Source organism: Echiichthys vipera (genome assembly GCF_963691815.1).
Source record: "Echiichthys vipera genome assembly, chromosome: 21".
Lineage (NCBI taxonomy): Eukaryota > Metazoa > Chordata > Actinopteri > Perciformes > Trachinidae > Echiichthys > Echiichthys vipera.
The window spans coordinates 21,383,554-21,505,449 of record NC_139846.1 but is presented as its reverse complement, the minus strand read 5'-3'; the positions used below and the strand labels follow the sequence as shown (position 1 = coordinate 21,505,449).

The window sequence follows — 121,896 nt, the reverse complement described above, 5'->3', positions numbered from 1 at the left end:
TGTCTTGAATGCAGAAATAAATTGTAAAGGTAGATTACACTTGACCTGCTCACACTTCAGACCGAAACCCTGTGAACACTGTCATAAGTGAACAATGCTTTGCATGCAGGGGTCAGAGGATTTAGATTGTTTATTGCAAAACAAATGCGCTGTGCCATTACTGCTGCAATAGCCTACGATAGTTACACACAAGAGAGAAGGAATGAGAGTTAGAGTTTGAACTTAATTTAACTGGATTGCTTAAGAATAACAAAAGGATAACCAAGACTATACAAAGCAGTGACAGAGGTACACTGTTCTTTGCTCAAAATAAATGATGTGATGAACAACAGAGCTGTCTCCAGGCAAAGTCCTCTCTAAATTGCATTTGTCTGTTCACAGGGAACTCTCTCTTTCTTTTTGTGCCTTTCACAAGGATTTCTCATTATTTCCAACGCACAATATTCCTCTCTCTCTCTCTTTGTCTCTCTTTCATTTTCTGATTGGCCTGGTGGCGCCAACGCTGGAGCAGCACCAACATAAAGGTCTCAAGCGGCACCTCCTCGCTAATGATGGGAGGACAGGAGACCAGCCTCTTCTCTCGTTCACCTCTCACTACGTTTAACAAGTCGCCCTCTTCATCTGTTCTCACTCTCTCTTCCCAGCTTTTCCATTTCCATCCTCCACTCAACATCTATCTTCATCTCGGTCCACTCTTTTCATCCACGTGTTCTTCTTCACTCCCTTTCCAAAAAAAACGGCCCAGCACTCACTCCTCTCCCCTCCCTCCTGGCTCTTTATTACCTCTTGTCTTGCCCGCTCCCACCTCTCCTGTTTTCAGCTGCTGCCTCAGCTTTCCCTTCATCATGACACAGGGGAGGGAAGGAACAAAGGGCCCCTGATGTCTTCCTGGAGAGGTTATACAGCAAAAGTCAAATTGTATTAGAGCTCTCCGAGCATTAGCGAGTGAGGCAATGCCAAACGTGGACAGCCTCTCAGACCGCACTTTCAAAATAATAATTACACCGTAAGAGATGAAGCGAGGGAGACAGAGGAGCGAGGAGGTGAAGGAAGGAGGAAAGAAAGAGAGGGAAGATCTGTGTTTTTATTTAAGCATGCTGAATGTCTTGAAAGAATAGAACCAGCTGCTATCTCCGGGGCGAGGAGAAGGGGGAGCGGAGGCAACGCGATCAGTGTAGCAGAACAGATTTTGCCAACTCAAGGGTATGTTGAGGCCTTTATCTAGTAAACAGGTCAAGGTGGGGCCAACCTATCCTCACATGAACCAGACAAAAGACGGCTATTAGATTTGCTTTTTAAAGTAATCGTTTGGGCATGATTGCCTTTATTTTGATAGCACACAGTAGAGAGGGGACGGGAAAAGAGGGAAGAAAGAGGAGGACAGCGCTTGTCCTTGGCCGAACTTGAACCCGGAATAATGCTATAACTGACACCGCAAGGCCGGCAGTGACAAATCCGCATTTCTGACAAAGTGGGCAACTGACCAGGGAAAAAAAGTCAAGACCAAAAGTCTGAAAATTGGCCAATAAAGGGGTCACATCTACAGCCCTGAAAGTGTTAGCACTGCGCTAACCAATGCTCATCAACCGGCCTGACTTCATCTAGTGCACAATTAGGTGATTGAAGCACAATATGTCTCAAATACATAACAGGCTAGGCAACTAACCAAATTTAACCACATTTTTCGGGCGGCAGTAGCTCAGTCCTTAGGTGACTCGACTGGGAACCGGAGGGGGTTCTCCTGAGCACTGCCGAGGGGCTGTCGAGCAAGGCACCGAACCCCCAACCGCTGGGGGCGCCGGTCACTGGCAGCCCCTTCGCTCTAACATCTCTCCATTAATTGCATGTATATAGGTCCTGTCAGGTGCGTGTGCATTTCGAAAATTGAATTTCCCCATTGCGGGACAAATAAAGGACTTCTTCTTCTTCTTCTTCTTCTTCTTCTTCTTCTTCTTCTTCTTCTTCTTCTTCTTCTTCTTCTTCTTCTTCTTCTTCTTCTTCTTCTTCTTCTTCTTCTTCTTCTTCTTCTTCTTCTTCTTCTTCTTCTTCTTCTTCTTCTTCTTTAATGGTGTTTAAATCCTAGTCGGAGTAAGTTGCATGCTGTTCTGTACTGATGCAGCACACAGCTATGTCCCCTGTTAAACCATGACGCCCATGTTGTTAACATGGCTTCATATTCTCTATTTCTGTTTCTTGCTTGTTTAAAGAAAACACTATATCCGTCATCCAGGGGTGCTGGGGATGTTTAAGTTCACAGTGATGATATGATTTTCTCTAGGATGTGTTTTGTGGTCACATGTGCTCGTTCAGCTTTTCTGGAAATACATAAAAGCTCTCTTAAAGTGCCTCAATGATTTCCCAAGAGGAGCCAAGTGTTGCCTTGCAGAACTGCAACCAAAATAAACAAAATGTGTTTCACTGTCAGTCATGTCAACGTAGACTTTGTCATTGGTTTTCCCCGGACGCCCTATGGCCATAAATCTTGAGTTACTTCTATATTTGACAAGCGTCCATCTACTCCAAAGAAAGCACTGGCACTAAGCGATCGCCACTTGAAATACATACTGTACATAATATTTGAAAGCCACAATTGCCGGTTTATGTCCATAAGAAGCTCAAGCAATGATATTGTTGCAAAATATATTTCCAACAGTATCAGGTTTTGTTTACTGAGACTCATTTAGAACGCATTTTGATTAATTTTCATGTAGTGAACCTTTTTGCACACATTACGTTTTCTTTTTTCATGTGTGGTTAGAACCAAAAGTGAGATTGCCTTTATTTCCCTGCGTAACATAAAATAATGATGGGTTAATGTGGAGGTATTCTTCAGGCTGTGTGCGTAGGAATAGTTATGTTCGGTTTTCTTTGGCACTGATGTCTTTGCTTCTGTTATCGCTCTTTACAGTTTGAGTTTCCATTGGCCTCTTATGCTTGTGACTGATATACCCTGCAGTTGCAGTACCTATAATGGCCAAAGGATCTTATTGTTGTCTGTCGTATTGCAGGGGACATCTGCTCATTTGGGGTTCCTACTAGAACATGTTTACTTGCTTTAATGTTCAAAAAGCAGGCTCATTTTTCTCATACTGTCTGTCTGAATATACCTTTATCCACTCTCTGCTCTGATTGGTCAGCATCTGTTGGTTCTTGCATCTGATCTCTTGGAGTCTCTGCACCATCATCGCAGCCCAGGAATGAGCATAGCGTCACTGTAGCATCACTTTTTACCTATATACTGCATATATCGCCTAGTATAGTTGTGACATCACAACCGTATGAAGTCTTGACGGCTCGTTTCAAGGCACAGTTTCTGAATCGAGCTGTGTGTATTTCTCCGTGGATTGAGTGTTTTGATACTTCCACAGTTTTTACAACACCTCAATCTGCTTTATAATTTAAAAAACGAGATGGAAATCTCATTTTTTTTATTTTACGGGACCTTTTAAAAAAAGGAAACGCAAAGATAACCTTGTTAACAGTGACCCAGACTACACTCCCGACTACCAAATGTATGCCATGAACTGTTCCATGGAAGGAAATTATATGACAGGTCTTCAGGCTTCTTGTCCATCACAATTCACCCGTGCTGAATCCCATTGAAAAGCACTTGCCCCTTCTTTTCCATGCCTAAAAACACAGAGAATTATGGGAAATGACATGCTGGACTTGGAGCTTTTTTACAAGCAGGGGATGTGGTCACAGCCTCTTGTTAGAGTCCCTTTTACCGTTTTCTATTTTAGAACCTCACATGGATTAATGCGACACATCTCACAGGTGCTCGTTACAATGACCAGTGTCACCCATTTCCTTCACTGCTCCGACCGCACTGCCAGGAGCCCTGCTGAACTGAATTTGACACGAAGCTTGTAAAAACATCAGAGCTCTTTGGAGGATGTGAAGCCATGCCTGGAAGCAGGGTGAAAAAATACAGGAGATATGCTCTCCAGCTCGCTTCAAACCAGGAACAGTAGCCCTCATCATCACTCTTGTTACTCACGCACAGGTTTTGTGTATGTTTTAATCTGAGTGTTAATGGACTGTTGTTGAGATTGGACACACTGTGAACGGATGCAATCATGGGCCGCGGTACCTTTCTGACTTTGTCATCAGAGTGTTTCCATGCAGTTCAATCAGCAGCTGAACTCAAGCATTGGAGAAAAAGCACGGAGAGCGGTTGTGTTTATTATGCTGTATTAAGTTTAAGTCAAAGAACATCTAGAGCCAGCAGGTGCTTCTGAGCTCGCGGCATATTTGTTTTACTTTGTAAAAGACCCCGGCTGGGGAGAGCGTTTCATTTAATCCCTTTAACGGACAGCAATTAGGCTTGCTAATGAGACCCAGGGTTAGATGTATTAAGACCCTTGTTTATCCTGCTTTTCTTCCCCTTTTTTTAACTTTTAGTCTGCCATACTTCTTCGCTTTGTTTCTTAGAGTCAGGCAAACTCAGACACACAGATGTACACACTTTACGTCAGCTCTGTCTGGAGTGTCTGAGCTCATGAGCATTTCCTTTAGCCCCCCAGCTCCTGTTGCAGATTCTCAATGCTTCTTAATTTAGATGGCTTTCCCCTCGTTCCAAATAAAATACCTAGAGGGGGAGGCAAACTCATAAATCCACTCTTCTACTAACAAAAGCATCCAGAGTGATCGCTCTTGATGCTAGAGATGAGCTACTACTTCTCCCCCTGGGGGTCCTTTGTGATTGATTTACATGCAGGCTCAGTCCAACTTACCTGAACGGTTAAGGAGAAAAAGATGCACACCAGGCAGAAAGGGGTAGGCCTCTGTACTATTGGCAGACAGTGTGCCAGACAAGGCAAGTACCAAAGGAAATCAGTGGTTTTATTGACCAAGATATACCCCTACTCTCAGTCAGCCTCAGTTCATCATGGGTGGGCAGCTGTCTTCATCCACTTTAAATCGATATTTGAGAAAATATGGTGCTAATTTACATATTCAAAAGTACCGTGTCTGTATTTTTCACTTGAAAATCTTTTATTTACCTTTGCATCTCCATGTCCAGAATAAGGCTTGTGGTGATTGGCTTATTACCTTTGAACTGAGTGAACTTTGCTGTGTCTAAACAGAGAGTATCCACCCAAATAGACTGTTTTCACTGGCCAATGTTTGTGTGCAGGACACTGCCAAACCAGTAGTGAGAGAGGAAATAGGCTCTCCAATATGTGGTCATGTGGACACTCTAAAAGGAAAACTATACAGGGATTTTATTACTATGACAACATTTGACTTAAACTAAAATTAGTATACACAGGTAGATTGCAAATGTTGTGTGTTGATGCACAAATGTGGGCATTACACTTGTGATCCAGCAAGAGGGGCAATCTCTTGCCCTTTTAGCCTCAAGAGTGAAAGCCCTGCACTGTTGTTTTTACTTTTAAATTACAATATTTCAAAGTTTGGCAAACCTTTATCAGCTCTTTAGTTTGGGTTTTTAGGATTTTTGACCCAACTCGCGTTCCGTTGTGTTTGACTGTATCATAGCAACTATGCTCGAGAGCAGAGAGCGTTTGGTTTCCATGGAGACTTTTGATAGCAAACTGTCGGTAAACGTTTAGAAATAGAAACTAATTTTGAAATACACATACACACACGTAAATACGGTAAGTTTACGGTTAAGTATGTTACATCTGTAGACTAAATCAGGGTAGAAACATATTTTATTAACGAAGAAAAAGTTAATTGTTCGTAGTCAGAGCCAGACTAACGTTAGCTCCCTTAGCAACAGGCTGTTTCTCAGTTTTGCTAACGGCACGAAGTTAAAGCGTAAACATGAAGTAAGTTAAGTTAGCAGAGTTAACGCGAGTCAGTGTTAAGTTTAAACCAAGGAAGTAACGCTTTGTGTGCAGATATTGAAACATATTGGACAATTTAACAGAATATACTGTAAACCCCTAGAAATGATTGAACACTGCTGGGATGTGCAGGTCTGATATCAGAGTGGTCAACTGTGCTTAAAACAAACGATATCCAGTGTTGTCTGTTGTCTAATAAAAGTCTGAAAAGTTATAAAAGAAGGCAAGAAACATGCATTTAAACACTTTAAATCTGATGCATTATAGAGAGATAAGAGATTAGGAGAAAGTTAAAAACTAATTTTCAACCCTTAGCAGAATTTACAGAGTGGTCCGGTTCATGTGAATATCAGTATGACAATACTCTGTATTATTATTTTTTAAAGACTTGGATCTCTCAATGGATTAAGGGAAAAGACCACAGCTGTTAAGCTGGGTTAGATACATGGATAGATAGATAACTTTATTTAAATTAGGTCATCGTAGCAGCGTTACAGAGCATTCAGAAGTACTAAAAATAAGATTAAATATAAAATATGAACAACAATAAAATAAAAGTACAGTATCGCAGATAAACACTATTTTACAATATGCTATGTGGATTTTAATGTACAAGAGAGAGAAAGGTGCATTTCAGTGATAGGTCACTTTGAGTAGTGTGAGTTTATTCCCTGAGCGTCGCTCAGCGTTGTTTCGCAGCGTTGTAAAGTCTGATGGCAGCAGGTAGGACTGATTTCCTGTGCCGTTCTTTAAGGCAGCGAGGTTTAAGGAGTCTGCTGCTGAAGCTGCTCTGAATCTTGTCCAGGGTTTCATGGAGAGTTGGTTTTATTTTGACAAAATATATGTAACCAACAATTATTTTCATTATCGGTAAATCTGACAACTATTTCCTCAATTAATCATTTGAGCTATGATCTGTTGGAAAAGGTGACATCTTCAAATAGCATGATTGGTCTGAGTCAAACTTCAGCAAATCCTCAGAGTTAAGAAATCAGTCCACAGTATTATCAAAGCAGTCTGTGTGTGTTGCTGTACATATGTTGATCAGTTGATCAATGACTCACTATTTCAGCTCTGAAACATATCAAACAAACATCAAAAAAATCTTGCATTGCCTTTTATTAATATCTCCACATGGATCCTTAAGCCCTAACTGCCTAAGATAATGTTGTTTTTTTTCTGTTTGTTTTTTATTTGTTTCAGCATATCCCAGTCAGTGCTATGGGGGTATCATTGACGAGGGCAGCCCAGTGGACCGCGGGCAGCTCTGGTACTGGTAAACTTGAGCTCACGCCAATGAATGAGTCTTTGTTGAAAGAAATCCTGAGCTTTGTGGAGGAGTTCAGCTCGCAACACCCACAGGAGGCCGAGCATGTGTTTGAGGAGCCTCTCCAGTGGAGTACCACTTTAGTGGCATCTGATTTCAAAACAGACTATGACATCAGGTGGGTCTAATCATGAGGCAGGCAGCTGGTTGGCCAGGGCTTTCAGTATTACGTGTCTGTGCAGGATATGCTGTCACCATGGTGTCCAAATGTATTTTACCTTGGCTATACTCAAAGCAATAGGCTATAATTAATTTGTTTTTCAGTTTCAGTTAGTCTGAGTACCTTCCATTTTATTTCATCAGAAGTCCTGGTCTACTTTCAGGGCTTAGCTTTGTGTCTCATAGCTTGGAAGTGGAGAAGTACAAACGCAAAAACACAGACTGATCTCTCTTAAGTGTGTTGGCATTTATAATCTAATATAAAAAGGTCATAATAGGGATAAAACTGAAGTATGTATATTTTCTTTTCTTTTCAGTGAGTCTGATGTACGATCCCACGAGAAAGACAGTGAAGGGCATCCATTGTTGCAGCTTTCCCCTCCCGTTGTTAGTGTACGCAGCTTCAGCCAGCTCTCTAAACTTGTTCATCTGGCACATAATAAAAAGCTGGATGAGGTTCAAGCATGTCTAGAAGGTAAGCATGATGACCACAGGATGAGACTTGAATCTGATTTGCATCTTAAGTAGTCCAACCGCCAGCATACCTCCATAACCCACACACTTAATTTGTTTGTCCTCCTAGTCATTCTCTGCAACCATCCACAAATGCTGCCATTGGTAATTATGTACAGATATGTAATTATTTTAGGGCCGCTGCCAAAAAGAGATAAAGTAATGTTTTGTCCAATGTTTGGAATACATGATAAGGAAGAGATTGTTGCATTAGTTTGCGAAAAGAAAAAATACAGTACTATAGGCCCTGTAGAACCCAATAATGTAATAATTTCCTGAAAATGAAATAATGCCTGATTTGCCAGCTCGTTCATATTCCCAGGGCGTCAAATCCCGCTCTTTTGTCACAGCCCTCTGCATTGCACTGAGCTTTCAACCCTGTCTGCAGTGATGCTCTGAAGGGTTCAAGGATAGGGTCTACTCACACATACCATTTTTACCGTGCCCAAGCACCATTCACTTCTAAAGTCTAGTTCGTTTGACCAATGTTAGTGCAACTGTACCGTGCTTACTTACTGGCCGTGGCCCGGTTGAGATTGGTGGGCTTTAGCACGGCTCGATTGCACATGTACCAGTCCGAATACTGATGGGGGGGCCTGAGCCTTTTCACTGTATATGTGTCAGTTCCCCACGACGGACATTTAAAAAGATGCCGCCTTAGGGTTCAGGTAGTCTGGAATATTTATTGCAGATTTTGTCAGATGAAAATATTCAAAAGCATTTGGACAAAACAAAACTCTGAGAGGTGATTCGTACTGTATATGCAAGAAGCAATCGCGCTATGGCCCTGATCTTTTGAAAAATGTGAGCGCATGCTGTGCCTGGGCTGAAGGGGTGGAGGGAGGGGGGACAGTCACGCTAAAGCACAGCACAGCACAGCACAGCACAGCACAATCAGTCAGCCTGTGTAAGGTGGGTTCGAGTTTTGAGTTTAATACATCTTTATCTCATAACAGCCACTTGCCACCTCTTGTAAATTTCAATTGTCAATCAATCAATCAATCAATCAATCAATCAATCAGTACTTTACTACCGACTCAGGGTCCAGATATTTCTTATGTCCAGATAACAATATCAGTCGGGACATTTATTACATTTTTTGGGTCAAGTTATCACATTATTGGGTTTTATAACCTTTTTGCTAAATGGTCATTTTTACCACGTTTTCAGCTATAACATTTATAGAAAATTATTACATTATCGGGTGCTACAAGGTCAGCTGTGTTGTTAATACAGAAATGAACCCAACTCACATTTCCTGAAACACTGTGATCAGCCTCTGAATCTGAAGATTTGCTCAGACTTACCGATTTTATTGTTCAGAAAATCGAGACGCTGTTGTTAAGATTCTTGGTCCCAGCTTTGCCGGCCTCCTGGAGAAAGACGATGCACACACTGATGTGGACAAAGTGAAAGAAGATCAAGGCAAGGACACAGAGGTCAAGGTCAAGCTGTTCCTCTTGCTCCAAAATATGGATAACCAGCTCCTCAGCAAGTGCCTTGAAGAGATAGCCAGGTAGGCTTATTTTATCTCAGCATTCAACCTGATTATCTATTCATTCTCCATGGCTATCCTCTTTCTCTCAGACCTAACCAGTTCTACTGCAACATGTGGTTGTTTTTGATTGGAATAGGCAGCGGGTTTAGAAATGGAACCATGAATGAATGAGATGAATTGGATGTTTGTTTTGTTTTTCTACATTTTCATTACAGACAAGTCAGGCTGGACCCCGCCGCAGTGAGGAATGAAGTGGAGTTGTTGAAACAGTTCTGCAGTGAAGGGGAAAAGAGGGTGTTGAAGTCGGTTCGATACACATCAGGTTTGAATTATCTCCACATTTCACTGGGTTGCAGGGAAAAGCAATTGCTATTAACACTAATGCTGGATATTCCGAAGCATAAAAAAGTCTGTGTTTTGCCGCCACAAAAGACATGGAAGTCATTATGTCTGTCAGATTCTAGTTTACCAAGTCGTTAGTCAGTACATATTTTTTGCCTCATTTCAGTATATTTATCATGGCCTAAAAAAACATGTGCAAACTAAGTGATAAAAGCAGTCTGAACCGACACGGTCTATGAAAATACTCTTCCAACCAGCCGTAAAATATGATAATGTCACAAAGTAGCTGTTTTTAGTGGATGGTTTATATTGCAAGTGAAATTATAGATTAACACTGGGCTCATGTCTTTAACCTGTGCTCCTTAGAGTACAATGTCATCCTCTTTAGCAGCACAGGCAATTGTGATGATTTCTTGTTTTGCTCCACTGTTTTGTTTCCTTATTCCTTTGGAGACACACTTGTTGCTATCAGGCTGCAATACATAATATAAAGTTGGAAACAGCCAATTCATTTATTTCCTTTCCTTTTTAGATTATATATTTTCGAATGGCTGCCACGCCCCTCCATGGAGACAGGTGCTTGGAGAGATTTGTTACCTTGTGATTGAGTCTTATGACACCGAGAGCCTCTACATCACCTGCAGCACTGCTGGAGTTTTTGTCAATGGGGTAAGACTAGGAAGAGGTGTGTGTGTGTGTGTGTGTGTGTGTGTGTGTGTGTGTGTGTGTGTGTGTGTGTGTGTGTGTGTGTGTGTGTGTGTGTGTGTGTGTGTGTGTGTGTGTGTGTGTGTGTGTGTGTGTGTGTGTGTGTGTGTGTGTGTGTGTGTGTGTGTGTGTGTGTGTGTGTGTGTGTGTGTGTGTGTGTGTGTGTGTGTGTGTGTGTGTGTGTTCAGGGAGGTTACCTTCTGGAAAATAATTTCTAATAGGCCAATACATCATTGTAGAGTCAGATAAAGGGCAGTTCGGTGTGTAGCACTTCAGTGATTTTTAAAAGATATTCAGAGTTTTAGTACTGTTCTTGAATCTTGAGAGTAGGATATAGACCATACCAAATGTAGTTACTGTGTGTTATTCTCCAGCCCAGCAACTGATACAACACTCACCTTATAGCACAGCATACTGTTGTCAGTTCAGTTAGATGATTTCAATATCCATGAACAATCTAAAGCATAGAAAACAATGTGGACACGTCACCAATAGCTGTCTCTTAGGCCATAGATTCAGCTAGATACATTACTGAACGAACGTTAGGTTGGACAACCAGCATTATATTCAGTAGTTATCAAACAGTACAATGCTCCTATAGAATATTAAGTTAGAGTTATAGCTGCATATATATATATATATATATATATATATATATATATATTTACTTCTCTGGTTTCTGGCTTTGAGAGAGTAGCTCAAGTTCACAAATATTGATTGAACTTTTATAGGTCATGGAAATAACATATTGTAATTATTTTACCCCTTTAAGATACATAAACAGTTATGAGTTTCCAAAACTAGCCAAATCAAATTAAAAACAATACATTTAGTAGCAATGCCATGGACCAAACACATTATTTTCCAGATCCTTTAAAACCGATTTCAGTTCACCAAGAATAATCACTTCTGACATTTGTAAGTCCCTCTGTACATTGTTCCAGCTGGATGGGGTATTCAAACAGAGTACAGTGGTCTACAAGATAACCACAGCAGCCCGTAATAAAACCTAGAGCACAGTGGTGTACTGCAGCCAACAGCTTTAGACACTGGGCGTGTACAATCATTAAGAGCCGATCACCAAAATCCAATAAAGTCATAGAACTTGCTGATAAGTAACAATACATTGACAACAAAATCAACAACTGTTAAAAGTCTCTAAACATAATTCATGTTTGTAACATAAGTAAACCAAGTCTATGTTTTTACTCATATTAAGGAGATTTACCCAAGCTATAAGTCAATGTTTTCAATTATGTTCGTAAATATACCTTACGAAACAAATCACCTATCTGGCTTTTAGGTGAGTCCCAAAGTATACTATTGCATAGAGAGCGTCCAAATACTTTCCCAATTTGAAGAATCTCTCAGAATGTGTTTGCAATCATTTCTCAAGAGAGGATTTTGCATGCTGCAGCACCTTTCACTCTTTCACTGACATTGCTGACAAGCCGTCGGTTTCCGGGCCCTGTTTCTTCACCTGGAAGTGGTTCAGCCAAAAGTACCACCTTAAACCTGAATGGGTGACATTGGTGCAAATGAAACCTCAAAGAGCAGTAGTGTCTCAAGCCTAATTTAGCGGTTTACATGGTTTTACACTTCCTCTGAGGCTGCCTGGAGATACTCTGAGCTCTCTAACCTCAGCTATTCCAACTGACATGTGGGTCACATTATAATTGTGTTTTTTTAGAATTAATGAAGCTGTTTCTCACTTTGTTTTCACAGGGCATACAACAGAAGGGGGAGGAGATCGACTATGAGCGAACAAGCGATATGTACAAAGACCTGGGAACTCTTCTGAAGAGCAGATCTCCACATTTTGCTGAGAATATAAACAAGCAGGTACAGTGGAATACAGGCACATGCAATTATCATCAACACATTAAGACCTCCAATTTGTAGCCTTGAATTAACTAAGAATGTGTGGGAGGTGAAATGCCTCTTTGTCCGATGAACAAGGTCCTTCTCTCTAAACCTCTGATTTGATCCCTGATGCTGCGTGACTCATATGCGTAAACAGAGTTAGGATTGTGTAATCAGTGTCTGTGCTGTTCCACGCTAGTGAGCTAGTGTCTGGTTGTCACTGTGTTGAAAACTCTCTGAAACCGACCTCCTCCCAGTTCCGACATCAAAACAGCATAGCCCATCCCACCCCCCAGCCCACCAGTACACAAGCACACACGCTCATTTCCAGACGTTGAAATACGCGTGATTTATTCAGTAGTGCTATTTCCTGCTTTAGTAATTTGACGACTTAACATATCGGCTCACTAATAGATTCCAGCTGCACCCAAAAATCTGTTAATCATTTAAAAATATGATCTTTTTTTGCACTCACACTGATGTTTGCTGGAAAATGTGGTATCATCAAGGCATTTAAAGACCACTTACTGCTCACTGCTGGCTCTGGAAAAATCTTCTATCTTTAAAAATCATTGTATAGATTTGGGTTTTTTTGTTTTTGATGTCATTCTTAGTGAATTGTATATTTATTAATTTATTTATATATGTGAGATTAATGTAAATGTAAGTCCTGTAACTGCCTGAGTAACATAATTGACAGAACTATTCTGCATGTGTCTCTGGGACAAAGAACAACAACAGAAATATTTTACAAAACAAAATGCTCATCTTATATTGCCCCAAGGGATTTTATTTGCGGCAATTTATTGACAGTGCTGTAAGATGTCTCCAACAGCCACTGATTTTAAATATGATCAATGTCACATGGTCGTCCCCAGAGGGTGAATCCTAATGATTTTGTTGATCTCATGACTTCCTCTAACACCACCAGCAAGTTTTCACTCAGCCAGTGACACTGTATATCTCATCTACGTGGTGGATTGGACAGCTTTCGGTAAAGACATTCAGCTTCCCCTCAGCAGGAATTGTAATACCGTTATTGATCTCCTGACTTTTCATTTAGCACCATTATCATGGTGTCATATTATATTAATGTAACATTTTCATTTGTCAGTACTTTGATTTCTGACCATATACCTGCAAAACTAATGGCATCGGTTCACTGTAATTTTCTTAACCGTAAATAATTTTTCTGAGCAATCTTCACCAAATCTGGTAGCGAACATCTCTGGACCAATGCTGTGGACAGGGAATTTTATATCTCCTGAATACTTTGCACTATTTCAACCACATTTGGTGGACATGTGTAGATGTGATGTCTGAGTGGACATGACAAATATGGTGCCATGTGGCCAATGTAGCAGCAACATCCAATTATAAAGGAATACATATGTGTGTGTGTGTGTGTGTGTGTATGTGTATGTGTACAGTATGTATGAATGCCCTTCACATATCTAAAGGACCCAAGGGAGTGGAGTGTGAAGTGGGTTGTATGAGCGGTTCTTGAGAACGCTGCAAACAGTGCTTTGTGGGCCAAGCAATTGCCCCAATCCGAACAGACATGCGTCCACTGCACAACACTGCAAGCAGCAATACCAGGAGCAAAGCAATTTGCCTGATCCGAGCGGCATTGCATTAGTTAAACAAATCCCTGAAGACCATTTTCTTCTTGTAGTGGGGTAAGATGGCCAAGGTGACTTGTTTTCTTTCTGATTTGCAACCTCTACCTCTTCTACTACTGCGGGACGTGCCTAAAGCATAGCCTAAACCACCAAAATAACTAAGGTGTAGCCTTGTTTATTCCCTCCAAACCAGTTGATGGTAACATGCCTAATTTGCTTTCCTTCTCACTTAACAACTGACTGGAAACACGACCCGCATTGCAGTAGAATAGCACCTCCATTATATGTGTATAGTTGTTATTGGTCCATTGTATACTGTAGTAAGCCCGAAATAGAGTTAGTTAGGGCTTTAATAAACCAATAAATTGTGCCAGGCTGAAACGTGTCAAAAAAGACATTTAGACTTTTATGTTTTATGAGTCCTGTGTGAAGAGTGATGCTTTGATTCTGAACTGGTTTGAACAATCCAAAAATGATGGACAGCCGCACTAAAACAAATGCTGTGAACCAGTTTGCGGAGGCACAAATCATTGTCAGAGTCTTTTTCTTCTGGATTCTTTGACTCCTTTGATATGTGCCTCTCCGTGTCCTGTAACTTTGGTTTCACTCTCTCTACTGAATATTTGCTCTCTGCCTCTACTTGAGCTAATCACCTTCATATGATGGGGTCAGCTTAAAAACGCATCGCTTTGAAATTCATTTGATTGATTGCTGACGACAGCAATCAAATGGTGCAATATGCATCCTGTGTCTGAGATATTAAGTAATTGCAGTCATTCTTGTGGACATGATCCATTCCAGTTTAAATGTGAGAGCGCAATAGCAGCGGTGTCTGTTAGAAACACAATCTCTCACAGCTCCAGCTCAGTTCCCTGATTGCAACACGGAGAGCCCAAACGTGGAAAGTGATAGCCAAAGATAACAACACCTAATCTCCAAACATATCTGCTCGTTTCCAAAGTGAGGAAGCAGGTCTTTTTTAACAGTTCTATTAGATTAGACAGCCTCAATCAAATGAGCAGAGGCAGCCAAAGGAGACGAGGGCTGCAACACAGGGAGGAAGCAGACTCGCCTTCTCTGTTCTGTGTTGTGGATTCGTTTTGACATCGCAGCGTGATTGGAAATTGGACATGCGGTGCATTTGCATGCACAAGACACTCACTGAAGAGCAAAACCTCCCTGGGTTGTAGATCTGTTTTCGTTATTCACATCCTGAAATTAATATAGACTGCCTCACTGTCATAATCAGTCAGCAGATATTGTTTGAATCTCGCCACTGACAGATGTTTTATGGCCAGTGGCTTTGGATTTGCTGCCATGCTGGTTTTCCATCAGTATTGATCAAGTAATTAGATACACACAAACAAGTGTAAATAGTTGGAGTTTAGGTTTTAGAAGGGGAAATGAAGAAATAAGAAAAGTGCTAATGATTGAATGTCACCTGCTATAATAAAATGTTTAGAACTGCAGGCATCAGTCCTGCTTTACACGGCATTTGTGTCCAGGCCTGCAGTGTTCAGACGCAGAAAGTCACCTGTAACAGTAATTCTTACTGTATAAAGTCATGGAATTTGAAGTGTTCCCTTTTGTGTAAGCACATGGACTTTTTGTCCATTTCACATATAATAGAATTAAAGAAGCTTGGTTAGCCTAATTAAGTCAGACTGTGGGTCTGTGGTTGGGTGAATTGACTTGTATTTTTCCAATAGCAGGTCACTTTGTGTTTCATGAAAAACAAGTCTTTGGAAAAGTGATTGGGCATGCTTGGCTCCAGCTTCTGCGTCAACACAAGCCATAGAAATGCATCTTAATTCTTTTCCCCTGCCCCTAAAAATGTTGAGCCCCTAACAACCAATGACAGTCTGAGCTCTTTCTGCAGAGCAGGTGTCTATGATTAAAAATGATCCTGCCTGAAAACCATTCATATGTGTCTCATTGGCATTCATATATAGGTTGTAAATTTTGGCAAAAAGACCTTCAATACTAAAGAAAAAAAAGTCTGAATAACAGTGACACAAAGGCGTTACTTTGTCTGTGCCAAGCTGCAAGGTTTTAGGTGGAGGAATGTACAGAAACAATAAACTTTTTGATATTGTTCAGCCAATTAACAGAAGGCGACCTCTTCTGTGTAAACCATTGGGGAAAGTGTTATTTTATTCCAATGCCTCAAAAAAGACTGAATAGTTATGCAGGCCTGCATATTGTTGAGAAAGGGCCTTTATATGAATTATGTTTGTCATGTGTCACTGATACAACTGTATTTTTTATAAGTGAAATGGCCAACACTTTGTTAAACACTAAGTGTAATGGGTCTCAAATAAAGAAGAGAGGCATCATATTCACATGTGCAAGCACTAGTTTGTGTGTGTTTTAAACGGGACATATTATGCTTATATTCAGGTTCATACTTACATGTATTTTGGCTTTCTACTTGAACATTTCTTCATGCTTTAATGTTCAAAAAACACATTTTTCTCACACTGTCTGCCTGAATATCCCTTTATTCACCCTCTGTCTGAAACACTCCATTTTAGCGCCTGTCTCTTTAGGCCCCGATCCTGAAAAAGCACAGTCTGCTCTGATTGGTCAGCATTTCTGGCGCTCTCTGCACCGTCATTGCAGCAGAGGAATGACTGTATGAGCATTGTAGCAGCACTTTCTACATAGTATAGTTGTGACATCACAATCATACAGAAGTCTTGACGGCTCATTTTAAGGCACGGTTTCTGAATACGGGCTGTGTACATTTCTCTGTGGATTGAGTGTTTTGATATTTTCACATAATTTATGTAACACCTCAATCTGCTTTATAATCAAAAGAAAAATACATGGAAATCTCATTTTTTATTTTATGGGACCTTTAAAAAAGAAAAAGCAAAGATAACATTATTAACAGTGACCCAGACTACCCTACCGACTACCAAATGTATGCCATGCTCCATGGAAGAAAATTATATTTCTTTCACAGTTGTATTAATATCTATATCTATACAAATATACAGTGTGTGTGTGTATATATATTAAGTATAGCACCTCAGCATGCTTTATAATCATAAAATACAACTTTCACAACCTTAAGCATCATGAATAGAAATGTCCGACCCAAGTACCTACGGTTTTACAAACAAAATTGATTTTGGGAACTGAAAGAGGTCTTTTTCCTCACTCTCCTGTCTTTTTCCACGTACCAATAGGATTTTGCAGTTCAAGAACTTCCATCAACACAAAAGATCCAGCATGTGGAATCGGTTGATGTGGAGGAACAAGGCCAACCCCAGAGGTCTTACGAGCAACAGGAAAAGAATGTGCATGAGAAGGCAAGGCAACAGCATACGGCGAACAAGGCAGGCAGCGAGAAGAAATATGAACCATGTCCGAGATGGAAGAATCTTGGTCTCATGTCTCCATGTGGGTATGTGATGAATCCTCTCGAAACATGTGTCCCGAAATACGTATCTTCAAGCTACCACGTACTGCGTGTGGTGGGGTTCCCTCTGGTTGAGGAGATCTTAGATGACAGCGATGCCAAGCCTTCGTCATATGTGCTCAGTGTGTCTGCCAGCAGTCACACATTATGAAGAGATGGTTATATGGTTTATAAAATTTTAGGGCAAGTGAAAATATTCCTGATTACACAGTGATCTGAGTTAATGGATGCGTTCACAGTATGGAAACCCTTTCTGCCCAATTACAGACAGAAATGTTGGGAAAAAGTCTTCGAAAAAATCCCCAAAAGATCTGTCACATATGGTCTTTGATTGATAAATAGATCTAGCAAGGGCTGAGCTGTTGCAGCTGTACCTTGTGATAACTATACCCATTTGAAGAAAAGAGAGAAACTGGCTCAAGATAAAAGTATCCCAATTGCTAAAAAAAAAAAATGCCCGCTGAACCCTTGTCTCGAATTGTTAAATAATGATTATGTTAGAAAAATAACCATTTTCAAAATAGAAGCAGGCATAATGACTCTTATTTCACATCATTACAGTAAAGCAGAGGAAAAGAAAGCCAGTAGGAGCTCTGGAGAGGAGAAGTCTGGTGAAATACAGAAGAAAAAACTGGGACCAGGAGCCAAGAGCAAGATGAAAGCAGAATTCTCTATGTCGTCTCTACCTGGACGCCTGTCCTCTCAGAAAATGTAAGTGTCCCGAATCAGTTCACCTTTGTCAGACTATTTAGTTTTTTTTACAGGGGGAGCAGCCTATACAACAAAAGGAATTTATAAGAAGACCTAAATCATGTGTAACCTGTATATTGTCATTGTGATGAACAAAAACCAATGTAAAGTCGTCTTTCTTCCTCCGGCTCTTGGGCAGCTTCACCTCCTCAGCTGTCTCTGTCCTTGCATCTGCAAATGTATACAGACTGCTAGCATCATAAATTGACATTAGCCACTGTTCACTGCATTCTTTGCTGCTCCTCAGTTAGTGTACATGCAATAAAGACCCCAGGGTGCATTCATCCAGTCACAGTCACGACTGCTCACCAGCCAGGATAGTGTGTAGGCCCGGCAGCTTCTTGAAGGTTCAGTGTTTATCATGTGCTTCCTGGAAAACACTCCCTCATATCGGCTGGCTCCCTCTGATAATACGGTCCCCTGGAAATGCTATTTGTAATGTACATGGGATCTGTCTCTCAGCGGCCCCGTTTAAATTTGTACCAAATTTCATTGCTCCACAGTGCCCGACTTTCATGATACAGTTATCCAAAGCCATCTGCATTTCTGTTTGCATCAATAACCAAGCAAGAGTCTTTGCTGTGTATATGATGATGACGACTCCAGCCTTCCCATGACATTGTTCCACTCTTTATTTCCCTGCTGCTTAGATTCTGAGGAAGTTCAAACTTGACACTTGAATTTCAAAAGCCTTAATGGGTCTCCTTGTGTGGGATGACCATGCTGTTTTTTCCATTTAAAACACCGGAAAAGAGAGTTCACGATATTATATTGCTTCCCTTTGTCTGGCTATGTATTGTCTAGTTGTTACACTATCCTAAACCCTTGTCGATTGTTACGTGGGACTGAAAGTGCACCGTTTCCTACTCTTTTTTTTGTTCAGTAAGACCCCAGCAGGATCCATGCCAGTGGACGCTTTCAGTGAGAGTTCATCCGAGAGTGAGGAGGAGGAAGAGCAGCCAGAGCGCCGTCCAGAGAGTAACACAGACCTGCCGTCTGAATACTGGCAGATCCAGAAACTGGTCAAGTACCTCAAGGTATGGGAATGTTACCTTGCACACCACTGTTGGGGTGGGCGACAAGTACACAAATATCATATCACCTTTTTTTTACAGTAAAATCATGATCTTTTTTTTTTACATTGATTTTTATTTTGCAAGTATATACCCCTAAAAGAGAAAATAAATAACAAAGCATTTAGGCCAAAGAACCTTTCTGAACATTTTTAATCAGTTTGTGCAATTTTTGCCAACTTGTGCCAGGTACAATGGACATTTAACAAAAAGCTACCTGTTGCCTCTGCTGGCTGTTCTCTTTGCCGTTTCACTCTTAGCAGACTGATTAGGATGTTGTCTCTTTAGGTTGAAACCAAAATAGCAATTTATACATAGAGCTGTACTACTGCAGGCTAATGGCCACAACTGACAGGAAACAACAAGTCCATGCGCTTCGCCTGTCATCCCTAAACTTTGATGCTGTGCTGAGTAAGGCTGGGTGTTATTACCTGATACTTTTAAGGTATTGACCAAAATAACCCAGTAGCGAGTAGTATTGAAACCTTTCCAGTCAAATGATACCTGCATTCAATCCTTTGTGTACTGATTGGCCCACTACCGCAGCAACTACAATCCATACAGTCTGGTGTAGTGAAATGAAAATATTTGAAGTTGATTTAAAAGGTATTAAATGAAGAACTGGTGGGTGTCAAGATAACTGTCACATAGCACTTTAAGGGTACTGGTATTGTCATTTTAAAACCCAGCCCTACTCCCGAATCAGTATTAAAGTTTGAAATAAACATGGAAAATAACAATTATAAATATTCATGGAGCTACTGGTCCGAGAACCCATCAGCTTTTGGTCTGATGACGATTTAGTGTTGGGGCAATGGCCAATATCCTGGTCAAGACTTCCTTTTCTGAGTTATAATCATTGTTCATGGTCCGATTAGCAACTTGAGACATGAGAACAGAGCTGGAGCTGAGAGATGGTATCTCTGTAAACAAGATATCTGCATATGAATGTGGATAAATAAAAACAGAAAGCTTATGAAATGAAAAATTGTCGTCAGACGATAATCTCTTGCTCTCCACATGGACTGTTTACCTGCATGCAACCAGAAGCATGATCAAACACGATTGGCCAATACTACTGTCCTTTGGCAAGAAAGGGAAACCGGGGAGTCATGTCCTGTTGCCTACATTCATATGCAGAATCTGTTTATAGAGATAATGGTGGAGGTAAAATTTAGGATAGCTGTTATCATGAAAGGTCATATTCCCATCAAATAATCCCTCCTGTGTGTTTTGCCTCAGTTATATCAAGGTGCCACTCAGTAAAAAAGAGGATGTCAGAGTATATATATTTTAAGCGGTGCTTTGTAGGAAGATGCTTATTGAAGTGGTTGGCTCGGCTTGTGGATTCCTGGTTCCTGACACAGGCCTGTTTGGTTGCACATTGAGCCAAGGCACAGGGGAAAGAGCTGTCTGACTGCAGCAGCTGTACGCGCTGTTTACCCACACCGCAAAAGCATAAAAATGAAGCGCGCCCGTGATAGGTCTGACAGGGCATATGGTGAATATTAAGGTGTCAAAACATGGAAGGAAAAGAAAAGAGTATAGAAACGCCACTGACCCAGACTGGCTGGGAATACCTCCGACCACTTGACTTCAGAGATTACCCCACCTCATTCAGTGGTCCCTATTATCAATTTATCTGGACAGTATCATTCAGGCACATTCTATTAAAACAGACTGCGCCGACTTTATTTTGACAGGAATCTGTTTTTTTGCACATTGCAAACCTCTCCCCTTTTATTTAACGGTATAAAAACCTGAAACGCTGCTTCCAATCGAATTGGTTGATGTTATTTCAATGTGTAATGATAGTCTACATTACATTTTTTATACAGTACGGGATTTCTTGATATTACTAACAGATTTGTGTTCTGTGGCTCAAATAAGATCGTTTATAGAAATCGCTGCTGTGAAGTTCAGCTCTCGGTAGATATTTTTAGCTTAGCAAAAGAGAACATAATGGGAGGAAATTCCCACTCTGAAAGCAGGCTGGTAACCCTTTCCAGAGAGGAAAAAAAAGAAGATGTAAATGATATAAAATTCAGATAGAAGAAAAACCTCACTGGTTTGTATATTTTGTACTTTTTCAGTGGGATTGTGGCGTGAGCTCTACGTTTGTGTGTGTGTTCCTGTTTCAACAAGATGCTGCACTGCAGTAACCAACATGTCCCAGCTCTCTATCTGTCTGGAAACCACATAGCACAGTTATTTATGGGGTTTGTCCAGTAGTCATTTTATAATATCATTACCATCAGAGGCAGAAAGTTACCATGAGCCAAGTTAAATATCTGTTTTATTTTAGGAGGAGGAAGCCCCCCCGCCCCACCCCCACCCCCCTCCCTCGCTCTATAGACAGCCGTTTGTACTTGAGGAATTTTAACACTTTCATAAAGCGACACATGGATGTTCTGTTTTGTGTTTTAATGATATTTATGTAGGAATATTTTCGGGTTGTGATGTGTTTGGTTTTATACTCGTATGACTAGAGACCTGTGCCTGCAAAAGGGTTACATGTATTTCCGTGTGTGTCTCTAGCAAGCATGGGTTTATATGTGTGTGTATGTAAGTTTGTGAAACACTGACATGGAAAATTAATTTTAACATATTTCATCTTCCTTATTCCAGTCTGTAATGCATCAGTAGCACTTACAGAACATTTTATCATGCTTTATGTTTAAGTGTATATTTGTCTAAGGCTATATTCTGTACATATATAGTAATGTGTACAGAATATAGGCCTTCAGTAAACTAGACTGGAAATAAGACAAGCTAAATAACATCTTTGGTAAAAAGACTGAAAGATTGTGGGAAGTAACTAAGAACAATTACTTAAGAACTGTAATTTACTTGAGTATCTCCATTTTATGATACTTTATTCTTGCATTCCACTACAATTCAGAGTTAAATATTGTACTTTCTACTCCATTTGTCTGAACACTTAAGTTACGTACAGTAACTTAACAGTAAATTACAGTTTTCTTTCCTTTTCTGTCCATGGATAACCATAAACTCCAGATGCGTTGATTTTTAGTTTGTGATAAACCGAAGGATGTGATCGGAAGAACATTACCCTTCTTTTTAACCGAAAAACAAGGTGTTTTTTCTGACACCATAGGGCGAATTATATAGTTGAATTATAGAGATGTGTGGTTCTCACAGGACACAATATGATGCGTTGCTGTAGATTAAAATACCCAGCAGTATAAACAAGAATTAAAATTAGCTCAACTTTAAACATCTACAGACTTAAGATGCATATCCAGATAAGATATAAACTACATATACATATACATTGATGCAACAGCACTATTAATCAAAAACACCCTATACAATAGTAAAACACACACTTTACCGCACAATCAATACTTGAATTACTTTCACTACATTTTTAAAGTTGCATACTTTGATTTAAGCAGGGATTGAATACAGGACTTTTATGTAGTGGAGTATTTTCACATGGTGGTTTTTGCTTGAGTAAAGGACGAATATTCTGCAACTAAGCCACAAAATATGATTTGAGACAAGATTCTCCAGCTGCTATCAGTTAGGTTGGCTTGTGGCTTTCTAAACATAAGATCATTTTTATATCCTAACGAGTAAATATTGTGTCTGATACACAATATGTTACTAGTTATAAGTGATAAACATTCAAAAGTTGAGTGTTTTTAAAAACCTTCACTATTCACTTTCTCATATTCTGAACAGACACAATGAAATAATTCAACATTCACATTTTAAAAAGTGTCAAGAGTAGAACAATCTTTCTCCTTTACTTTAGATTTGTGTTTCTATTATCTTAAATGTAAAAATACTGTAGATTAACAAGCTGAGCACATGTTGTGTTCTGCCCTCATTAAGGTTGCTCCCCCTCTGCTGGGCGGTCACAGTACTGCGGCCCTGCTGCGTCTCATGAGAACCATTCTACTAATTGCTTCACTAAAACTAATCCTGCCTCCAGTGTACAAGAGCCAGTATTGGCTCATTTTATCAACATAAGTGAATTTGTAGCTAATTATGTTCTAAGTAGTTAAACATTTTTGATGCTTGTTTTAATAACTACAGCACTCGATTAAAACGTTTATTTTTTAGTGCCCGTAATGCATTTACAACATGCCTAATCCAGGACAATTTACTCACAAGAATAATTGCATCATATCATTCACATGAGTTAAGCAACTTTTCAATACAATGCCCAGACTAGACATTTGCTCTGCGTGCACTGCACTCATTTATGACAGAAAGGCCTATTAAGTGATCAAGTTTTTATGTTATAGGAGATCCTATGTCAAATATGAAGCAAGAAACAACCAGTAATCATTCATTCTATCCCTACAGTACCTTTCCCATAATGGAGCAGGAGATTTGGTTTGTTCTTGTCATTAGTAGCCTTCCCTCTAAGCCTGCTGTAGACTGCAGAGAAGTAAGAAACCTCATGCATCCTCTATAGCCTGACCTCTGCCAAGACCTGCTGCTTCCCTCTTACACTAAGCTCTATGAAGCGCTGGCAGTGGCCCGAGTTCACCTGTCACCAGTCCAGCGTTGCAGACATACGCTCTTGTGTATCTGTGCACTCATACTCAATATGCACGTTTACCCTGCTGGCATGATATCCAAGCCGAAACACACACTTGTGCACAAAATATATACAATAAAACGTTTAGAAAAGGGCCTGAGGTCAACAGGGTATCACTGACAGCCCTATTAACCCTATCCTGCTCCCACATGCTTAGTTCTGTGATTTATAGTCCTGGAGTGGCTCTGGCAGGGCAGTCTGTGTCTGCAGAATCCAGCCTGCTGCTCCAGAGGAACCAGACAACAATAAGACCTCCAATCAGTAATTGGAAAGCATCAGCTATTTAGTAGCTCAGGCCCAGACACCTACAGTAAAGATACTTAGTTCACCTCCTTCATACTGTTTAATCGCTTTTAAATCAATTCTTCATTATGAATTCCACATTTATACATCTAAGTATTTCTATTTAGGGATACTTTTGCCCTGTCTTTGGATGTTCATTCAACCTTAAGATGTTTAACACTTTTTCTTACCTCTCCCCCGCATGCGCGCTTAAACCAAATGGAGTATGTCCAGTAAGTGAAAACACATTGATGACATGGATAATCTCCTGTTATGTGCTACATGTGTGAAAGAGAAACTCCGGACTATGCCCAGACCTGATTCACCTGACATTGTCTGGGGTTCATATGTGAAGACAACTCTAATAACTTTGGTAATCCTTTGATTTTCCTGTAGTGCCACCATGAGGGTGGCATTTTGTCATCATGTTACCCACAGAATGGCTTTGGCAATCCCCTGAACTTTCATCAAACTCAAGTCTTATATTTCTGTCTGTCTGTTTGCAATTTTGTCACATCGATGCCATCGCAATTGTGCAAGATACAATCACAAAACTGTGTGACTAATTAACAAATGTTAGCATGCTAACAGGCTAAACCAAGATGGTGAACCTCATAAATAACACCTGCAAAACCCCAGCACGTTAGCATTGTCACTGTGAGCGTTTTCGCATAATGATGACAGTATGTAGCTCCAAGCAGTAAGTAGAGCCTAACAAATTTGACACACACAGACACACACACACACACACACACACACACACACACACACACACCACACCACAATAGTCTTGTTTCCAGTGGGTGAAACTTACCAAGACATTCATCACCCCTGTTAACAGTAGCAAATGACTTGAATGTTGGAATCTCACTTGGGTTTATGAAGCAGACGTGAATAATTCATTTGTTTTTTAAAAGGACTAAATGAAACACATCAGAGGTTACTTTTCCTAATACGTATTTATTATTGAAATGCAAAGCAAGTAAGTTATGGCATACAGTATCTATGCAATGTTTATATATCTCTGGCTCTCTGCGCACGGATATTAAACTTTTTTGAATTTCTTGTTCAGAGGTCGAATAGTGGTTGAATTGGTTCCACTTTGAGCATCTGCCCCTATCATGCTCAGAGAGTCAAAGATCTTTCACCATAAAAGATTGTCAGATGTTGTCAATGTTTTAAAGAATGTCGACAATACTTCAAGACCAAAGCTAACAAAAATGAAAGCATATGATCTATTTTCTGTTCTCCCAGCCACACTCCCGAACATAGTTTTTTTGGGTTGTTTTTACAAGGTACGAACCTCGACTGCTGAATCCTTTGAAGAGTGAGAACGGAGGAGACAAAGGAAGCCGTAGATCCACTGCTGTTAATGTGCAAATGGTTCACATTTAGGCTAGCATCATGATATGGAGAACACATGTGGCCGTTATCCTGCTGTGTCAGAGCACTGCTTTGTGAGGGAGATGTGATCAAACACCAGTTGAGACTCTGGTATAGGCCTACGCTGATGAGCCAGCCCCTTCAACAGCTGCATCAAACAGATTATTGCCCAAGCCTTCTCCATAGTGATGGGCTATTTTCTACTCATACGGGTAGCTGATAGCAGGGCGTTTTATATGCATATATATGGTTGAAATAATGTATTTAGGATGGCCCTCCTGACGTCTCATATTGTTAGCGAAGTGTGCAACTAATAAAGGCTCATGAAGCTTGGAACGGCAGAGGCGGCCTTGAATCCACTAGATGAAAATTCTGTCTGGCAAATTCAAGCTACTCCAATAACAATAATATTTGATTATTCACTTGCCAGGAGATTTTGGACTGGACGTTTCAGTGTCACATATCAAAGCCATATAGCACTTCTAGTATTACAGCAGTTGCATTTTCCTGCCACGAGCTTCTGTTTTATCTGATCAGATTTTTTTCCACTTCTTGTGATCAAAACCATTGCATGTCAACAAAGTTTGTTATGCGACTTCATATGATACAGACTAAATATAAGGTAATAAAAAAACCTCATTGCTCCCGGCCTGGACAGTATTTTAACCATCTCCAAACCTAAGACTTCTATTTTCAGCTCCATAATGCTGTCAACGTCCATCCACAGCTAGGGCATTATGTGGATTCATGCAGTGTTAGGGGAATCTGAAAATACAAAGCGTTTGGACACTAAATTTATGAGAAAACAATTCAATAGAATTAGGTTCTGCCACTGCCATGACACAACATTACTTAATAAAGATACCAAAAAAAATGAACCACATTGTGATCGTTACATAATCTTATATAACAGCTCACTAGAGGAAGAGGAATCAGATTTAATAATAAATAATATAGGCAGGATTAAATACATTTTAAAACTAAAAACCATCTTTTGATGGGATCGCACCAGCCATGATGCCAATTCGGGCAAAAGGTCTTCCTACTTCCAGCACCCTTGCTCAAACCACACCCATTTCTGAACTCAGCCTTCATTGTTTATCTCAACTACACACCTGTCAAGTTCTGTGAATGTATCTTGCACAGTTTTGATGTTATTGTAGTGACAAAATCTGTTAATAATTACATTTTTAATCTATTAACTAATCAGTAATTTTATCAGAATACATTTTTAAAATAACCCTCGCCACCCTGCACACATGGCAGGATTTGACCACACATGACCCATTTTAAACATGTGTATTGTTGTGTATGTTTATTGTTTTTAGAAGTAGTTTTGTAGTTGAATGGCAATCAACCTAATCAGTTTGCCCCATGTATTTTGATGGGTTATAATTTGAAGGCTAAGTAACCCCATTTTCCAAATGTATGTTATTTCAGGGGTTTAAGCCAGACCAAAAGCACTAGTGAACATAACCAATGCTCTCCCAAATCCAAAAACTAGACTCTACTATAGAATAAAGCTCATTTGATTATAACAAAAACATTTGAGGAAGTAGCTCATGTTCAATATTGCCTGACTTTCCCTAAGCCACGGAAATAACATATTGGATTCCTTCATTTAGGTGGTGATCCACTAAAATCAAAGACCAGATTCAAAGCACTTGTTGACTTAGTATTGTTGTAGCTTCTAAGTTGCTGATCGCTAGGGCACTGTTCTAAAATTATATGTGTGTGTATATATAGCAACTGTCAAAACATATTCTGGTTTGCTAACTCTTTATTAGTTTCAGTCTTTCAGCGCTAATAGTGTTCTTACTCATCTTTGGGGGCCATAGCTAATGGTTTCTGGGCTTGGCGCTCAGTGCTCTGTTAGCCACAGTGTTTACCACCACAAAGCTGAACACTTACCAGGCTGTGGTATAAACAAAACAACCCCAGCAGGAGTTGTATTATGGGGGGGAAACAAGAGAGGGAGGGTCCTCCTCCCAAATCTCTGCTTAGTATTTAAATTTCACCTCCTCTTTTCCTTTTTTGTCTCCCATTTTCATTCATTCATGTTTGGTATTGTTATTTCAGGGAGGCGACCAGACAGCGACTGTGCTCACTCTGTGTGCCATGATGGACTTTAATTTGATGCAGGAGACGTGCCAACTGGCCATCCGGGATGTAGGTGGCCTTGAAGTCCTCATTAACTTGTTGGATACAGATGAAGTCAAATGCAAAGTGAGTTCCTGTGCCAAAGCTGGACCTGGATGGCCTGCAGGCAAAAACAGAGCCGACAGTGTGTGCCAGCCTGTGTTTTAGTTACAGAAACATTAGTGCTGGGTAGAGCATGCCTTTAAAGACACGGGGTAGCAATTATTCTTCAGTGTGCCTAATGACTTGTGGGTGCTTTTTAACCTGATTTTATTACGTCTTGTTGTCTATTTTTAGTAGTAATCTGGGTGAATGTTTTGCTGCTAGATAGCTCTGTGTGTGCTCTCAGTACAGATGGAGGCCTCATGTTGGCATAGACATAGTAATTTCTTTTCCATAAAACAAAAAATATTTTTCTGAGTGTGTGTAAAAGTTATTGTTTGTGTGTTTTTAGATCGGATCTCTGAAAATCCTCAGAAAAGTAAGTCACAACGTGCAAATTCGTCGAGCCATTGTTGATATGGGAGGCCTGCAGAGCATTGTGACGATTCTGGACTCACCGGTCAAGGACCTCAAGGCCTTAGCTGCCGAGACTGTGGCTAACGTTGCCAGGTTCCGCAGAGCAAGGAGAACGGTCAGGCAGTACGGCGGTATCAAAAAACTGGTGAGCATAAGCACCGTAAAATGTAAATTTTGGTCAGTGTAACATAAAAGAAAAGTTAAAAGTCTCTGTAATGCCAATGTGAAGAGCAGCAGCAGGAGAGAACACCGCAGACTATAACCTGATCTTTCTGTATGAGCGTGAAGGATTTTTTTAATGTCCTATGGTGGGAGATTTTCCATTAAAGGGGACATATTATGCAAATTTTAGGGCCATACTTAGAGACCCCCTCCTGAAAAGCCCCGTCTGGTCTGCGTTTCTGGATCTTCTGCATTTGCGCTCTCGGGGTCACTGCACCCTCATTGCAGCCAGGGATTGACTGTAACGTTACTGTAGCACCAGTATAGTATACTTGTGACATCACAACCATAGAGAAGTCCTGACAGCTCATTTAAAGGCACAGTTTCTGAATGATTCTGTGCGTCCTGAAGAACATGGCTTGTCATTTCCGGTCCAGGCGTGAGGGAAAGAGGCTTAAGTCAAAAGCTCTAAAACATTGCAATCCATGGATCCCCACAACAGGGGAATGACTGTAGCAGCACATTCTACCTATATATATATATAGCATGGTGTGACATCACAACTGTACAGAAGTCCTGGCGACTTTCTGAAAGGCACAGTCTCTGCATATGGACTGTGTGCATTTCTCTGTGGATGTGATGCTTTCACAGTATTTATGTAGCACCTCAACTTGCTTTATAATAAATAAATAAAAAGACATTAATGAAATCTAACCTTTTGAAATATGGGACCTTTAAAACACTTGTCTGTTTATGTCTGTGTCTGCTAATTTGTGATTTAGTACAACCTTGTTTGTACTAAACCACAGACACCTTGGAACCTTTGGACAAACAGGTGCTTTTTGGTGCTGGGATACGGTGTGATCCACTTATTACCATACTGTAAAATGTAAATCATCCAGACTACGAGGAAAGAAGAAGAGATGAGTGGTTGCTCTGTATAATAGATAACATACAGTATAATGGATATAATAGAATAACGTCCAGACTACGTTTTTATACATAGCAAATCAATCACCCATTCATGCCCTTTTCACACTGTACACACTTGCCAGATGACCTATCCATCCTTTTTCATTCAGTCTTTGAAAACCTTAGAGTGGGTACTTTGGTAAAACAGATAGAATGTCCCCTACATCCTCTGACCTGCATTCATGTTTGTTGTCAGAGGGACCTGTGATTAAAGCCTCCATGCCTTGTATATTTTCCTCAGCCCCAAATCGGATGTTCTCATGTGCAAGTCACTCACAGAGGCAGATTAATTTCACGCTACGCTACGAGACCACCTTTGAACTGCGCTGTGTGTAATAGCTTTGCCTGCTCTGTCTCACTGGCCAGGAACTATGGATTAGAACACTGAATGATGGCCATAAACCGTCACACTGGGCTTTTCAGGCCTAACATCAACATCTATCCTGACAGTTTTCCACTCGTAGCATCTCTGGCTTTTTCATCCTTGCAGACACAGTCATAATACAATTTTAATTACACCCTTAATCACAGCCAACAACTTGCTTTTCAAATCTGGAACCATCCATTATCACTACACTCCTGCAAGCAAACTTCCAGAGTCCTTGTATTGATGTCAAGTTCACTGAGTTTATGTAAATGTGTGTATGGAAGTGTTTTGCTTAAACACGTGGTGGTCGGACAGGTTGTTTGCACACATTTTTATGTTTATCCACATGTAAGTCTGAGTCCCTCGTCTCTCTGCTCAGGTAAAGCTGCTGGACTGTGTCCCTAATTTAGCCAACCTGAGTGCAAACCAGGAGAAGGATGTAGAGGTGGCTCGCTGTGGCTCTCTGGCACTGTGGAGCTGCAGCAAGACTACCAAGAACAAGGAGGCCATCCGTAAGGCTGGGGGTATCCCTCTGCTGGGTCGCCTGCTCAAGTCTCCACATGAGAACATGCTTATTCCTGTGGTCGGCACCCTGCAGGAGTGTGCCTCCGAGGTGAGAGGGGCCAAGCCATGGTCTGTGTATAAAAACCTACAAGTCTGATTCTTTAAGACATAAAAGATACAGCACAACACAAACAGTTTATCCTGTAAATGTGTGAATTATTTTTTGAGAGGATAAGGCTGTTGATATTTATTTTGTTTTATTGTTAACTAATCCGGTGAAATGCCCAAAGCAACAATGAATTGACCCTATCAACATGTACAGTTTGTGTGTACAAAGCCTGATATATCTTATTCCTGTGTGCCATAGAGCTCCTCCAAAAACTATTAAAAACACACCAGTGAGCCACACTGTTGCACTGAGTGACAAGTCTCTTCATTACAATGCACACACACTGTTTTAGTCAGTCCCACATACCAGAGCACCACATTTGTATTCTTCTTCAAATTTCCATCATGCACACACTTATTAAAGTTTGCAAAAAAACTGCAATGTCCCCCTGTTTTAACTATTGAGAAATGAAATAGCATGGGAGATGTTGACACTAAGAAAAATGATAGTATAGTGCCAGCCTCAACATTAAACTATTGTAATGTAATTTACCAGAATACCAACAATGCTGCATACACAATAAATGAGATGTAAAAATATTTGTTTAACATAGAAATATACAAAATTATGAAATATTTAATGGTAGAAAATAATGCCAAAAGTTCAATAGTTGTTATATGAAACTAACATCCGACATATTAATTAAAGATTTGTTGATGTTGTTGTGTCACTACAGGAAAGCTACAGGATTGCCATTCAGAGTGAGGGCATGATCAAGGATTTGGTCAAAAACCTAAGCAGTGACAATGATGAGCTGCAGATGCATTGCGCCAGTGCAATCTTCAAGGTACCTGTTCTCTGCACATTTGCACAGTCACATTTTTACATTTGTAATTGTTTAAGTCATGCCAAAGGGGTAAGACTAGATACGTGAAACTTCTACTCATTTGTGTCTTTATGTTTTTTGTAAGAATTTTTATATAGAGTTTGATATGTTTGCTGTTTATTTTATGTGTTATTGTTTTGTTTTGTATTTTGTTACACGTTCAATCATAAGCACTATCCACACGGGACTAGTATTACCGAGGATCTCTAGCAATTTGTTATAATTGTGGGGGTCATCTGTGATCTTAATCCCATACGAATATATGTAGAAACGTAATTCTGCCACAAATTACCCACCTATTCCGTCATACACAGAGGTCATGTGGCCTCAGACTTCACTTATCTTGTGGTCCACTAATAATACTAGTCCTGTGCGAATAGGGCTATAGCAGAGTTTTAGGTTTCTCCCTGCTCCAACACACCTGACTCTAATGATTAACAAACCTCTGACAAGCCTCATCTACTTGATAACGAGCACTTCATTAGACTCAGGTGTGTTAGAGCAGGAGAAACCTAAAACATGCAGGGCAGTAGCTCTCCAGGAGCAGGATTGGGCACCCCTGGGCTATAGTCTATGAGTCTGTCAGACTTTGTCTCAAGAGGACTTCATGTAGATCTTGACCCTCTCTTTTGCTTTGCAGTGTGCAGAGGACAAACAAACTCGCGACCTGGTGCGAAAGTACAAAGGTGTGCAGCCGTTGGTTTCCCTGTTGAGTAAAGCGGACAACAAGCAGCTCCTGGCTGCTGCCACTGGAGCCATCTGGAAGTGTTCCATCAGTATGGAGAATGTGGCTAAGTATGTCGGGACTCAGGGTCTCACCTTATTACCTCTCAACACGTATGGACTCTCACACACACATAAAGACACACACTTAACATACCAGAGATACAGAAACGCATTCTAGCCATTTATTTCAGGACGAATGTTTTCCTTCCTTATGTGTTCGTAATTACTGGTAACAGATTAGTATGACTTTGGTAAATCAATCATTGTTCATAGGAACAACAATCTAATGAGGCTCAGTGTAAAAGGGGTTAATAGTAATTAGACATTTCACACACACGGGCTTATAACTATAGGAAAATATGTTTCCTAAGATGATGTGGTTAACAGCACTCTTACAGTATGTGAAAACAGCACACCAATAAGTGGTCCAACCGACTTGCGTGCATTATGGTTGTCATGCCATCAGCATATGTTATTTTTATGGGGGGCTTTTATTCATTCACGACTAGCTGTTTCACTTTTTCCACTCATATTCTGTTGTCATATCTTCCGTTTCTTTACCATTGTGTCTGGTTGAAGTGATTACTCGCATAAAATGTAAAGTTTTTGTATGGATTCTATTCGCTCTGATCTTTTATGTGAGTGTTTGCTGCTAGAATTCAGTCTTTTCCACCATTAACAAAGGCCCAAGTCAATGTGCTGATTTTATAGAATTCAGTGATGTGTTATTCGAGGCCTGTTAGTATTGAACCAAATGTAGGCATACTGAAAGTATCAGCCTTGAGATGGTGTCAGAAGACGTGGGCTGACAGAGCCTTTAATCATTTGTCATGTAAGGCAGAGGTTTATTTAAGTGTCATTTAGCCTGGTTCACTCAGCAGTGACATTTCTGGAATGGTTTTTGACTTGTACTTTATGTCAGATGATCTTTAAGTCAGTAATTTTCCCTCTAAAATAAATAATGCCCAAAGACCGTGCCCTGGCAGCCCCGTACATTTCCACTAGTGCTCCCTTGAAAGAATGATTTAGCTTTATTTATTTTCTTATTCAGTGTGAGGCCTGGGACATAATATATAACCCACATGCAGTAATTTAATACCTTAGTAACATATTAATCAATTCAGAACCTTTTCTCTTCAGTGTAGCCAAGACACCGATAAGACATTGTCATTGACTTATTTGAATGATAAAGAGTTTTTATGAATTTTAAGGCTTTAAAATGAGATTATGTGAAAATGCTTTTCTTCTGACTCACAAATGCTGCTTGTTCAAACTGCACTGGAATCCTAGAAATAACAAAAAAGGATCCGTAGCACTCACAAGGATCTTCATCGCTTCATATATCATAACTGACAGAACGATATCCTACATTTAAAGTCTAAGTTAAGTCCTCCCAACTGGAACCGAGTGTCTGCTGCCACATCTAGTTAAGAGATGATTCCTTTACAGGGGCAGGAGCATGACAACAACGTTCCTTTAAAGAAAGATGGATCAGATCAGATCAGATCCCTGTTTAACCCACGTCATCAAAGAAAATCATTTTACTTCAATAATTAGTGGGACTTTTACTCAGACCATTTTGTTCAGGGTACAAAATTAAGTCTTGTATTATGTGAAAATGTTCTTAAAAAACAAACTGCACCTTGGTGATGATGATTTAAACTTCACACTGGCAATGAGTAATGTGGCAGCGTAATACACTTGCTGTCAGTACAGTTTCTCTGCCATATGTAATAACGTGGCACTCTGTTGCTATGTAAAATACTCATATTACTACTGATAATTACAATAATACACATAATTATAATGAAGCCATTAAGGAGCAGAGGCATGACATTAACATTCCTTTAAAAGAGGATGGATTAGATCAGTTCACTGCCTATTTTTTAAAAGATATTTTCAGGCATTTTGTGCTTTATTTTTAGATCGTAGACAGCGAGGAAGGGGGGGGGGGGGGGGTCCTGTAGCAAAGGGCTCGGACCCACTGCAGCAAAGACCGTCTATTTAACCCGTCCCCATCAAAGAAAATCATTCATTACTTAAACTGTATTTAAATGATTATGATCATTGAATGAATAAATAAAGATAGTGGCATGACTTTTACTCTACAGTCAGGCAGTTCTTGTTTCATGGTATAAAATCAAATAATTATTTAACGTAAGATTTTCTTTAAAAAAAAGAAACCGCAGCCTAGCGCTGTGATAAAACAAGTTAACTCCACTGGCCATGAGTAATGTGGCAGCTTAATATGCTCGCTGCCAGTACAGGCTCCCTGCCACACGTAATGACTTGTCACACTGTTGCTATGTAAAATACTTATATTTCTACTGATAATAACAATAATAGAAATAATTATAATGGTGCCATTAATCACATGTAAACCGCATTTAGTGACACTTCATTTACAAACACTGAAGCACTTTGCACTTCTACTCTAAATTTAACATGTCACAAAGGTGAGAGTGTCATAATATGAATGGAGTTTTCATTCTGCGGTTTATTTCCTACGTGTGTTATGCTTTATTTTGTTTCTGGACGATGTGTGCGAGTGGATCTGTGTTTTTCATGCTCTCTCAGGCTTGTTTGAATCACTTAAAATGTCTAGGTCAGGCAAGAGCTTGGAACTTACTGACCGAGTCATTACTGTCAAAAAGGAAAGGCTGCTAATGGTAACAGGATTTTAGGGGCATGTGCTCATTTCAGAATCAATCAAAGGCTGAGTGGTGTACAGAAATGAAAATCATTTTGGAACATATTTTGCTACAGCAATAATGACAGGCAGAGAGAGGATTTTTTCGTCAAACGAATCAGACCTTGTGGCTCACAGCAAACAACATGGTTTTCTTTTATGTGACTGATGATGTGCGTGGTCTGGACAGTATAGGTCGCGGGACCTACACTCAAGACAAGTAGCAGCATGTGTTAGCCATTTTCCTGATTAATGATGCATCAAAATGAGAGATGATTGATGCCCCAAAATATAATTACATTCATGAGTTAAGTGTGTGTTTAAAGACCGCATAAGTGTATGACTTCCACTATTACAGAGAGGGCTCCACGTGGTCCAACTGGTACTAAGAGACTTTGCAAAGGTTCAGCTTGGAAACACTGAAACATTATGTTGTACGCATTTATGGACGCATCGATATGTGGTCCCCTAAGCTTGTAAACCGAGTTGTTCTGGACACACAAAAACGCTGTAAAAAGCCTTAAACAAAAGAGCGAGGGAATAACTTTGCAATGGAAAGTCACCACTGCCAAGTCTGAGACTGTATTTGCCAGCACAGTAATGTTTGGGGTCAAGATTGTGGGGTTTGCTTCCAATTACTGACTACCCCACCATCTTACCTCTGTGCCTGCACTGTGATGACCACACCATAATTGCCCCTCCAAGTAATATTTCTTCTTACCTCACAACAGTTATTTGCTCGCCCAAGTTTTTCACTGCTCTGCTGCTTCCTTTCACGTTAAAAAGATCAGTCTGTCTGTGGAACAAGCAACTATCTCTCTCTTCATGGTCAGTGATGAACATCTCAGGGTCCATATAATGTCATACTTTCACTTGAGCCTTCCTCAAAGGGGATTGTTATGCTCATTTTAAGAGTCATACATGTATTTTGTGTTTCAATAGAGCATGTTTATATGCTTTACTGTTCAAAAAGCACATTATTTTTCTGAATCTGTCTGAATCTGAATATATTTTTAATCCCCCTCTGAAAGGCTCTTAGGTTTTATTGGTACAATAAAACATTACAAAAAGGCGAAGGACAATTGCTGCAATACAACATTACAAGTAGACATATTAACAACTGTATGGTGTTAAAACATACATGAACTACAGCTTTCCTATTCTTAAAGATATGTTTTACATAGTTGTTTAGAGTGTTTGTCATTGTATTTTAATAGTATTGTTTTTAATATTTAAAATATTTTATGGTATTTTTTTCCTCACCTGTAGTTTTTTAATTGAAATGTTGCAGTACTGTTCTTTAATGTTTATTTCCTGGACGTTTACTGTGCACACCGAGCACCAAGGCAAATTCCTTGTATGTGAAACCTTACTTGGCAATACGACTCTGAGTCTGATTCTGATCCTGAAAAGACATTAGGAAATTAAGACAAGTATAGCACAGTGATTTATATGGATCTGAGAGGTTGATTGTGGCTTTGGGTTTTGGGTAGGTATGTTTCTTATGGGGATGGCTAATGAGTAATAACCAAACAAGGTGCAAGAAAGACAAGGTGGAGAGAATAATCACAGAGGATGTGGTTCATTTTAATGTGAACTGAACATTTGAGTCTCCTGGCCGGCATGCAAGGAAGATTCTGATTGGTCATGTTTCTGGGTCTTTTGCATCTGCAGCCGGGGAATGACTGAAGGGGCACTGTGGTGGAGCTTTCTACCTACAGTATAGTATAGCTGTGACATCACAGCTGTATGGAAGTCCTGACAGCTTGTTTTGAAGGCACAGATTCTGAATATGGGCTTTGTGCATTTATCTGTGAGTGTTTTGATAGTTTTACAATATTTACAAAAGCTCCTTGATCTGCTTTATAATACTATTCTCACTTTTTTACAATATGGGCCCTTAAAAGAAATAGTTAGAATAAAAGTCAGCATTTAAGCTTTCTCTACTTACTTGAGTGAGAAGAATAAAGAAAGAGAAAAATCAATTAATAAATAAATCATAAAAAAATCTGCTGCACAGAAGCCCCACTGTGGTTCCTGTGTCTTCTGACAGGTTTTAATAAGCTTCCCATTGTGTGCCGCCCAGTGTTTGCAGTAGAAGCCACTTCAGGCAGCCTTGTGCTCTGTTACTCTTGCCATCACGTAATTACTTCTGCTGGGATTGGCTTTACTAAAATAGGCATGACTCACCATTCATTTATCAAAAGTTATGTCTGTGTTCACAAGATAATTGTATTGTAGTCAACAGCAGATGACACTTCAGTGATGGTATAGGAAAACCATTGTTTTTCTTGATGGTAAACTTCAGTGAAGTTAACCTTGGCAGCTTCTCTGTTCATTAGCAGTGTTTTCACTTGCGAGAATAGGCTGTGTGTCGGTGGACCCTGACCAAAAACCAAATGACCTTGGCCCTCTACAATAGCTTAAACGGACCATGATGCCAGCAACCGTAACTGTGAATAAAAACAGTCATAGAACTTAACTGTACATCAGAGAGTTTGTTGAGGTTTTTTGCGACCGCATTATATCCCTTTTAAATGTTTACTGTAGTTTACCACTCTATAGCATTGGCAAACAAGGCAAAATCACAGCAAAAGAGGGAGGGAGAGATTCCAAGCCGCAGCAAAGCTTTGGTTATGCAAAGGGACAACTGTGAGCAGTCGTGGGAAAAGTGCCTACTGCTGGGTTATAATAAGAGATCTATGCCCACTGTAGGGCACTGTAGCTGCTACTTGTCACTTAGGACAACTAATAGCGTTTTTAGCCACACTAGTGATGGGCTCTGGTAATCATGGCAAAATTGTCGGTTTGTTGGTTTGTCCCTCAGCTAGTCAGGCCACCACTTCGAGTCTAGACTGATATATCTCAACACTTATTGAATGAATTGCCATAGAAGATTTACAGACCTTTCCCCAGAGGATGAATCATAATGACTTTGACGGTCAAACTTTTCACCAAATTTGGTACAAACATTCATGGTTCCCAGGTGATGTATCCTAAAAGGCTGACATGTAGTTTCGAGTGAAATGTCTCCACAACTACAGCATTTGTTAGATCGCCATGAAATGTTGCATAATGTATTAATTTCCCACTCGGAATGAATCAACCTCCACTCTAACTTTATTGTCCCAGAGGGGAAATTTGTCTTGCAAACATAGAACACACAGGAACGAAGTTCACAGACTCAGGTACGAAATACATAATTAAATACATGAATGCATCAAGTGACAACAGTATGCCACTGCAAAAACCATCATCATCAGCCTCCCATAGTTAAATGGGAAACCAACCGTCCCATTTAACTAATGTGGGGTGATAATGATGGTGATTTTTTTAGCAATTAATCACAACAGTATCTTTTTTTCCCTAGCTCCATCATCAGGTCAAATTAGTAATCTCTGACCAAACACCAGGAGAACCATCAGCCTCAGCTGTACTTGATGTACTTGATGCACTTTATGCACGTGATGTTTATTGCTAATTAGCAAAAGCTAACATTGCCATTGTGAGGCTGACATTCAGCTCAAAGGAAATCTGTACCTAAGCACAGCTCTCAGGGCCACGAGCATGGCTGTAGACTCTATCAGTTGATGAAATAAATGTGACAAAACAATGTGAAGTGATTAGTTAATACAATGGCTGCTACCTTTCTCCACCCTTGTAAGGTTTCAGGAGTACAAAGCCCTGGAGACGCTGATTGGCCTGCTGACTGATCAGCCTGAAGAAGTTCTGGTAAATGTAGTGGGAGCCCTGGGAGAGTTTGCTCAGATACCTGCTAACAAGGCCACCATCCGCAAGTGTGGAGGCATCAGGTCGCTAGTTAACCTGCTCACTGGAACAAACCAGGCATGTTTAATTTTCTCTTGCTGTAAAACAGGTCATCTCATCTTTAACCCATGCTCCTACAGTATATTAAATCATGCATGTACTTTTTATTTGTGTCGTTTTACCAGGCACTGCTCGTGAATGTAACCAAGGCAGTGGGAGCCTGTGCTACAGATATGGACAACATGGCGTAAGTCTCTGTCTCATCCAGGACATCCAACCAGCTAACATGGTCTTATACAAGGCAAACAGCCCCATGTGGGGTAAAATGTCATTAGTGGCTTGCTCACTGTCATTACTGAATTACTTCCAAACACATATTCTTGGCTGGTTATTTATGTCATATGTTTTTACAAGGGAATGACACCAATTCCAGGATCCAAACACAGTATCATTAACCTGTCATGGGCTGATGCTGAAAGAAATCTACGCATGTTCTTTTACTTTGTAATATGCAGGTACTTTCCTCTTTCATCCCCAGCTTAATGACAGATTTTAAACGCTTTGTTTATTATACCTGCTGTGTTAAATATGGTTGTGGTGTAATCCCTGGTGCTTTACTATAGCTCTGTGGTAACTGTCAGGATTTGAGCTGGTCAGACGAACATACCTAAAGGCCTACCCTGTCCAAGACTACATGGCTGGGAAAACGCAGTGAACCACAGTCCAGAGCAGTCTTTGTTCTGTGTTCATTTGACCTCACCCTCAATATTGCACAACATTGTGGAGCTTCCATCTGTGTCTCATTGCTTTTACAAGGCTGTTATGGACTACAAGACCCTTCTTAATTAGTTCTGGACACAAATACAACTTAATGTCTGACTTTACATTGTTATTTAGCAATTAATGCTACCATATGAGCCTATTACATTTGTTTGGAGGAAAAACCAAGGGTTCAATAAAAAGTGATGCATGTCAAAATAAAGCCACTAAGTGTGGTAAACTTTGCACAAGAGGAGAAGTGTTTTACGCTGGTGCATCATGTTCTCCATGTTTTCTCACGTTAGGTATATTTAGGGCGGAACATGTCATTTTTCAGCTTTTACACTGAGCTGTAAACAGAAACGTTCTTATTTCAACGGCCGCTTGTATGTTGTGTATGTTTTGTGGTGATTGCTTATTTTGAGACATGTATGTGTACAGTCGTTTGCAGAGCACTTAACATAACTCACATTTGATTGTTTCCTGCACCAACCGACACCGTTTTTCAGATTCCCTGTGATTAGACGGTATTTGGCTCGCTCACAAATATGATGATGGATGTATGATACCACACGGTTAGCTACAACATTGTCAGTTAACATGACTTCATTTCAGCAACAGAAACTTTCTGTCTACTACCACCTTCTGTTGATCAGCGCAATCATTCTCTCATCATCATTTTGATGCAGGTCATCCATAACTACTGAAAGCCCAAAACAAACACCAATCCCTTTCAAGTTTTCCATGAAATAAGCGCATGTTTGTTTTCATTCTCAACCAGTAGGCAATGTGTGGTTAATGACATAGCACTTCCTCCAATGAATCCTATGTAGCTACAAGAGTGAACACACGTTGTTTAGTGCCTCCCGGGTTTGTGGTCTCCTCCTCTAATCCATCACTGTCAGCTGCAACTTCATTGCTAATCTGTTTCATACCTGCTTCATGGGAAGACTTAGCTGTTTTGGCGGATGATATGACGCTTCACTTTTGTTTTTGGTCCGGATTTAAGAGGCCCTGCAGACTGGAATCTGATGTTATGATCCCTGTAGACTGATTTATGTGCAAACGGAAGACAGATGGCGCAGGGGACGTCCCTGATGAGTGTTCGCTCGTTGCCAGTCACGGAGATACTGTGATTAGGGAGTGTTTAAGTAATTATGACAACATTCAATGTCGGCCTTGTTGGTGGAAGCACACATGGGGAACACGTTACATGTTATTTATACCAGACAACGGGTGCACTGTGGCGTAATTCTTTGGGTTCATAGACCCTGACTGCAGTTTTGACTACAGTCATGTATAGGACATGAAATACAGTTCATGCCTAAGTAAACTTCACTCAGACTTTATGAAATATAGAGGGATCTGTCTCTGGCTCTGTTTGATTTGGAAGAGGTCCTCTTTTTGGCGCTGGTTGAAAAACAAGCCACCAACATAAAGTGTAAGTTTGTCTCCGGTTCTATTTATAAATCCATATATGAAGGCTATACACAGACATATGTACATTAACCTCTGGCCCTAGCATGCTGAGCTTTCCACACAGAGGGATTTGAGTGAACAGACAGTGAGTGGGTTTCAGGCCAAGAGAGGAACCGTGAACAACTAAAGGAAGGCATGATGTGATCAAAAGCCAATGCTGAAATCAATCCATGTTTTGATCCTACTTGGCTGTAGTTGTATTGAGCCTGCTGCTGGCCAGACTGATACTGCCGGAGCTCTGAGAAACAAACAAATTACAATTTACATTTGCAGAAAATTATGCTTAGTAAAAGATCTAAATTAAACATTACACGTTTTTCAGTCTTTCTTATTCTTTCCTTTCTCTTTTTTCCTCGCCTCTTACAGTACTTTCTGTCTCTCTCTTCTTTACAGAATCATTGACCAGCTTGATGGAGTCCGCCTGGTGTGGTCCTTGTTGAAAAACCCCAGTGCAGATGTTCAGTCTAGTGCTGCTTGGGCCCTTTGTCCGTGCATTAAGAATGCGAAGGTACAGTAAAGTACATTTGTCTTCTGCCTCTGTCCTGTGTCTGTGCGAGGGAAGCACACTAAAGGCACATAGATTGCCTCTAAATCAAAGAGGTCTGCAGAGTTCGTGTCGTTTCAGAATCAAGGGTTATCCCACTCACAAAACAGAAGCATGCTTATATCAGCACGCTTGTCTCCTAAGCTCCACTCCAACCTGCTGCTGGGAGGTTAGCGGGGGCAGAGCTGTGTCAGAGGGAGCTTACTTGAACCTCAGGCTAATATGAAGCAGAGAAGCCTCTTTGGCACACTTGGATTGGTGAATTGGGAAGCAGGCAGGGAGAAAGACTGAGTAATATCCTGTGGCATGGCTTCTGATTTCCCAGCTGAAAATCTTCCTTCAACATGCTACGAGTTACAGGGACACACGATCCACACATAGAGCATAAGGAACCAGACAGCTTCCGTAAAGCCACTTTTCTAATGAAAACACTGCACACATACCACGGATACTACTTCTAGACTTTTAGATATAACTCTGCCTAGAATAAAATTAGAATAAAAGCCTGAAGGTCCATAAAGAACTCCACTGATTTTACATGTTTAAATCGTATGTAGGCATTTGAGGTATGTCTTCAGAAGTAGTTGTGGGAGGTCTGATAAATGTCCTCAGGTGATGTCACTTGAGTCAGACTCAAAACTTCTGAAGCTTAGAAGTTTGAGAATGCAAACAATCTGGAGGTGTGGAGTTAAAAAAAAGGGATCTTAGCAAACCTCTGTAGCCCACTGATCTCTGCTGAAGGCTATAGGATCCAGGCTACATTAGCCACTGCTAGCATAACACACCTGAATCTCAGGCTGAACTCTCAGTGGTAGAGTTGCATTGTGGGTAATGTAGGTACCAGGTTTTGACAAGAGAGAATAATGTGTAGAATCAGATAGATGATATCTCCTGCTACCTCCATTTTATTTCAGTCATTATATCAGCTTCAGTCAGACAGTGTTATAGGTCTGCAATGCTAAATCAGTGCAGCACTGTTTTAAAAAATCATGAGCTCCTTTATGCCATTGTGTTAGTCAACTCTAATTAAAGTTAAAACACTAACAGGTCTTTGATCCCCTGTACACTATTATTTCCAACTACAAACATGTTGCTGTTCTATTAGATTATCACTGTGATTAAGGTAAACAGTTGGACAATCTGGTTACATTTAAAGAGATATATTGGGCCCAGACAGGTGTCTTGGGGGTGAATTTTTTCTGGCTAGAATTTCTCCAGCCCAGGAGTGTATCGAAAATGATGCATGGCAACCATATGGAGAGAGAGGGGGACTGCGGACCTACTATTGAGCGCTAACCAAGTTTGACAGTGTTTGTCTGGACGTTTGTATGCCAATTTTGAAAGAAATTCATGAACATGCTTTTTGGGTGATTTTACTGGGGCAGGGGCAATGACAAGAGCTAAATAGTGCTCTCGGCCCATCAAGTTGAGGAACCTGATACAGCAGCTTCGGTGCAGTCGTTATTTAGATAAAAACTCCATGTGGTTTGTGTTAGCAGTTCTATAGTGGATTTATGATAAAGCCGTTGTATAAATGCATCTACTAGATGCTCCATACAAGTCTGCAGCCCCTCCACAGACACAGACAGACGCTGTGCTCTATGCCCACCACGACTTAAACTTGAACACCATACTGTCAAAACTTAATAGAGTATCATTTAATTATCTTTTTTCTTCAATTAAGGAAGTAGGAACCTCTCAGTAACACGTAATGGGGTGTGTCATTAATTTGCCTGGATGCAGAAGCACATTTAGATGCTTGATTTATTTTTCCTTTACATTATAGCCATGTATATTACAGAAGCCTGATTACTACAGAGAAGGGGTGATGGCACGCTTCTGCCATTCTAAGGTTGGGCCTGCTCCCCTCAACGTGAGATCACGCACAGCAGATGTGTTTTCTATTTCATTTCAAGCTGGGTAAGAGGAGGGGAGTGAGAGGATAGCTAGAAAGGTCTCTCCGTGTGCAGCCTCATAATGTCGCGGTTTTCAGATCTGGGGGCCCGTCCAGGCCATGAAAGAGATTCTGGCTAGTCTATCGCAGCTGGTGGCTTGAGAGAGCTTCCTCTGTCGCAGGGACTCCCGGCCAGCCGTCATCAGTATTCCTGAGGAAGGGCTTCCTGTGTGTCGGGGGGTCAGCTCCTGGACCCAGATCCCTGCACTGCACACATGGCTCATCCTCTGGCACGGCATCACAGGACCCATACACCGCACCCTGGCGTGATCTCCGCTGTGAGCTCTCTGTTATAGAGAACACGGCAGTGCATCCAGCTCTCCTAAAGTAGCTGTATAACAAAACTGTAAATCATCTACCACTTTTTGTCAGTGATGAATTTGATGAAATCCCTCAATTTATAGAATGAAAAACAACCATACAGTGCGCATAAATTATGTGTTTACTGTACTCCACAGTGCTGTGCCATATATCAGCTCTGGACATGTAGATTGATGTTGAAATGGACTCAAATTAAGCGTTCTTTGAGATTTGCATCATCCATAATTGTATGCTTTTGGGGAAATTTCTGTTCTATTTTCAAAGCCCTGAACATCACAGACTCGGCCACCTTGATGTATTCTCCCATAGCTGGCGATATGGTGAGTTGTGATTTTAAACAGCGGCCTGATGTGCCAAGCCATCCTGAAACAAGTGTCTTTGCCAGCTCTTCCGCTGTGGTTCACTCAGCACTCCCTACTAGCCCCATAAGTGGCTGAGCGAGTCCTGTGGTACCAGCTGGTGCCATGAACTCAAACCATAAAGCCTAAGTCTACACTGTGTGTCAGTGTGAGGCAAAAGTTTTAAATGTTATCGTTGTAACAAGTTAGGGTGACAGTAGGAGACGTTGACAAAGATGTCAAAATGATTGCTTGTTCGCCCAGATCCACAGCACAGTTCTGCCGCAGGAGAGGGTGTTGTTCTTTCTGAAAGCATCTGTTTTACACAGATAAAGATAGTTCTGCACTGATGAGACTTTAATTGTTGCCTGATGAAAGTAATTTGTTTGTACTTATTTTCTGTCTTTTGTTTTGCCTGCCTTGCTCGAATGCCCCTGCATGCCTCTCCTCTTTCCTCAGTCATTACAATACCTCCCTCTTCATCATCCTCCCTGTTCATTTTAACGGAGCACCAGCTAATAACAGACTCTTTGACTATAGGATGCAGGGGAAATGGTGCGCTCCCTCGTCGGCGGATTGGAACTGATTGTTAATTTGCTGAAGTCAACAAACAATGAGGTGCTGGCAAGTATTTGCGCCGCCATCGCCAAAATAGCCAAAGACAAGGAGAATCTGGCAGTCCTTACTGATCATGGGGTAGTGCCATTGCTGGCCAAGTTGACTAACACGGTAAGTATACCTCACTGCTGGAGACAAACAACACTGCAGTTACTGTCAACATACAAATAACTGTTTTTATAATGGATTTTAGTTGGCCTTTTCCTACTCAGTGCAGCATAAACCCAGCTAATGAGAAGAACATAGTTAGATGTTGCCAAGAGTCTCTTGCAGACCTTGTTATCCTCTGAATTCTAAAGACTGTTCTCTGGGGACCAAAAGCATCCTGTTCTCCTCTCCACAGACTGATGATAGGCTCCGTCGCCACCTGGCTGAGGCCATCGGCCACTGCTGCATGTGGGGCAGCAACAGGGTATCCTTTGGTGATGCTGAGGCCGTGGCCCCCCTGGTGCGTTACCTCAAGTCAAAAGATGAGGCAGTCCACCAGAGCACAGCTATGGCCCTGTACCAGCTGTCCAAGGACCCCAACAATTGCATCATCATGCACGAGAAAGGAGTGGTAAAGGTCAGTTGTAGTGCAGGATTTATGACGCCTTACATCTGCTTTTTTGCTGCTAATTTACAAAGTAGTTATTTCTCTACTTTATTTGGTTCTTTTGAGACTAAATCTGGCGTAATTACATTGAGGAAAATGTGCTTTGGGCTCCCATCACCCTTGTTTTAGCGATGTGTGAAGAACACTGAGTAATAAACTTTGAAAAGCTGTGACTATTTTCAGAGCCTTTGACCGATGAAGCAGAAACAAAGTGGGTTTTATTCGGCGGCGGAAACATGACTCCACTTTCTAGCCGTCATGGGAATTCAGAAAAGCAAACAGCTCAGTGTGTGCGCAGTTACATTTCTCCGGTAGACCCTAGATGCCATTACAGCCCAAGTCAAAGGGCTGTAGCTGGGGGTAACTGTTGCTAAGGACTGTTCCTGGACGTCAGGGTAGAATGCAGCAGTGATATGGTTCAGGCCAAAGAGTGGGGTCAGAGCTGTTCAAGGCTAAAAGAGAACAATTATTTTTACCCCCAACTCTGTGAAGCTACATCCGCCAGCTTTCTTCATCATTGCAGTTGTGTTGTGCTCTTCCAAAAAGAAACAAGCATTGTTTTGTCTAACATTCAAGCCTGTCTGGCTGTTTCCATGCTCAGCTCCAGAGACTGTTTGTTTGTCTCTGACAGTGATGTAGAGATTTTATGTAAGATTATGCTGTAAGTGATGTCTTGTCACAGATTATCGTGTTCCCATATGTCAGCAGTTTGGGAAAACATTGCTATCTCATTCTCTAATTCAATCATGTTTAAAGAGAGACTTTCACATGAGAAATTGTTTTGCGACCACAGTGAATTAAACTACCTCCAGCCCCCCCCCCCCCCCCCCCCCACTAAATAACAACTGTGATATAAATTATGAAGTGGTTATGCCATTGCAGCCAGATATTTTTTCCCATGTTCATTAAATGCTGTACTCTAGCTTGATCTGCTGTTACAGTGCATGCGGTTCAACACTAGCCATAATTGGTAGCTGGACCGAACATTGGGTGTTCCGAAAGAGTGATGTCTAATTTGCGAAAGTTGTTAAGCTGAATGCTTTTTGTAGTTTTAGCCACGACAAAAAACTGGACATGCCGTCTTTTTTGCTCTCAGTGTGTGTCTATATTTGAAATTCTAGTGTGTATGGGCGTGAGTGTGTGTGCAAACGCCACCCTTTTTAATCTGTCTCTGTGTTTGCCCTTATTAATGTACCAGTTAGCAGTTGCAACACTACTCCATGATGTATTTTTGGACTTTTAAAGAGCTTAATTACCAAAGGTCACGTAATTGCACCAGCATTGTATTTGTTCTTAATCTCAGACATGGAAACACAACACAGGCAGCCCCATTGTTCAGTCTGGCCTCGGTCTCGGCCGGTCTGGGAGGGAGGCTGATACCTACCTGCCTGACCCCTGAGGAAACATTACAGTGTGTGGGAGCTTGTCAATTCAGTGTGCACTGTAATGTTCTGCTTCATGATATACAGGTAGGGAGACTGTGTCAAAACAATATCCCCAATACAGTAGTTGTGAATAGGTTGGAAAAGGGGTTTATCGAGCATTGATACAGCACCCTGTGTCTAATTTACGGCCCTGTGTAAAATTCTGGACTGCCTCTTTTATTATTGCAACTGTATTTCAAAGAGCTTTTCTGTGCCACTGAGAAGCTCTCAAAACATGTTCAACCACATGTAGTGTTCGATTTCGAAGGAGCGAAAGGTCTCTTTTACTCCGAAGGTGGTTTAGAAAGTAACTTTCCTCCGTAGCACTCTTAACGGTGTATGGTCCGGTCCCTTAAGATTCACAGGGGAAATCAAGCATTGAAAAGAAAGTATTTCACGCTGGAAAACGCATTAGTGTTTTTTACTTTACCCTTTCCAAACCCTTCAAATTTGGTCCAGAATCAATTAAATTATTTAGTGCAAACAGTACGAGTATTAAAACCTCTTCAAATAAAACACTTTGATAAGTTTTGGACACAACCTCCTGTCATTCACAAGTTCTTTTGTTGCAGAAATTTTCCGTCAACACATTTTCCCGCCGGCCTCTCAGATCGGACTTTATTCAGGTGCTCACTCTCACGGGAAATACATACCAGAGAAAATGAATCACCCTCACCGTTTGATTTGACATCCACTCTTGGTATCTCACAGTTTTATACGGATGTGCTTGGTTTTGTGTCATGTACAGAATCAACATGCCTTCCCCCTGCGCTTTACATCGCTTCCAAAAGCACTGGGGATTGTTTGCTGTATCCATAAATCCTTGTAGACAGCTTTAGCCAGCTATTTGTATTAAAGAGGCTCTTTCATAAGAAACGCTTTGCAACAGTAAATTGATGAAAATTACAAAATGCGGATGGTAATTATTGGTAATTTTCAGCTGAAGGTATTCCAGAGTGTAGCTTTTGCCAGGTCCTGGTATGTATTTTAGGCTTTTGCTAATGTAAATGAGAAAAACGTTTGCACTTTGTTGCCATGAGCGCACTTGTGCCCTGGCACGATTAGGGTTTGTTATATTTCTTTTCAGACTTGAGGAGTGAAAGTGCACAGTGAGACTGTGGGGGCTGGGGGGCAACATTACACCAAATGTGAGGGAAGGAATAAAACACAGGCAGAGCATCGCAGGTTTACTCCTACAGTTTCCTGTTGGTTTGCATGTAACATGACTTCAGGTTGTGGGTGTGGTGAGCAGACGATACAGACACTGTGTGCTGCCTGCTCTGTTATGACTACCATGTTTTTAAGATCCATGGAGTGTAATGTCTTAGAGCCCTTGACTTAAGCCTCTCTGCCTCAAGCCTGGACCACAAATAAGAAACCATGTTCTTCAGGTTGTACAGACTCACGGTTCACACTGAAACCTTCCCCTTAAGGACGATGTTGTAAAAAGTGAGATTTTCATGTCTTTTTTTATTATAAAGCTGGCTGAGGTGCTGTATAAATACTGTGAAAGTATCAATACACTCAATTCACACAGAAAAACACACACTCCATATTCAGAAACTGTGCCTTTTAAAATGAGCCGTCAGGACTTCTGTACAGTTGTGATGTCACAACTATACTATATATAGATAGAAAGTTGCTGCTTCAGTGTCGTTATAGTCATTTCCTTGCTGCAATGATGGGTGCGAGACGCTGAGAGCGCAGATGTGGAAGCCCTGGAAAAGTTGACCATTCAGAGCAGACTGGGTTTGGGGGGTTAAAGAGACAGGCGCCAAAATATTTCAGACAGAGGGCGGATACAGGTGTATTCAGACAGACAGTGTGAGGAAAATCATGTGACATGAATGTGACATGAATACACACATAAATGTGAACATTTAAGCATGTAAACACGTTCTAGCAGAATTCTAAAATGCAAGTTTGAACCTGAAAAAGAGCATAATATGGGACCTTTAATGTCCCTGATTTGAAAGCAGTCCACCCTCCTTTTCCTCTTCCTCTTTAGAGACACAGAAAAAGCAGTTTTACAGTCTCTGGCTCACTGGAGGCTGCAGGGAATGTTGTTTACCTTGACTTCCCTCAGCAACTTCCCCTCGGCCCAGCTAAACACTGCTGTCTGTTTGTGCTGTTTGCCTCCAGAGTGCAGTCTAAAACATGGGAATGGTGGGGTAGAGGGGGGTTGATGGAGCCATAATGGTCTGTCAGACCTGGCACAGGGGAATTTAAACCTAAACTCCTGCAGGCAAACGCCATCCAACCGAGCACACTTAACACCACAACACCTCCATGTGCGATAAGGTGTGTGTGTGTGTACACATGCAACAATATGTGCGGCCCTCCCAGTCTGCACGCCTGCTCTACCCCCCACCCCCCTGCCAGGATGGGGGGGGAACGTGTTCCCCAGTTCCCTTCTTGGAGGTCAGGAATCACTGGAGCTCTCTGAAGTGCAAAAACCTCAAAAACTCACGATTCAGTTTTCAAACGTGGGGCAAGTGTTCATGTTACCACAGTCAGGCAATATCCAACAAGTGGTGTATTATATTCCTAGAGATCCCAGCTGGGAGGGAAAGAGCAAGCTCGAGAAAAAGGCAGTTAAGAGAGACACGCTTATCTTAGCCTAGCTGTGCGCTTCGGGAGACCTTATTTGGCGTCGTCTGAATAACATGGTATGAGGTTGGCAAAACGCTGCCTTTGGCACTTCCCAGGCATCCTCTCTTTTCACAAAAGAGACTTGTTTAGGGAGCTGAATGTTTTCTGGAGCCTGTGGATGTAAGTTTGCTCTTGGAGGTGTTTTGGATGCTATTTAAAAATCATATAAAACCCGAGGGCAAATGTCTCACATGTACTCTTTGACGCTAGTGCTTTGAGAGGAACTGACATATTGGATCGGCGTATGCCTTTTTCCACAAAAAGATGTGATTGTAATCAGGAAGAAGGATATTATTTTCTCCGGTTTTTAACTGGACTTGTACTTTAGGTTCACAGCCCTTTCACTCTCACACACACAAGCTGGCTCACCTCATCATTCATCTGTTTTCCTTTCATTGTTTATCTTTGCGCTAAAAATCCCGGGAATGTCTTCTCTCTGCTTCTTTGGCTGTTTGCTAACCGCACAAATGTGCAGAGCTGCGTTTTAAGTTTGTATGTAACATGGAGAGGGTTCAGGTTCAGCCTCGGCTCTGCTCTGACATGCATCATGAACACAATGAACGGTCTCAGGTTGGCCCTAAGTACTGATCAGCTGGATAGAGATTAGGCAGAGTCTATGTAGAAAATATTATTGAAAATGATTACAAAAGTTGAGTTTGGACATTTCAGTTGTGTGAAACCGACAAAGGAATCCCACCACTTCCTATGTTGATATGTGGAGCAAGTGCTGAACAGGATGGGAGAGTTTGGAATAAGAGGACGAGGGGAGAGAAAATGAGATTAGCCAGAAGCTTTGAGTCCTTCTGCTGCCTTAAACTGAACTCAACCAGTGGCTGGATGTAAGTTTTAAAGGGGCTTAGTTCTTGGATCATTTCCTCTGAACTGCAACAGTCTAGATATTGTCCCATTGTGCTGCTCAGGATCAATAGAGATGTGACATTGCTGCACTGACACCGGGGAAACAACCCTGATGGTGTTCAAACACCATGGGTAAGCCTGCTGCAGCACGATCTTGGTTAAAAGAATCTCTTTGGTTTTTTTTAAATCCCTTTTTCATTCAGTGGAGAACAAGGCCTTGATATATCGGGCTTAAAAGTGCCTCAGACGTCTCAGCAGTTACTGTATTTATCAAAGCCTCATTATGTTTAGGAGCAGGGAGTCCTTAAGTGCTTAGTTGAGGGATGTAATGTTGCCGTTGGTTCATTATGGATGTAAACAAGACGATCCCAAATAATTGCAAGTGTGGCTTAGGAAACCTCAGTGGCACACCATTGTGATTTTACCGAGCACACATTGAACAAATTTAGATTCATCCATTGCACCAGCGTATTTATGCTTACATTGACTTTATTTTGACTCAGCCCCACAGTCGCCCACAAACATAATGTAGTGATTTTGCTCCAGATAAAATAGGGGGGAAAGCACACCCCTTCAAAACACATGCCACTCAGTGGTGTTCCATATATATACTGTGTGTGTGTGTGTGTGTATATATATATATATATTTTTCCTTTTTGCTGATTTACTACGCAACTCTTTGAACGGATGGAAATCTTTCAAATGTTCAGTTTTATGAAACCAAAAAACAAACTTCCTAAGCTAGAGATTTCTGCAGCGCAAAACCTTGTTCTGCAATAAGATCTAACGAGATCCATTACACAAGCCACTAATAGTCGGATATAATCTGACCTTTGGAGCGGCGGAAGGGCTGTCAAGTGGTGTGGTTCATGCTCAGGTTTTTAATGTTGAGCCTTCCCTGCACGACTTTCATCTGAACAAACTCACAGACGCATGTGTGCTCGCAGCTGTAAACCCTTTGCTGAGGCACGGTTTGGAAGGGTAGAGTGGGACGCACGCTGAATACACACATGCGTACAGTACACACACAGAGGGACACACGCAGCTCGAGACTGTCGCCGTACAGCCACTGTATATCTTTGCAGGCCGTGCTGGTGGTAGTGTGTAGTGTGTGCTGCTGACAAATAGCAACATGTGCAACAAGCTAACTATTAACATATCCTCCTGCAACGGTTCGTATTATCTCATGAAAAGTTTAATAAGTGAGTTATCCTACGAATGTCCAGAAGCAAAAGCGATCAGAGCACTTGTGCAAACTCCTGCAGTGCAACAAAAGTACTTGGTTAGGGTTAGGAAAAGATTGCATTGTTTTGGGGTAAAATAGCTTTGTTTTTAAATGTTGTTTGTACATGGCATTAAGTGGGTGAAAAAATAATATAAGTCAACGTTGACTTCGGCTTTTGGCTCATCCGTTCACCCCGTGGCACCTATCTCTTTCAGCGCCCTTTGACAAAAAGCCCTGTCTGCTCTGATTGGTCAGTGTTTCTGGGTCTTTTGCTTCTGAGCTCTCACCACCTCTATACTGGGAAGTGACCTCCGCGGAGTAAAGCAACACTTTCTACCGTGTACATCGATCAATAAAGGCTGCTGAAATCTACACAGCCGCATGTGTTCCAACATGAATGTGATCCGAAATTGGGAAGAAATTAACATCTGCAACCAAGTTTACAGGTTTCCCTGGCTTTAGCGTGTAGCAACATTTAGCAATGTATGTTTTGCAGACACTGTAGTGACATACCTGGAGTAGATGACTGTATACGGAAAAAAGAAGATACTGTTGGAAATGGAGCGTTCAGAACAGTTTTACTTTTATGTACCTCATTATCTGAATCTATGACTCGGCCTTTAATGATTCTTTGGGAGTCTGTTCCTGCAGTCAACCGTAACCTTTGACCTTGTACTCCGCAGCCCCTCATCCACATCATGGGCTCTGATGATGAGATGCTCCAGGAAGCCGCTGCTGGCTGTGTGCGAAACATCCGACTCCTGGCCCTGGCTAATAGGAAGGCTGTATTATTTTATTGACAGTCAATGATCACGGCATCCCTGGAAACCAAACAGGGGCTGCACAAAAACTACATTAGTATTTGTCTTGCTGTAACTTCAGAGTTGGTTTTTAAATGTGTTTGGAAAAAGGTTCAAATCAAATGTATGAGGAAAGTGTTTATGATCTGAGAAAGGTTTCAAATAAAATGTTTTATCTCGATTGATGAGCACGTATTTATTTGTGCTCCCGCTTCCGTTCTATGGCAAACCTTTATCCCGATCTCCACGTTTACATCAACTACCTCATCAGGAGCTCGTACAAACATTTTAGGAAGCCCTCTTCTTGCTCTCTGAATGTGATTATAAAAATAAACGCTTCTTCTTCATGTTTGATCCCACGCCAACTACCCCATACGTTGTTCAGTGTGAAACACTCTGCGTCCTCTGCGGTAACATTCCTCGAGTAATCCACACAAGACCACAGTTTCTAAACAAGATCCACATCTGCTCGAGTCGCTCAGCCTCCTCTCACACAGTGTGCGCACCGCTGTACTCGCGATGAGACATTTAGACAAACAGAAAAGGTTGCTGTTGGTTGTGTACTGAAGCACCAGCGTGGAATACGAGTCTGCACAAATGCTCTGCATAAATACCACACGATAATACGAACACATAAACTCAAGCACTGCGGATGGGAAATATCTATAACAGTCAGGAACACAATAGTGTGCCCTGTCTCCACCACTGATATCATGTGGGAGAATGAGGATTTTTCCACATTACTCACAATATTTCAGATTATGTCGAGGTATTTATTATAAATGATACAAACAAGCTCATTATTCCTGTTAGTAAAAACACATGTGGCCAGTTGGGATCATCTCTGTACCAAAGTACTTAGTCAGCACCAACTATAAAACAATCTAATGACTGATTTTTGGGAAAATGCAACAAATTGCTTCTTTTTTTGTGCATGTTTTTGTGTTTTTTTCTACACAGTATATATTTAGACACTGCAACGGTCATGGTGTGTGTGTGTGTGTGTGTGTGTGTGTCTGTGTGTGGGTGTGCACCCCATTGCAGCTGATCTGTTCTCCTTTGATTCTTTGTCTCCTGTTCCTGTTTATCATAAACAGGCCACGGCAGGCCTGACAGACTGTTGCGCAGCAGGTTTCAGTCAAAGACTCCCGGCCTCCACCGTGTCTGTCAGCCTCTCTGATCCCACTGTCCTGGTCCCAGTTAGCTTAGATGCTCAGCACTCAACCGCAGAGGCTGCCACAGAATCTCATGGGACTTTCATCATTAATAACAGCCACGTGCTTAAATCGAAAATTAGCAAAACACTGAAAATATGTGGTTGAAAATCTTCATTTCTCTTTGAAGTTTAAACACAACCAGCTGTAAGCGGGGGTCAGTGGAAGAGCGCGGATGGAGGAGAGTAGATGAGTGAACTTATTACTCCAAAGAAGCAACTTCCTTCAGAAAAAAACCTCAACTAGGAGCTGAAGGAAGCCAGTGTCTTCAAACCACTCCGAGCAAAATAAACTCACAATGATTAATGGCTCTTTATTTCCACGCGGCACGCTTCATGAGCTCTGCGACGTGCCCAGTGTCGGAACGAATGCTGTTTAACGGGAAAACATTTCGTCACTTCAACAAACAAAGTTGAAAATGTTGTTTTCTTCTTGTGTGGCTGCTTAAAACTTCCTTTTTTCATCCCGATTTTGTTTTTAGAAAAGATTTTGGCTTTTTTTTCTTTTACTTTAAGCTCTGTCTGTGTATTTTAAAGGAATAGTTCGACATTTTGGGTAATAGCTTACCTGCTTTCCTTCCAAAATGACATGAATTAATTGACAACCTCACATTTGTGCGGAGCTGGAGTTGATGTCGTTAACCTATTATAGCATGAGAACTGATGTCAGGGGGAAACAACTGGCCTTGCTCCGTCTAAAGTAAAAAATATATGAGTAGCAACTACAGTACTACGGAGTAGTGATACGGCGTGAGCTGAACTTTCGTCAACTCAAAACTGTCGCTCGCGTTGAAAGCGTCATAATGGAGGTTGAAGGTTGAGGTTCATGAGGTTGAAATGAGGGTCTTCTCATTCCACTACAAAAACCGAAATACATGTGTTGTGCTCGATAAACAGGGCCAGATAAGGTGAACCCGGAGGAGTCTCAGAGGTAGTGTGTCTCTGGGGCACTGCATGTGTGTGTATTTGGGGAGATTCAAGATACAAGAAGCTTTATTTATCCCCAGGGAAATTAATGTGCAACAGTTTCAATACAAAGGTGGGAAAGGATCAGAGTGACAATAAGCATAAAAACGTAAATCAAATCAAAAGAAAGCTAACATCAAATAAATCAAACAATAACTAATGTGACAGAGTGCAACAGACATTGTGGTTAAACGTAGGTTTATACAATATACAACTATACGCAGCGTGCAGTTTGAGTACAGTTTAAGTACAAACTAAATAAGTGATGAGGAGCGATAAGTGATAACAGAGTTAAAGTGTAGCAGCATTTCTGACTGAACTAAGTTACAGTGCAACTAAATAAAGTGATGCAGTGATGATATAAAGTGATATAAAGTGATGCAGTGATGATATAAAGTGATGCAGTGATGATATAAAGTGATATAAAGTGATGCAGTGATGATATAAAGTGATGCAGTGATGATATAAAGTGATGCAGTGATGATATAAAGGTGATGCAGTGATGATATACAGTGATGCAGTGATGATATAAAGTGATATAAAGTGATATAAAGTGATGCAGTGATGATATAAAGTGATACAGTGATGATATAAAGTGATGCAGTGATGATATAAAGTGATGCAGTTATGATATAAAGTGATATAAAGTGATGCAGTGATGATATAAAGTGATGCAGTGATGATATAAAGTGATCTAAAGTGGCATTTTCTCAGGACACAGTGTCTCCACTGTTCCTTATCTGACCAGGGGGGGATGAATTATACAGTTTGATGGCTACTGGAAGAAAAGACTTCCTCTGGCGTTCAGTGTTACACCGCGGGAGAATGAGTCTGTGGCTGAAGATGCTTCTGCTGGAGGTGAGCAGCTGGTGGAGAGGGTGAGTGGAGATGGTAGCGTATGTGAAGTGATGGCACTGGTTCATTTTTTGAGATTGACTTTGATGTTGAGAGTCTGCTGGTGCATTGGTGACCTACCCGTATTTTACATCTTGTTCCACACTCTCTGGCATATTTAACAGTGCTAAACTCTAGTGGGTCCGCTGTGCTGGGTAATGAGAAGTAGATCTAATATTGGGGCTTTCTGCGGTGACCGTATTTCTCAAACGTAATGAAAACAAGAATTTTCTTTTTCTGCCGAACTCTGCTCCTTGACTTCCTATTATGTCTGATGTGTTGAGGCTTGATATGCAATCTTTTCACACGTTTTTAAAAAAAAAGACAGATTTAATATCCTCCGAACCTCACGTTAAACTTTGCAGAGCACAGGGGAGACGCTTTAGAGGAAGTAGTAGGCTAAGTTGGTTTCAGGAGCCTGGCCCTCAGGCCCATCGGTCATAAAGCCACAGTTGAGTGTATTAGCTGAGCCACGAACCCTCGGAGAACAGAAACTGCCACTTTTTTTGGCCGGCTGTCCGACACAGGGACATTATTCACGAGAAATTAGAGGTTATGCCTCCACGCCTCTGCACAGGCAGCAATTACGTCCGGCTCTGGCCTTTTTGGTCACCATTCAAGATGTGATGCTTTTCATCGCTTAGCGGAAGCGATGGAAATAGTAAAGGGATATCCCTAATGTTGTTGCTCCTGTTTTGAAGGAAAGTGTGGGCCCTTGCGTCGACCACATCCCTGTATCTCCACTGGTATGTCTCAACATTGGCCTGACCTTCACCCTGTCCAGACTCCAGCAGAGGTTTCCCATAGGTCAGGGTGATGGATGCAACCGCATTCGGGGACTTTATGACACATTACACGAGACTTATTGTATGTGTGGAAATATCCTTTCTTACAGTCGTGAAAACCGTCTGTCCACATTTGACAGACAGAATAATAAATATGTATATATATCCCTTATTTTTTTACAGTCATGCCCTTTAGAGAGTGCGCTGGGTGTTGTGAGATTAGCTCAATTGTTTTAAAATGTAACAGCTCCTTTGAAGTCTTTTTTTAAAGATCCCACATCTCCTCAGGCGTTCCGCAGCAATATTTCATAAAAGAAACTAATGAACAGTAAAAGCTCTTTCCGAATATTAGAAGTGGCTTTTCCGTTCCCTTCGGTGTCTCAGGACCGTTTTTTAATATAAAATCACAAACTGTTGCACAGCAGCAGCAGCGGCGGCGGCGGCAGCAGCAGCAGCAGCGTGGTTTACTTGCAATGTTGCCATTAAAAACATGCATATGCACAACGGCCTCTCAGAGCTTCATCCCAACAGAGAGCGGCACTCTCTGGTAGCTGCGGACGAGGGGGGTGAACGCAGCTTCTGTTCTCAATCTGTAAATTAGCTTTTATATCATTACAACATGCTCACACCACCGGGTCTGTTGGAGCGAGCCTCGCGTGTCGTGGCGCTCACACGCTGTTTGCTGCCTCTCTGTATCTGCATCTTTCTTTTGCTTGCACACAACATCTCCCAATTTTATACTCCCCTTGAGGTTAAAGGGCTCTCCTGTGATTCCCGTGCACTTCTGAGGGCTTTTTGAAGACTTCAAGGGCGTTCCCTGCACTAATGAATCCTGACATCCCCTTCCATAAAGTGTAAATAACGAGCTGGTATGACAATAAATAAACAGAGAAATGTGTGGGCAAACACAGCATCTGAGTCACATTTCAAAGCTGCGAGAGTAATGTCTCCAAAAAGGTCTTAAAATATTAATAATACCTTCATTGGTCGCGACAGCTGTGGCTTTCATTGCCTGCACCAGGCCTGTAATTAGCCTCATGCAGAGCTAAAAGCTTCAGAATTAAGCTCAGAAGCATGCTTACATGCTTTAAAAGATGAGTTTGCACACACAAAAGTATTTTGTACACAAATTGTTATGAAAAGAATAATTTAATTTGAGGAAACAAACAATAAACAAGACAAGCCTGGGCTCCTTTGTGTGTTTGCTGCTGCTGTGAATGAGTACGTCATAATAGCTTCTCTCAGTCGGTGCTGCTCTCATTCGAGATGAGATGTTTGTCGGCTCATTAAGTCTCATATTCTCTTAGTGATATTAGTTTCTCTACTGAATATATGTGCTGAACATATCCCATCGCATGCTCACAGTTGAGACACAAGTGAAGAATGTGCAGAAGAGTGCTTGTCTGTTGCCGGCTACTTCCACCGCTCAGCACACCCGGCAAGTATGTGCGGGATTATCGGAGCGTCTCTGGTCAATTTATCAAATTGATGGACTTTGGCTGAATCTGCGTTGCTGGTCAAAAACAAACCCTCTTGACGGCGCTCATTTCTGAGGAAACAGAGAATTCAAAGAGACCAAAATGGAGGAAGCTATCATAGCTTATTAGCTGTTTTGCAACATCCAGTTTCACTTGACTCACTTGACTCTACTCAATAGAGGCAGAAGAGAGAATAGAAGAGACAGGAATCGATAGAAATATTTTTTTGGATGAACTAAGGGCGCATTCACACTTGCCATTTGTATCATGCTAAGCACGAACGACGGTTAAAGTCTGGTTCGTCTGACCAGTGTGAGTAACACTGTTTCGTACCTAGGCTCGACACGCTTCCCTGCAGAGAGGTCGGCTTTAGTAAAGCGCGGTTGCACATGTACGAGCACGAGCATTGACGCCGCTTCTGAGACTATTTATACGCGACAGTTCCCCACGAGGGAAATTTAAGAATCATGCAACTGAATGGTTTTGCGTGGTTCTGATGCGGAGGTGGAGTGTTTACCGCAGATTTGGTCAAATTAAATTATGTAAAAGCAGCTAGACAACAAAGACACTCTGAGGGGTGATGACGCCTTTAAGCAAGAAGCAATCGAGCTGAGGCCCGGATCATTTTAAGTGATGTGAGTACAAGCAGGTCTTCTATTTAGAGTAAGACCTGCAGCTCTACGTCAGGTTAACAATGAAAATGTGACATAAAAGAATAAGCGTTACTACAGTAATCGAACAAACTAAAACAACCCAGTTTGGCGGCAGTAGCTCAGTCCATAGGTGACTCGGCTTGGAACCGGAGGGTCGCCGGTTTTAGTCCCTGTGTGGACCATGAATGGAGTGTGGACTGGGGGCTGGAGAGGTGCCAGTTCATCTCCTTGGCACTGCTGAGGGGCTGTCGAGCAAGGCATCGAACCCCCAACTGCTCGGGGCGCCGATCGATTGGCAGCCCCCTCGCTCTGACATCTCTCCATTAATTGCATGTATATAGGTCCTGTTTGTGCATGTGTGTGTATTTCGGGCCTGTGTGTGTCACATGCAGGTAAACACACCAATGCACATGCAGACTTGTCTGGTTCCGATTCATATTTAAATATCACCAATGCAAGAAATATATGACATTTATTCATCTTTGGGTGCACGCTTTGCCATTTTCTGTCTCTATATTTCTTTAAATGTTCAAACGTGGCACTCATGGCAACCAACGGTCGAGTATCGTTTGCCTATTTGTCAAATAGGCAACTTTGCAACTGATACTTTCAAGCCCTGCCAAGCTTCAAGAACATCATAAAACCCTGATGAAGCCTTAAGGGCTGTGAGCACCTTTTAATTGCAGCAAATCTAGCAGTGCAACTGTTATTCTTATCAAACCTCTGACATTTTCCTCACATGAACAGAGAAGCAGAGCAGATTGGAGGAGGCTCCGTGAGGGATTTCTATAAGATTAGTCATCCTGGCTCATCCTGAACTGTTACAGCACTCAACATCTAAGCATTTCTAATGAAACAACCTTTACTCACCGGATCTGATGTCTGTCCGTTGTAGTCGGTAGAGGGTGGACGGAGGGGGGGGGGGGGGGCCTGGGCTTTAGGATATGCCTGTCAACCACATTAACAGATCATAGCCTTTTTTCTGTACCTGACCTTGAAATCGAGGAAATTGTGAAATCTTAGACACCACTGCTGATTTGATGAAACTTGGAAGGTTTGACTCTCGCTTTAATAAAATCACACTGATTGGCCTCAAAAGGTAACTGCATCTTTTTCTAAGGAACAACATGTTTGCAGTCGTTTGTTTCGATGCTGATTTGCTGTCTTTCTCACTCTGCGACTTTATTATTAATGTGACACGTGATGATGTTCAGAGCGCTTTTCAGCCTTGTGTTCGCAGGCGTTTTTGCGTGATCTGCAGCCTTTCTTTCGTGCCGTTACATCAAACTGGAAAGGAGAGGACACTGATAGCCAACTAGCAGATACATTCATCTGCAGACAAAGGATAATGTCGGGTAAAGATGCTCAATAATGCCAAGTTCCTCACACAGCAGACAGTGATGAGCTGGCACATGCTCCCATCTGCACAGCTGTGAACCATAAGCGCGGCCAGGTTTCCCTTGCTGGATCATGAACCAACCTGAGAGCTCCGTATGGCACCCTACCAAAAATTATATTATCCCAGAGTTTTCATCACAATCTTTTCATCAAGCTATCACAACTCTGGACCTGAGGGGAAGACATGCAACTGGGGGGGAATAGCACCAAATCAACCCATCATCAGCGGGGCATTAAAGAACATCCCATTTAAATCTGTAACTGATTGCACGCTTTGAGACAAAAGCACAAAGTCCAAAAACTGCGGTAGATGTTGCCAGCTTAAATGTCTTAACAGAATTAAGAGTAATATTTGTGAAAGAGGTCGATAAGGTAAATGTTCAAAGTGTATGTGAATGCTTCGGTGCGGTGTTGTATTCTTTTTACGTGGCATTCTCTCCCATTTGACTCCTCAACTCCAAATGTTTTTTTAAGCCCTCTGACATTAATAAATGTCCTTTCCCTCTGCGCAGTGCATAAATAACACCCTGTTCCAGTCTAGCTAACTGCTGTCTGTCAGTTTGCCCAAACGCTCCCAAATACTTCAGACTTTGCAACCGTCTGCTCACAAAGACAAATACCTGGACACTCAACGAGTAAAGATAGCACGACCAGAATTCTGGAGGTGATGACACTGAAATAAGTGAAACATTTCACTGACGTTTCCACACTGGCATTATAAATGACCACGTCAAACATGCCTCTTTGTTATTCTACCATGAGTGAGTGGTTCTGGCAGTGCTAAGGCGCACAGAAAGCACGCTTTGTCTGACTTGATTCAACTTGGATTGCCAGTGCGAGAAAATCAGAGGGTCCAGTTCACAATGAAAGCATGTTCTCTGACAGATGTATCCATCACCTCCATGTACACTGGATACTGGACTGGCATCTCCGCCCCGTGGAGCAGTTTGTGCCTATGTCTTGGCCATTTGTGTATTCTTGGAAAGCCATATTTAGAGAGACAACAGAAGATGGAAGGGTTGGAAGAGTATTGGGTGTTCCAAGTTGCAATTATTCCCCACTGTAATTTCAAGGAGCAATTCCAGTGACTTCTAATGGCGCTCGGTTTTGACTCTTGATTACTTTCAGTAGACGTGGACAGACGGCACACGTTTCAACCGGCTGATTAGTGTCCCGAATGTTTAAAACCCCTCTGAAAACCGTAATTGGGTCATTTTAAACAACCTGCAAATTTTCTCCTCAGTCACATTTTCCACGAAAGTTGGCAAACTTTTGAACAAATATGTCTGTGGCTTTACAAGTAGTCTGAGCGCAACAGCATGTAATTCCAACTTGGTTTACATGTCGGAAATTAAGTCCAAGTCTGGAGCAAAAACATCGTCTTAATTGAGGGACAGATTACGGGTGCGGAGACTGGGGTTTTAAAAAAATAATTTAGATTGTAATGGCGTGAGGTGTTGACATTGAGCTAACACTGATTTCAAGTAATGGCCGCCTTTACATGGCCAGATCTTTTAATACCCATTGAATGATGAGGTACCCCAAGGCAAAAACAGGGTGTTGCCGGCTGGATCCATGACGTTTAATGAATGTCTGCTTTTCAATTTTACATTCACTGCCTCAGAAAAGACACACACGTCTTCAATCTGAGGCTGTACAATGTTCTTGCTCCTCTGCTGCCCCTTTGCTACAGCATTTTATTAATTACAAAGCAGAAACATTGGATTTGCTCTCTTTGTGGTGTTCTCTGTGAAGCATTCAGGGTTAAATTGGAAACAATGTTACGAGTGCAAGGAAATAAAACTTATATGAAAGCCGCCCCTCAGGCAGGCCAGAACAAACCCACTCACAAATGAATTCCAGTAAACAATACAAGTGTGTGTGTGCGTGCTGTATGTATATACAATCAGATGCAGAGGTTAGATGCAAGAACAGTGCGACGTGTTCCCAAAGTTACAGCGACGCTTAGCATTGAAATGAAATCGTCTTGGATGGAGGAGAGTGACGTTGAACTGAGGTTTCCTTCCTGGCATTGACTGAAAACAAAGCTCCAGATGTTGGAATACAGAGTGTAAGATGATTGATATAGATCCGTATGTACTGGAAATTGGGCTTTTATTAAAGGGGCACTCCACTGATAAATCTAATAAAAAGATTGGGAAATACCAAATGACAGATTTTTGTTTTTTTTAAAGGTCAAAATCAAAGATATCCTGAGTTTATGGCCATTTCTCAGCAAAATCAGTTCATTTTAATTGAACCACCACCATGAGCAGATTTGTTTAGATGTGTAAGTTAACTCTTCTGTGCTGTGTTCACCTTTATCACACGTTTTTCCATGTGATTCATCTCGGCAGTGTTGACCTTTAAAGGAACAATCAGCGGGAAAGTCCAAAACGGACAAAGTTTTGGCTTTTATGCTCGATTTCACATACCACTTTGTTGTCCGCAAGCTAGCTAGCTTAGTGAGATTATTTCCCGCCTTCCCAAGAATTCAATTATTTACAATCCCCATTAGCTACCCAATCAAACCAGACTTCCTTGTACCAAGTCTTTCCCATTAGGGTCCCATAAGCCCCATCCCAGTTAGGGTCGGAGCTTTTAAAGATGATATCCTCTCTGCCGCACGCCCCACTCCAGCTGACATAGTGAGCGCCTCAGTGCTTCTATGTCCTAATTTTTCACTGCAAGATCGCAATGAAACTGTGAGAAACTTAACATTAAACTAAGCAAATTGACTCATTGCTGTGAATTACATTTCAATTTCATAAACATTTTCAATTCATGGTTTGTTGTGTTCTTTATGGGCGACACGGTGGCGTGGTGGTTAGCACTGTCGCTTCACAGCGAGAGGGGTACTGGTTCAAAAATCCCGGCTGTGGCCCTTCTGTGTGGAGTTTGCATGTTCTCCCCGTGTCTGCGTGGGTTTTCTCCGGGTTCTCCGGTTTCCTCCCACAGTCCAAAGACGTGCAGGTGTTCGGTTCATTGATGACTCTAAATCACCCGTAGGTGTGAATGGTTGTCTGTCTCTGTTCGTCTCTATGTGTCCTGTGATAGACTGGCGTCCTGTCCAGGGTGTACCCCGCCTCACGCCCGATGTCAGCTGGGATCGGCTCCAGCCCCCCCGCGACCCCGACAGGGACAAGAGGTTGAAGATGAGCGAATGAATGAATGAATGTGTTCTTTATCTGTATTCTATAATTGGCAAATCCTGATGTATTTTTGTACGTTTGGGTCCTGGGTCCTCATACTGGGAGCCCCCGCCCTATAGCATGAAACAGGAGAGTCATGTGTCACTGAAAGTCTATTTTTTAACTATTACAAGAATACATTTCTGAGCTCCTGTAGCATTTGAGTACAAACATTGTCAATATCCGCACAATGTCTCAGCCGTCACAACTTCAGACTAAAAACACTGGTACATTGGTATCGGTGCCGGGCTTCAAACACTATTATTGGACGAACCCAAGTGTCCGGAGCTACAGACATTAGAGGCGAAAGATAGCAGATGACAGTGTAATTGAGGGACCTGAGATGAAACAGAGCTGTTTACAGGGAACACCTGCCACCAACCCCGACAAAGCAGGACTTCATGATTAATGTCGTGCTACCTGTTGAATCGTTTTGTACGCCCACACTGGACACCAGGCGGGAATCAGACGCAGAGATACAGTGAGCCAGAGCAGAGGCTTTGGAGAATGTGTATTAAGATTGAAGAGATGCTGGTGACAAGTCCATATTTTACCCTCCCAAGAGACGCTCGTTCTCACCCACGGGTTTAGATAACAGCGCTAAAGGTCACGGGAGGAAACAGAAGTTCACTTCAGGCGAGAAGGAAAACTTACATATTGTGTAGAACCTGAGCAAAGAAACCTTCCCCAAACTTAATTAAAGTGATCGCATGACTGGGTCGTTCATAGCATGTTTGCACAAGCTGTTAGTAAAAGTGAACTTCCCCCGTTAAATGAAAATAAGCACAAATAAACAATAATTACACGGATCCCTAACCCTTCATATGGCCCTTGCTGCTTAGTCACGTCCTTCGAATCACTACCTTGGATAAACCCCAAGGGAACACAGAGCTGAGGACCTCAGAAGCTATGAGTCATGAACCCATAATGTGACAGCTTTTATAATGGAAGTCAATGAGAGGGTGCATCAGGAGTAATCAGCAGTGGCATGGCTATATACAGTAGGAATCTCTCTTTTCTGAATTTTAACAAACTGCTTAGATTGCATTTGGTTTGAATGGGATGAAGTAATTAAAACCGAGCTTCTGTAAAAACAGTCTTCTTCAGGTATTGAATACAAATAAAGTTTCTTCCGGGCTTTTCTAGAAACAAGTGGGATAAGAACTTAAACATTTGACGCAGGATCATTTAGGATCGTGCAATGAAGGAACATGATACAGTCTTTACAAGCATCCAAAACAGGTTTACTGCACTGTAAAGTACGTCTGCAGCAGACAGTTGGTAATAGGTTTAAAAGGGCTGTAAAAAAAATGTCCCTTTCACCAAGTGACTTTGTTTCAGTGTTTAAAGACTCTCTCTCTCTCTCTCTCTGTATGCAAACTGACTGATTCTGCAAATGTGGCGAGAAGATTCATATTTATTACAATGTTTCACTTGTTTGCTGAATTTCTTGAAGACCGAATACTTGGGCAGCAAGGCTTCAGGCCCAAATTCACTGCATGTCAATGAGGTTTTTGTAATTTGATTCATTTCAAATGTCTTTAACGTCATTTACACCTGTCATGCGCTCCCTCTGCTTGTGTTAGTATTGGGCTAACCTGTCTCTCTGCTCCGTTAGCACCTCAGGCTGCCTTGCTGTTCCTGATCCCTGATTGGCTGATTGAAGGCTCCTGGCCGAAGCTGCACCATGTCGACCCAATGAGGCCTCAGCCTATAAAGAGAGCTGTGCCCTCTCAGTCTGGTGGCCGCAGCCTGGTGTCTTGGTTTGATTTGATTCATTACATAATTGACTTTATCTAGGTTTCATTTAATCTTATTTTGCTTGGGGAGGATGGGCTAGCGTTCCTGTTTTCGTGGCTTTGTTTCAAGTTTAGTTGTTTAGTTCATTATTTAGGTCGTTCAGAGTCTCTGGTCCGACGGCCCGTTGTGTGGTTGGCCAGAGCACCTGTTATTCTACCAGCCCATCTGAGCCTTTTGTTGTTTCGGTTCAGGTTTAGTTATTTTACAATACATAATTTTTGCATTTGAACCTGGTATAAATGTTCTGTTATTGGCATTTTGACCTGGTGGCAGTAACACACCGCTAACACAACTGTTTATTCCATCGTAGGAATTCAAGATGCTCAGGACTCAGGACAGCTTCCATGGTTTTTAGATTCAAGTTGTGTGTCACGCCTCGTTTATACGTAAGACTTTCGCGAAGAGAGAACCTGTGCATCCACGCTCGTAGCTCCTCCGGCGTGCCTCCACTTTCCTCGAGATGCAGGTTAGGAATCGAGACACAGTTGCAAAGATCGATTTCCAGGTCACAGGCAGGAGGACTGAGAAGAGGAGAGGAGGCAGAAAATAGAGAAATAAGAATGTTTGAATAGTCTCCCTCCCTGTTCTCCTGACTCCTGGCGCTGCTCATTAAATTCCCCTGCCTCTCATCAGTTTATCAGGCTGCAGTATATCAAACCCAGCTTATTCATTCATTGTTGTTTCCACTCCAGCCGTAGATTCATGTCAAGGCCGACTCGGTATCTTTATTCCTACTGTATTGTTTTGCTTCCTCGTGTTTTTTTTTGATATTGCTAACTTGTTGTGTTCCACCACTCCTCTGCCGGCATGCCACACCTGCTCGCAACGCTTCTCCCACATTCTCTGTCCGCAGCGGCTTCAATCCAAGTCATCTCCATTGTTTTAGGTTTTTATCAGCCGCGATAGCAGCGTGTTTTCACCCTGTGAGTCTGTGTGTATGTCATCATGGCGAAATGTGTTCCCGGAGACACCTACTGTAGCAGGAACTACCACAGAGGGGGTTTTGATGATCCTGCCAGGTGTTTTTATGTCTGTGTGTCTGTCTGTCTGCAGCCAGATTTTGTCACAGTGATAGGGTTGCAACTGTGCATTACACACTCAAGAAACATTACAGGTGTGTAGCTGAGATCAAGATGAAGGCCGAATACAAAAAACGACTGTACCGCGGTGACAAAATCTGTCCGCAGACGCACAGACATGTAAACACCTGGCAAAGTACTTTAAACTGAGTCTGAAACTCAGTCTTTAGGTGTCTCCAGGACCACATTTTGCCATGATGACATACAAGCACATGCATATACACATGTACATACATACTGCAAAGAGCTAAGCTTGCTGTATCCCCTGTTTCATCTGTGTGCTCAGCTAAGATACATGGCTGCGGGCCGTAGTGTCACATTCAGCATTCAGATAAAAGAGTGGTTTTAGTGTATTTCTCAAAATGATGAACTGGTTCTTTGATGGCTTGTAGGCTAACTGATCTATAAAACCTGAGTTTATGATTTAGTAAATGAAGCCATTAGTCAGGATAGTACCCTAACTTCTAAAACTTATTAAACCTTTAAATTGTAATTATTAGAAAGTGGCACAAATCAAGAACATAATAGCTGATTGAAGAGAATCCCTGACGCCTGCATTATCTCAGTTTTCCCATGTCAGCTGGACACATTTGTTTAAACCAAAGTAACATTTTCAGACTCCACCGTGGATCCGATGATTTAGACAGCCTACTTTTTGCAGCGTGATGCCTCCCTCCCTCCGTTTCCCTCTGCTGGCCTGGGCCCCAGAACCGGCGTAAACCATCAACAGTATGTTCGCAGGCTCGGGCTGTGTACTAGGAAACATGAGCAGGGTGAGATATTCAGAGTCCCGGGCGGCGCGGCGCAGGCCGCTGGATAAAGCGGAGGAGGAGACGGCGGTCCGTGTGGTTTCAGCTCAGGATCTCAGGACGGGAACATGTGAGCAGGGAATGGGCGACTGGAAACAGGATTATTGTTCTACACAGCAGAGAGACGCAGGAGGGGCCCGGCACAGGTAGGTGACCGACCGAGAGGCACTGACACACTGATGAAAGCACCGATTGGCTCATATTTGAAATAATACTCAGGTTATCAAAGTTTGAACCCGGGGGGGTTTGGAAGGATACACACTTAAAGTCACTTTACCCGACTTTGAATGGGTTTACACTGCTCCTTATTCTGACATCTGTGTTTCACAACTTTACGTTTTAAAGCTTAAATATAACCTATAATATAGATGTTCATTATGAAGTTTGTATTTGTTTCATCACTACATTTCTGGCTGCTGATGGCACCACACCGCGGTGCGTCTCCCCCTCCCCTGACACGTTCAATAATCAGCCTCTACAGAGAAATACTGAATTAAAACCGAAGAGGAAAAACAAAATGTCACATTTGTGGAGCGTGCAGGGTTGTTTGTTTTGCATTAAAAAAAAAAAAAGGGAGAGCACCAACCAAAATAAACCATTCTGGGTTTGTAGCGACACGAGACCGCAGTGCACTAGAGGCAGGGCAGAAATACCCAGGGTCGTGCAATGATGCAAAACGCTTGAACCAGGATTTTAAAACAGTTTTAAAAACTCACATCAGGTCTTCACACCCCCAAACCACAGGGTCTGTAGATTTACTGGTGTAAATGAAATGTTCCCCTGAGCTGTTTGTTGACAATAAACTATAAACAGAGCTGAATTGTGTCACTTGTTCTAAGAAAAATACGGGTTTTAACTGATTAGGAGAATAAACAGTCTCGTTGCAGCGCGGCATTAATGCGCACTGGGAAGACAAAAGTACTCATTAGTTAGACTGGACCGACTGTCTGCACTGGTAATCATTAAACTCACCTTTCCTCTTTTTACTTTGCACGTTTCCAAAATACCTGTAGCATCAAAAGCACACTGAGTACAATTATTTTGATTTTTTTTGAGGCTTTTCAGAAATCATGTATGAGTTGATATTGCAGATTTACAAAGAGCGACCTTATAATGACGCACCGCAACACCACAGTTACGCACGGTCCGCCTCAGCTCAAGACAGTCTGCAGGCTGGTGTATTCAGGGTATTTGCACGGGCAGGCACACAGTGAGGGTAACCTAATCACACACACTGGAGTAAAGGTGTCACATAATGTGTCCGAGTAATGCGCGTTTTCCTGGATAAATATTAAGGGTTCATGTGGAGATTATTTTTGCTGGTATTTAGATTTTTCGTATCTTAGGTCACATTTTAGTTCAGTGTGTTCAGAGTATAAATACTAAAATATCCCCACTTGTTCCACAGGAGAGACGCGGGGACACTGTGACAAACCCGAGGAGGCTCTTTTTTTTTTCTTCCTTTTTTACTTTTTGCGCATCAGAGAAATCAGGGGACTATCTGGCCAAAGATGAACACCATTGTGTTTAACAAGCTGAGCAGCCAGGTCCTGTTCGAGGAGAAGGCGAAAGAGGTGGAAATGAGCAGCAGAAATTATTTAGAAGTCATCGACGGGCAACATCCAGACCTCCTCTCCAGCAACCAGACCATCAGAGACAACCAGGCCATCAGACACAGGCGGAGCGGGTATGTGGAGCTTTCTGTTAACTCTGCTGGTCAGCATGTGTGGCTATTATTAACATGTGGATTTACTGGAGCCCTGATGAGGAATACCTCCCTTTAACGGTTACTTACCTCAGAATAAGTCAGAGTGGGCAACAATTATGGTTTAGTTATAAGAGTTTTGTGCGCAAAACGAAGACAGGATAATAAATATCAGCTCAGGGCTCCGTGGGTCAAATTCCTATAGAATTACACCGGTGATCCATGCATGTGTATGAGCCTTCTTATTCGTTGAATTTCGGATTGATGAAATAGTTTCTGCAGCTGTGCGTTAATTGCGCATTTACGCACTCAAATGAGAAATTTACGCGCGGATAAAATAACCACAAGGGAGTTCTGTAATAGGTCTGAAACGGTAACTACTAATGCTTTTCATCTCAAGGCTGAAACACACATTTGATTATCCAGTCTAAATCCTTTCATGTGGCCTTAACGCAACAGGATCTGGTGGATCAGGGAATTATTATTTACCGTTCCCGGGTCTGCTCCTCGTTTAGGTGTTGATGTTCACAGCTAATCTTAAAATTAATAACTAGGTCAGCCGTGTTCGGTAGCACATGTCTTATAGAGGTCTCCATCTGCTTCTAATAAATAAATTCGCCCTTCAACTCTGTGTGTGGTCTAGTCAATCACAGAAGAGCCAAGTGTTTTTTAAACATTTATTACATTTTTACCCCCTTTCTGTGACCGGGAGCAGGTGTCCAATAACATCACGTCACACTATTATGTGTTATGTGTTATTTGCATGTTTATTGTGTGCATGGCAGAGAAAAAACAGTGGGATAGCGGTGACCTTCAGGAGTAGCCTTCAATAACAGAAAATATTATGAGTTGGTATGTGACTGTACGGTGACAACTTAAGGGAAACATCAGCGCCGGTGAAGAACATTCATTTATTAAACAGAGGTGTGTGTGTGTGTGTGTGTGTGCGTGTGTGTGAGTGTTTAAATCAAAGTTCAGAACACGGAGTAAAATGTCCTTTCGGATGTTCATACTGATCTAGATTACAAGGAAAATATTTGTAGAACATGAACCTCAGGCAGACTTGAGGTTAGACTGAAATATGTTACATCTGCAGTCAGTGGAGCTCTTTTGGTGAGATAAAGGGAGAAGCGGAGCACGGCACCATACTGACATCTACAGGTTCATGAGACCTGGAGGAAGGTGACACTGAGTCCTTCAGAGCAGGAAAACCGTCTTTAGGCCGACGTGAATGAGAACTGTTCATATTCCTGTAAGAACCCTCAGTGTGTCGATGACATTTGTAGTGATTTAAGTATATTTTGTCGTGTTTTATCTCGTGTAATATCACCACAGTAGACCGTACTCAACACCAAGCTTTTTGATTTGGGACTTATATATTTCTAATCTCCCGTCTTGTATTCCTGCTGTGGTATTTTTACAGCGTCCTCTGGGCATGTGTCACTGGCCTCTTCTGTTAAAGGAAAACCAGAAGTATAATTTCTCTCTTTTGTCGGTCCCTCGTGTGACGGCTTTGGCTGTGACTGTGACCCAGCTACATTGTTCTCTATCCGCCTCTCCTGGGTGTGAAATGTTAATCTGGTTTGGAGAAAAAAAAAGAAGTTTTCAAAATGTTTTTGTTTGTTTCGTTGCAACGTGTTGGCGGTTTGTGGGACACGAGGTGAAAAATACACTGCCACTTGTCATGTATCTCCCTCTCTGTCTGCCTCACTCTCTCTCTCTTCTAATCCAACCTCTCTTTGCTTAATTGCAGCGCTTTTGGTGAGAAAATTGCACATTGTTCGCTTTGTGTGTCATGACTAACGGACGCAGACGACACGCCGTTTCCACTCACGACTCCGGTTGCAGCTGCGCATCATTGTTTGGCTCACTTCAATAAACATGATCCTGTTTTTCTTCCACGGCTCTAAAACAACCAGAGTTATACTTTAAGTTGTAAAATGAGAAATTGAAATCTAGACCGTTTGCCAATATTTCATCCTGATATAAAGGACACGTGATGTTACTGACAAACGCAGAATGGATACACGTCAAATCATCTTACACCTACGGAGAAATCCTAGGTGTTTAATTCACGGTGGATTATAAATTAGAAAAGAGGAATTTAAAAAATATTAAATGTGCTGGACGGAAAAGAACAAACAGACCAGGTTTAGATGAAAAACAAGAACAAAAATAAGTCCCATAATTCACATTTACATGGACTATCTCGGTCGTATGTGCGTATTCACATATCTGGTGTTACGTCCAGCTACAGTGTGATATTTGTTCCTCCACAGGGGTCGTCCCAGCGGCGGTAAAGTGCGACACAAGCGTCAGGCCCTGCAGGACATGGCACGGCCGCTCAAGCAGTGGCTCTACAAGCACCGGGACAACCCCTACCCCACCAAGACGGAGAAGATCCTGCTGGCCCTCGGCTCACAGATGACCCTCGTGCAGGTGAGCCCACGTTCTGGCTCTTGCTCGTGTGATAAAGAAAAAAGGGAAAGTGAGCTCATTCTTATTATTCATGTATTCATACGGGCACGAGTGTGATCGCCGAGGGGAAAAAGTGAAATTTGATTTGTGTGGTTGCGTTTCTATCTAATCCGATCTGAAAAGCAGTATTTTGACTTGCGTTTGCAGAGTAATTAGGAGGCTGAAAGTGTTTTTACATCTTGAGCTGTTTATTTTACAGCCCTCGTGCAGTGGTTGATGTTATTCTGCTTTCTTCCATATGCTACGCTCTTCTTTCTGCTTCTTTTGTTTTTTATTTTGATCAAATGTGACGAGTCAGTGATTCCCAAACGTTTTGACCTATGACCCCTGTGTGATCACTCTCGTCATATGATCAAATCCGGATTTTATGTCCTTATATTGTGAATTCTGGAGGCACGGAAAAGTAAAACTACTCAGAATTTCACAGGAAAAGAAAATATCTAGAAAAATAATTAAATAAATAATAATTATTAAAGTTAATTTTGTTGAGCAGAAATGTATTTTCCCTTTGTTTTTTTTTAACTTTATTGTCTCTTAAGTGAAATACTACAGGCGACAATTCATGTAGTGGTCAATTTTGGGCTATTTTGTTTCCATAAGTTGGCTTTTTTTCCAGAGCAGAAGTAATCGTACGTCTTTCATGTGTGTGTCTGTTGATTTCTCCTAAAGTCAGTTAGCAGTAGATGCCTCATTAGCACATTTAAACATAGTTTCAGAAAACTTGTAATACAAACAATAATTGTCTCAGTGTAAGTAATCAAATGGGGAAGAGTTATGGTGACTTTTATTAGTTTTGTTGTATTTTAAACATATTCACTCCTCATTCATCCTCAGGACCCATGTTGGCCCCGACCCACAGGTCTGAACCCACTAATGATAAAGTTATACCTCACTATCACTACCAATACATGTTTCTTATTTGCTATTGCACCCTCTACTGATAATCCAAGAGTGGACAACTTGACCTTAGCGTCTGACAAACTGACCACTGAGAGGAAAACCTAGCGGTGAATCTGAGTGTGTTTTGTGTCTGGCACTTGCAGCTGTGTGTGTACAGTATCATCTGGCTGACAAGGTCACTGATACAGCCTCAGAGAGTCTGCGGCGGCTCTTTCGGGCTGCCGGCCACGATGCTTAATCTGGTTCTCATTTTGGGAGCCTGATGGAGCTGTTTGTTTTGGTGAGGGTGAGCAGAGTGCAGAGGAATGCTTTGTATTGGACACCGGGATGCTGTGCTGCGAACACACACACGCTCGCAACCTCACACACGCATTTGTTTAAGCTGACACCCAAATACCAGCAGCCGTGTCAAAGGTCAGCGGATGAGTGTGATGACAGGCGGGGAAATTATTTTCACCACATTTTCCAACATGAAGGAGATTCTTCCTCTTCTTCTCTGGGTACACTTGTCGAGGTTGAGTTGGGTTTTTTTAATTAATTTTTTCAAGTGTACGTTATTCTCTAATACCACTGTAGCAGCACCTTCTATTTATCGAGATATACGTATATATATCTACATATATCTCCATATTTCTTTCACAGTAGCCTATTTATATAGCACCTCAACCTGCTTTATGATAAAAAAGAAATCTCATTTGATATCTTGAAATTATTAATTTAATATTATACAACAATCTTGAAACTCAATTTTTACACTATGAAACTTTTACGGACATGACCTGAGTCTGAGTCATGAGTCCTGGGAACATGTGCTGGGTATTTTGTTACATTTTATAATCTAAACTAACTAACTGATGAATTATTGATTTACTATTGGAAAAATATATAAATAATCAAAATGCTTCAATGTGAAAATGAGTATTAGTTGCAGCTCAAGGTGGCCTACCCATTCATGGAGCGTACCGCTGAGTTCTTCCACTGTTTAGTCCGAACCAACCACCGCTGCCAGTAATGTAGAACGCATCACTTCCTGTGCATTTTCCCCTGGAAACACCCACCTGGCACCAGGTGTTCGAAGCAACTAAATCTGTCATGTTTTAGCAAAACAGCCCCTTTTTTCCATCTAAACATCGTAAATTACTACTTTAAAGTTTACGCTAATACGCCGGTGCCATCTCTCCATCACTGCTGAAATCCCTTGGCGTGCCTGCATGCCGTCTCCTCTACGGTACATACAGTACAGACAGGCCACGGGTGGAAGAGTCACCCTCCTTTTTTAATCTCTCTGGGTGTCATCTGAGCAGGCGGGCCATCCTTCCTGTCTTCTCTCACCCCATTGACAGCCATCTTTCCTCCAGTCCTCATTAGCGAGCCGTCCCACGCCTCGCCTCGCCTCACCTCGCCTTCCCTTTCCCTTCCCTCCCCTCCCCTCCGTCCAAACCACATGCACTAGATGCCGCCTTCCCCTGGAGTGCCACAGCGCTGGGCCCGAGACAAAGGGATGTGGGATGGTCTTAGTTAACGAGAAACACGATACTGGAAGAGGGGATCAGAAAAATAAGTACTCTAGCATAAGGCCCCTGTCCCAGCCCCTTCATAAGCCGCTTGAAGTCTATTGAGCATGAAAAGTTATTCTAGTATAACATCTAATGGTCTCCCTTCCCAGTAGAAGGAAGAGCGCCGGCTCAAGTGTCTTTTTTATTGCATCTTGAAGACAGTGTTGGAAAAAATGTATTATTGGAGGGAGGCTGTGTGAGTCCAGGATAAGCACGGGGGACGTACATCTCGGTCGGAACATTAGTTCATGCAACGTTGCGTTCGTTGGCCGCTCAACATTTGGAGGGTGTTAAATGTTTCTTCGTGGCGTTGAAACAGAAAAGATGCTTGCGGGGGTGTCTCTCCGGAGCGTCTGGGATGTTTCTCAATGCTGTTTCTGCAACCTGACTCTGGGTCTGTCTTTTGCCTCGGTCTGTCTTTGTTGTTGTGAATGAGACTGATGGCAGGCAGAGAGCAGATGCTTTCACAGTCAACTCTTTGTTTTGCTTTGGATGAGGAGGTGTTTGGAGTCTAAACAGTAACGTATGTTTCTATTTACTGTGTCTTCCTTCTCTTTCTCTTGCTCTCAGGTGTCCAACTGGTTTGCTAATGCCAGGAGGCGACTGAAGAACACGGTGAGGCAGCCAGACCTTAGCTGGGCGCTCAGGATCAAGCTCTACAACAAATATGTCCAGGGGAACGCAGAGAGGCTGAGCGTCAGCAGCGAGGACAGCTGCTCAGACGGTACGGCTCCACTGCACCTTAGCTGCAACTACCTCTCTCCTCCAGCTCCCATTCCAAGTTCAAAGAGGGAAACTTCCCTATTATTATTATTATGATTATATAATATATATATATATTACATATTATCCTTATTTATTTAGCACTTCTCCCTCATTTTAGGCACAACAGCAGGGTTGGCTATCTGATTTTTGACTGTGACCCTTGACCTCTTTGATTATGGCTGCTTATGAGGAATGGCTCTTGATTAAAGCAAAAGCTACATTAAAGGGATAGTTCTACTTTTTATTAAAATTGTGTTTGTGTGCGGTCATTCAGTAGTCAGTGTGTTGCCTATAATAGATCAGCTCAAAGTTTGGAGAAGCAGACAGGAATCCCAACACAGAAGCTCAGAAATGTACTGCAGTGGACGGTGGCAGCAGATAAATGAATTTAAGCCACCTAAAAAATAAACATATACTGTATTTTCACCACTTTACCTTGCCAGCAGACAGCCCTGTTTACACACGAGGAATCGAATTTGTTCTATGCTCTCGTCAAAGCCACCAGACTCCATTTACACAGTAGTTGTTGTTCTACTGCTGCCTGGATTTGTTAGTTTGTTGGTGTTGTTGTGTGGATTAAATGTGTTTTAAAGGATTAGGAACTAACAAAAGTAACAAACTAACCGATTGAGGCAACGGTACACCAGCAACTCCTGTGTTCTGTGAGGTAAAATTACTGTTTTTATTAGTGGGGTCTGGTGGCTTTGAAGAGAGCATAGAGCGGCTTTAGTTCCCCCTGCGAACAGGGCTGTCTGACAGAAAGGTAAAGTGGTTTTAAATATATTGTACATTTCGACTGTTTGATGGGCCTTTTTTAGGGGTCTTAAAGACACTGCTGTGTGCCCCCTTCTCTAAACTAGGGTGTGCCATCTACTGTAGGTAATACACTGACTATGGATAAGAACCTCAGACAACCAAACTTCAAAATAGCTAAACTCCATTTGTATCTGAGTCATTTCACCTGTTTGATTGGCAGGATTTAACGTAAGCATGTTGGAAATGTTTTTCCATTTGGGTAACTGCTCTATCCATGAATCTGATGGAAGATCACACAAAGACATCACATCAAAATGGACTTCAGTTATACGTAGATCACATACCCCTGTGTGAACCTGTTGCTCTTTGTACAGAGTGACCGGGATAATCTCCTTACATCATACTTGTTGTGCCCCCGAAATTCAGATCTAGCATTATGACATGAAATGAAGCCAAAGGCCTGGCCATCTCCCTCTGTGCACGTCCTAAAGCAGGCTGATGCTATGCAGAGCCATGTTCTGGGTGTATATAAATGGCGAGTGTGTGACCCAGCCGAGAGACGCCGAGGCCGGCGGGCTGCGACACGCTGTCATTAAGACACCCCGCTGAGCCAACCTCTGTCTCCCGGCCTACAATTGTAAATGAGTAGCTCTGTCAGCCGTGTATTTACAGGAACTGCCTTTTTCTACACACTGACAGCACTGAAAACATGGCCAGCAAACAAAAAAAATTTAAAACAAACATGCTCACGCAGTGAGAGAATGAACAGAAAGGAAGAGCGCTGTGGTGTCAGTGATCTCTAATTAAATCTTTGGAGGAGAAGAGGCTGAGCGTGTGGCTGAAAGAGGAATGTGTGCATGGTGTTTGCATTGTGTCCGCCACAGGCCACTGTACCACCGGAGGCTCTGTATATCTCCCTGACTCTTCTCCCTGTCACATTATGGTTATGAAGCTATCCGCAGCCTGCTCCCACTTCTGACCCATGCGCTAAAAAACCCTCCATTATGTTTTTAAGCCTATGCTTTTGTTCCAGAGGCTATTTATGGGGCCAGACCTGACCCCACTGACTTGGTATACATTCCTCTCACTGTCCTGAAATGGTCCAGCTCGTTTTGGGGCTGCAGTAGAAAATGTTGTTTTCTGCATGGGATCTAGAGCGGTCATGTGAAAAAATACATTTTAGTTAAAAAGGTGGAAGATCTAGAGGTCAAAGGACACTATTACATTATAATGATTAGATTTAAAAGGCTTGTGTGGTGTCCGAGGAGATGCTGAAGCACTCGCTGATCTCTACCTCAGACTGCACAGGGGAAGGAGAGCAAGTACGCTACCTCCATGTGGTTCTGATATGTGGGAGCTATAATTTTAATTTGGCCCAGACTGAATCAAAAGTCCAACCTGCCCAAATTACAAAATTACAGTCTTGGCAGGGACAGTATCTCGAGTGAACTTCTCCCTGATTTCCCTCCTCATGCCAGAGGATATCTGGTTTTCCAGTACGGTGTTTTATCCCCCCCCCCCCCCCCTCCCCCCGTTTCTTTCATCAGGTAGAAACCTTTGCTTTAATTCAATCTCTTCAGCTGCGGAGTGCCCTGGAAATTACTTATTTCTGCAGGGGAATAGAGGGGCGATGCGGTCTTGATGGAGAGGAAATAGGCTACCATCCGTTATGGTTTGGTAATGCGTCTTAAATCTCGGCTGGGCTTTCTGCACTTGAGGCGGTGCCAACAGGAGGGCAGGAGTGCCAGGTTGAGATCTCCCTGCCCTGGTATTTAGATTCAAGATTAGCTCAAAAAAACCCGACTGTGAGTCAGTGGGGATGAACGTGAGTGCACAGAAGTGAGTTAGATTTCAACTGGAGAAGCATTTACTAAAGAAAATGTATGTGCTTGCTATGTGTACAGATGCTATGTATGATTATAGTTATTTGTAAACCTTATTGATTAACCTTGATGTATGGGAAATGTGCAAAAAGCATTTTTAATATATATATCAATTATACAGGTGCCTTAAAAATACAATTGAGCTCAATGGGCCTCCATTGGCTTTAATTCATTACATAACTAATAAACTGAACATATCATCATTATGAACTTATGTACAGTTAATCAGTGGTCAATAATGAACATTTTACAGCTTGAATTAAGTTTGTAATGTGTACAGGTGCTAAGATACAAATACAAACAGGATATCTACAGAGACTGCTTTTAACTGTTAAAGGTCCCATATCATGCTCATGTTAGGTTCATACTATTTTGGGTTTCTACTAGAACATGTTTACATACTTTAAGGCACAGAAGAAGGATGAGAATAGGAAGAAACATGCAAGAATGTGAATGTGCTTTGCTATGGAAAATGTTTTTCTGCATTGTATCTAAATTATTTGTTTCTGATTTTGTCCTTTGATTGCGTAGACGGGGACAACCCTCAGAGGACACAGAGCAGCCCCGAGGAGCTCAACAAGCCCATGTACCAGAGCGTGATCAAGAAGGAGGGCTCATCCATGGTGGGCATGGCCATGGGTATGGGCATGGGCATGGGCATGGGCATGAGTATGGGCATGGGCATGAGTATGGGCGCGGGGCTGCGCTCTGCCGCCTCACTGGCCGAGGACTACGTGTCTCCACCCAAGTACAAGAGCAGCCTGCTACACCGCTACCTGAACGACTCGCTGCGCCACGTCATGGTGGCCAACGCCGTCATGGACGCTCGCAAGAGGAACCACTCCGGCTCCTTCAGCTCCAACGAGTACGATGACGAGCTGCTCTCGCCGTCCTCCTCTGAAGCTGAGGCGAACTTTGTTTATCGGGCTGGTAAGGAGCCACATTTCTTGCATTCTTTCCCTTCAAGAGTCTCCCTCACACACACGACATCCTTCACTTTAGTTGTTTTTTTGTCCCCTCCATCTGCACATTTTGTTTTAATTCCTGCAGCTGGTCCATTACTTCCAACTGTTTGCCTCTCTATATTACACTGCTGCTGCCTGCTCACACTGTTTTTCTTCCCCCTCCCTACATTTGATATGGTGTTTGCTGTTACTCAATGTGACTGAAATAGAGATGCAGTAAAGAAGGCCCCGAGCTTTTTAAAAAAATGTTGTATTACATTTAAGCGAGGCCCAGTGTGTCCAAAACACACATTCACATATCCACAGCAGACGAGCTCATGTACTGTCACTTCACACTCTCACACAAGAACATTGGCTGTCTCTCACCCACTCCAGCCAGGCAGAGAAGGAATTCCCCCCAGTCAGCTCCTCTGACCAGGCTTTAGCAGGCCAGACACAACAAGGCCATGTGGAACATGCTCACTTTCAAACTACTGTTTGGCATGCCTTTGATCCCGCCATGAGGTCCCGCTGAGAGAGCCGGGGCAAGGCACACGGCCGTGCATTTGTGTGTTTTTTTAACAAAGTGAATCTCACCTTTAAAGCAAAGTTCAAAAAAAAATCTTAGGTCATCCAAAACAAAGTGGAATCTCTGGATATAGGCTACTTGCCGTTGGCATTTTTGCTGCCAATGTTCTGCTTCTTTGGGCCTCGTGTTGCTCTCGTTTTGTCAATAATTATTCTTCAGAAGGGGAAAAAAAAAACATTCCAGACTGAGATAAAGCCAGATGCAGAGATCCTTTGGTTTTGTCAAAGCTACGGCTTTATTGTCCCTTTTTGCCTGGCTGTGTTTTTGCACAGTCTGTTCTGTTTCTGGGTTTTGACACCTACTGGAATAATCCTTTAAAAAATGTCGTCTTAAGGACTTTATTACGAGCACGTTTTGTTTATTTAGGGCATCTGTGTTGTATTGCAGCTCATTTCAGGCTGGACTCAACTTAGTGAACTTTTCAAAAAGCCATACTAGTCAACTAAAGGTAAAGAGAAATGAGTGGAAAAAAGTAATACATGTGTTGAAACCTGAAAAAAAATATAGGAAATGTAGATGCAGACAGAAATAAATGGGACGTTATCACTGAAAACACACAAGTAGATATAACTAAAAGTTCATGAATTCAATGTAAATATGTTGTATTTACTTCACATAAATGTATTTATTTAAGTCTTGAATGAAAGTACTCAAAAGGAGCACCACTAGTATATTTGTAGACTTCCCAGCGTGCATCGTTTGAGGGTTAAAACCCTCGAGAGACACTTGACGTAATTCGAAGCTTCATTTGTTGTCTTGGTCTTAGGCAGCGGGGAAACTTGTGTTTCTAAGTCAAACCATCTTAAAATGTTTTACAGTGATGTAATTGATGCTGATCTTCTCCTAACTGTGAATGCAGTGTCAGGACCACAACACTCTGCTTGTTGTAAAGGCTTTCACAACACGAAATCGCGCAACTCGTCTAAGCTGTGAACAATCAAGGTCAGGTCTGTCCTTCTTCAGCCGAGAACACTGGGTCTTTGTTCACAACCAAAAGTGATGTTTTCACTTTCTGTCGAGTGTGCAGCAGGACGGGGAAGGGGGCGGATTTGAAGGTGGATGTGATGGAGAGGAGGACGTGGAACTGCAAGGAATAGCAGATTTTTATTGTCTTTTATTCAAAGCCCCTCTTGTGGACAAATGTGTTTCATATTATGTGAGCGTGGAGGAGGGCGGATGTGTGTGACAGTTACAATCCTCCTAATCGAAGAACTTGAAACCCTGTGACCTGAACGAACATCGGGCTTTTTCACATCGAAGCACCTGCTGGGACACACAGATGGAGAAAGAAAGAAAGAGATGGATAGACCAAGTGAGACTTATAACTCCCTCTCTACCAGATTTTAATAAGAAATCCCCCAAAAAAGGATTAATTCACCTGGCTGGCCTGCTGTTTTTAATAGAGAGTAACTATTTTATCTCTATGGTTAATATAATTTCTTGGCGCTGACGCGTCCCTCTTGGATTTCTCGGGCTCTGGCGCATTTACAGAAGTGTTACTCTGTTACATGCAAGAGAAGCTTTTGAATCCGCACATGGAAAGTTCTCCGAGGCGGTGTTGACTCATGGGATCGGACACCTGCTGGGGCCCTCCGATCCGATCGCCCAGTTGAACAAACGAAACAAAGAAAAGTCGAGAAAATGAAATTTTAATTCCACATCTGATCTTGCCGACGGAGACAGAGCAAATGAAAGAGTGCGGCGGAGAGAAATAATTTAAAGCTCGGGTTTGCATCATTTCCTCTGTAGTTTTTTCTCCTGTGGCTGCACATTCCAGATATTTTAGTAGTGAATGCATTCCCCTTTTTACAAATAGCTTTGTGTTTTTATAATAAGAGAAAAATGTTTCCCTGAGTAGCAGATTTCACATGAGTCTGTACTTATGTCATTAAAACAGAGAACCCTTTGACGATGACAAAATGTCTGAGATTTTCAGTCAGAAGGGAGGAAAAGAATTTGAACTTGAAAGAAAAAGCATAAACAGTGTCTCCTGGCACATTCTTTTGACGAATCCCTGCCTGTAAAGCGACAGGGATTGGTCAAAGCAAAAGTGGCGTGCCTGGCAACCATCTTCCCATTGGCTAAAAGTCCATTAATGGGCCAGCTGGCTGTTGTGGCTGCAGCCTGAGCCCACAGTGTTATCTCTGACTACAGAGGGCAGTCAGACGTGGCAGGAGATGGAGAGTGTAGATTCAATCCAGTGGAAAACTACACTTCTGTTGGCTTGAAAGCACACACGGTCGTGTACCATTCAAAGGCCTCATACAAGCACATGCACACGCACATCCAGTACAAACACCCACATGCGCACACACCTACAGTCCAAAGTCTGTGGGGAATTTCATTGAACACAAGGAGCAGTAGAATTCCATCACACATGCCAGGGGTTTCATGCCAAATTACCCTTTAATGGGATATTAAATGGCAGGAATCTGACTCAATGTTTTCCTTCTTGCTCCGTACCAGATTTCGTCCCGTCCGATATCATATAGATCATTATACGGCAAATAACTCCCAACGTTTCTGCGGACGGAGTCTGAGGGATCTCGGTCAGACATTTTACATGAGGTTGACACCGGTACATTTTCTCAGATTCTGCTCGGTGGACTGTGGTTACAGCTGAGTACAGTAGCCTGATGGTGAGTGTCGAATGCTTGCCAATTCTTTTATTGATGTGGAAAAGCACTGATAGCCGAAAGCAAGTCAGTGGCCACCAGAAAGTTTTCGATAGCTTGGTCTTTCTGAATGTTGATGCAAAAATGCTGAAGCACTTTTCACTATCTTGACCTTATCTTAATTCATCATGTTCGCATTTTGATATTTGATACCAACTAATATACAGTTGAAATAAGTAAGGCTCTGGTCACCCGTTTTGGTTATGAACAAAAGTATTGGAGAAAAAAAAAACGACCTGATGATGGCGCTAGATGAAATGGTAAAGGATAATCAAAGTTATTAAAACAATTCTGAAAGGAACATGAAAATGTGCGAGGACTAAAAATGTGTTCAAACTGCCAAAATGACCTTTAGTTGTTTCTGTTACTACAGTTTATTGCAACAAGCCCTCATACTTGCTAACGACTCCCAAATGGGCAGATATCACCGTTCTATTAAACTCTGTGGAACGATCTTACAATGGCAGCTTTAACCACCTGAACTTCTTGGTTAAGCTTAGGCAACAACACTTCTTGGTTAGGTTCATCATGGTTTGGATTAAAATTTGGATTAGTACGTTTTTATGGACAAAGTCAACATTGATTTGAAATCAACCAATCAGATCCTCGAAGCGTATGACGTACTAACAGAGCGCGAAGGCACGTAAACATGTTGGTATTTGCCGTTTGTGTAACGTGAATTTACAGATAAAAGGCCCAATTTCAGGTGCCCGGTCCATATTCCAACAGAAGGATCCAAGAGAAAGAAGCGTTAGCGAGCGGCTCGCTCCATAGCTGCGCTCATCTCATCCGTGGAAGCCACCGTTGTTGAAACCACACTGAACAGTTGATTCAGGTTGCGTCACACTCAAATCCGCCAATGCTGATTGGTTCGGCCGCTTGGGCAAACTTCGCCAACTTCGTCTTCCACAGGTTTCCAACAGATCTGTAAGTAAAATACAATAAAGGTAGTGAAATCAGGATGGTCTCACGCGGCTTATCGACCTATACATTGTTTTTTGGGGGTTTGGTTTATTGCATTCTTCATCAAGTCAGAGATTCTTGGTCATACAAAGCAGATAAGTCACCTGTATTTTACAGCATCGAAATTACTTATTTCTAAGTCACGTGTCGTTCAACGCATACACTTAGAAATACGATCATTGAAAACAGTGTTTGACAGCAGCCGTTGAGATCCTCAGGGCCTTTTCAGACTCAGTGTGCCAGACAGTTATAGATTCTTGGAGAGGTCACGGGCACTTAAGGAGCTCTGGATTTGTCCAGGTGAATGGAAGAAAAGTCATCTTAATGTGGAAATAAAAAGATAGTTTGGATTTCTCGTCTTGACATAGAAAGGTAGATGTGATGGTTGTTCATGATAAAAAGAGATTTCTATCAAGGCTGACTAACAAGATATCCTTAACTGGATTTCCTTTACCGTCAGTGTTTCTCTTGTTTCCTCTCCAAAGAGAAAACTGTGATGATTTATACAGCAGAGTTGTGGAGAGATGGTGGCTTTTGTGTCCGCCTAAAGACTCAGATGTCACGTTCGCTGATTGATGAACGACGGTGGAATTCACTGTAGGCCGCAGAGCAGCACAAAAGAAAGTGCTAGACACGGGGCCACGGTGACAATGAGCCACTCCCAGACAGTGATGGATGAAGACTCATCATCTTAGGAATCCAGAGATGTGGATAGACTGGCTACAATTTGCTCTTTCCACAGTTTCTTAAGAAAGGAGAAAGGGGAGACGGAGAGAGGAGTGGATTGGGAGATTTTGTTCCATGACGGCAGCGTTTGCCAAGACTCACTGGGTTCAGGTTGGGCTTTAGGAATCAGTGTGGAAGGGATGAGAGGAGGGAGATGGAGGCTCTTGTTCCATCCAGATCTGGGGCTGAGCTTCTCCAGCAGTGGCCTGTTGGGAGAAGAAAGACAGCACTGACTCAAAGACAGTCACCGTGGTTGGAAGAAATGAGTTAGCATATGGTAGTGTGTGTAATAGGGACATCTTTCAGAATGAGGAGTTGACCAGGCCTCACGTTATTAAGGGGCTGATTTTGGAATAGAGTTTGGATTCAGGGGTTGGGTTAGAATAACAATTAAACTGAGATAAGGGTAAAGCACATTCCTCATAGTTTCATATTTTTGCACTTAGTGGTGTCATGTGAATCATTTTTGGTTAAATAGCCACCTGTTGAACTTCTGTCAGTGCAACAGAGATGAGAATTGTACTTGTTCTCCTCAGGATATCACTGCCAACTTCTTAAAACCTCAATTCTATTGATTTATTCTCAATTATTTAAAAAAAAACAGTTTTATGCTATTGCTGTGCAGATTTGTCAATAAATACTGAACTTGAAATAAACAATGAGTGGAAAGAAAGGTATGCTAATAAGTATCTAAACTATCTCAACAGTTACATATCATGAGGGCTATGTTAATAGAAATGGGTTATTTGAGCAAACTGACCCTTTAAAGTCAGCTTAGAATCAGGACTTACCATATGTTGCAGTTAAGCTTGGGTGACGCGAAGGGTAAGGATTATGTATACAATAATTTACCCCCCCCCCCCCCCTTTAACAAAAGATATATTTGTATATGTAAGTATGCATGTTTGTTGGTGTTTGTGTGTGTGTGTGTGTGTGTATGTGTGTGTACTATCAGCTCTACTCCCTTTAGATTTAGTGTAAACATGACTTTCAAACCTTTTTGTTGATTAAAAAGTTAAAAAAATTGTTTCAGAGAAATGCACACAACCTGTATTCAGGACTTACCTACGGTTGTGATGTCACAACTACAGTATATATATATTTATATATATATATATATAGTCTTAAAGAGACAGGCGCAGAAAAACTGAGTGTTACAGACAGAGGGTTAATACAAGTATATTCAGACAGACAGTGTGAGAAAAACTATTTTTTTGAACAATAAAGTATGTCAACATGTTCTCATAGAAACCCAAGAATGAAAATGAGCACGATATGGGACCTTAAGTCATTTTTTTGCACTCTGTCGACACTGCAGAGTCCTCCGTATGAAAGACGGAGATGAAGTGTGCTGCGGGGTGTGGCTGGTCCAACGGTGGGAAAGACTGGGAGTTGGCAGAGGTTAGGTATAATCCTGGCATTAAGCTGTGGCTCATGTGAATGGAAAGGTGGATAAAAACACAGGAGACAGAAAGAAGAAAAAAAAAAAACCCTGATGGTGAACCTCTGTCACTGAAAGATGGGATATTGGCTTCCGACCACTAAACAGAGGCTGCGAGGCGAACAGAAGACAGCAGCAGACTGAGACAGTGTTCATTCTAGCCGTCATCCTGTGGAGAAGTGTTCACAGACAAACATGGGAACAGACACTGTTTATGTGCGACTCCTTAACATAGAACTGGAATAATGAGCCCTCTCAACCTGATCGTTTTTAAATCATCAGCACGCCAAGGCTTTTAGGGACACACACACACACACACACACACACAATCGGGTCATCAGATTCAGAAAACACAGCTGCCTGCCTAGTCAGGGAAACCGAGCCGCACTGCCCCGGTCTGTATAAAACACAAATTGTTTCCATTTTAAAAGCCGCGTCTACAACAATAGGCTGCCATTGTGTTCCCACGGGACAGAAGAGCAGCGGGGTTTAATGAGAGAGCAGAGGTGTGACGACACGGGACAAACATACACATACGGAGTAATCTCCCAAGAGTGTGAGAGGGCAATTCAACCTACCACTGGGGAAGAATTGCAACATAATGATGCAGTGAGTGCAGCCGAAACATATCATTTGGCTTGCAACTCCCGAAAAGAAAGGATATTTTTGGGCACATGAAAACACTTAAAAATCCGAATAATGTTTACTCGTGGTTTCTGCTCTTTTCCCCTAATGTGTGTGTTGTGTGCACCGCAAACAACAAGCGTTCTTCCCAGAGGATGTCACTGTGAGGGAATGGCTCGACGGAGAAAGGGTCCGGCACGTTCTGTCTCTTTTGTACCTGTTGTGTCGGAGCAGTGACGGCAGGCTCATCTGTTCATCATCAGGGGCGTCGTTACTAAAGGGATGTGTCCCTGTTGTCACGAAGTCGGCATGTCAAGAATGGGCCCTCTGATCCTCAGATGCTATCAGTCTCCTTTTCAATCTTTTGTGATGATCATTGACGTGCGATCATCCATTATCACGCCAGATCCTAATTCCTGATTCCTCATGATGAGCTCGTTGTTTTTTTTGTTTGTCCATGACACCCTGGCAGTCTGCGCACACACACACACATACACACATAAGAGAAGACACACACACTTGCCATGACAACATATTTACTTCTTCGCCGAGACGGTCTTCTCATTTTGGCTGATTTATGGGGGCCCTGATTACACTCTGTTTACTGGCACTCGTAAACACAATGACAACCTGGCAGCGCTTAAACATCTAAAACACTGTTATTATTTCTCCATCTAGCGAGAAGACACAAAGCGTAATCCTCATTGCTGGATCTTGGTTATCTGCCCTGACCGCACACACACACACACACACACACAGACACACACACACACACACACACACACACACACACACACACACACACACACACCCCGGTGCATCATCTGTCGGGCAGACATGGAAAAAAAAAAAGCTACACAGAAAAGGCAACGAATGGGAGAGTCATTCTCGGGCAGCGACTCAGTATCTGTCTGGCTCTGTCAACGTGTGTATGTTCGATTTAATAGTGTAAGAGCTAATTATTCATTCTTTTTTAAATAATGAAAGTGTTGTCAGGGCAAAAGGAGAAGGCATTAAATTCACACAGTGTACAATGCCTTTGGCTAACTGAAGGGAATCGACACTTTAGGTTCTTTAGAGTTAGACTTCTTCACCACCCGTAGAGACAGGGAGAGAGAGGAAGAGCGATGGCTGGGAGGGGTAATATAACAGTAGGGTTGGCCAAGCGCAAGGCAATGGAGTGCCAAGGCATCTCTAACTTCATTTACAGACTCCTCTTGACATTATAAAAAGCACAGATCATTAAAGAAATATATAAAAGATAGACGTGGAGGCCCAAAAGCACTAAGTGATTCCTCTGTCACACTTCATGCCTAAGACTGTGGCTTGGGTTGGTGTCCAATCAAAGATAGCATCAGCAGACGTCGCCATGAGTCGCCCGAAGCGTTCGTCACTTTGCTTTCGGTTGAAACCAAAAACACTTGGCCAAAGTAAGCGGCCCATGCAGTCACATGCCTGCACATTCAGTCGTTTGCATCTAGCTATGTATCTGGTAAGCTTTATGACAGAGGGGTTGCCGGAGGTGAAGTGTGGCAGCAGGATGAAACATTTTCTGTTCAGTGCGGAGTTATGACTCACCTGTGGTGACAGTAAGTCCTGACTCATCCCCAGACATCGACTGGCCGCCTGAGAAATCAAAGGAGCCGCGTAATGCCGTGACGCTCTTTTTTCTTGCTGACCTGTGCTGTGGTTGCACAGGTCAGCGCAGGCAGATTGTCGAGTCTGCAACGCCACTCTGGTTCTCATCAGGTGCTTTAGAGGAAATCAGCTTCGCTCATTTGCTTACTTCAACAATTGAGTTGGGATTTGCGTGTGTGTGTGTGTGTGTGTGTGTGTGTGTGTGTGTTTTTTTCTCCAGTGGTGGAATAATCTTCTCATTCAGGGCAAAGTCAACGTTTTTCATCATCTGCCCAGCGACACACAACTTTAATAACATCAAGTCTTTCTTTTTAAAGAGTTTATGCGTTAAAACTAACAGCTTTATTCATTTTTAACAAATATTTTCTGCTTTTCTTTTAAAGTTTTGAGTTGTCGGGTGGTTTAAAAGACTCTCTGTCACTGGTGTTCATCCTCCTCCAGTAGGACATTTGCTTTGCCTTTTTATCTCATCTCTATTAATCAAGTAATTTAATAACATTTAAACGGCAGATATAGTGGAATTTATTCATTACTTTGTAACATTTGTTAACTTACTATTTTTTCTGATAACTCATTAGAACTTGAGAAAGTCTCAACACTTTTTGAATGACCTCCTTAACATGAGTAACTCCAGACTTGATGGTTTATTAACCTTTATTAATGAAATTAAAGGTCCCAAGTCATGCTCATTTTCAGGGTTCATACTTATATTTTTGGTTTCTATTAGAACATGTTTACATGCATTCACATCACATGTATTCGCCCTCCGTTTGAAATGTTTCAATCTTCCGGATCTGTGCTCCTGGCATCTCTGCACTCAGTCATTGCAGCCGGGGAATGACTCTAAATACAGGCTGTGTGTATTTCTCTGTGAGCATTTTGATACTTTCACAGTATTTATATAACACCCCCACCTGCTTTATGATAAAAGACATGGAAATATCACTTTTTACAATATGGAACCGTTTATGACTTTAATGACTATTAATAATAACTAATATTAATCATATTAATCACTAGCAAAACAGCCTTTACAACTTGGCAATAGTAAGTAAGTTATATTATGGATGGATTATTACTGATCCATTAGGCTCCAATGAACAAGTTATTAAATAATAACCCTTTATAAAGAGTACCTTTTATTTCTTTAAATAATTGAAAATCTAATCTTAACTTTAAGCCCTTTTACTAGATTTTTCTGTAACTTTCAACCACATGTCATGGTCTTCATCAGCACATGGTGTTTGCTCAGTCTTTACGTGATGTAAGTAAACTTATTAACGTAACAAATAGCTTCGTAGGGTCATAGAGCTCCAGAAAAAAGCTAGTAAGTGGACTTTGAGTTGAGATAATCTTGTCAAACTACATTACATTTATTAAGCTGAAACTTTTATCCAAAACCACTTAATATCAGTGCATTCAACCAAGAAAAAAATTCAATAATCATGCCTGAATCACGCAAACTGCTATCAAAAATACATTTTCACATTCACATTTTGGAACAACCCCGCGACCCGACCCTGGATAAGCGGTTGAAGATGAGACGAGACATTTTGGAGCTTAATTGCTTCTTCACATTTTCTAAAAATGTCAAACTCTTCCGTAAATCTCCTGTCCTTCCTCTTATCTGCTCTAGGTTTTAACCATTTATTCTGTTTTTATGGTTGTGGGAACATTGTAAAGCCACTGGAGACTTATATTTGGCAACATGTGATTTTTGGTGACCTAAGACTTGAAGCTTATTCTAAGTCACTTTGGGTAAGACCACCAACTAAAAGCCTAAAACGCAAATGTCATATAAAATGTGTGTGTGTGTGTTTATTTGTCTGCCTAATTCAGCCCAGCCCTTGGTTTGTGCAACAGGGCCTGCGTTGTTTATTGTTGTATGTTGCTAACAACAGCACCAGATGGTAACGATGATAGTCAACCGCTCTCCTCAGTCCAGTCGTCTTAACAGGTGTAACCTCATTCCCTTTCTAATTTGTCAGCCCCCGCTTGTTTTCCCTCATTTTCACCAAGTTTTTTAAAACTAGTCTGTGTTTTTTTCGGCCTTTTTTTTTGCCCTCTTATTGCTTTCCCTCCATTACCCCGCGGTGATGTTAAGTGAGCTAGTATTTTTGGACTTCCAGCATGACGCCAGAAACCATCAAACTTCTTAGCTTTCCCCTTTGGCGGTCCGTGAAACCCCACTGTCAGTGGAGCCCAAAGGCAACAACAAAGTGGACTGAGCTCCGGTAGCGAAGTAGTAAAGCAAAAACAAAACAAAAAAGACAGGGAAAAAAGGATGATAAAATAATAAAAGGTCTTCTGTGATTTATTGCTGATTTATTGAGTCTTTGGCATTGCTCTTGTTTTAAAAAATCTGAGTTTTAAATGTTTTAGGCACGGATCTTTGGAAATAGAGTTTTTCTATGCAGTGATGTATTTCCAAATCCTGGGGTCTGGGATTCCCAAAGGCAGCAACTGGAGCCTATTCCAAGGGAGGGTCCTGGGGGTCTGGGTGGCCCCAGAAAACCCTGTTTTGTATGTTCTGAAAGAAGCATCTGGACAGTGGCTGCCTCACATACACTGGAAACATTTAAAGCTGTGGATAAAAAGACTCAGACTGTACTTCACAGCCCAACAGTGACCTCACAACACAAAACAGTGTCGTCTGCATGTTGTTTGTCTTTGATTCCGCTGCTATTGACCTTCTTGCTGTTGTCACCAACCAATCTATTCACAGAGCAGTAAACGCAGAGCTAATATATTTTGGAGGAACATAAACAACACAAGAAAACAGTGTAATTGGCCTGTAATTGCTGTGATTATGGACCATAGTGCATATTTTTACTCAGTCAAGGGAATAGATGTCTTCAAGTGTCTCCTGAATAATCAAAATGTAGGCCAAAACACACCTGCTCAATATATAAGCTTGAAAAAAGGCTAAAAAATAAGAATAAGAAAACATAGGAGATGAAGAAGAGATGGATAACAGCCAAAGCTTTCAAAAACAGCTTTTGGAAATGTGGAAGAAGGGCTTATTCTTGACATTGCACAGTCACCCCTTATTAAAACATCGACAGGAAACATTGCATTTGTTTTGGCTGAGGTGCATGAGAATGGTCAGTCTCCAAGTACCTGGATCAGGGGGTATTACAGCAAACCACAGCAACAAGGGCTAAATGAGTGCAGGATAAAGGATGAGGGACCTGAGGAGTATCAATAGAGGAAAAGCGACTCGCTGATGAAGCCAGATAAGGGCCAGCGGAAAGATAGGTCAGCGGGGAGTTGCGGCCAGACGAGAATGTGAGGATTTTGTTTGGAATGCTTTGACGCATTAAAATCTTAAATCTGTGGTTTGTACTTCGGGTTTATCATGTCTTCATATCCCTCTCACACGTGCAGACGCATTCCTTTCTTATTCTGTCTTAAGGATCATCAACAGAAGAAAATTGTCGAGAGTGGAGTCTATCTGTCTCTGTGGAATACACCTATTACAGAGCGAACAGGAAACTACAGGATATTTCATAATCAGGCCCATATTAACCCGACGTCTTGCAGTACTGTCAGTGTGGGTCACGCTACATGGGAACATTGGAAAACAAGGGAGGAACAGAGCAATGGTGTTGGGAATAATTAGGAAGCCTGGACACTGGACACAAATCTTTGGAAAGTCTACGAAGAGCTTTGGCGAGGTTAGAGGTGACAGAGCAGAACGGTAAATTCTTGTGTGCGCTTTCTCCGACGCCGGACGACTTTAGAGTTTTGGCTCTCCATCTCTGCGGCCATCTGTGACAAAGCTGAGCCCCGAACAGTGTCCTCGCACAACCTTTTACAGTCTATCCATGAAACTCCAGCGTAGGGTGAAGATTTTCATCAGCAGAAGAGAACGCTCAAGAACGCCTGCCGACGGAAAGGCTCGTAAAAACGGCGGCTCAGGTTTGGAATTGGATTGTGCTGGGAAGTGCGGTGCGGCGGGATGAGACATTGGGGAGGATGAAGAAAAAGGTCAATGCAAGAGAGCCTTATTGTTGAGTAAAGGGCCTGGGTATAAAGAACTCTTTGGTACCTTTGGATTAAATGAAAATTTCAAGAGAATTTGCCTTCTGAACGTGCTTAAGTAGATCTATACCTGGGCACCATTGAACTTCTTAAAAGCTAACAGGGCCTTAGCTGTTTGTTTAGTTTACTTAAAGAGAGAGCCTGGAGGCTGCACGCCTAGGAAATCCAGATGCTCTCTGCTCTCTTTTAATGCCTCATGAAACGCCAAGCCTGTGTCATCATATTCACTGCTGGGCAAAACACACCTAGAGCTCTACCCAAGACAGAAGACAGGTTCTACGCAAACACGCGCAAATTAACCCGCGAATACACACTGACAGCATGCCGAAGTAAACACACTGGTTGCCCTGAAGAGAAGTTTGGTATTATTGTTTAATGACTGTGCTATTCCCCGCTAATGTTTTACATATGAGATAGAGATTGCTCCCATTTGAAGAGAAAAAAGCAGACATCCATCTTTCTCTCACTGACTCGCTTGCTGCCTTTTCATTCCCACTCAAATCTTTTACGCTCAGTCATTTTCAATCTGATTTCCTCGGACAACTCAATTACACTGGCCGGTGCCCAATTGTTTTTGAACAAAATATTAGGGAATGGAGTTTATGAGTCATAAGAAACATCTTTCAACTCGATCCTATTAGTCTGCTTGTTTCTTGACGGCTTCTTGCAAAATGTCCTTTTTGTCCAGCATCTGAGCAAAGAGAGAAAACAGAGCAACACATGTTTGCACAGGACAGGGTGTACACTTACAGTACAGACCTCACACAGAACCATGCGCACACACACACACACACACACACACAAACACACACACACACACACACACACACACACACACACACACACACACACACACACACACCCATCTCCTGACCCTGTATGTTAAGATATATTTTAATAAATCCTCATTGACCTGAGAGAAATTGCAAAACTAACCTTTTTTTCCTTTCTTATACTTTCAGAAACCACAGACCATGGATCAAGTAAATGTGACAAGTGAGTGGACTTTCTCTAACCTTGCAGCCCAGATCAAATCCTCTATTTTCATTTATTACAAGCTGAACTTGACCTCTAACTCCACACTCTCTGTTTTGTTCTTTCCTGTACATATTTGCGTGTTCCTCTGAACATCAGTGGCAGCGGCGGCGTCCTAGCTGCGCAAAAGGAGAGGGTGAAGGGCAAAGACGAGACGTACTGGAGAGAGATCAACGCCGCCATGGCCCTGACCAACTTGGCGCAGGGGAAGGACAGCGCCTCCGGGACCACCAGCTGCATCATCCAGAAGTCCTCCCATATAGCAGAGATCAAGACTGTTAAAGTGCCGCTGATGCAGAAATATTAGCCCCAACGTCATCCTTCCATCTCTCTATGCAAACCAGCAAACATTCCTGTTTCAGCAAGCTCGCCGGAGTCCAAATAAACTCCCTCAGCAGTGAAAAGAGAACTGTTGTTTAGGGACGGGGGGAAGGGGGGATGTTTGAGGTGAAGAACAAAAAGAGAACTCATTCTTTTTGATTGTTACTGGTGTCTAAAAAAAGACTGCTAAAGAAGCTGGGTTGACGGACTAATGTCGATGAGTTTCACTGCAGTGTTTCCTAAAACAGGACACTTTTGTAATGTTAACTTATTTTTGATGAGTCTGATTTTTTTATTTCTCCTTTTTTTATGCTACAGAATTTGTATTTTGCCGAAAGTGCCTTTGTAACAGTGTTGAGACGGATACGTTTCCGACCGTGCTCAGTGCAAAGTACTGATACTGAGGTGCCTCTTCGGAATATTTGACCAAGTTTAGCGTCCCAGTCAGGATTCAGGATTTGTGAATGAAAACTCCCCACAACAGCCTGTGCCTTAGGGACTGAATGAGCTCACCATCTGAGGCGCTGATGAACTCAAATAGCACACACGCTCTCTCTTAGAAAGTACCCAGCAGTAAATCCCAGAAGGCATTGTGCTTATTTAGACTGGAGTCTTCATTTTGACTGTAAACCGAACACTGTTGTGTCTCAGTCAGCCTCTCGTTGCTGGCAGGCCAACAATAACTGTTGGATACGTAGATAAGTTGCCTTAACGTAAGCAGCAGATCTACAAGCAGCCAGCGTTCTCTGCCTTGTCCACATGTCGGCCTTGGATTTCATCACCCAGCGAAGGATTCCTGTCTTATCGTGGCTTTTAGTTGCTGAAACGTGCACAAACGCTCAGCTGGACCCGAACAAAGTCACGTTCACCCATGCATCGACACAGATGTACGTAGATCTACACGCAGAAGAATGCCATGACCTAAAAGGGATGTTTTTTTTCTTTGCATTATCAGTGTTTTACGTGGACAGTGTTGCCTCTTCACATGTTTGTGCTCAGAACAAGATAGTCCAGAGTGAAGGAAGAAAAAAAAAAAAGCCACCACCAGCTCCCCCAGCCTTTTGATCCTCAGCCCTCTCAGCTGTTTAGCATTACATTCAAATTGCTGTTTACAAGAAGCTAGAGGATAGACTTAAAAGTTTGACTTCCTACCCTTCGCTTTTTTGGTTGTTTGTCTTTAAAAAAAACATTTCAGTATTATCTATTTGTCAGCCGAGCAAGTGTTCAAAGTATTCGTTATTGTCAGTCTGTATATGTGTGGTCGTTTTGGTTTTGATCAGGACTTTGTACTTGGTTTCATTTAACCGTACTGCTTTAAAAGAGCATCTTTTGTCATCCAACGGAAAGAGTCTCTCTTTTCGAAAGTACTTATGTACGGCGCATATGTTATAAATGTTTGCAGCGAACGATGCCAAGTTCACAAACTGGGGGAAATTGAGTTGGACTTATGGGAGAAACTGAAGTTGGCTCTGTGCTGACTTTTTAATTGTATGTATATCTTTAAGGTACTGTTTATGTGTGTCAAAATGTACACTCCTTCATAAATTGTGCAGTTTTTATTTTTTTTGACAGCCCATACTGAGCTTATGGTGAAGGACTTTGAGAGGGAGTGCAACTGCACAACGTGACTTTTTGACCTTTTTTTATGTCTTGAATGTGCAAACTGTAAAAAAAACAAACAAAAAAAAAACAAGCTGCACTTACAGTTCTTGGTTTTCAATCAGAAAACACACAGCCTCTATTGAGAGCTTATGGTGTTTCTACATTATGGTGAAGTAAAAGAAATGAAGGACAACCTTATGTTATTACTCTTAGCGTGCCGATGGAGGTATAATGAAATCAATCGCACTAGCCAATCCCCAGGCACTATTTGCTTATGCAGTGGGGGTGTTGGGCTCCCACATGTGTTTTTTATACACCTGATCCAGGCAGGGTAGCTGCGGGGTAGTGCCGGGCCCGCTCCTTGTGTTTCTAATCGCACCTCAGAACCTCTGGACCACTCGCGACCCTCACACCTCACACGATACCCGCTCGCTGGGAAGAGAAAGAGCGAGGGAAGGAGGCTTCAGAGACAACAGAGCGGCCTTTGTTGTTCCTACCTGCAGCCTCTCCCCAACGACGACACCAGAGGGGTTTCCATTGCAAAGACTTGGTACTGTACATGCCTTTCTGCAGCACACGCCCTGTTTTCACAACCATGCTGACAAATGGAAATTAACAGTATGTATTAAAGCCTATAAATTATTATTGCGGACTTTGTAAAAACGAAGTGTTGACCATAGTTTGTTTTTTTTATTGTTAAGTTATATAAATTGAGACTTTTTTTTCTGTTTTGATAGAGACTGGATTTACAATCCAATGACCAAATGCATATCTCCTTGTATTGTCCGAGTTGCTCTCATGTAAAATGTCTTTTTTTAAAAACAGTTGTTTCTTGGTCAAAGCAAATAATGAATGAATAAACCTCTGAATGAAATGAAAACATTTTGTGTTTGTTCATTTTCTCAAGCTTTTGCTGGTTTTTATGAACTTTTGCATAAAGTTTTTGGCCACTTGGAAGGAGGGGAATAATCTGTTAACACAGCATATTATCACATTGTACACTTGTTAGCAAATAATTGAGATTTTATACAGATTTTATACAAATCAGCTAGATTCGGAGCAACATTAGTGTTCATTTGGAATTGTGTTATTGTCCACCTGCAGGGGTTTCCCTAGTAAGAGACTGCTGGCAATCAATCGTCCAATTGGCCATTTTTAAAGGGGTCCCTTGACCTCTCACAACTGAATGACAATGGTTTTATGGGTACCAACAGGTCTCCCCTTTACAGGCACACCTACTTTATGATGACCCAATGACGTTTGGGATAAAAATCATGCAGTTTTTCTCATGAAGTACAAATGTGTTATTTTACAATGATGTTACAATTAAATTAAAATGAATAATAAATGCTTTTAAACCTTAACTGGAAAACACACATCCATCTCTAACCTCTGAAGGGCACCATACCATGCATAAAAATATCTATTCATGTCTGTGCCACCCCAACGAAAACTGTGTAGCTCCGCCACTGTCCACCTGCCAAATGTAGTTCTATTTTGGTCTCCATCAACAATAAAGTATCTGGCTCTTTAGATGCAAAATGCTACAAAATAAACCTGAAAGAGTACTTTTTTTTAATGCTTAAAGATGCTAAAACTCTGTATAGCGTGCGAGATAATTCTCTGTGGGTTTGTCACTATGAGCGTCCGCTTTCACATCACATTGAGTTATTTGATTTATTTTAACATTTAAAGATAAATATTAGACATTTGACTCTAGCTGGAGTGTCAGTGTGTGAATTATTTAAAGGAGAGGGAAAGAACAAATCACACACACAAACATGTATAATGTCCTGTTGTTATTGTTGTCCTTTGTTAAAGTCAACAGGCAAAAGTCTAAATTCTAACCAAGGGCCACCGCTCAACACTAATCGCCATGTAGAAGATGTTTGTTTACGACACTCAAGGCGGATTGGTTTTAAAGAGCTAAACAAACTAATCATGACAAACCATTGGAAGAGCTGGATGTATACAGCAGTGATCTTCGTCAACCACACACCACGCATTAGTGGTTTGGGCCCCAGCGTTTGCTATCTCCTGTGTATTTTTGCTACCTTTAGAGGGATGTTGGGCGTTTAACTTTATTTGTTTGACCCGGGAGCAGATGGGAATCTGTCTCTCCGGAGTTCATGAGGGCAGCAGCAGCAGCAGCAGCAGATAAATGGCTTTAAATAAAGATTCCATAAAGTTTGGGTTTTCCATATCCGCTGTCCTGATGTTGATACCTAGGGAAGTCTGTACGTATAATTTGAACTCTTGCGGTATTGTGGATCCTGTGCGATAGCGTCAATAGACAACCGAGCCTTTGTGCAGAGTCTGAGTCTGAGGGCATCTCAGGGAGGCCAAGGGAAGACTGAGTATATGTCTCATACTTCCTAGGTGTGTCCCTTTCCTCAGAGCTTAGTCTCCCTTCTCTTTCCTGTATATTAATGGCTCTACCATGCCACCGCTCGTCCTGAACCTGAGCTCTGCCACAAAGCTGAGGCCAAGACCAATCTTATGTTGGGAAAGAGAAAGTTAGTGAAGGAGAAAACAAGATTGCAAGAAGTGATTAGAAAGACAGGAATAAAGATGTTGACAGCAGTTTTTCTCATGCTGGTAGCAGCGAACGCCACAAACTGTATGAGATGGCCAGTGTTGGATGGCCCTTGGTCCTGTGGTCCCATTTGTCAGTCAGAACCAATCAGGACGCAGCCTGTGGAGTGGCCAAACACCCAACAATATGTGCGCTGGCTTCCCTGTGGATCAGCTGCCTCTGGACCTCATTGTAGCCCCGTGAGATGGCTCACCCTGACACTTCCTGAAATAATCCTATCAGGTTTGTTGACCTCTCGTCTCCTCACTGCACTGAGCCGGCCAAACCCCACCTTCACTGAGCCACACTTTCCATTGAAAGACTAAGTGATATTCCATGCTGCCTATAGCTTCTCCCTTCATTTTTTTTCATCCATGCCTTCTCTCTGTGCTGCTGACAGATTTGAAAGGAGTCGTGGAACTACACGGTTATCTCGGCGCAGGAGACGGACTAGTGGAGATTCTCGCTTGGCGCGGCCCGTGACTTGACAGACTCCAGACTTCACCTTGGCCATTTAGTCCGCCAGAAACTCAACTTTACCGTCAGCGGACGAAACCACACGGAATGAAATCCAAGATCACAGACGTCCTGAAAATCATTTCCCATTTGATGAGGAAATATGACTCTCGTGGCATGCTGAAGTAATTAGTTACCTTGCTGTGAAGGATGCTCCAAGGAGCCCCTGTTCATTAGAGCCAGGACTTTGTCTTTTGCTTACTCCTGCCTTTGGACACAAATATGAGGAAAAATTGCCGGGCCTAATTGTTAGATTCCTGAAAGAATTGACTGATTAAAAACTTGGTCCAGCCTTGCAATCATTTTAGGACCAGGGCTGTTTTGAATCAGCTGTAACTTCATGGATGTTTGAGGAGGTGATGCATGCAGGCCACTGCTCAGATCATGGACATTGTATGAACCAGAGCTAATCACACAGGAGACAAAGGGTCAGAGATGCCTTATTACTTTGCAGACAAATTACACCCCTGAAATTAGCATATTTTCCCAAAGTGCACGTCTGTAGATGACAGCCGTTTGAGTTTGCATGATACTAGGAAACATTAGCTAACACTGAAGCATAATTACACAGCACAGTTCTAACACCGATTACTGACTAAATGAATTACTTTAATGAAGGCGGTATGTGCTGGGAGCAATGTGTTATTTCAGTATTAGTTCAGATGTCTGGATTTCCTGCAAAAATTTAATATTCTTTGAAATATTTGCTCATACATATGTTCGGAATGGAGGAAACCTGTTGATCCAGGCTGTTCTCACCCGAGTAAGAATTAGATCCCTGCAACTTTCTTCTAGATTAGCCCACAATTTCTTTAGTCTTATGTTTTATTCCTTGATGTATCGTATCCTCAAATCATTAATTTTAGAGTGAGCAATAGGTTCCGTGTTTGTCTTCTTGATTCCATTATGGTATTAAACACATATTTTCGGCGGAGTCTCCTCCATGTTGAGCTAACCCAAGGCAGTCGAAAAATATTTCCTGTCTTCATTTCTCATAATAAACTTCTTTAGAAACCACCAGGAACAAGAGGGAGAGCGCTGTGCTTACACGGAACCACAAGTAAACGCTGTGTTTGGCCAAATGGGGACATGCCGGCTGTTATTCCAGGTGGACATCATCTCTGTTTTGTTTTGTGAGAGAGTCTGGGTCTGAAAATGGGTGGAAAAATTTGACACATGCCAGTTTTAAACAAAAAGGGTCAATTGCTCATGTACGAGCAGACTGTGGAGGCATGCACATTGTTCTGACCTGAGAGCATTGGGAAATGGATAAACGTAGATGGTTTAGAAACACACGCTGCTCGGTTGCCAGAGAAAACTGCTCTCACAGAAAAGGGAGGCACACTTTTCATGAAATGGAGCAGGAATGGGGTCTTTGGGGGCGAGGGAATGCAGGAAATCTTTGCTTTGATACCTGGTGTCAAGTTTTCACGATTTCATCGCCCACAGTTCGTACAAGCGCCGCGCGGCGTTGTCGGCGAGACAGAGCTTACACATACTCCAACCACGCAAAACATTTCGTCCTCCTCACTGTAAACTGACTTAATCCCAGTCACAGTCTGACCGCAGAGCCCTGCAACACAACAGGTCTCATGTTCAGTGCTGTCGTTCAGAAGTTAGTCTGATCCTTTTCCATTTGCCTCCAACATCCAAACAGGCCCACCATGCACAGCCACATACAACAGATCTCCCTGTTTGTTTACTGGAGGATAATGCCTGTGAATTTCCTCCCTAGATCCCTTGTCTCAGTCCATCCAAGAGTCACTCATGCACACGTTAACAGCAACAGGGCTGGACAAGCATGCGGTTTATCTGCCCGCACCTCAGCTGTTTCCTAACAACCTAAATCCTGGTAATTGGCCGTTCTCTGAGCTCCTGAGACAGACTGACTAAACAGCTGCTACAAACAATGAGACCTCTTCCAGAGGTGCTGTGGGTCCAAGCCAGTGGACGCTGCCAACATGGGATCAAGACAAAGCGGAAGAACCTGTGGAGAGCAGAATTACATGCAAGATGAGGGGTGAGAACGGGTTCTTCCTGTTCTGCTGATGCAAACAAACGTTAAGATGACATATCTATTTTCATATACACATGAAATCCCCAGATGATCTGTATATCAGTGCTCAAAATTACCCAGAGAAAGTTTTTAACTCCTCCTCTTGACTTCAGTCAGACATAAGCGTATTCACAGTCGTTGTTTGGAGCTCACAGGACTGACTGGGATGCAACCCCACCAGAATCTCAATTTAAGATGGGCCAAGGAAAGTCAGTGTTTCTGATTTAAAATACCACCTCAGATCTGGGTGTGCTTGGCTCATTTTACCCCCAATTTGTTACACTCATGTTGGCCAATTGCTAGTAAACAATGTTTTGACTCTGGCCTGACATGGTTGGCTACAGTTTCAAAGTAGCAACGCCCTGACACGTTGCCATTGGTCGAAGCCAGATTGTGATTTTCAGCCCTCGCAAAGGGTCAAATCTGAGAGGTCACAGGATGATTAAAGGGATAAAAATGAAAAACCAATAACAAGATTTCAGTGTGCAAGAATGACATTGATAAAAAAAAAAGAATTACATCTCAAGATATTTCTGAGGGTTCGACAATTTTAGTTATGGGAGATCACAATCAGTCACTCAATCAACCAATCAATCAATCAATCAATCAATCAATCAATCAATCAATCAATCAATCAATCAATCAATCAATCAATCAATCAACCAACCAACCAACCAACCAACCAATCAATCAATCAATCAATCAATCAATCAATCAATCAAAAGTCAGTTCCCACTATTTGTGCCCTAAAAGTGTAGCATAATAACATGTATGTGTTTTATATACAGTATGTGGTATATCAGGTGCCTTCTTCCGGACCTCAGTAGGGAGAAAAGGCTGTTACCCAGATGGTTGTGATCTTTAATAATTCTCCTATGAAAATTTGTCTTATTCTTGTCGCCCCTGGTGTAAATATCCTTTAGGCAGGGTAGGGCATCGCCTATTGTATGTTCAGCTGAACGAACCACTCTTTGCAGAGCCTTGCGGTCCTGTTCAGTGCTGTTTCCATACCAGGCAGTGATGTTTCCCGTCAGGATGCTCTAGGTGGTGCAGTACTTGAGGGCATACCTGGAATTTCTGGAGTACAGCAAGGGGCTCAAAACGCAGCCCTGGGGTGCTCCGGTGACAACAAGCGAGATGGTTGAACAACAAAAGAGTTAAAAACTGATGAAAGCTTTGAAAAATGCAAATTAAGTGAACCTTGGGTTAAGAACGTTTTGACACAATTCTGTAAATGTGGTGCGTATAAATGGCTGAGGGGCTAAGACACATGGTTACATCATCGTTACGTCATCCTGCCATATCAACAAAGACTGAAAATAATCTTTAAAAAATATTATGTTAATTTTTCTACTTCTGAAATACTGGAAATAGGCTTGCAATCCAGTGCAAGCCTCTGAAAAACCTACGGACACAAACCCTATCCAAATAAAGCTATAACCTGTGATGAGGAGTCACAAGAAGATGTCGCTTTAAGTCAGAAAGCTTGGGAACCACCGGTCAAGGCCTTAATAGCATATTGGGAAACTTCAACTTCTACTTCTACTGTTGTAGAAGACTTGGTGTGCACACAAAGGTCATGGTCATGGTCATGATGCTTCAAATATTTCAGAAAAAAAAAGTATTATTTTTGATTGGGAGGAAACCTCTCATTGCCGTATTATTTTAGCTCATGTGAATGAACTTTGGGTGTTTCCAGTCGCTGAGGCATCATAATTCCAAAATAACACTCACGGCAGCACCATATGCCATGATTGCATGATTGTTGTTTTCGTATTCTGTGGTGTCACCAGCAGAGCCACTTTGCCCTCCAAAGTTCATCCTCCAAAGCAGATAGGACTGCCCTCTCTGTGTTGGGTTTGCCCTCAACCAGGCACTGAAATGATGGTTTTAGTCTGTTGGATTGGGCTGTTGAGGAAAGTGGAATCTTGAAAGGAGTGCAATTTGCAGAGACAGTGCCTCATCAGTGTCTGTATCATCTCTCCACATTCACAGGGCCAGTTAAAAAGACACTGCTGGACTTTCACCTCAGAAGCAGTAGCACTTGAACCTCCCCATGGAGCATTTGTGGAGTATAAACAATTAATTATAAAAACAACTAGTACACTGGTACAATGGTTAATCTCTTTACTACTTTTACCTTATTATCTCATCTCATCTCATCTCATCTTCATCCACTTATCCGGGGTCGGGTCGCGGGGGCAGCAGCTTTAGCAGGGGACCCCAAACTTCCCTTTCCCGGGCCACATTAACCAGCTCTAACTGGGGGATCCTGAGGCGTTCCCAGGCCAGTGTGGAGATCTAATCCCTCCACCTAGTACTGGGTCTTCCCCTTATTATCATCTACTTTAATAGCAATTAATCAATACTGCATTAATATTTTCTTTCTTGTCAATTAGGAGCAGAACAAGAAACTCTAAACACAGCGTTGACAATTAACTATCATATCAGTTGATATGGCTAACGTCTTGGAAAATGGCTGCCTATTTACACACCCAGCAGACACGGAGCGACACTGGGACTCATTTGGAGTCGTGTTCCCGGTCACATGATGAATGTTATGAAAGTCCAATACTCACTCTACTTAAAGCTCCGTTTGTGTCTCTTCAGTGAAAAAGCTCTGATAACACCACTGAGAATAATAGAGCATTTATCATTCTGATATTTCCTTTCAGGAGTTGGTTAGACTGAGTCAAAATATTAAAGTTGCGGGCTGGAAAACCAAAACAATGAGCTAAAAGAAGCAGACGCGCTCCTTAGAGCTGAGGGGAAGGTTTCCCTTTTCACAATATTAAAAACATAGATAAGAGCAGCTTTACCTTATGTTTTTAAAGCCTGTTACTACTTTATAATGTCTGTATAATTGTGTGCCAATAATTATCATTTTGAAGCAATACGTAGCTTTTATTAAAAACCGCTGTGCAAATACATACTTAACCTAACCACCAATAAATGCTCATGTCGGGGTTAAATTGGGCAGTTTCATTTCTGGAGTCTCTCTGATCAATCTGCTTTTACACAGCATTTCGGAGCCAACGTCCACATCAGGACGCTGTTGGAAGTCTTATGAGGGCAGAGAGTATTTCCACCAGCCGTCGTGAGCTGTAACAGCAGCAGCAACAGGCAGACAGCGCAGTCAAACAGAAGCCACAACCACTCATAACATAATGACAGCCGGGGGATCACAAATAAGACATAGAGGAGAGCAGGGCCCGGTGTCTCTGTGTAATATTTCATCACAGAAAAGCTAAATAAATTCCTCACTACAGTCAAGTGAAACCACGTCAATGCAGCAGATGTAAGAAATGGCAGCTGCCGGAGGAATGTGGTTTGGCAGCGAGCGAGGTCTGGAGAGAGAATGGAAGGTCCTCTCACGTTAACACTTTGTGTTTGGGAACACAAAGATATATTGTTGATGGACTGAGCGGGATTCAATCGCATGTCTGCCCTAGCAGCGCGCGTGTGTGTATGTATATTTGTGAAAAGGACCGGGTGGTGGGTCCAATCTCCTTCATAGTCATATGGAAAAAAACCCACACAAAGCGGGCCTCCATGTGTCCAGACCTAATGAAACCCCTAAGATATATTTTAAAGGGATGGCATTACGGAGCACGTCAAAGTGGTATTTCAAAGGTATTAGACACAGATGGACACACAATTTTTATAAGAGCATATTGTGATATTTAAACACACACGGAGGTGGAGGGGGAGAGACATGGAGAAACCGAGCGAGTGAATGGCTGTAGGTAGACCTGGCAGTTAGCGTGGCATGAGTGTGGCAGCCAGTTTCGAAGGCCAACAAATAAATAGGTCTCACATTGCTCAAGCGTACAGCCGGAGCCAAAACTGTAATGTTACCATAAATCTGGAAACGAATGGGCACACTCAGCCAGCGCAGGAGCCCATTCCTCCAGATGTTAGTTATGGAACTCTTATTTTTATTTTTTTCCCCCCTCTCCCCTCGTCGGATAAATATATACACATGTTACGTGTAAAATCGCGGAGTGGTACTGTCTGGATTCACGATCTCGTCACGGCTGATTCGCAGTTTGATGAAGTCGGGTTACGATTCCACTCGCTGTTGCTATTCTGCTTTAGTGGGATGACATTTATCAGACATCTAACCCATCCAGAGAGTGTGGGTATAGAGCTGTTGGGTGACATCAGGAGGGTTGGTTTGACTCCCTGCTGCATCAAACGCCTACAGCCCATTAATGTTGGGAGGGATGATTATTTGTCTCAATTTCTCTGCTGGAATATCACGCTTTAGATATATTATTTAACTCTCCCGTCTATATTTACGCTCCCTCCATAGGACTAATTTATCTTCATTCACTGGCTGCAATTTGAAAAAAATGTCATCACTTTTAAATTGTGTTGGAGTGAACTGTTAGTCACATTTTTGAGCCATCTGTAATCAGAATAGTGTTGTGTTTTCACAGTGTGTAAACCATAATGGAAAGCAGCTGTTATCGATCACCAGCTGAGTCAGCTGTTAGCGCTTAATACTGATGCCGTGTTTACTGTCAAAGCCTTTGTGTGACTTTTCTGATTTGGTGATAAATATAGAAAGTGTAAAGTAAAAAGTTTTATTATTCTTATGAGCAGGGCAGCTGTATTAGTGTAGCATATTTCAAGTATATTTACTTTACAGTTGTGACATGATATACTGTAATACACTATTCTGAAAGCAGACAATTTCCATACTGAATACCTTTACTTTTGATATTTCTTTGGAACACTTTTCCAGTAATACTTGTGTTTTTTTACAGTGACTGTTTTGCTACTTCAACTTTAGTATGTTGTTTAAATGGCCTACTCTTTACCAGTATTAAATTCACTCATTCATCTTCAACCTCTTGTCCCTATCGGGGTCGCGGGGGGCTGGAGCCGATCCCAGCTGACATCGGGCGTGAGGCGGGGTACACACTGGACAGGACGCCAGTCTATCACAGGACACATAGAGACGCAAGTAGCCAATTTCCATATTGAATACCTTTACTTTTGATATTTTTTGGAACACTTTTCCAGTAATACTCATGTACTTTATTCATTTATTTATTTTTTACAGTTACTGTTTTGCTTCTTTAACTTTAGTATGTTGTTTATATGGGTTACTCTTTATCAGTATTAAATTGCAGGTTCAAAAACATCTTCTAAGGCTGTTTAAGGGGCTCTATTTTACCACTGACTCTGCGCTGAATGTTAAATCACAACAGCACACACATTGCCTTTTACCATTTAAGAAACATTGCAAACGTCAGACCCCACTTCTCTTTAGAAGATACCAAAAGGTTGACCCATGCCATTGTATTTTCTTACTTTGATCACTGTAATACACTCGGCACTGGACGACCTGATTAAATAATTCATCCGCTACAGCTTGTCAAAAATCAGCAGCAAGAATTTTAACAGAAACAGAGAATACGTTACACCAGTACTAGCATCACTGCACCGCTATCTGTAATTATGAGGGTTGATTTAAATTACTTGTTTTCAAGGCTGTGAGTGGTTTGGCACCTTCATACCTGCCTGACTGCTTTTCTGAGTGCTTTTTTTATTACTACCATCCCATATTTATCATTTATATTATTTTATTATTATTTATTTTGGGGTTTTACTATTATAGTGTCTTCACTGTATCTGTTTTTAATATCTGTGTTACTGATTTGTTTCTTTTGTAGAGCACTTTGAGCTCCATTTTATGTTATGGAAGGTGCCTTATGAATAAAGTTGTTGTGTTTTTTCTCACAAATTAGAGAGAGGCACATAGAAATAGTTGGTTTCACTGATACTCATTGTTTTTCCCATGCTTTCTTCTTTGACAACAAACCTGGATTTGAAAAATAAGATACTGAAAAGCACTATTTTCGTTTCTGTGATGGCGAGGAACGGTGCAATTCAAAGAAATTCGGTTCAAATGATAAAATTCCACATTAAATTTACAAAATTTAAACAGCACTAACATCTCTAAACTGACTTTTCTTATTCTTCATGCAAACTGGAACTAAACGTAAGAGAAATATAAGTCTAAAGTAACTCAGTAATGCAGGACAGTGAAAAAGCTGCAAATAATTGTGTTGCGAAAAAATACGATTTATGGGCTAACGGCTACATTTCCAATACTTTTTTTTTTTATCATAACAAGCACTGTTTAAGTTTTCATTGGAAGGACAACCAGACGGAGGGAACCAGTGACAGTATCATTACGCAGCCTTCCTGTTGAGGTTTCTGGATTTATAGAGTTGCTTTTTAATGTTTGGGAGGGAAGTTTCATCCAAAAAATAATCAATTCCTTCCAAATCCTGTACGTATTTAACACTCGTAGATGGGCGCGAGCACCGGCCAAACCACACACTTCAATTCCAAGACCTGCTTCAATTTTTAAAGTGGACTTCTGCATGGCTTCCTCTTGCTGGAGACAGCAGCCTGATCTTCAGCCGTGGTTCATCTGCCTCGGAGGAGACCTCAGCGATGTGTACAGTAGTGCTTTATAGCTCACTGCGTGACTTTAGTACCATTTGGCAAGGACCGCACAGGACCTCCCGAGGCCTTTGGAAAACACGGTCCTTTCACTGCCTACAGAGCACACACTGTGCAACACTGTGAATTCTTCCTCCAGGTTCGGTCATCACTCTTTACACCATTTTAGGGAGCAGATGGCTGTGGGACCACCTCACGAGGACATATATGGTCACATACAGTATCCTTTTCATTCAGAGTCGCCTGGCTGTGACCATTGTGGGCTTCTTTTCAGGGCTGCTGGGAGGATGGAGAGGAGGCCATTCTGTGAATCAGCATTACTAACAAGGGGTATGCAGAGACTGCGAGTTAGGTTGCATTCACACTGAAAGTTCCCATAAGTCGGAGTTCAAACTCAAATGTGAAGAAAACTTAAAGTTCAAAAAACTTTAGGAGTTGCATTTAGTTTCGCAACTTGTCAGTGTTGCCATGACAGAAAGTAAATATTGCACTATTCACCTGAGACAACTGTCATAATTTTTACACCCGCGGCACTTTGGCTGAGCCAGAGTTAGTATGGAGACCAGTGAGATACAACAACTGAAAGAGAGCCCAAAGGCCCATTTGATTTGTATTTAAGGAGACAAATCAGTTCAGTCAAAACTTGTGTATTGAAACAAAAATGTGTCCGAAACAAGAGGGAGTACACCGAGTATCATTGCCAGTCGTGGCAGAGACTTAAAAATGATTGTATTTTGAGAAAGATTATCGTACGAGAGTCATAACCGTGAGAACGTGTCGTTTTAAAACGACTTTGTGACACGCCTACAACTCTACCCCCATCGGATTTTCTATAAAGCATGCGTGGAGCGGATATGTGTCCATTACGTTAATAGGCGTCCAAAAATAGTCCATTACAAAATTAGATGACAAGACATTAGACTGGAAGCCTGTTCATATTCTGCATGAAAACAGTTAAGGCCATAAGCTAATTCAATAAACAACTAGCTCATTGGTGGGCTACACGGTGGTGTAGTGGTTAGCACTGTCGCCTCACAGCGAGAAGGTTCCAGGTTCGCATGTTCTCCCCGTGTCTGCATGGGTTTTCTCCGGTTTCCTCTCACAGTCCAAAGACATGCACGTGTTAAGTTAATTGATGACTCTAAAATTGCCCGTAGCTGTGAATGGTTCTCTGTCTCTGTTCGTCTCTATGTGCCCTGTGATAGACTGCCGTCCTGTCCAGGGTGGACCCCGCCTCACGCCCGATGTCAGCTGGGATCGGCTCCAGCACACCCCGCGACCCCGACTCCGGGATAAGCGGTTGAAGATGAATGAATGAATGAATGAACTAGCTCATTGGTTCATTGAAAACAACTTGACTTGGATGCAGCATACCAGAGTGAGAAGGTTCATGCTCCGCCTGTGAGTCACAACAGTGTCACAAAATGCTCAAATTATCATCATCATCATCATCAAACATCATGGCACCTTTGGGTTTATTGATCATTGACCATAAACAAAAAGATAACTATCATCAAAGGAACCACATGTCCTTTTCTGTTAGCACTGTGTCTACGTTCACATTGGTATGATATTGATATAATTATCAGATTTAAAGGAAAACCAACATTTTGGGAAATAATCTGATTTGCCTTCTTGCTGAGAGTTAAATGGTGGACACCACTCTCGTGTCTGTCAGGCTATAGCCAGCAGCTGGTTAGCTTAGCTTAGTAGAAAGATTGAAATTAGGGAACAGCTAGTCTGGCACATAACCCCCTGTAAAACCACAAGTTGTTGTTTTTACACATCAGTTTTGTACAGATAAAAAAGTAACATGTGAATTAGTGCTTTAGAGGTGGTGGTTGGGTAATAATGTTACCTTTAGACAAAGCCAAGCTAGCTGTTTCCCTATTTTTCCAGTCCGAAGCTAAGCTAGGCTAACTGGCTGCTGGTTGTAGCTTTTGTTTTTATTCTACAGAAATGAGAGAGGTATCAATTTCTTCATCTAACTCTAGGCAAGAGAGCGAACATGCATATATATTCATTTCACAGCACAGCAGGGACTCCAGTGGTGTTCATGTCAGACAAGAAAGGGAAAGACACGGCAGAGGTACGTCCTCTATAGTTTTCACGTATATATCTGGTCTATTGTGGAGACAGGAGCTAGTCCTTGATCTCCACACAGTGGAGGTGGTAATGGCTTATGACCTCATTGAAATGTATATGTGCTTCTGTCTGCCACTTGATTGGATGGGTGTAAATATTTGAGCGCAGCGCCGAGCATGGGCATCCAGCGCCATTACGGACTTTAGGAGCCGCTCTGAGAGTGAGAGGCCAAGGTTGGAAGTGTGGAGCAGCAGAATGACGCTTCACCCTCACACCACTGTTACTCTATATATGTTCACAGCCACAGAAGGGAGCGGTGGGGTGGAGGTGGGGGTTGGTCTTTTATCTCAAGCCTTCTCTGGGCACAGTGTTTGTGAAATCTGATGTGAAGAAAAAGAGGGGCGCAGAGAGCTCTACATTCTGTGTCGCTTTGCGTTGAGACGAGCTGTAGCTCAGCAGGGGAATAACATGAGCCATGCGGCAAATGGAGGTGGTGAGTTGTAGACAAAATAGCCGCCCCAGCTACCATTACACCCCACTACTCCTGCACACAGACACAGTCACAAATACATTACATGCAGGCGGGCATAAAGGAACGGCCACATGCATTCACATCTGGTTATCAAGTCCGAGGCATCTGAGGGTGTCAGTTTTCTCCAACATAAAATAAATAAATAAATAAATAAACTCATTACAAAAGTAAAAACCCAGTCACTGCATATGTTAAAAATAAATACAATCTGTATTTCATTTCTTATGGTGCATTTGTATTGAGGAATGTGAACCTATAGGATTCTCCCTATTTAACCACACCATGGTGGGGGACGGGCCAAACTAAAGTACACTTCAAATAAATGTTTCTTAAAGATAATTTCTGTCAGGGTTTTTTTTATCATGCTGATGTAATCAAGTGTGGATTTTTTCTGATGATTGGGGTTTTATTTGGGATAGATATTTGATCTATAAAAAGGGGCAAATGTCACGACTCTCACCTGTTTTAGTTAATTATGTCAGAAAAAAAGTAATAAAAGAGTCAGAGTCCAGTAGCCTATATCTAAAAAAAGGGGAATAATATGTGGACAAAAAGTCATAGTCTCATCTCATCTCATCTCATCTCCATCCGCTTATCCGGGGTCGGGTCGCGGGGGCAGCAGCTTTAGCAGGGGACCCCAAACTTCCCTTTCCCGGGCCACATTAACCAGCTCTAACTGGGGGATCCCGAGGCGTTCCCAGGCCAGTATGGAGATCTAATCTCTCCACCTGGTCCTGGGTCTTCCCCGAGGCCTCTAGGCCCTAAAGAAAACTCGGAGTAGAGCAGCGGCTCTACTCCGAGTTCCTCAGAGATGGCTGAAATGACAAAACAAAGTTGTATTCATTCATTCATTCATCTTCAACCGCTTATCCCGGGGTCGGGGTCGCGGGGGGTGCTGGAGCCGATCCCAGCTGACATCGGGTGTGAGGCGGGGTTCACCCTGGACAGGACGCCAGTCTATCACAGGGCACATAGAGACAAACAGAGACAAACAACCATTTACACCTACGTGCAATTTTAGAGTCATCAATTAACACGTGCATGTCTTTGGACTGTGGGAGGAAACAAAGTTGTATGTATGTTGAAAAAGTATTAAACATATCATAGTATAGTCATTCACAAAGAGGTAATAAAAAGGCAATATAGCATGTAAAAAAGTCATAGTGTAGTATGTTGAAATGAGTCAGTATAGTGTGACCCACATGGTTACTACACCAAGTTAGTACCGGAGCCCCACCGCATGGTGGCGCATCGGCCCCGGGCCCAATGTCATGACCGTCAGAAGTGATCTCCAGCTCTGGGTATATAACATGATTAAAAACCACGTAAATGAATGATTAATCATCGGGCATCATCTTTATAACTCTTCTGTTTATTAAGGGAAAGTCGTGTGAGTGTGCGTGAGAGAGGAGGAGGAGGAGCCGGTTTCACCACGTTGAGCCTCTGAGAACTCCGGTAAGAGCCATGCTACATGCTAAGGGGCTAGGCCTCGAGGCTAGCTGTTGATATTAGCATGATGTGAGAAAATAGCTTTCAGTGAATTATTCATAAAACCAGACAATATATGTCCTTGTGTTTTAAACACACCGTGGCACGCACAGTAGCATTGTGAAGTTTGATAAGTAACTGTAAAAAGCTCGCTAGCCGAACTAGCGGGAAGCTAATGCTAATTGCGACTAGCGCCGCTAAGCTAACTTAGGTATTACCTGTAATGGGAATGCTAATGGTGTAGCAGGTTAAGCTAACTTGACACTACTGTGGCATGTAAGAGAGAAAGAGATGGTATATGGTGCATGTTTGTGTTGATATGATGCCAGTTGTGATAGGAAAAAATATTTTTGATTAAAGTAATGTGCATATTGTGTTATACTGCACTGAAGTTGTTTAAATATTCATGTTGGTTAAAAATAATCATTTAATAGTTAATTTACGGTTAAAAGAGTTATTGTCATGGTAAAATACTTGTCCTGTACTGTAAAGATATACAGGCTGATTTACAATGCTTTGAATGTTGCATATCCTGAAACTGGCTTTATATATGGAAGATATAGAGTGAAAGTAAAAGGATGTCATGATTTGAATTGAGATTAATTGTTATTTGTGCTGCAGTCTGTGTGTAGACTGGTTTTGCAGGATTAGGACTTGAATCAGAAAGTTCGGTGGCGAGAAAGGAAGGACGAGAGACTTGGACGTAACGGTGCACGGTGTCTGGCCAACCGTGGGATCCACTCTGAGGAAGACATCGTCCCACTTCACCTGGATGCAGATAAGAACATGACACAAAAATCTACCCGGGTAGTAACCACAAGAACAGACCTGAAACCAAACTCTGACACATTCTTTTGAACTTTTTCTTATTTTATTATTTTTCAACTTTTTGAAAGAGCTCTTCTTATTTATTTCCTGTATCTTTCATTTTCATACAATGCAAAATACGACCTACTGGTGGCAACAGACTGTCAACTGTTAACTTCATGCTATGGTATTTGAATAATAACTATTACCAGCTTTCTGAACCTAGAGAGATTGTAGATGTCAAATTGTGTTCTTCCGGTCAGGCTAAAGGCGCTGCAATAGTATTTTGAAAAAAGTCATAGGCTGTAGTGTCGAAAAAGTCAAAGTTTAGTTTTGTTGTAAGGAGTAACAAAACAGTAAAATTGTAAGTAGAAAAAAAGTCATAGTATAGTTTAAAAAAATCATTGTATGTCGAAAAAATCAAATCATAGTATATTAGTCATAGTACAGTATGTATTAACGAGGTCATGAAAAAGTAAAGTCACTCTGTCAAAAATCATAGTAAAGTATTTCATAAAGAATTCAAGAAGAATAAAAAAGACTACAGTTTATTAAAAGAAATCATTGTATAGCATGGCAAAAAAGTCATAGTATGTCGAAAAGTCTTAAACAGTCATAATGTATGTGACGAAGAGCACATAGTCACCAGTTTTGCACACATTCTCACAATGTAGTGTGTCAAAAAGTCATTGTATGTCGAAAAAATCAAAGCCTAGAATATCAGAACAGTCATAGTATGACAAAAAAAAGTCAGTATAGTACAGTATGTCATAAAAGTGGAGTGGCACTTATGTAGCACCTTTCCAATCTTCAGACTACTCAAGGCGCTTTCACAGTATTTGTCACATTCACCCATTCACACTGATAGTAGTGGACATCTACAAACCATCTAATTTAATCATTCACACCACATTTACACACCTAAGCGCAGCACGGGGAGCATTCATGGGTTCAGTGTCGGGGTTCAGGAGGTGGGGATCAAACTACCAATCTCTCGAATGGGGGACGACCACTGAACCACAGTCACCCCCTATAGTACAGTCACCCCTATAGTATGTACTAAAGAAGTCATGAAAAATAAAAACCCAGTCTGTCAAAAAATCATAGTAAAGTATGTCATAAAGATTTCATGAAAAATAGAAGAGACTACAGTTAAAAAAAAAAAAATCATAGTATAGCATGGCAAAAAAAGTCATAGTATGTCGTAAAGATGTCTCTTCTGCACATAACTGGGGCCACACTGACAAGGACGCCGTTGACAAACCTCCACTTAAAGACCTGTTTCTTCACGTCTTGATCTTTAAGTAGCTTCGAGTCCTCAGAGATCAAACAGTGTCCTTTTTCAGGCCATTAGACAGACAGAAGTACCTGCGCATGAACCCTGCTAAATGACTCTTGCGAGCTATGTGATTACAAAACACTTGTCACGCCTCTGTTATTCCACATAATCTGATTGAAAGGGAATCCTGTGGCAAAGTGGAGAGTGGATACACAGTCTGAATTAAATGAAACCCACTTACACGTAGAGTGTCTGGTGTTTGTGTGACCTGGGTATGATTTCCTTGGAGAGAGCTTTATTTGACTTTAGCCCGCTGGTAGGAGGGTGGGAGAGGTAGAGGTCGGCTTTGTGTTTTCAAATTCAATTGTCCACTATACAGTCAAAGAGTCAGAGCTTCCTGTGGTTTGCCGTAATAAACCCCAAACTCGGGTTACATCTGAGGCACAAAGGACAGCAAACGGTCAGCAAAAAAACACAGTGGTGTGGACCTGTAATAAGGTTAAGCTCAAGCTACAAGACCCTGCAAGACCTAAAGAAAGTGCCAAAAAGTTCATCCTCTGAACTTTGTCCCTAAACTAAAGGCCCGGCCTAGTGTAAAAACAGCTTCTATAAAGAAACAGCGGATCTTCCCGGGCCTTCTAGACTTCCTTGTCTCTTCAAAGTCAGTGAAATTGAGGTCTTTAGACTTGGTGGTTTCTAACAAATTCTCTGGTCCAACCCCAAGAATCGAGATCAGCTTGGCAAAGAAAAATAAGCAGCGCAATTACAACACAGGGGCCAGATTATTTATACAAAATAATGAATTTGTTTCTATACATGCCAATCATCTCACCCAGAAGGGAGTTTATTAATGTGGCTCTTTTTTTCTTTCCCTGTGAGCAAAGCACTGCAGCAGAAGCATGTGTCTAGTCCATGAAAGAGTTTGAGGCATGTGGAAAGCTTACACCCATCCCATGTTGATACAAAGTGATTAGTTTATTATAGAAGCCGATGGCTGCAGAGTACATGGGTATTTGCTTCCATGTTGTAGTGGTAGCATGAGTGAGATCCGGCCGGGCGTCCTGACACACCGAATGACGACAGGGCCGCGGAATCTGAGAAGGAGAGGCGGCGTGCAGCCAGAGATGTGCCACACGGGACGGAAGCACAGTGAACAAGGGGAATTATGGGTGGTGGGATGATGAGTGAAGTCACTCATCCTTCCATTTTGTTTTTACGGGGCGGCGGTGCCCCTGCTGCTGGTCTGTTTTCCACCCTCGTGCTTATTGCCACAGCAGCTTGATGCAAGGATGAAAGCAACCCCTGTGGTGAGAAGAGTTTTCTCTTCCAGGGTGAGGGGTCCCTGTCTCCAGCTTTCTTTAGGGCCTGTACACAGGGCGGTGTGTTTTTGAAAATAACAAGAGTGGGTTACAAGACAATCATTTAGGTTTAAATTAGATTGACAGAATATCAAATATGAGGGAACTCAATTACAGCTCTATTACTAGTTGAACTGACTTACATGGATACAAGGCCAGAGGTTCACACCAAACAAGGATGGAGGTTTCCTGCTTACCCGAGGCCTGTTCTTATTAAGTTATGGGGGTCTGGTGTGATTGATGGGAACACATACAGGCCCGCTGCTTCTGAGGATGTAGGTAAGCCTATGTGTTGACAGAACCCATAGTAATCCTTGATAGGACTTTCTCCTGAATGTTTTTACTCTGTACATTTAACACTATTCAGGTAGTCTCCTTAGCTGAAATATTATTTCATATCAAAATACTTATACCAGCAGGGCCCACACAAGACGGTTCAAGAATTGTCATAGTGAGTCAAGAGACGGGGGGTTGACTGACTTTTCTGTAACCCAGGGGCCTAGAGCAGGTCACACAGCTCAAAACAGATCAGAGTCCTGAAACGGGACGCTGCATCGCTTGATGAAATGTCAAAGGGTCTAAATGTAAACGGGTGCAACAATGTAAACACAAGGTTCGACATAATCAAAGTGTTTCCACCTGCAGTGACAGAGCCATCAGTTCTGGGCATGCCGGTCATTACCTCACAGTCTTGTGGTGCTCAGAGGGTAACCTAAGAGAGGCCAGAGCTTGGCTTTGGCTGCCTTCGGAGGAAGGAAAGAGCAGGAGCAAAGGGGCATTTTCCTTTACCTCACCTAAGAACGTAAACAGTGAAACAGTCTGCAGGTGCCTCAGAGTCCTTTTGCCCAGAACAAGGAAGGTCGCTTGGAGAGGAAGGAAAGAGAGGTTTGATCATGTTTGTAAAGGTTCAAACCCAAGAGCGGAGAGTCCAAGGACTCTGTTAAAGTGAACTCTGAGAAGGCCTGCTGTACTTCAGTGTCACTGGTCCCAGACCTATCACGTTCTCATTATCAGAGGGCTGACCTTATGGCGAACGTATTAGTTCCTCACTACAATATACAATTCAGGTGCTTGTGGCAGAGGATAATCTTTCCAATCATCCTCTCCTTTGCTTCTATAAGCCAGTATGGCAAAACAATTACCTGATAGCAAAACCGGGAATGAGCATGACAAAGTGAGTGACGTCTGGGAACCCAACACCTTATGAAACGATGCCCCACGTCTCGTAACATTTTTACACATGACAGCATGACTGCTCTCCTGAGGGGCTCGTCTGAGCGTTAATCCATACGGCCCGCCACTGTGACAGGCAGAGGAGCAGAGAGACAAGACTGCGTTAATGAGAGCCAGATCTGCTCTGTTAGCTTAGTGCCTGGCTGCATGCTCAGACACAGACAGCAAGGCAGAAAGCAGTCCATCAAGCTGCCCCTGCAGAGCTGCTCACAGGCTTCTGAGGCAACAAGGTGGGGCTGGACAAGTATGGCATGTTACTAATTCTGGATGTGGACAGGCGGCCGTCCTGAATTCCACAGACCGGTGATCCGATTCCCTGGCTGGGAGTGTAAATGCGGTTTGAATAATTAGATTAGATGATGGGCAGGTAGCCTCTCTGCCATCAGTATGAATATCTGTGTGGATGGGTGAATGTGACAAGTAGTATAAAAGTGCCTTGATGAGTCAGAAGACAAGTAAGGTGCTACATGAGTACACAAGTGTTTTTATAATGCTCCCTTCCATCTCCATGACTAGCAAACGTCCTTGCATCTATAGCCGTGTTTCCATTCAATTGTCAAATAAAAAAATAGAAATGTTGCAAAAAAAGAAATGTGATTCAGGCACGTTATCAAGTGATAAATGCCGTGAATAAACTAGGTTACTAGTGTAGCATCGTTGGCGCTATAGGCCATGCTTCACACATAATCTGTAATCCATCACTGAACAGAGTAGAAGTAGTCGAGGTTGCAAACCGAAAACCTAAAGTCACATTGGTCATCCAACCAAATCTAAAACTGTCAGATGCTTGAGGAAAATGGAGAGCTCCTATTGGCCACGTTTCATGCTCATCATAATGTCAGAAAACGAAGACCACAATTAAGGCAATTCCAGGAAGACGCCGACAGTGAAAAACAGTTTCCACATAAAAATATGTGAATAGAAACACAGCATATGGTACCATATACCAATGTGAGTTAGCAATTCTTTACTAGAATGAAACAATGTCTTCAATATGGAAGTGGCTAAACAGCAACATAGTGACAGATAAGACGGGAACAATATGTAAGCAGTGTGGGCGCTTTACTTTACTTTTATTTACCGCTGCTAACACAAGTACTATGACAAGACACCCACAGCACCACCACAGCCCTCTGCTAAAATCACCACCCCCGTAAAGGAAATACTGACATTTTAAAATAGTGTTAAACTATAATCGCGTCTCGTTGACTCAATATCGCGTATCATCTCGTCACACCCCTTATTCTGAATGTATGGTATTTCTTTTTTAATATTGCACTGTTATGACAGCGATGGTGCTGCCGGTTTACCTTCTGACACTGCATTTGAAACTGCACATTGTAGTTTCTGCATCCATTATTGATTTACCGCGTGTGCCCTTAAAAATTCTGGTCCCGCTCCTAAAATTTTTAGTTTGGGGGCCACAGTTAAAAAAAGGTTAGTCTGGAGCCCTGTGCCATTAGTATGAATAACTTTCCATTATTGTTGCTATAGTTAGTAGCACCACAATGATGTGATTGACAACAAAAAATGTATCTTAAATAATTTTTAAAACTGGCAAATAATTTAAATATCTATCCAGAAAAATATTCCAGCTTCTCAAACGTGACAAACCCCTTTTTTTCTGTTTTATTTGGTTGTAAATTAAAAGTTTGGGACTGTTGGTCGAACAAATCAAACAATTTGAAGACGTCACTGTGGGTTGTGGGAACTTTTTTTTTTACATTTAACAGACAAAAAAAAATATTCAATAAACTGATAGAGAATACTTAAGTTGCAGTCCTATTTCGGAGTCAATGATGCATTAAATGACATTTCCAGTGTAAGAAAAGAGAAAAGAAGCACTGCTTTCAAAGGGCAGTGAAGGCAGCGTTGGGGAAGGCGACTACACACTGCCCTACTTCTCATGATGTGGCTGTAAAAAGAATGCAATAACCAGCTTTGTGAATGATTCACAGAAAATATAGAATCTGTCAGCTCAACCCGTTGAGTAGCTGATGTTTTTCCAGCGTAGGCACGAGGAAACGGCAGCGCTACAGCTCAGCACATGCTTGCACCACATGAAGGCATTATTACGCCGTATGCCTCCGTTGTTGTTTGACCGAGACATATTTCCAAGACGGCTGCCTGGACTTGCGGCAGGAGATGAGGGAAATGCTACAAGGGACGGGTCCTCGCTCTCACTGCCAGCCCCCGGCCCTTTCATAATCGCCCAGGAATTATGCACATCCCAGTTAAAGCACCGATAGAGTGAGTTATGGCTGCGGTGGTGTTTCCTGAGGAGTCTGCCAAAAAGATGATTTAGATAGATCACACGTCTGGGCTCTGAGGGTTCCTCGGACACTGTTTCAACACAGCTCTTTATTCTGAGGTCAGAGGAATGCGAAGGGCACGGAGTGAAAAACCCATCACCTAACAGCGACATTTCCAACATGGCAACCACGACAGCAAAGTTATCACTCATCCCCGCTGAAGACTCGGACATTACAGCAATCGCTCAAAAAGACCTTCTTCGTCACTACAACGTGGCTCTTTGAGTTACGGATGTTGCATCTCGGGAAGGCTGAACGTAATTAAATATCATAATTTATCGTGTTACAATAAAATCAATCTTGTGAAAAAATACGATCGGCTCAAATTCTCAGAAAAATCTGGAATACCTGAAGGAATATTCAATTCAATTCAATTTTATTTACAGTGCCAAATCATAACAAAAGTTATCTCAGGACACTTTACAGAGTAGGTAAAGACCACACTTTATGACTTATATCATTTGAAAATCACAGTCTTGGTTTTTATAATATATATAAACATTACTAAGTCAATGTGATTCACATTAACGCATTAGAACCCAGACCTACTTCCTCTAAAATGACAATAATAGACACTTAATAGACGATATAGTATCGTATAGTCGATATAGTAGTATATGTTTCTGAGATTTTTTACCCGTCAGAAATCTGAAATGTTGTATACTTTAAATGTTAAGTTGGGTGTTTACGGAAATTTCCCACACACACACAAAAATAGATCAAATAATTTGACATGATTTTTTGTTTATATAATGTTCCATATGCTTTGAATTTAATAATTATCTGCTCAGTTAATATAGCTGATTAAATGATATTGAACTACTTCTTTTATATTACTCAATTCAAAGTATATTAATATAATATAATATAAATACATAATATAAACAAAAAAATCATGTCAAATTATTTGATTTTTTTTTTTTTTTGGTGTGGGAAATTTCCGTTAACGCCCAACGCAACATTTACATTAAACATTTCAGATTTCTGACGGGTATTTACAAAAAATCTCAGAAACGTGTTCTATGTCGTCTATTAAGCGTGTATTATTATTTTCATTTAAGAAAAATAAATAGTTGAATATCATTGAATCAGCTAAAATAACTGAGCAGATCATAATTATTTATCTTATTGTGACTTTTTAAGGTTAAAAACACGATGCGCCATATGTCACAATATTTACTTAATGTTTTATATGACTTTTGTTCACCGAATGTGCTCAGAAGAGGTTAACTGTAATAAAGGACGTGTTATGGAAACATCAGAATTGTTAAATGACTTGAATTTTACCCTAGAAACATAAAAAAATAGCTTTTTATAATAAGCTTGTTCAGTCACATGTTGACCAGACACACAGCCATGTTGGAAATGTTGTGGAAATGCAAACTCACAAACTGTCACGTGACTGCACCCAGGGTGTCCCGTCACGTGACTGCACCCAGGATGTCCCGTCACGTGACTGCACCAAGGATGTCCCGTCAGTGTCACAAGGGACTCAATGAGGTAAAATCAAGGATGGAGCTAAACGTTTAAAGTGTGGTGACTTGGCTGGGAACCGGAGGGTTGCCGGTTCGAGTCCCTGTGTGGACCATGAATGGAGTATGGACTGGTCGCTCGCTCTGACATCTCTCCATTAATTGCATGTATATAGGTCCTGTCTGTGCATGTGTGTGTATTTCGGGCCTGTGTGTGTGTGCAACATAATTAACAATAACAGTGAAAAAAATTGAATTTCCCCGTTGCGGGACTAATAAAGGAATTCTTCTTCTTCTTCTATCCATGATTTCAAATGCGTTGGCATATATTGTGATACATTAAGATACATTTCTTGAGATAAAGTAGGCGATAGAAAAAGGTAGTGCCGTCAAAGTGATATAAAAATGACTATCGTAAATATTTCTCCTTTAGTGTCCTTCAAAAAACAGCAGCTGAAGTGCATTACGCCAATACTACGTCACTTTACGTTCTGATTTTGCATTAAAGCTTTTATTAAAATGAGAACATTGGCTTTACCATGTGGTTAGTTCATTAAAGTATTTATTTATTGAATTACCAAACACGCTGTATCGTGATATCATTGAGATATGACATTACCTATATAGGAATAGAGGATTTAGGCCGTATCTCCCAGCCCTACAGCTTTGCAGTTAGAGTAACACGTCAGAGTTCACTTAAAAAAAGAATTTAATTCAGTTTAATACATAGGGCGGTTTGTGAAATATGTATACATTCAGCTTTACAATTCATACAGGAATTCTCCCACCAAATCCCTAAAATACACACAATTTACAAGGTATACATGTTCCAACATATTTCAGAAGACAAAAAAAAAAAGATAGCTATACGAGTTAAATAAGTAAAAGCCTACTTCCTTTTTGTGTAATTTTACCATCAAATTCAAATGGTATGCAATGTTATATTTTCAGCTAAATATAAGTTAAAGTGTTTATAGTGAAAAGCCTCCGAAGGCTGTTCACTGGACAGACAAACAAATAAATGGCACGCAGAATTTCCCATGCACTTAAAAAGAGATTTAAAAATAATTCCATTTGTGATAAGACATGCTTGAATCTACGTCGTTTTCACGATCCCTGTCAAACTCTCTGAACTACATTTCCCAGAACACACACCAGCACTCGAATACTACAAACATGGTCAGAGGTCGAGGGTGCAGTACATTTACAACTGCTCCTCGGATACAAACACAGAGATAGGAGCGCTGTGAAATCCATTAGCGATGTAGAGCACGCAGCTTTTTCTTTGATTTTCCAAATTCAGTGGAAACACCCTCATGACTCACTGCCCTGTCTAATATTGAACACTTTCCCTTTGTCTCTGTTCAGTCAAAGGATCTATATGAAAAACCATAGTGGTGTTATTACTGATATTATCTGTCTGAGCGAGGGAGTGCCAGTAGGTCGCACTCCATTAAAGCAACTCGTTACAACAAAGGCGTGCAATTTTAAGAGGTTCCCTCTTCTTCGGCACCCAGTGGAAAGCTTGCCGGTGCCAATCTCTTTGATTTATGCACTCTTCAAAACACACTTAAAGTTTGAAGTCCAAGTCAATAAAAGTAGTTAAACGTCATTCCAGACGGTTGGTAACTCTATTATGTTCTGAAGAAATGAGGCAGTTGTGTGGACAACAGAGACACATGATCCGGGCCCTTGACTGAGAGTGCTGAGATGGAATACAAGATGGCTTGGCTTGATAAGCTTCTCCATAAGCAGCATAAATGTCCGTAGAGTCTGGGGGCAGGATCAGGATCAAGCACAGGACAGAGTAGAGGAAAGACAAAACAAAGACAGTCGGCCCTGCATTGATACGCGTGTGCTTACTAAGGCAAGGTGCTTGGAGGACAATAAGCATGCTGGAGACGACAAAGAACCCTCGGTCAAAACTGCTTTTCCATTCTCATCATATCATACTTCAGACATTTAGCCGCATGCCTGGCAAACTTTGGTTTGTACTTTTGGACTCATTTCACTGCACTGCTATTCTTAAATCGCATGTATGACGTGAGAATGGTTAATACTTTGACCGAGGACCCTAAACTGCAAAGAACTGTAACTCAAAACAAAACAGAGGAGAGAAAAAAACTCACTCAAATTCCATTAAGAGGAAGGCTGAGCTGCATTTGCATTTTAGCGCAGCGTTATTAGAAAGTGTGCAAAAAGTAGAGTGTGAACACAGGGTGTGTGTGTGTATGTGTGCGTGTGCGGACGGTGAACCCTTAAAGCTCAGCGGAGGGGAGACAGTCGGACCTCCACTGCCTTCATGTCTGAGATGGGAGCTCAGCTCAGGACAGCACACAGTGGGAGGGAGGGCTGTTATTTCAAGTGTGTTTGCGTGTATGCTTTGTATTGCACCGTGTGTGGTATTCACATGTATGTTTGGACATATGTGTGTGTGAACGTATTTGCGTGTTGTCTAGACCAGGGAGCAGTAGCCGCCGCAGCTTCCACCTCCCGCGTCCTCGTCGCTGAGCTGGACTCCTCGGCCGTGGTTCTCGCTCTGCCATAAGCCGGGAGTCTGGATGATCTTCTCCACCAGCTCCTCAAACGCACACTGCACGCCGTCTCTGGTCTTAGCGCTCGCCTCTGGGAGAACAAAGAGCAGAGGGGAAAATACAGGAAGAAGGGGAGTGAGGGGAGAGGGATAGAGCAAGAGGCAAAAGGAGTGAGGAAAAACCAGAAAAAGAAAAATGAAGACAAGTGGATTTAAAGTGAAGGAAGACAGATAAAACAACTGTTAATCTTGATGTCATGCTGCTGGGCTCCCAGAGCGGACAGCCGAGTGGTGGAAAATATCTGAACAATAACTGTCAACCCCAGACACTAATAGTGAACCGTAGGAGGTTATTAGGGGATATAGTCAACACCTGTGTCACAACATGACAATATCCAGAAACATTAGAATAGCATTAATCATAGGATAAGAAAATCAATCTTATTTGAAAAGCCAAATCAGAATTTATACGCAAGGAAAAGCCTTGGAGAACTCAGAAAGATCAAAGTGAAATCTTTCCATCTCAACAAACATTTTTTACAATAACTTTTTCCAGAACTTGATGAAGATAGAAACTTGGTGTTTAACTTCGAGTACAAGTCACTTCAACTCTTTTAAGTCGTCCTTTACAAATCGGAAAAATAAAAGAACAGGGCAAACGCGTGGAGGATGATATATGAAGCCTGTTTTATTAATAGAACTATGCGAGCATTCCTCAGCAAGCATGATAGTTATTTCAAAAGCTGTTTCCCCCCCCGTGTAATTGTCTGCTGTAACCCGTGCCCAGCAGGTCTTTGTAGAGGAGGGAATCCTCCTGACTTACCTATAAAAAGCATGGAATGTTTTCTTGCAAACTTGAGTCCCTCGGCCCTGTCTAGCTCGTGGTTTTCCTAAAACAAAAGAGAGGTAATGGCTTATTTGAGGCCTGCCGGGCGGAGCCGTCAGCTACTGTGGTCGTCACAGGGAGGGCGAAGAGGAAAGGGAGATTTTCGCAGACAAAGAACAGGACACAATAAATTCGTAATGCTCTACTTAGTGGGCATTTTATACCCGCTTACTGATTCTCGTAGCCTGGTGAAGGACCAGCTTCCAAAAATATGAAAGTAGGTCTGCCACGCTCGTTTAGTTCTGTCATTTGTCAGCTTTATTTTTATAAAGATACTTTTGCCAATTTCCCTGTTCTGTTTTTATATAAAAAGTGACTTTATATTCCTGTGTATTGCAGGTCCCGCTACAGAAAAACTATTTTAACATTTGTAATAAGTGATTACAAAGCCCATTCACATTTATGAATGTATTTGGGGCACAACAAGCTGAAACAACATTACAGTGCGGGACAAGCTGAATTCAAACATCACAATGCGCTGCTCCTCACTAACCCAACAACCTTGTTCACCCGAGTAAGGACACACACATTTCATACAGAAGCACAAACACACTCACCATATCAATCTTATTTCCCACGAGCATCTTCACAAGGTCGTTCCTCGTACAGTACGTCTCGAGTTCATTGAGCCAGTTGTCGAGCTTGGTAAAGGTTTCCCGTCGTGTGACATCATACACTGTGCCAAACAAAACGGACAGGACATAATGTTCACAATGAAGGTATACACATAAACACATTTTTCATTTCTAAGATAAGCTGACAGGTACCAACATTGGACCGCTTTGCAGCATGGGCATAATCATATCAGCACAATCATATCAGCATAATCACGGTGCTGCCTCACATTAGTAATAATTACGTACTGAAGCACTGATATTAACTTTAAAATAATGTTTTCAGCAGTGATGACGTCCAACAAGCCTTCAATTTGAAAACATATCTGATAGCTTTTTTATTTTTAAGAAAAGCACTGCCCTAATAACACTTTTTTTTAAAAATAAAAATACAAAATACATTTGCATGCACTTCCAATGACCCATGCCGGGATGAGAATCGAGAACCAGGTCCCGTTGGGAACTGGTGACAAATTGCAGTCGGAGTCACTGCGGAGCGGAACAACTGGACCATATAATAACAGCGGCGTTATAATAACATGCCCATGAGACTTAGCAGATTTTGTAAAACCTGAAAACCTAAATAAAATAAAAAAGAATGTTGTACAAATATTCTGTAATTTCATCCACACTGTGTTTAGACTCAGAGATAATAAAAGAGTGGCATTGACACTGAAATCCCATGTCTATTTATGTCTATTTTCAAAAACCTTAAAGCCCCCCCCCCCCCCAAATTCTCTAGGGATTTCAAGAACCTGTGGGAACCATGTCCTTTAATAATGAATAACAATGCAGTACATTTATATTTGTTTGTTGCATTTACTTTTACAAAGTTAGGAAATCCATGTTTACGTCCAGCCTGATGTTGGCTTACGCATAAAAGAATGAACCCAGTCACTCTCATACAGTGAGGCATGTCATTTACTAATTAAAACACTGGTAACGGGACCGGGCTCAGTACGGGCCGATACCGATATCACATGTAGAGCTCTCCTAATCCCAGTGCTATAGC

At 41.8% G+C, this 121,896-nt stretch overlaps 2 protein-coding genes across 3 annotated transcripts in view; one reads left to right on the top strand and one right to left on the bottom strand.

Annotated features, from left to right (window-relative positions):
* Positions 1 to 7,037: 7,037 nt before the first annotated feature.
* LOC310963479 (outer dynein arm-docking complex subunit 2-like) lies at positions 7,038 to 93,389 on the top strand (the record flags this gene model as incomplete). 2 transcript variants are annotated; one of them, XM_083936331.1, is made up of 19 exons in its annotated part: positions 7,038 to 7,261; positions 7,620 to 7,777; positions 9,139 to 9,331; positions 9,529 to 9,635; positions 10,188 to 10,324; positions 12,086 to 12,202; positions 17,040 to 17,257; positions 18,906 to 19,059; positions 27,416 to 27,562; positions 27,930 to 28,139; positions 29,875 to 30,108; positions 30,845 to 30,955; positions 31,635 to 31,789; positions 38,075 to 38,255; positions 38,363 to 38,424; positions 40,809 to 40,923; positions 44,113 to 44,301; positions 44,534 to 44,755; positions 51,628 to 51,744. In XM_083936331.1, the coding sequence occupies 19 exons, from the start codon at positions 7,038 to 7,040 to the stop codon at positions 51,742 to 51,744; spliced, it is 3,051 nt and encodes a 1,016-aa protein (XP_083792457.1). The 2 variants fall into 2 exon arrangements, with proteins under 2 accessions (XP_083792457.1, XP_083792458.1); XM_083936332.1 differs by lacking the exons at positions 7,038 to 7,261; positions 7,620 to 7,777; positions 9,139 to 9,331; ... (4 more) ...; positions 18,906 to 19,059; positions 51,628 to 51,744 and adding exons at positions 67,451 to 67,697; positions 69,995 to 70,154; positions 73,220 to 73,373; ... (1 more) ...; positions 90,660 to 90,693; positions 90,832 to 93,389 and having other exon boundaries at positions 27,440 to 27,562; positions 44,534 to 44,765.
* Positions 93,390 to 117,587: 24,198 nt separating this feature from the next.
* The window catches only part of rab18a (RAB18A, member RAS oncogene family), a 12,213-nt gene continuing 7,904 nt past the window's right edge, over positions 117,588 to 121,896 (bottom strand). Inside the window, exons 5-7 of the mRNA XM_083936177.1 lie at positions 120,828 to 120,946; positions 120,208 to 120,274; positions 117,588 to 119,476 (exon numbers count right to left, since the gene is read on the bottom strand). Of these exons, the coding sequence (XP_083792303.1) occupies positions 119,307 to 119,476; positions 120,208 to 120,274; positions 120,828 to 120,946 (356 nt within the window). The 3' untranslated portion in view covers positions 117,588 to 119,306. The remainder of the gene's footprint in view (positions 119,477 to 120,207; positions 120,275 to 120,827; positions 120,947 to 121,896) is intronic.